The sequence below is a fragment of the Drosophila mauritiana genome, chromosome X, assembly GCF_004382145.1.
Source record: "Drosophila mauritiana strain mau12 chromosome X, ASM438214v1, whole genome shotgun sequence".
In the NCBI taxonomy this organism is placed as follows: Eukaryota; Metazoa; Arthropoda; class Insecta; order Diptera; family Drosophilidae; genus Drosophila; species Drosophila mauritiana.
The window spans coordinates 19,922,764-20,048,421 of NC_046672.1; the positions used below are offsets into that span (position 1 = coordinate 19,922,764).

Consider the following 125,658-nt stretch of genomic DNA (forward strand, 5'->3'; position numbering starts at 1 on the left):
CTTGCCCCAAGTGCCCCCCATCTGGGTTCTCTGGGCTCTTCGGGACTGGGACTGGGATTGCCCAAATCATAGCTTTGCCTAGTTAGATGTGACAAGGAAAATGGGTAAATGCGAAATAGATTTTCCATCCGTGTTTGCTCTGGCATTTCTATTCCCCCCTCACACATGCTGCAAACTGATTTTAGCTCAATATAATGTGACGTCTCTCGCTTTTGATAAGGGTTCTCCTCTCGGCCGGAGGCTGTCAAATGATAAGCAGCAGACAAGCCCAATAAAGGGGATATAGGCGGAGCGAATAGCGAATTGTTATTATTACAACACTTGCCCGGGAAAGCAGGGTTCGAGTTACCCAAAAACAAGGCACGCACGAATGCCTTTCCAATTAAAAATTCAAAAACCTTTTTTCAGCCACTCACCAAATTGGCGAATTACGTGCCAAACCGAAAGACAGAAGGTTCCCAGCTCGAACGATGAATTATTTATAGATGTATGGTTTCTATAAGCACACGCATTATCACAATTATATCGCAATGGATGGGATCAATGCACAGATAAAAAACAAAACAAAGTATGCATACGCCAGTCTAATGAACAAATATACAAATATACTTCAAACCGCCTTTTCAAATTGCTCTAAGTAATAGTTCATGATCATGATGGAATTTTCCCCTAAAGTAAGTACAAGTTTTTAAATATTATGCGTAGTTTTGGCCTCATTACATCTCGTCCGATTAGATGCCGGGCCTTATTAGTTAGATTGTTAATCGTTTTGGGGCAGCAGGTAAGTCGCTTCCGAGAGGGGGCAGCTTAACTGGCGCCGGGGGACACGGGATGGCGTATCCAGGATGCAGGCAGAGGCTCCACATTGATGGCAGATACTCCCCCGGCTTACATATAAAAATATACATATTTTCGTGTATATCTTTATAATAATTTGTTTGCCAGCAAAACTCTCCCCGGGGCACATTTAACTAAAGCACAGCCAAGGACAGCATTGATGGAGAGCTGGAAGGATGGGAGGGTCCTGCCGAAGGATGTGAGGTGGCGACTATGCCGGCCGAACTGACTGCTCGTGGCAATTATAAATTGTTGAAAATAATTTCATTAAATATGTAAAAAGGCGACGCCGAATAGAGAAGCGTATTAAAGGACGGCCGTGGGATCCTTTGGCTGCAGGAGTGTGTGTGTGTGTGTGTGCTCCGAACTACGTGCCAGCTATTAACTTTGACCCCCCATCTCCAGCACTGCGGGATACAGGGACCCCAGGACGCTGCCGCCACCTATCGTTGCGACCCTCGAACTTCGCTCCCACTTCCGGTGGCCTCGGAACAAGCTCCCCACTTTAAGTGCACATTGTGACGAAGATGTGATGCCTGTGCCGAGAGCACTAAGTAACTTATTAGCCCCGGGAAAAGTCGGCTTTTGGGCGCATTCCATTTGCTTGCAAATTTAATGATTCCGCCAAATGAAATTTCATTCTCGCTTTTCAATTGTTCATTTCACCTGCCGTGGAGAGTGCTGTGTACTGCAGTCCGCTGTAGGAAACCAAGTTGGCAGCCCACGCTGGACATAAAACGTCATTGGAAGTGCGAAAGTACAGTCTGCACTCGAAGAAATAGACAGCATATAGCCAAAGCAATGACGGCATTACAATCATATCTCTATGGATACTTAACACTAATTGAATTAAATTGAAAGGAACATTTCAGATGGTGAAAAAACATTATTTACCACAAAACAAAAGAAAGCATATGAACTCTTTTATTTTTATTTATCTTATGGACTGATGTAAACAACTGTTTGAGAGCTATTTGCATAAAATTTCACTTAATTGAGTTTAAAGAACTTTGAACAATTTAATGGATTCTTCGGGAACACTTAGACCCAGTTTTTCACTGTGTGTATGTTTTGTTCACTCTGTTATGTTTCCATTAACATGAGCATATATGGCCAAGTGAAAGAAGTGTGTGCAAAAAATAAAACGAGAGATAATTGATTTGTTATTTCCATTATAAAGTTTACTCGCTTCCTGCACGGGTCATAACTTTGCGTGCATATTTCGGAGAAATGAAAATTATGAAAAATTCTATGTCACTTAAGGACCTTCCACAGGGATTTCCTGCGCCACTTAGCCGCCTCGTCGCACTCACAGCCACTCCCTTACTGTATTTCAGCATTTCAACCTTTCATCCTTTCAACCGGAGCGAGCAAACAGTTGCTCATTTATTTCCTTGCCCTGTCGCCCTGCGCTTGCAACTCATTACTCATACCACACGTTGGCCGGGCTCAGAAAAACAGGGCGGTGTCGCGTGCGTGAGTCACAAATTCGATTCACATGCGCTCCATTCCACAGTGGTTCCCCCATAGGTCAAAAATTAAAAAATCAAAGTCCAAATTTTGACTTTAAATGTATCATTACTTTCTCATAATTGGTCTAGCTATTCTAATTTATTCATGTTTTTGTCTTGCTCTAACTGTCCGCTTCAGGAAAATCGACATTACTCTACAATGGAAGGCATTCGTATAATAAATAATGGTATTTAGTATATTAAAAAAAATTATATCTACGACGTTCTGTGTTTTGCGTAAATTAGTGTTGTGTTTAGTATATAGTTGCAGATGTTTTTTGTTTATCTTTGCTATCTTTCGTTGGAGGTTTCTTTATGTCCATTTCCACTTAACTTAAGAACTCTTTTTGTATATTGTTTATTAACATTTTAAAATTAAGAAATCGTTTAATTCAAGTGCCGACAGGTGCTTTCATATTTCGTATAATTTTCATATAAATTTTCATATAATTTTTTAATTTATAAGAAAATTTTGTGCCAAGTTTCAAATGTCTACCTCAACTAGAAGTATTTTTGGCCGCTTTCCCCATACAATGGGAACCACTGTGCATTGGGTCGCAAGTGCAGCTCAAGAATGCGGAAGCACTTGACTCACTTGAATAAAACAAGAGACACGAGTCCTGCCGTGTTAATTCGCGGCCAATCAAGTTAAAGTCAGCCTAAAACGAATTAAAATTCCATGTAGATATCAGGTATATTTAATACATTTTAAAAAATGTTCCTTTTAAAAATTAACAATTTTAAAAGCCTAAAATCTGCATCTAAATAGTTGAAGTATACACTTAATGGTCTAGTTTAAAATTCCTTTCGCTGGCAAATAAACAACTGAATGACTCGCTTTAATAAAGATATTAGTGAAAAAATGCAGCAGTGCGGTGAGCTATTTTAATGGCTACTTGATCGAAGCTAAATGTTAATTATTTCTGCTGCGTGGGAGAGGCAGTGGCCAGTACACCTTCCTCTTCCTGCCAGAAAACAACCGACAATTGGACGCTTTGGATGCCAGTATGCATCAGATATACGAAAGTCGAAGTGCCGCATTTCGATCGTGGCAACGAAATGAAAAGTAAATGAAAAGCGGTGGCGGCGAAGGAAACGAAATTAGGCGTCGAACAAATAAAAAATATGAAAAATGTGCAAATTAGCTGGAATTCGTTCACGCACGAATGAAACGAGACTTGGTAGCGGGGAAATGTTATAATTGCTGGGGCAGGAAACTTAACTGACTGAGTGAGTGACTCGACTCGACTCGACTGGGCTCGAAAAAAATGTGGGGTTTTTTCATAAGAAAACGGGGTGCCGGTAAAATGCAAAGTTGCCGCGCATGCTGCGAATGCCCCAAAGTGTTGCACACTTGACTGCCCCGAATGATGGCTGTGGCAAGTTGAACGAAGGGTGGCTGGGCTGAACGATGAAAGCGCCCCAATTGCCAGCAGCGTTCACCACCCACTCGACTTATCCGGAATTCCCCTCCCATCCACTTCGCCCCACCCCACTCACCCCTTGGGCGTCAATTACAAGCGGGCTGGGGATCAGCTCCCAGCTCCCAGCTCCCAGCTCCCCTTTAATTTCCTGCCTGCCCGCCTGTTGTTGGCGTTGCCAGTCAATGAGGGCTCCATTTTTAATGGACTTTTCGGGAGCATCGTGCAATTACTTCGAATTATGATCGGATGCAAGCTGCAACCAATGTTAAATTCTAAATAAATTAACAACATTTACTAATATTACACTCATATATATTTAATCAAAGCTCCAAAGTTATTTATGGCTATTAAAATCAAGTTTTGGTTCTACATTCAATGACAAAGGTTAGTGTCCAGCGCATCTATTGAATCTTAACTCCAGTTCTGGAAATATTTGCATGTTCACAATGGGTGTACACCTTGTCCATTGGTCGAAAATTTATGCGGGCACATGATTTCTCGAAGGCACTGGAAGAAAAGAGGACGTCTTTCCCTCGATTCGAATCGAAACGGAGTCGTAATAAGCTTTGCAGCTTACGAAGGACCTGAATGACCAGAAGGAACCGAACTAGATGCACCGAGTGCATGGCACCAATTGCAGGCACTTCTTGGGGGCTTGCTTACTTATTCATGGCATGGCTTCCATTCGGAGCTTGCCAATTGCCGTTATTGCAGGGAAAAGGTGCTTGCTACCCTTTAAGAAATGGGGCATACTCGTATAATGAGAATTATAATGAGTATCAGAAGAGTTAGGCAAGATGATTGGTACTTATACACTTGCATACATGAATTGAAAGATATCTTAAGCTTGCACATATGAACACCTTAAACTTCGAAGTAGAACGTAGAAGGAATCAAATAGTCCGAAGGGATTTACTCGATTCTTCCCACGGATGGCTTGCAACCAAAGCCCGGAGTGTCCAGCCCTGCACGGCATTCCTTGTCGTTCGCCGGATACGGACGGCGATAGCGGAAATTATACTATCTGCTAACTGGTTTCGTAATGTTTACTTGGTCCTCCGCTCCTCGCCGCATTGCCGCCCATCGACCGACCACCGCCTCGGATCGGAATGCATCCACAAAATATAGTCAGTGAACAAATCGACGCCCGGCTCGGCGCAGCCTGGACAGGAGTGGGACTGGGACTGGGACTGGCCTGGCCTGAACTGGCTAGCAATTGCATTTAAAGAGTTTTTCATTTGACTGAGCAATTGTGTTCTTTATTTTAGTTGCGGCCATCGGTGGGTTTATTAGGCAACCGTTTTCTGTGCATTTGGCATTTTTGGAGTCCACTGGATCCGATCCACTGGCGAAGGAGAGGAGTGCCCACTGTCAGTTGCAGGTTTTTCTGATTTATGCTTAGATAAATGTCATGTTCATTTGCCGGCCGTGTTTGTTTATTCATATGCCATGATGCCCGATGCGAGATTCGTTTGCGGCCTTTTCGGCACGGTTGAATGCGTTTCCATGCATTTCCATGGATTCCAGGACAGGTCCTTTTTTGGCCAAAGGACTAATTCAATAGTCCATTGCAGAAAACTCCGCTCAGAAAGGCATTCTCGTTCTACAAAGTTCCACAACCATAGATTCACAGATTGCGATTCTAAGGCAAGAAGATGATGAATGATAATCATTCGTACTTGGCAAGTACTTTTATTTTTATTTTTATTTTTATTCATTTATTCCTTCACTTTCTCCGCTTCGAAATATCACGATTTCCCTTTCTGTATTTGATTAAATTAGTTGTCAGCTTGTATTCACTTTGTTCTCATTTTCATTCTTCGCTAACTTTTTCCGCTGGCCTGGTTTATTGTTGCCGCTGTTTGGATGTTTGTAGTGCGTATTCCCTTGCCCAATTAAACGCTTTTTTTGCCAGCCGCCAGCAACAACAAAGTGTTTTTTGATTAAAATTAACGAAAGTTTCTGGCCTGGCTTAAAAGTCAAGGGAGCCAAGTGGGCGGCTGGGCGGCTGGGCGGCAAACAGGGAGTGACAACAAGTGGCCAAGGACACAATATATCGCGTTGAATGCATGATAAGCTGCGTAAGCAAAAAAAAAGGAGAGCCACGCGAATAACAACATACAGAGAAAACTGAACTTAATAACTTAATAACTTGAACTAATCAGAATATTTTATTAAAAATACTCATATTTATTGGCTATTTTCTAGGAATTCCTTACAACTAGAAGATTAATCTTAAGCAAGTGCCTTTCTATTTTGGTTAAATACAAATGTAGCTGCAGTGCGTCTTAAGCAGGCTGGACTGTAGGCGGAAGCAGAGACGATGGCTGAAAACTGAATTCGGCCCCAAACGATGTGAGCCACTGTCACAGCCACAATTCAAACAGTTTGGCAACAGAAATTGGCATCGCTTCAATGCAGCGCCAACTTATTTAAAGTCAACTGAACGGCTGCGTTTTAAACAGCGCCGAAATCGCGCTCGTTTTGCCCAGCAAGTTGGGGGCACACAGACCGCAAGCTAAATTACGTGGCAGATTCAAATGAGCATTTGAAGCATTTCCATGGAAAACTTGTTCGCCTTTTTCGTCGTTTTTCGTCTTCTCACCCGTATCTGCAGTGTGTGCGCGCTTTTTTTCTCGTCAGCGCGGAAATTGTAATGAATAATTTAGCTTTTAACTGTTCGGGGAGCGCTGAGCAGGCCAACTTAGCTAACTTAGCTGGCCCGAGGTGGGAAGTTGGCTGTTGGGTGTTGGAAAGTTGGATGGATGCCGCGGTGCTGGGATGCTGCGGAGTTGGAGGAGTTGCTGCTGCCACGCAATCTGGTTTGGATGGCCAAGTGGAGGGGCTTAGTTTTCGGCCTGGCCCGGTTGCGTTGACAACCACTTTGGCCAGCGGACTTGAAGTAGGCCCCTGGAAGCGAATCCGAGATTGAATCCGGCTCGGCTGCACATTCTGCCCAGCTGAAAGATAGACTGCTGCACCAGCCACATTTGCCACATGGGGCAAATGTATCTCTACTTCCGAAGAAAAGGGGCAAAAGACCTTGAAAATATGCAATTTACTTTATAAACTACCTCCCAGTCAACAATTTGCTTGGTAGTGAATGAAGTGAATGGTAGTTATGGTTATGGATAGAACTGAGCAATACAAAACTCAATGGAAATTTATCGTTTTCAAAATAGAAATAGGGCGTATTGATTTATATACCTTGTATTTAAGATCGTATCTTTCTTGTAATTGCTTTGATTTTAATTAATTTAATAGTCTTCACTGTTAGTTTTGCTCAACATGGTTATGGTGTCAAATATACACTGCGAGTAATTGCTCCTAATGAAGTTTAATGACTCGCTGGCAATGTGACCAATGTTAATGGGAATTTCAGCTGTATGAAGGAAAAAAGGGAGCATTTTAAAAATTGTACCACACTGGCCCAAAAGTTGTGCCAAATTATTTGCGTTTACTTTTCTTAAAGTATTTTATCTTTTGTTTATCAGAGAGTTCGTGGAATACCTCAAGGATTAGTTAAAATAATATTATTACTACCTTTCCACTGCATCCAAGTTTCTCCAAGTGTACTCGATACTGAGCAGCGGATTGTCGGAAGGCCCGAAAGAAGGCTAGTAGTGCACTTGTCGAGCAAAAGTCCGTCGAAACCAGTTGAATGGGGGGGGTTGTCGCATTTGGGGATTGGACATTGGAGCTGAGCTCTTGCAGTTGGGAGATTGCGATTTGGCGACCCCACCTGGCTGCGGATCTCGATTTCAGGCTGCATTTCGCCCAAAATGCGACAGCCCGAGGTGCATTTCCGTGAAAATAATTGACGCCAGCCGATTGCCGATGGCCGATGGCTTTGCACGCTTCCTTTTGGGGCTTTGATAACCAGTTTTGCGTTGCACTGATTTAGTTTCGGCCATTTCGAGCCATTCGATTGCATAAGTCCGATTGCCAACGCATCGCAACGCAGTTTCCTGGCCCCATGTGCACCGCCTCCCAGTTCCCAGTTGCCAGTTCCCAGTTGCCAGTTTTTAGTTCGCAGTTACCCCCTAATCCTGGGCTCCCTAATTAGTTTCTGGAACGGTCCGAGTCTGGCCATAAATTATGCGGCCACGCAATGAAATGACAAACTGGCGACACAATCATTTGCGATTTGATACCGCCGCGGATTATCGGGTTGCATCGCGCGCAGCTCGTTTGTGCAACCCCGTCTATAATTTGGGACGCAAATTGCGCTGGAAGTTGGCCGGGTCGGGTGGCAAATTAAAATATTTCATTATAGAACTGATGCAATTGTTCGTGGCCGAAAATTGGTTCTGTTGTGTTGAAATTGGATTAGGTTAGATTTCCGAGCGAATTAATAATTATTTCACGTTTTAATTTGTAATTATTCGCAATTCGTTGGGATTGGCAGAGATTGCCAGAGCGATTTGAACCCGTTGCCTTTTTGTCTCGCTGCTCTTGAAAAAGTGCAATCGCATTTGTAAGAATCACAATTTCCGTTTTACAAGCTGCTCTTCTGTCGAATTTATTTCAAATAATAATCATTCACTCAGGGTGGGTAGCATTTAGAAAGAGTCTTTTGCAAACATGAAACATAAGTAAACACCAAAAATTCAAGCACAAAGATATTGGGCAATATTGTCTTCTGAGCTGTGCCAGGCTTTTTGAATATTTTATACCACACCAAAGGCAATTTGCGGTAAGTACGGGTGCGTAAAAAGAAAAGCTGGCAGGAGCACAATTTGCTGAATGTGAAAAAGTTTGCTCCGTTTGATTTAGCACAATTTTCGAACTGGAGCACATCACATCAGATGCTTTTCATCCTGGCCAACCTTTCGGACCAACAAACTTGCTAAACAAAAACCAAAAACTAACCATGCATGCGAAACCGCTTTTTCGCCCACTTGCTACTCGCCACTAACCACTAGCCACTTGCCACTGCCACTGCCACCCATATCATCTCGTTGGCACTACTAATTATAACACTTTGCTGTACGAGGAACAATTAGATGGATGTTACCGGGCTCAGCATGATGTGCACAAGAATTGGGGGACTTTTAACTTTAACTCCACCTGCAGTCGTCCCAAAATCCGAGAGTGGAAATGGCCATGGAGCTGTGGATGGACCTGTGGATGGAGATGAGGCGCTCTTAACTTGCCGCACACATTTTATGTCCGACTGCAAATTGAGGGACTTTTATTTGACATGGCATGGGCATAGCATTTTTCGGCAGCCAAAGGTAGAAAGGAAGGAGATGGGGCGGGTCGTTCGGGGGCGGAATGCTAGTGGTGTTGTGTGCCATTGCCAAAGTAACAGTTAAGTTTTATGGAAAGCCACTTGATTTTATTAGGAGCCCTCATAAAATCATCGTCCGTTGTAAACGCTTCGTTCCACAGCGGAAATGGCCAGGACGAGGCTTGCCTGGCATCCAAACAGCCGAAGGACGCGGTCGCCACAGGACCTGCGATGCAAGCAACAAACTCCTAATGAGTGCAAGCTAATCCCACTCGAGGAAACAACGCGAGTGCAGCGATAAGTGCTACTTAATGTAATGTGAGGAATTAGTACAAGTTCAATTGAACTAAAAGTTCTCGTGCTAAGCCTTATCGATTCGCGATGGATGAATTGAGGAAACAGCAAGGATTGAAAACAAGTACTTTAAACTCACTTTAGAGGAGTTAGATACTTCTAGAAGTAAAATAGATTGTTCCAGCTTTGCATTATGTCATATTTCCACCTTTTTTGCAGTGCAATAATAATACAATATTATAATGTTTTCATTTGTTTTAAGAATTTAGATTGGTTCCTGGAAAACTGGTAATTAGCGTAGGAGTACTTCATCAGATACAGTTGTTTCGTTTTTTCGACTCCTGGCTTTCGCGATCCTCTTACTTCCGATCACCGATGGGTAGCGGTGCAGCACAAAAAGTCGATGACGCAAGCCAAATTGGAGCGGCGGATCTGCAGCTGACAATGACCATCGGTTAATGGCCGTCATTGTGCTCCACAAATGGCTCAGTCGGATCGCGGCGACACCACAAGGTGCTTGCCCCCAACGGTGGCAGGTTGCTGGTAGCTTGTTGCTAGTTGCTGGTTGCGCGCTGCGCGCTGCATGCTGCATGTTTCTGGTGGCTGGTGGCTGGTTTGCAGCTGCAAGATGCAAGGCGGCAATGCCAAGCGCTGGCTATAAAACGACGCAAGTCTGGCGAACCAATTTCACTCTCACTTTGTTGGCCAACACGCGAGCTAGCGATTTAAGCCGCCGCAGTAAAATCGCTAGCGATTTCGGCGCGTTTACTTAACCGCAGCAAGAGCAAACGTCTGCATTGAGCAAATAGCCGTGAAAAGTGTTTATAAATTTGTTTGGTTTAGTTTTTTTTTCGTTTTTTTTTTCGTTTTTTGTTTTGGTTTGCGGCCACGCGAATCTTAATTGAGTGACAGAAGGAAACCAAATTAAAGCGGAAAAAATAAGTGAACACACAAAATAAATTAAATATATACATTCGCCCATATACATGTATGTATATATTTATGTTGGTTTGAATAAATAAAGCAGCAGCCATGGGAATAATGCCGCTCAAACGGGTAAATAATGCAAAATAGGATTAAGCCCATATAATTGAAATCGAACCCACTGAAAGTTGCCCATCAAATATTGATAATGATATAAATCAGCGCCTATTTTGATTATTTCCGCTCGATTGCTTGCCATCCTGTGCATTCGGATAATCGAAGGGAGATAATTCTTACAAATGTAATGCGAGTCGCGATAGCACAACTTAATAATTCATTAAATGTTTCAACGCAGAGGATGATACATGATACTGAATAATTTCAAGCACCCATCCTTTGAAGTTCCCTTCCATAGTCATGAGTCCTGCAATCATATGAAACTGCACAAAATCTTTTTAGAAATATTTGTAAATTATAGCAAATAAGATTGTATTGCATTGAATTGAAAAAGTCGCCATCGAATAATTACGCCATTATGGATGAAACCATCATCCATCCACCAAAAGCAGTCAACTAACCACAATAAACGTGGCCAAGTCATTTCTCATCTCAAAAGATCAGATCGGATTTACCTCATGTGCTCTATATAATATATGTTCTATATACATATGTATGTACATATGTGAATACAAAGAGCAAATACATGGAATGGTATTTGCTGCCATGCAGCTTATTAATAATTACCTTTATGCCAGGTTCATTGTACACACTCGGCTTAATTACGAGTATTAGTTATTAATCGCGTGTGCAGTGGAAAAACAAAAATAATAATGTGCGACAAGAGCGGAAAACAATTGCACTTCGGTGAATAAAATTTCATAATTGCACATAAATCATTTTAATTAAATTATTATTATGAATGGCAGTGCAAAGATTTTTAATCGAACGCCTTTTTCCGACATTTAATGCACCAAATGGACGCTGGGCCATCCAATGCCAACTTATTGCGTTGATTCCGATTTAAGTTGATTGCATTTCGATTCGCAAACGAATCCTCTCACGCTCACGCCCCAATGTTCGATGTTCCCTGTTCCAGGTACTGGCCGCCATCGCCATCGCCATCTGTTGCCTCTTGGCCACTTCCTGCAGCGCCGGGGACATCGAGGCCATTTCCAGCAAGGCCGCGGACAAGGTCGAGGCCATCCCCATCCCCATACCCACCTCCACCACCAGCACCAGCACCAAGCTGACCCCCACCATCGCGGAGGACTCCAAGAGCAGGACGGAGAAGCGCGACTCATCGGATCAGACAGGTGGGCGGCGGTTCCCTTTCCTTGTGCATCATTATTTAATGGCTATTTCAATTGGCTGCAGTCTTTAGGGGGTCTGTAGTGAATGTTCTCGAGGTTTATGGCTGGAAACTAATTTGATTTCACAGGAAATAAGACGGGTCTAAGCCAGGTTCCGTTCATAACAATGCAGCAGGATGGAAACGTAGTTTTTGTCCCGATGGAAGTTCCTTAAAAATCGATTATCAGACGATTACAACTTAGACTTCTTAGTCTTAGTTCCAGCTAACGGATATCCACTAAATGAATGCGTTTTAGGATAATATTTCAGGGTTAAAAGTATCTATGAAATATCAAATATTGTTAAGCTTAAATTCAAAGTTATATGACTAGAGGATGTGTGTCCGTCCGAGATGCATGAACTCGAATGCAAGTCTATCATTTTCTGAGATACATTATCTCCACGTGCACGAGTTATTACGCCACACATGGCGCTCTCTCCGTGGCAGTAACAATTTAATTGTCCAACCAACTGCAGTTAGCGCCACAAGGTGATTTGCAGTATTTACAGTGACTGACCGCAAATTTACCCCTGCAGGTGGTCCGTACTTGAGCCTATCGAGCAAAGACCCGCCGTTCCGACCGTATTACCCAGCCGGCAGCCACTTTGAGGCGGAGACGCCCACGCCCATCTTCGGACCCACCACGCTGCGCTACACGGCGGCGGAGGCGGCACCAGCGGCACCACAGCCACAGGTAGGCAGCAACCACAGCGAGTGCATTTAATTACGGCGCCGCAATCTCTGTTTGCATCGCCCAAGTGCCGCCCACTCACGCTCTTCGCCCCTCCCACTCCGCAGGCATTCTACGGGCAGAAGGCGCCACCGCAGCACCACCGCTTCAGCTTTGCAGTGCCGCCGCAAGTGGAATCCTATCAGCGACAAGTCGCGTTTAAGCCAGCTGCCCCCTCGACGCAGCCACATCAGCATTCGCATTCGCATTCGCATTCGCATCCGCATCAGCATCAGCAGCCGATTTTCAACTACGGCGAACTTGAGCCGGAGGCGAGGGCCACCGCACCACTGACCCACCAGCAGCTGCAGCAGCAGCAGCAGCAGCAGCACCTCCCACAGCACCACCTTAGCCAGCAGGCGAAGTACCTGCAGCAGCCGCAGCAAAAGTTGCAGCAGCGCATCCAGTACATAATCGCCATACCTCTATCCTACATGCGGCAGTTGCAGCAGCAGCAGCAACAGCTCCAACAGCAGCAGCAGCAGCATCAGTTGATCTTGGGTCCGGCGCCCACCAGTAGTAGTAGTAGTAGCAGCACCAGCACCAGCACTAGCACTAGCACCACCAGCACGGCACCACCGTCAGCAAGCCCGGCAAACGGTAGGCATCCGTTGGTGCAGCTGCTGGGTCCGCTGGCCCGCGACCATCAGGGTCAGTACAAGCCCTACTACCAGTCGGATGCAGCCAGTGCACCACTGGCGGGACCCGGTGCACCGCTGATCCACCAGCCGTACTTGCAAATACCCACCAGCCTGCTGATGGCCGCCGCCCAGCAGCTGCAGCAGCACCACCAGCTCCAGCAGCAGCAGCAGCAACAACAACAGGCTGTTTACGCCAAAGTGGCAGCCCCACCTGCACCACCGGCACCAGCCAGCTACCAGCCCGCCCAACTGATCTACCAGCCGCAGGCACAGGCGCACCACCACCAGCCGCAGATCCAACTGCAGCTGCAGCGGATCTTCCTGCAACCACCGCAGCCTCAGCAATCCACCATCTACGCCGAGCAACCAGCTCCACTTTATGGTAAGCCAGTATTTTAAACTGCATTACTACGTCAAGTAAAACAAAAGACAGCGCTCGAATATCGAATACCCATTTCTCTATCTGCATTAAAGTGCATTAAAGCTATTCGCACTAATGTATTTTCCTGGACAAGCCAAAAAAAACTGTCGCTTTTCCGCTTGCATGAGCAAGGAGTATCCGAAAGTCGAGGCACTTCCTATTTTTTAAATTCGCTACTAACGGGCGAAACCTAGGAACCTTATGCTCCAGCAATTCAAATTCAATACAAAAGACAGATTAAATATTAAAGTCCGAAATAATATGGCTTCTACTGTCTGTGAAGAGCGCAGTTTGTGCAAATGCATTTGGGCAGGTTCGATTTGGGCAGGCTATGCCCTCGATTCGAGGGCTAACACGTTTGACTCCTCGGATAAGGCCCCAGCAAAATCGGTGGTCTGGGTAATTAGAGGCTGGCAAAGTGCTCTGGGGGAGAGGAATTAAGCCGTGAAATCTGATGCGAGTAATCCCCTTGTTTCATTGCGCCTTTCAGCGTATCCGCTGCAGCAGCAACACCACCAGCAGTACCAGAAGCCGCACCAGCAACAGCCCCTGAAACAGGCGCATCAGTCGCAGCAGCAACACAAATACACGCCTGCAGCGCCGACATCTCCGACAGCATTGACAACATCAACAACGAGCACCGCAGCAACATCAGCTGCAGCAGCAACAGCAGCGGCAACAGGAACACCACAGGCTGCAGCAGCAGCAGCAATAGCGACACGACAGCAACACTTGCCCCTGGTGCACTACAATCCCATTTACGTGCAGGCACCCGCCGAGCAGCAGCATCAGCAGCAGCATCAATTTGCCATATTGCCACGTTTTAGCAATGGTAACCCCAAGGCCGTTTACAGCCTGGCCCACGAGTCAGCGGGAGCGGGGCCAGGAACGGGAATAGGAGCGGGAGCGGGAGCGGGAGCGGCAGCGGGTCCCATTCACGTGGTCAGATTGTCGGCGGCAAATGGGCCGCCGATCCATCACTACCACCACTACCAGCCGGCGCCTATGCTGCAGCCGCTCTATGGCCATGCCCCGCAGCAGTATGTGTCGTCCTATGCGGCCGGCGACGAAGTGCAAGGTCCCAAGTCGCAGGTACCCGTTTCCGGTTCCGGTTCGAGCTCCGGCTCCCTTTTGGCCGGACCCACGCCATCGCCCCTCATGACCGCGGCCTCGCCGGCCATTATACCATACTTCAGCCATCCGGGCGCCGTGCATTATGGCACGCATTTGTACCATCCGGGCGCAGCAACAGCATTGGGTGCAACAGCATCGGCCACATCAGCAGTAGCATCAGCAGCAGCAGCATCCGCAGCTGGGCCCAGAGCAGCGGGACCAAAGCAACAGTCGACCGCAACAAGTGGGGGACAGCTGCCAGGTGACAGCAACAATATTGTGAAATATCCCTAAGGCGATCAAAGCAACAATGACAGCGGCAGCAGCAGCAGCACAATCGCCACCAGGAGCAACATCACCACCCATCACCCATCACCCATCACCCATCGCCATCGGCGAGGATGGAGCTAAGCTTTAAGCTCGGTTTCAGGACCCGGCAACTGGAGCAGCCAGGACCTTCCACTCCGCCCGGCGACCTGTGTTCGGATTTCCCATTTGTTATACGCTCTTGCTGCTCCTGTTTTCGGTGCGCTGTACGCTAATTACGTATTTTACTCGATTTCAAAAACCCCCTTTGGAGCCCAAGCTCCTCCCTGTTGTTATGCAAATGCGGTGCCTTGGCGTTTGCTTTTCCAACTTTTAATGAGTTCGCCCGTACTCGACGGGTTTTGCGCTCGTTCGGTTTTTGTGTAAATATTTAAGAAATTTTCCAATAGACTCGCCAAATAAATATTTGCCTAAGCCTACATATACGTATGTACGTCTCCGCTGTTTTAGCCTAAGAACTCGTTATTTGTATGTTAATATTAACAATTATACTCACAATTAAACTCATTCTATAAACTGGAAAGAAACGCTTCGTTTCATTTGGTAAAGGAGTAAGTAAAATCCGTTAAAGGCGATTTTTTATTTGTTATATCCGTGAGACTATAATCGCTATTCTTATGTCAAGCCTGTTGTCGAACCGTTTAAATTGCCACTGATGTGTTACATAATTATGTTGGTAATTCAATATTTAAGTACACATTCAGCGCAATGACTACGAAAATGAATCAGATGGAAATTGTCGCTGGAACCGCGCATTGGTTAAATCATTAATCGCATATCCATTAATTGACTTATGTGGACTTTAGCCACGCACAGTGGGCCAAAGAGAGTTGCTCGCTGTCAAAATGGGAATAAAATAAACAGAATGTTCATAAGAACTAATTTAAATTAAATTGAATTCCAAATGACCTTTCCTAAATTGTGTGTTATTTTTTCAAAAAGACTATCATCCCGCTGGACCAGGCTCACAGTGCAAAGAGCAGAGTGGAATTGCAATCGAGGGTTCGAAAGAATGACACAACGTTAAGCTGGGCAAATGGTCATTTTTGCAAATATGATAAGTTAATCGGTAGGAGTGCCACGCCCACCTTGGGGAGGCTTCAATTAAAATGTCTATTACGGAATCCGCGTCTGGTCAGCTGGTCAGCGTTCGTTCGTGTGGTGCAGCTGTCAGAGGAGTTTGTGTTACTTCAGTTTCCGATCAATTCATTTAATAATAACCGCCTGCATTATGCAGCAATAATTAAGAGCCACAGACAGGTGAAAATCCCTCACCTGAAATGCAATAATCGCGCAGGAGCGATAGATAAAAAGCTTCGCTGAATGAAATGGGGTGAGATATTACACTTTCCTTAATACTTTTCATATTTCTATTAGTATTGTAAATTTCGATTTGCCAAAAATCTGCCACGCCCACACTTTTGAAAAATGTTTTGATATTTTCTCATATTTTTTATTATTCTTGTTAATTTCTATCGATTTGCCAAACAACAAAGATGACTTGGCAGTACTGTTTTATTTTCATACCAGTAGAATAAAGGGATACACTGATTTTTGATTTCACCACCCAGACGGAGGGTTCGCAGTCCAGAGACATCTCTCTCGACAAGCGAGTTCGTCTTCAATATCCATCCTGATCCTGAATACATCGATGACAACGACAGGATTTTCAAGGAACCAAATTCCGGTGTAACGGAAAAGGTGGGAGTCGGCGGGAACCAAAATAGAATCTTTGAGAAAGGAGCGCCAAAGCGTCGATGAGGCTATCAAGGACATGGACAGACTAATTTAACAGACGGAGAGAGTAGCAATAGACTACTCTTTCTTCGCTGCGTCAAGGAGGCGATAAGGCTACATTTGCGGGACATGTAACATATGAGACTTATGTTAGCCTATTTCCAAAATACTAATGGGCACACTATATTATCGACAATAAGACAATAGAATACGTAGAATAATTCCAATTCCAATTCTACAATAGAATTAGAATAACTTATTTTTCACACGTCGCAAGCTGAATACTCTAATGACAATTGTTCTATTACAAAGTACTTTTTGAAAATTTGTTTCTGATATTATAACATAGATTCGGCTATTAGTATTTCTATGCTATATTCAAATAATTATAACGTTAAGGCAATGCAAAACGAGAACATTTTACATGGTGCCAATTGATCAAAAATAATATAGATTTAAAGTCTGAGAACTTGTACATTGTATCAAATTTACAAAGCATGAGTATACGTGAGCACACATACAGTTGTCGGCTTTCACTGTATGCGTAGAAGAGAGCTGCTGGCTGTAAAGCTCTCCGCTCTCTGGATCTTGGACAAAAATTCTAGGGAGCCTGGAACCAGCTCAAAAATATCGTATGGCGTTACTGACATCCTGCTATTCTAGTGTCTTTGATCGAAATGGTTCGTTAATCAGAATATAGAGAAGATTAATTAATCAGCATAGAGAAGAGACCGGTTCTGAACCTATGAAATATAAAAAATAATCATGTTTGTCTAATATAGCATAAACAATCCGTCTATTAACTGAGAGACAAGTTTCGAGATTGGTCAAATTGCTCAAAAGATGTAAATATGGCAATATTTTCCACACTTTGTATATTTGAGCTTTCTTAATTTCAAAGGAACCATTCAAAATCCACATTGATTTTCGATCAAGTTGGCGAGCAAATTGCTTTCACTTGTGATTACGTTTCGCTGTGAATGAATTGACTGAGTTCACTTTCTTTCACAACTTGACTGAGAAACAAGCTTCAGTGCTCAACGGAATTAAAAAATGGCAGAGAAATTGAAAGAGGATGCAACCCAAACTGGAAACAAGGACTTCTTGGTGACGGACGATCCTGAGCAGCCGAGTGAGTCGCCCACCCAGAAGGAACCGCCCACCCAGAAGGAATCGCCCACCCAGGAGGAATCGACCACCCAGAAGGAGGGTTCGCAGTCCGCAGATGCCGAGGAAGAATACTTTAGAACAGTGAGCGGGCGCATCGATGAGGACATAAAGGAGCTGGAAGAGATGATTGCCCTGAATGAGGAGGAATGTAATAGGCAGTTATTCAATCGTCTCCTGAATATAATCGGAGTTGAAATAGAAAAAAATCTACATTTGCAGAAGAAGTAGTATATGCGATTTCTGTTAACCTACTCAAAAAATAACTATGAATTATCGAATGGTCTTAGTGTTGACGCATAAATATAATTTTAATAATAATAATTAATAATTTGTTATTATCTATTTCGAGAAATGAAAAGGGGATTGATTTTTCTGTAGTGATTTCAAACGATTATTGTTTATTTATGTTAGCGAACGAGATTCTCCATCGATGCGCGCATGCAAATGTTACGAAAAACAGTGTTAATAAGCGACTAAATTGCGCGGGAGAACTAGGAAGAGAGTAAACCCGTGTTTAGTTCCAATTAATAAAATTTACAAAAAAAAATAAAAATGTTACGAAAGCCAGTGTTAATGAGCGACTTAATTGCAGAGCGCACAGCAGGACGCTAAGCCAAAGGTGCAAGCGCGAGAGAACTAGTAAGAGAGTTAGTTCTTGATATAATATTATAGTAATATTATATATAATTATAATAATATAGTATAATTACTATATTGCCTTCGAGTTCAGTTCTATTCAAGGGACGATTTTCGAATTTCATTCAGCAGAGTGAGCATGGTGTACGCTCCCTTAATCACCTGCAATAAATCGCAGATAAGGAGGGTAACAGTTGGCTTTGTACAGCACTTACCACCATGAAGGTCTTCATGCTGATGGGCACAATAACGCCGGCGACCAGGATCAGTGGATTCTGGCAGCGTGCGAGCATCAGGAGCAGGAGTCTCCGAAAGTGTACCGACTGGGACAGCCAGTTGCAGCTGTAGACAGCGGTCAGGAGGCTCTCCCCCTCCTTGCAAAGTAGCTCCGCCGTGTAGCAGAGAAGGAGCGTCTCCGTGGTGAGGGCCACCAGCAGGAACAACATGTTCATGAACCTCATGATCCCGACGTTCCCGAAGAGTAGAAAGTAGCAGATTGTGCACTGCGCACACGCCGTGCTGAAGAACTGCAGAAAGCCGGTCATCGAAAGGGATCTCTCCAGTGACTTGAAGAGGCTGCACTTGGGGAAAAAGGTATAATAATCTTCAGTGACAATGAAGATGTGTGTGGCACCCCAAAATGTGTGTGTACATACGCCTTTTGCTGGAGAGATCGGAAAATTGGGTACATCGTGCAGTCTCACCGATAAGTGGTGTCAAGGGTAAAGCTCCCGAAATGCTTTAAAAGTTCTTGCATTGGGAGATGAGATTTCCCCACACTCACCGCAAAATGATCTGGTGGTCGTGGATGTACCCAACCAGAATGGCCTGCATCCGAACCGCCGGGAGTGGCGTGCCATATCCCAGTTTGGAGACCCGCAGGGCGAGCGCCTTGGTGTGGGCACTGACCAGGATGAGGTAGGTGCCCGGATAGGTGCACAGATTGAGGACAGCTGTCGCATTCGCCATGATGGCGGTCGTGTGCAGCATGGCGGTGGACAGGTAGGAGGAGGAGCTGTCCCTCCAGTTCCAGGGAATCCAGGTGGGGTACATCAGTGTGGGCTCGCTGGCCACGGCCATGTAAACGATGCCAACAGTGACGGTGCACACAATGCCGCGCAAAATGGTGCGGAATATGAACTCGGCCTGCTCGATGCCGGCCACAATGATCCGGCGTTCGTCGGCGCAGCCCAGCCGCCTGTCCAAGTGACGGAGCACCCGGTGGCTGCGGATCATCTCGCCGCGCATGCGGCCGACATTGATCAGCTTCAGCATGTAGAGCGTGTGCGGCATGGCCACGCAGAGGCTCTCGCAGAAGGTCTCCAGCGAGTTGGACTGCAGGAGGTTGACCGAAAAGGACAGCCAGATGCAGATGTGGAAGGTTACGTTCCACACCATGGAGTACGCCGTGTAGTGGCGACCCCAGACGGTCCTCTTGCCCGGCGGATGCACTCCGATAATCCTGAAGATGCGCCAGTGGTTAACCAGAGCCCTCGTTGAATCCACCTTCGCCATGTCCATGGATGTCCGCTTCTTTGAATCAGCTCTCCGTGTTCCGTCCTTTTTATAATAATCCAATCAGCCACCTATGCCGCAAATTATGCAAATTGCTGCAAATTAGACCGAAAAAGTTCGATTTTGAACCTACCAGCAATTACAATGACAATCATTTTTCGCAAATCAATCGCCGCCTTATTATCATTAGAGCCACTTAGATTCCTGGAAAACGAAATGGGAATGGTTTTTTATATTAAATTTTTTTTAATTTAAATTAAATTGTTTAATCTAAAGCGTTGTGTCCAACGGCGTGAAAGGTTGGTCGGTTTGTGGGCGTAGTAATTTTTTTTTGGCAAATAGATAGGAATTTAAAAGACTAACAAAAATAGGAAATAATATCAAATTATTTTTCAAACGTGTGAGCGTGGCAGTTTCGGGCTGTTTGTGGCCGTTGGAGTGGGCGTGGCAATATGGGTAAACAAACTTGCGCTGCGTCTATCTCTCTAGAACCTGAATGATTAATCTCAACCGCGATAAAAATCGCTCCTGAGATCGAAACGTTTATACGGACAGACGGACGGGCAGACGGACAGGGCCAGATCGAATCCGCTATTGATCCTGATCAAGAATATATACGTGTAATTACTTGCATTATTCTCTTTGTAGTAAGCATTGTCAATGCTGTGAGCTGCACATGTGTTGCACTGTTTGGGAACGAGACATCCTCTATGCTCGCGAACAAGGCGTCCTTTATCTTTGACCGCCGCTTCAAATGTGAGGAGCTTATTCTTATTGCTTACAAAATTGGATAGCGATACCCGCCAAGATTGGGCTAAATGCACAGAATCTGAGGAAAAAGCTGTGACCATCCACCGATTTCGGAAATTTCTCACATCACGCTGCGATACGTTAAAGGCTTTTTAACTTAGCGCGATCAATCCAGGCTCGATGTGCAGCTACAACGCACCGCGCAGACGACACACATCCCCGACGGGAAGAGCACAGTGCACATCGTGCCAGCAGAATCACCAACTATTTAAGTGTACTCGACATTGCATCTCGTCGGGAATTCTCCGAAGCTTTCCAGCTCATATGGTGGGCAACTGTACCTCGCGGCATACTTGTCGGATTTGCCGCCGCAAGCATCATACTTTGGTTCATGGAAACTACTTTGACACAGCGAGTGTTAATCAGTTGCAAGCCATGGTCCAAGGTTTCTGGAAACGGTGGCACATGGAATAGCTGACATCTCTTCAGGAACGTACAAAATGGCGTTTGGAAACCGGCAATCTGAGGATCGACACACTGGAAGTACTCAAGGAGCCGGGTCGGAACGGTGAAGACTTCTCATATAAACGCCCTATTGCCAAAATTGCAGCGCTGTCTCTGTGCCGAATAACTGTTTAAGGGACATAACACCCTGTATGCGCGCGGACAAGGCACCCCCTATCTTTTGTTTACATTACATTGCTTTGACCCTAACTGTCCTAGCTGTCACTTAACATCTTATGCTAGCATAATCGTATGGCGTGTGCAGAGCCGAAGCTTTAGTTTAGTCACATTTTGCCTCTCAATAAATACGTACATAAATAATCATTTCAAGCGGCTGAAATTAACCAACAACATAAACTAACAGTAACTGGCGGTTTTTATTTGTAAGCAATTAGTATACAGCTGTTTCGATACAAGTCTTACAAATTCAAAACTATCTGCATTTTTAAATGTTTTTCTTTCTTTTGCATGTTGCCTGCAAATGTTGAATCTGACCTGCTCAGTTGACTGTCCAATCATTTTGTCGTTAACTCATCGACTTTTCCAAGTTAGAATGGTTCAGTTTCCCAATCTTCCCTTGTCTGAAAAGATACGTAGTATGTATGATTGAATCTGTGTAGAATGAACACGATTGATCGTGAGACTTGTTTACCTCCTCTGAGGACGCTTCTTCCTGGCGCTCCAGCTTCTGCCGCTTAGGCAGCGGTTTCCCATCTGGATTTCGCTCTAGTATTGTAGTTAGAAGCCCAGTTAGGTCCTCCGCGGGAAGCCTTCGCTTCCTTGACTCCAGTACTCTGATGAAACCATCAACTTTAAGTCAGAACTCTCACCACTAATCACTTGAACTCACTCGCACAGCAAATCGCAGTTGTGGCCGGTCAACATCTCATTTAGGCGCACGTTGTCATCATTGACAGGTTCCGTCTGGGTAGACTTATTCGCTGTCTTGGATGGCGAAGTCTTAGTCTGGGTAGACTGATTGCCCATCCCCCGATTAAATCCACGCGGTAACTGAGGCTGCACCAAATTCGGGAAATTCCGGAGAAAATAGGAATCGGTTTCGTTGTTCGGATCCGACATCTTGAAGTTCCGTTGTGACATGAAAATGGTTTCTCCGGTACGGGTTCTAGATTTGCACTGAATTCTATAGGGACGGAGTAAAGCCAAATGTCAAAAGTAGGCAGGGCTACCGAATGCAGGGTTGCATTAAATAAATATACAAAAGTAAATTATATTATATTAATTATATTTAAGTTATATTTATCCCACTCGTCTGTAGCTGAGTTAAAGAAAAATTTGAATGTTTTTTTTTTGTAAATGCAATGAAAAAGTTATAATTAAATGCTAAGATGACTAGTTGCTAAATATAATCTAAAAAATCCATCCTTGCTGACGTCATCGACGACTACAATGTGCAGGCTGCCCTTGGACACTGGATCTACAATACTTGCCATCAGCGAACATATCAAGCTGCGCTCTCAACTCGCGACATCCTCACTCCCATCATCTTCGACGTGGAAGCAAATCTGCGAGCTTCCTTTGGCAGACCCAACGTTCTGCCCACCAGTCGATGTCATCGTTGGATCGGATCAGCTCCGGTCTCTGTACACAGGAGAACAGAAATACTTTGGTAACGACTTTCCTATCGCTCTCATTACTGTTTTTGTTTGGTTTATTGCAGGTTTTTATTCCGCCTGCGATGATCACCATACTACTGCTGTTACTCATCGCGCGGACCTAGACACAATGGTTCGTTCATTCATGGAGATGGACAGCATTCAATCCAACCAGGCTCTCTTGGACGCTAACGATCCTACAGAGCGTCGTTTGCTGCCACCCATAAGCGCTCGACGGTCGGGGTTTATGTCGTCGAGTGCCCTTTCTAAGAGACGGCACCGCCTATTGAGTCGACCTTGCCACAGGCCATCAATCGCCTGTTCTCGCTGGAACGGAAATTTCGTTGGTCTCCCGAATTGAAGCAGCAGTACGAAGCCTTCCTGGACGACTACTTCCAACGTGGACACATGGAGCAACTGACATCGGCTCTGGTCGATGTGTTCCCAGATACTGGACAGCCTGACTACCAACTGTCTTGTAGTTTTTGATGGATCTGGAAAGGAAAGCTCTGGAATACCGCTCAATGAAAGACTTCATATTGGTCAACCGATTCAAGGCGATCTTCTTGGCGTTTGTCTACGTTTCCAGCAGCACCAATATGTTTGTTACATTGTTTGGCACAAGACTGAGAATGAACCTCTGCTTCATTTTCGCCTAATGACGGTGACTTACGGATTGGCACCGTTTCCTTTTTTGGCTGTTCGAGTCCTTAAGCAACTCGGCCACGATCATCGCCAAGAGTACCCTGCAGCAGTCCACGCACTTCTGCACGATGCCTATGTGGACGATATTCCAACAGGGTACAACACCTTCGAGGACCTTATGATTGTTAAGGATGAGCTTATTGGACTCTTGGACAAAGGCAAATTCAAACTACGCAAATGGAGATCCAAAATTTGGCGTCTTCTGAAATCATTGCCTAAAGAAGATAGATGGCAATGCCAAGTCCCACGGTATATTGCGTCACCATTTCGAGACGATCAGCTGCACGGATTCGCCGACGCATCCACACACGAATATGGCGACTACCGGTCTACGCTCGAGTTGCAGTTGGATGCAGTTTTCGAGTCACCCTTGTTGCCTCCAAAACTCGGGTGGTTCCGATCAAGCCCGTATCGATTCCAGGTTTGGAGCTAAATGTTGCCTTACTTCTCTCTCGATTGCTTACTCTTGTCCGAACAATTCACTAACAATTCCTCTTTTCAGCTGCTGGACAGATTCAGAAAATGTGCTACACTGGCTTTCAGCTCCCTCACGACGTTGGAACACCTACGTCTGCAACCGAACGGCTGAGATGCTGAGCGACTTTCCCCGCAACTGCTGGAACCATGTTCGCACGGAAGACAATCTTGCTGATTGTGATTCTCGAGGACTTCATCCGTCAAAGCTTCTGGAGCAGCGACTGTGGTGGAAAGGTCCGTCTTGGCTGGGTACACCGAGTGGCCAACGTATCTCCAAGTTTCGATGTCAACACGTAGGATCGAACAGTAAAGCCCACAACTCTACATAACTTTACTCAACCTGGACGTGTCTTATAAGGATATCTAGTTATTGCTTTCGCTTCATTCACACTCTTCGATTGCACCAAAGGAATTCTTCACCATTCCTCACTTCTGAAGAGCTGCTGGCCGCACAACGCGGCTCATTCGACATGTGTAAAAGAAATTCTTTGCCAGAGAATATTCCCAGCTAAAGAATCGACATCTTAACCCTAAATCGCATCTAATCCGGTTCTCTCCCTTCCAGGTTGATTTTGGACTAATGCGAATCGGTGGGAGAATCGAGCAATCTACGCTTAACTTCAATGCCAAGCACCCTATTCGGATACCCGAGGATTCGTTACTAGCTGGACTACGTGTTCTACATTTTCATGTCTCCCATCTTCACACTGGAGTTGATGCAACGTTTGCCAATCTCCGTCAGCAGTACTGGATTCTGGGAGCTCGCAAACTCATCGGAAAGGTACATATGTTTGCATGTAAGCTGAGATATACTTATATCGGCTATAGCTACTGGGGCTTCCAGCCGGACTTCTTTAGTATTTACCTGATTATTGGGTTACAAATTTATTTGCAAAACAGTGTGCTAGTTGTATTACGAAAGAGTGTTTACAGCAGATGGATTATGTTGGTTTTTTTCAGAAATTTAAGTATATGTTGGAGACTTTCAGGTGTGGGGGTTTTAAAGTTGTCTGTAAATTAGGAATTCGAGTTGCTGGAATCTATGTGATTAGAGGGCGATGCAATCGTCTAGGATGTGGGGCATTGTCATGGTGTCAATATTGCAGAAACGGCATTGGCTAGAAGAATCTGGCTATGGTATCTCCCGCTGGATAAGCATTTAATGAATGCAATTAGAAAGATAATAACTGAGAAAGCAGATCCTTGTGGAAGTGGGTGGACTTTTGAGAGTTTCTCAATTACATGTCCTCTGATTTTCCTGATGGTCATGAAATTTGAGATATATATCCGTGAGTTGTTTGATGATTGTGTGCACCCCCACTTTCTCAAAGGCTTTTGCAAAGTAAAGAAAGGGAAAGGGCTTCCATAACAGATTTTCCCTTCTTGAAAGCAAGTTTTTGACTATTAAGTAGTTTCTTATTTGTGACAAACCACCATGGTCTCATCGAGATTATGGTCAAGCACACACTTTGGAACATTTTTTAATTTTTTTCTCATTTTATTCCCCAAAATCTATCAATATCCCAGAAAAATGTAATTTCGCGTTCGCATTCACACTAGCTGAATAACGGGTATCTGATAGTCGGGGAACTCGACTATAGCATTCTCTCTTGATTAATTTTGCAGACGTGCCCTTTTTTTTTTGCGATGTAAAAATAATTTGGTCATATCGATAGGAATTTGCAATACATATCACGGTGAATGAAAATTAGGGCGGATTGTCGGCATAAGATTAGGCGTGGCAAGCTTGCGTCAACGTATATAGAATTACTTAATCCTAAGTCTATGGCCTCCATAGTTCCCAAGACCTTGACTGATCACTTGATTTTGGAAGCCCCTATGAAGGTCAGATAATCATATCATTGTACTTATTCCAACGTGGCAGATTATATTATAGATTTTCAGGACATCATTATGGAGTGAAGAGAAACAAGTTGCTGGACAGCTTTCCAATTTCAGCTGCAGACGCAGCTCATTCTCGCTTCGTCGATCCTGCTACTTTATGATCTTTTGGACGATGATTGGGTTTCGGTCACTGAATCCAACGAAGACATCTCCAGTTGACCAAAAACTCGATGAAGGCCATCTGGGTCAACAAAGGGTGCCAGCGAGGCACGTGAGCTAGGCTGCTAGACTGTCCTGATCCTTTAGTGTGCGGGTAATGACGAAACTCTGGGTGCGCGAGCCTAAGGTTTTGGGTTATTTTCCAGCTGCAAGTGTCAATGCTTAAGCACGACTGACTTTCAATAATATTGGAGGCTATTGGAGTAATGTATCTACTGACGAACCATCTGTCTCAAAGCTCCCGCCATCTTAAGATGAAGCTGATTCGCGAATCTCTATGTTATAAGGTGCAGTTGAGATCCACAATCGAACAGAGCACGGCATGGATCGAAGATTACTGGACGGTTCCTCACCAATACGGTGGCAGTGGCTAGGGCACAACATCATTACCAAGATTCTGGGCAAGAATAGCAGCAGACGTTCCTGGCAATGCTGAGGGTTCTACGGCATGATGTGAGTCAGAATCAAACGTTTCTCCAGGCTATCCTTCATGTGGTGAAGGCGAGGCCAAGTGTGGAGCTTAGATTCGAAAGCACGGCAATTGCTGGAGTTGCACACCTCCGTGGAAGATCAGTCCTGATACAAGTTATGCATAGTGCAAGCCATTTTGCATTTTTTTCCCAAAATACCAATGTATTATGGTCACACTATGTTATCGAATAGTCTTAGTGTTAGCGCATAAATAAATATATTGGCATTCCTAAATGGTTCGTTAATTAGCACATTCTCTTTTTCCCTTTTTGTTTTACCTCCAAATTGGTTTGCTTTATTATCCTGGCGCTTTTTATTGTGGAGAGACCGCTTTTGACACTATAATATATACAAGACAATCATGTCTTTCTAATATAGAATAAACAATCCGTCTATTAACTGAGAGACAAGTTTCGAGATTGTTCAAATTGCTCAAATGATATAAATATGGCAATATTTTCCACACTTTGTATATTTGAGCTTTCTTAATTTCAAAGGAACCATTCAAAATCCATTTATTTTCGATCAAGTTGGCGGGCAAATTGCTTTCACTTGTGATTACGTTTCGCTGTGAATGAATTGACTGAGTTCACTTTCTTTCACTACTTTACTGAGAAACAAGCTTCAGTGCTCAACGGAATTAAAAAATGGCAGAGAAATTGAAAGAGGATGCAACCCAAACTGGAAACAAGGACTTCTTGGTGACGGACGATCCTGAGCAGCCGAGTGAGTCGCCCACCCAGAAGGAACCGCCCACCCAGAAGGAATCGCCCACCCAGGAGGAATCGACCACCCAGAAGGAGGGTTCGCAGTCCGCAGATGCCGAGGAAGAATACTTTAGAAAAGTGAGCGGGCCCATCGATGATGACATAAAACACCTGGAAGAGATGATTGCCCTGAATGAGGAGGAATGTAATAAGCAGTTATTCAATCGTCTCCTGAATATAATCGGAGTTGAAATAGAAAAAAATCTACATTTGCAGAAGAAGTAGTATATGCGATTTCTGTTAACCTACTCAAAAAATAACTATGAATTATCGAATGGTCTTAGTGTTGACGCATAAATATATTATGACCATCTGATCTGAATTGGAGCTTTAATTAGCAAATTTTATCTTTTGCATTTTCTTGTTACTTCCAAATTCGGTGCGGGTATAAAATATTGCAAGCGTGAATCGAATCTTTCAAATAATTAAAGATCATCTGGCATGGTAGATGACTCTGCTGGGCTCTTTTATTTTCATACCCGTAGAATAAAGGGATACACTGATACACTCTCTCGACAACCGAGTTCGTCTTTGATATCCATCCTGATCCTGAATACATCGATGACAACGACAGGATTTTCAAGGAACCAAATTCCCGTGTAACGGAAAAGGTGGAAGTCGGCGGGAACCGAAATAGAATCTTTGAGAAAGGAGCGCCAAAGCGTCGATGAGGCTATAAAGGACATGGACAGACTAATTTAACAGACGGAGAGAGTAGCAATAGACTACTCTTTCTTCGCTGCGTCAAGGAGGCGATAAGGCTACATTTGCGGGACATGTAACATATGAGACTTATGTTAGCCTATTTCCAAAATACTAATGGGCACACTATATTATCGACAATAAGACAATAGAATACGTAGAATAATTCCAATTCCAATTCTACAATAGAATTAGAATAACTTATTTTTCACACGTCGCAAGCTGAATACTCTAATGACAATTGTTCTATTACAAAGTAATTTTTGAAAATTTGTTTCTGATATTCTAAACATAGATTCGGCTATTAGTATTTCTATGCTATATTCAAATAATTAAAACGAGAACATTTTACATGGTGCCAATTGATCAAAAATAATATAGATTTAAAGTCTGAGAACTTGTACATTGTATCAAATTTACAAAGCATGAGTATACGTGAGCACACATACAGTTGTCGGCTTTCACTGTATGCGTAGAAGAGAGCTGCTGGCTGTAAAGCTCTCCGCTCTCTGGATCTTGGACAAAAATTCTAGGGAGCCTGGAACCAACTCAAAAATATCGTATGGCGTTACTGACATCCTGCTATTCTAGTGTCTTTGATCGAAATGGTTCGTTAATCAGCATATTCTCTGTTTTGCCTTTTTTTGTTACTGTGAATAAATTGAATGACTTCACATTTTTTCACTACTTGACTGAGATACAAGCAGAAAAGTCGAACGCGGATGCAGGCCCAACTGGAGGCAACGACTTCTTGCTGACGGAGGATCCTGAGCAGCTCCTACAGCGAGGAGATCCATCGCATCGAAGAGGAAATACAGGACGTGAACAGGCTGATTGCCCAGAAGGAGAAGGAGAAGGAGAAGTGCTGTTTTTATTTCATCAAAGTGTACTATACCAAAAGCAACAATTGCAGGCCACGTAGTATATGCGAGAATTGTTAACCTATTGCCAAATTATACCAAAATACCAATCTATTGACGCATAAATAAAATAATAATAAAAATGCTTATTTGCTATTTTCGAGCAATGAAAAGGCGGTTGATTTTAATGTAGCAACGATTATTGTTTATTTATGTTAGCGAACAAGATTCTCCATCTATGCGCGCATGCAAATGTTACGAAAAACAGTGTTAATAAGCGACTAAATTGCGCGGGAGAACTAGGAAGAGAGTAAACCCGTGTTTAGTTCCAATTAATAAAATTTACAAAAAAAAATAAAAATGTTACGAAAGCCAGTGTTAATGAGCGACTTAATTGCAGAGCGCACAGCAGGACGCTAAGCCAAAGGTGCAAGCGCGAGAGAACTAGTAAGAGAGTTAGTTCTTGATATAATATTATAGTAATATTATATATAATTATAATAATATAGTATAATTACTATATTGCCTTCGAGTTCAGTTCTATTCAAGGGACGATTTTCGAATTTCATTCAGCAGAGTGAGCATGGTGTACGCTCCCTTAATCACCTGCAATAAATCGCAGATAAGGAGGGTAACAGTTGGCTTTGTACAGCACTTACCACCATGAAGGTCTTCATGCTGATGGGCACAATAACGCCGGCGACCAGGATCAGTGGATTCTGGCAGCGTGCGAGCATCAGGAGCAGGAGTCTCCGAAAGTGTACCGACTGGGACAGCCAGTTGCAGCTGTAGACAGCGGTCAGGAGGCTCTCCCCCTCCTTGCAAAGTAGCTCCGCCGTGTAGCAGAGAAGGAGCGTCTCCGTGGTGAGGGCCACCAGCAGGAACAACATGTTCATGAACCTCATGATCCCGACGTTCCCGAAGAGTAGAAAGTAGCAGATTGTGCACTGCGCACACGCCGTGCTGAAGAACTGCAGAAAGCCGGTCATCGAAAGGGATCTCTCCAGTGACTTGAAGAGGCTGCACTTGGGGAAAAAGGTATAATAATCTTCAGTGACAATGAAGATGTGTGTGGCACCCCAAAATGTGTGTGTACATACGCCTTTTGCTGGAGAGATCGGAAAATTGGGTACATCGTGCAGTCTCACCGATAAGTGGTGTCAAGGGTAAAGCTCCCGAAATGCTTTAAAAGTTCTTGCATTGGGAGATGAGATTTCCCCACACTCACCGCAAAATGATCTGGTGGTCGTGGATGTACCCAACCAGAATGGCCTGCATCCGAACCGCCGGGAGTGGCGTGCCATATCCCAGTTTGGAGACCCGCAGGGCGAGCGCCTTGGTGTGGGCACTGACCAGGATGAGGTAGGTGCCCGGATAGGTGCACAGATTGAGGACAGCTGTCGCATTCGCCATGATGGCGGTCGTGTGCAGCATGGCGGTGGACAGGTAGGAGGAGGAGCTGTCCCTCCAGTTCCAGGGAATCCAGGTGGGGTACATCAGTGTGGGCTCGCTGGCCACGGCCATGTAAACGATGCCAACAGTGACGGTGCACACAATGCCGCGCAAAATGGTGCGGAATATGAACTCGGCCTGCTCGATGCCGGCCACAATGATCCGGCGTTCGTCGGCGCAGCCCAGCCGCCTGTCCAAGTGACGGAGCACCCGGTGGCTGCGGATCATCTCGCCGCGCATGCGGCCGACATTGATCAGCTTCAGCATGTAGAGCGTGTGCGGCATGGCCACGCAGAGGCTCTCGCAGAAGGTCTCCAGCGAGTTGGACTGCAGGAGGTTGACCGAAAAGGACAGCCAGATGCAGATGTGGAAGGTTACGTTCCACACCATGGAGTACGCCGTGTAGTGGCGACCCCAGACGGTCCTCTTGCCCGGCGGATGCACTCCGATAATCCTGAAGATGCGCCAGTGGTTAACCAGAGCCCTCGTTGAATCCACCTTCGCCATGTCCATGGATGTCCGCTTCTTTGAATCAGCTCTCCGTGTTCCGTCCTTTTTATAATAATCCAATCAGCCACCTATGCCGCAAATTATGCAAATTGCTGCAAATTAGACCGAAAAAGTTCGATTTTGAACCTACCAGCAATTACAATGACAATCATTTTTCGCAAATCAATCGCCGCCTTATTATCATTAGAGCCACTTAGATTCCTGGAAAACGAAATGGGAATGGTTTTTTATATTAAATTTTTTTTAATTTAAATTAAATTGTTTAATCTAAAGCGTTGTGTCCAACGGCGTGAAAGGTTGGTCGGTTTGTGGGCGTAGTAATTTTTTTTTGGCAAATAGATAGGAATTTAAAAGACTAACAAAAATAGGAAATAATATCAAATTATTTTTCAAACGTGTGAGCGTGGCAGTTTCGGGCTGTTTGTGGCCGTTGGAGTGGGCGTGGCAATATGGGTAAACAAACTTGCGCTGCGTCTATCTCTCTAGAACCTGAATGATTAATCTCAACCGCGATAAAAATCGCTCCTGAGATCGAAACGTTTATACGGACAGACGGACGGGCAGACGGACAGGGCCAGATCGAATCCGCTATTGATCCTGATCAAGAATATATACGTGTAATTACTTGCATTATTCTCTTTGTAGTAAGCATTGTCAATGCTGTGAGCTGCACATGTGTTGCACTGTTTGGGAACGAGACATCCTCTATGCTCGCGAACAAGGCGTCCTTTATCTTTGACCGCCGCTTCAAATGTGAGGAGCTTATTCTTATTGCTTACAAAATTGGATAGCGATACCCGCCAAGATTGGGCTAAATGCACAGAATCTGAGGAAAAAGCTGTGACCATCCACCGATTTCGGAAATTTCTCACATCACGCTGCGATACGTTAAAGGCTTTTTAACTTAGCGCGATCAATCCAGGCTCGATGTGCAGCTACAACGCACCGCGCAGACGACACACATCCCCGACGGGAAGAGCACAGTGCACATCGTGCCAGCAGAATCACCAACTATTTAAGTGTACTCGACATTGCATCTCGTCGGGAATTCTCCGAAGCTTTCCAGCTCATATGGTGGGCAACTGTACCTCGCGGCATACTTGTCGGATTTGCCGCCGCAAGCATCATACTTTGGTTCATGGAAACTACTTTGACACAGCGAGTGTTAATCAGTTGCAAGCCATGGTCCAAGGTTTCTGGAAACGGTGGCACATGGAATAGCTGACATCTCTTCAGGAACGTACAAAATGGCGTTTGGAAACCGGCAATCTGAGGATCGACACACTGGAAGTACTCAAGGAGCCGGGTCGGAACGGTGAAGACTTCTCATATAAACGCCCTATTGCCAAAATTGCAGCGCTGTCTCTGTGCCGAATAACTGTTTAAGGGACATAACACCCTGTATGCGCGCGGACAAGGCACCCCTTATCTTTTGTTTACATTACATTGCTTTGACCCTAACTGTCCTAACTGTCACTTAACATCTTAAGCTAGCATAATCGTATGGCGTGTGCAGAGCCGAAGCTTTAGTTTAGTCACATTTTGCCTCTCAATAAATACGTACATAAATAATCATTTCAAGCGGCTGAAATTAACCAACAACATAAACTAACAGTAACTGGCGGTTTTTATTTGTAAGCAATTAGTATACAGCTGTTTCGATACAAGTCTTACAAATTCAAAACTATCTGCATTTTTAAATGTTTTTCTTTCTTTTGCATGTTGCCTGCAAATGTTGAATCTGACCTGCTCAGTTGACTGTCCAATCATTTTGTCGTTAACTCATCGACTTTTCCAAGTTAGAATGGTTCAGTTTCCCAATCTTCCCTTGTCTGAAAAGATACGTAGTATGTATGATTGAATCTGTGTAGAACGAACACGATTGATCGTGAGACTTGTTTACCTCCTCTGAGGACGCTTCTTCCTGGCGCTCCAGCTTCTGCCGCTTAGGCAGCGGTTTCCCATCTGGATTTCGCTCTAGTATTGTAGTTAGAAGCCCAGTTAGGTCCTCCGCGGGAAGCCTTCGCTTCCTTGACTCCAGTACTCTGATGAAACCATCAACTTTAAGTCAGAACTCTCACCACTAATCACTTGAACTCACTCGCGCAGCAAATCGCAGTTGTGGCCGGTCAACATCTCATTTAGGCGCACGTTGTCATCATTGACAGGTTCCGTCTGGGTAGACTTATTCGCTGTCTTGGATGGCGAAGTCTTAGTCTGGGTAGACTGATTGCCCATCCCCCGATTAAATCCACGCGGTAACTGAGGCTGCACCAAATTCGGGAAATTCCGGAGAAAATAGGAATTGCTTTCGTTGTTCGGATCCGACATCTTGAAGTTCCGTTGTGACATGAAAATGGTTTCTCCGGTACGGCTTCTAGATTTGCACTGAATTCTATAGGGACGGAGCAAAGCCAAATGTCAAAAGTAGGCAGGGCTACCGAATGCAGGGTTGCATTAAATAAATATACAAAAGTAAATTATATTATATTAATTATATTTAAGTTATATTTATCCCACTCGTCTGTAGCTGAGTTAAAGAAAAATTTGAATGTTTTTTTTTTGTAAATGCAATGAAAAAGTTATAATTAAATGCTAAGATGACTAGTTGCTAAATATAATCTAAAAAATCCATCCTTGCTGACGTCATCGACGACTACAATGTGCAGGCTGCCCTTGGACACTGGATCTACAATACTTGCCATCAGCGAACATATCAGCTTTTTCTTTGGCGACCCAACGTTCTGCCCACCAGTCGATGTCATCGTTGGATCGGATCAGCTCCGGTCTCTGTACACAGGAGAACAGAAATACTTTGGTAACGACTTTCCTATCGCTCTCATTACTGTTTTTGTTTGGTTTATTGCAGGTTTTTATTCCGCCTGCGATGATCACCATACTACTGCTGTTACTCATCGCGCGGACCTAGACACAATGGTTCGTTCATTCATGGAGATGGACAGCATTCAATCCAACCAGGCTCTCTTGGACGCTAACGATCCTACAGAGCGTCGTTTGCTGCCACCCATAAGCGCTCGACGGTCGGGGTTTATGTCGTCGAGTGCCCTTTCTAAGAGACGGCACCGCCTATTGAGTCGACCTTGCCACAGGCCATCAATCGCCTGTTCTCGCTGGAACGGAAATTTCGTTGGTCTCCCGAATTGAAGCAGCAGTACGAAGCCTTCCTGGACGACTACTTCCAACGTGGACACATGGAGCAACTGACATCGGCTCTGGTCGATGTGTTCCCAGATACTGGACAGCCTGACTACCAACTGTCTTGTAGTTTTTGATGGATCTGGAAAGGAAAGCTCTGGAATACCGCTCAATGAAAGACTTCATATTGGTCAACCGATTCAAGGCGATCTTCTTGGCGTTTGTCTACGTTTCCAGCAGCACCAATATGTTTGTTACATTGTTTGGCACAAGACTGAGAATGAACCTCTGCTTCATTTTCGCCTAATGACGGTGACTTACGGATTGGCACCGTTTCCTTTTTTGGCTGTTCGAGTCCTTAAGCAACTCGGCCACGATCATCGCCAAGAGTACCCTGCAGCAGTCCACGCACTTCTGCACGATGCCTATGTGGACGATATTCCAACAGGGTACAACACCTTCGAGGACCTTATGATTGTAAAGGATGAGCTTATTGGACTCTTGGACAAAGGCAAATTCAAACTACGCAAATGGAGATCCAAAATTTGGCGTCTTCTGAAATCATTGCCTAAAGAAGATAGATGGCAATGCCAAGTCCCACGGTATATTGCGTCACCATTTCGAGACGATCAGCTGCACGGATTCGCCGACGCATCCACACACGAATATGGCGACTACCGGTCTACGCTCGAGTTGCAGTTGGATGCAGTTTTCGAGTCACCCTTGTTGCCTCCAAAACTCGGGTGGTTCCGATCAAGCCCGTATCGATTCCAGGTTTGGAGCTAAATGTTGCCTTACTTCTCTCTCGATTGCTTACTCTTGTCCGAACAATTCACTAACAATTCCTCTTTTCAGCTGCTGGACAGATTCAGAAAATGTGCTACACTGGCTTTCAGCTCCCTCACGACGTTGGAACACCTACGTCTGCAACCGAACGGCTGAGATGCTGAGCGACTTTCCCCGCAACTGCTGGAACCATGTTCGCACGGAAGACAATCTTGCTGATTGTGATTCTCGAGGACTTCATCCGTCAAAGCTTCTGGAGCAGCGACTGTGGTGGAAAGGTCCGTCTTGGCTGGGTACACCGAGTGGCCAACGTATCTCCAAGTTTCGATGTCAACACGTAGGATCGAACAGTAAAGCCCACAACTCTACATAACTTTACTCAACCTGGACGTGTCTTATAAGGATATCTAGTTATTGCTTTCGCTTCATTCACACTCTTCGATTGCACCAAAGGAATTCTTCACCATTCCTCACTTCTGAAGAGCTGCTGGCCGCACAACGCGGCTCATTCGACATGTGTAAAAGAAATTCTTTGCCAGAGAATATTCCCAGCTAAAGAATCGACATCTTAACCCTAAATCGCATCTAATCCGGTTCTCTCCCTTCCAGGTTGATTTTGGACTAATGCGAATCGGTGGGAGAATCGAGCAATCTACGCTTAACTTCAATGCCAAGCAGCCTATTCGGATACCCGAGGATTCGTTACTAGCTGGACTACGTGTTCTACATTTTCATGTCTCCCATCTTCACACTGGAGTTGATGCAACGTTTGCCAATCTCCGTCAGCAGTACTGGATTCTGGGAGCTCGCAAACTCATCGGAAAGGTACATATGTTTGCATGTAAGCTGAGATATACTTATATCGGCTATAGCTACTGGGGCTTCCAGCCGGACTTCTTTAGTATTTACCTGATTATTGGGTTACAAATTTATTTGCAAAACAGTGTGCTAGTTGTATTACGAAAGAGTGTTTACAGCAGATGGATTATGTTGGTTTTTTTCAGAAATTTAAGTATATGTTGGAGACTTTCAGGTGTGGGGGTTTTAAAGTTGTCTGTAAATTAGGAATTCGAGTTGCTGGAATCTATGTGATTAGAGGGCGATGCAATCGTCTAGGATGTGGGGCATTGTCATGGTGTCAATATTGCAGAAACGGCATTGGCTAGAAGAATCTGGCTATGGTATCTCCCGCTGGATAAGCATTTAATGAATGCAATTAGAAAGATAATAACTGAGAAAGGAGATCCTTGTGGAAGTGGGTGGACTTTTGAGAGTTTCTCAATTACATGTCCTCTGATTTTCCTGATGGTCATGAAATTTGAGATATATATCCGTGAGTTGTTTGATGATTGTGTGCACCCCCACTTTCTCAAAGGCTTTTGCAAAGTAAAGAAAGGGAAAGGGCTTCCATAACAGATTTTCCCTTCTTGAAAGCAAGTTTTTGACTATTAAGTAGTTTCTTATTTGTGACAAACCACCATGGTCTCATCGAGATTATGGTCACGCACACACTTTGGAACATTTTTTAATTTTTTTCTCATTTTATTCCCCAAAATCTATCAATATCCCAGAAAAAAGAAATTTCGCGTTCGCATTCACACTAGCTGAATAACGGGTATCTGATAGTCGGGGAACTCGACTATAGCATTCTCTCTTGATTAATTTTGCAGACGTGCCCTTTTTTTTTTGCGATGTAAAAATAATGTGGTCATATCGATAGGAATTTGCAATACATATCACGGTGAATGAAAATTAGGGCGGATTGTCGGCATAAGATTAGGCGTGGCAAGCTTGCGTCAACGTATATAGAATTGCTTAATCCTAAGTCTATGGCCTCCATAGTTCCCAAGACCTCGACTGATCACTTGATTTTGGAAGCTATGAAGGTAGAGATAATCTTATCATTGTACTTATTCCAACGTGGCAGATTATATTATAGATTTTCAGGACATCATTATGGAGTGAAGAGAAACAAGTTGCTGGACAGCTTTCCAATTTCAGCTGCAGACGCAGCTCATTCTCGCTTCGTCGATCCTGCTACTTTATGATCTTTTGGACGATGATTGGGTTTCGGTCACTGAATCCAACGAAGACATCTCCAGTTGACCAAAAACTCGATGAAGGCCATCTGGGTCAACAAAGGGTGCCAGCGAGGCACGTGAGCTAGGCTGCTAGACTGTCCTGATCCTTTAGTGTGCGGGTAATGACGAAACTCTGGGTGCGCGAGCCTAAGGTTTTGGGTTATTTTCCAGCTGCAAGTGTCAATGCTTAAGCACGACTGACTTTCAATAATATTGGAGGCTATTGGAGTAATGTATCTACTGACGAACCATCTGTCTCAAAGCTCCCGCCATCTTAAGATGAAGCTGATTCGCGAATCTCTATGTTATAAGGTGCAGTTGAGATCCACAATCGTACAGAGCACGGCATGGATCGAAGATTACTGGACGGTTCCTCACTAATACGGTGGCAGTGGCTAGGGCACAACATCATTACCAAGATTCTGGGCAAGAATAGCAGCAGACGTTCCTGGCAATGCTGAGGGTTCTACGGCATGATGTGAGTCAGAATCAAACGTTTCTCCAGGCTGTGATCCTTCATGTGGTGAAGGCGAGGCCAAGTGTGGAGCTTAGATTCGAAAGCACGGCAATTGCTGGAGTTGCACACCTCCGTGGAAGATCAGTCCTGATACAAGTTATGCATAGTGCAAGCCATTTTGCATTTTTTTCCCAAAATACCAATGTATTATGGTCACACTATGTTATCGAATGGTCTTAGTGTTAGCGCATAAATAAATATATTGGGCATTCCTAAATGGTTCGTTAATTAGCACATTCTCTTTTTCCCTTTTTGTTTTACCTCCAAATTGGTTTGCTTTATTATCCTGGCGCTTTTTATTATGGAGAGACCGCTTTTGACACTATAATATATACAAGACAATCATGTCTTTCTAATATAGAATAAACAATCAGTCTTTTAACTGAGAGACAAGTTTCGAGATTAGTCAAATTGCTCAAATGATGTAAATATGGCAATATATTCCACACTTTGTATATTTGAGCTTTCTTAATTTCAAAGGAACCATTCAAAATCCATTTATTTTCGATCAAGTTGGCATGCAAGTTGCTTTCACTTGTGATTACGTTTCGCTGTGAATGAATTGACTGAGTTCACTTTCTTTCACTACTTGACTGAGAAACAAGCTTCAGTGCTCAACGGAATTAAAAAATGGCAGAGAAATTGAAAGAGGATGCAACCCAAACTGGAAACAAGGACTTCTTGGTGACGGACGATCCTGAGCAGCCGAGCGAGTCGCCCACCCAGAAGGAACCGCCCACCCAGAAGGAATCGACCACCCAGAAGGAGGGTTCGCAGTCCGCAGAGGCCGAGGAAGAATACTTTACAACAGTGACCGGGCCGATCGATGAGGACATAAAGGAACTGGAAGAGATGATTGCCCTGAAGGAGGAGGACTGTAATAGGCAGTTATTCAATCGTCTCCTGAATATAATCGGAGTTGAAATAAAAAAAAGGCTACATTTGCAGGACAAGTAGTATATGCGATTTCTGTTAACCTATTCCCAAAATACCAATGTATTATCGAATGGTCTTAGTGTTGACGCATAAATATAATTATAATAATAATAATTAATAATTTGTTATTATCTATTTCGAGAAATGAAAAGGGGATTGATTTTTCCGTAGTGATTTCAAACGATTATTGTTTATTTATGTTATCGAACGAGATTCTCCATCGATGCGCGCATGCAAATGTTACGAAAGACAGTGTTAATAAGCGACTAAATTGCGCGGGAGAACTAGGAAGAGAGCAAACCCGTGGTGGTGGGGGGTGATAGCTTAGATGCTCACGCAGCTTCTCTGTCTAGATAACGAAGATAATGCTGCACAGCTGAGGTGCGCGCAGTTGATCTGTGTCTTCAAAGTTGGCATGTTTGCAAATAACAAATTTAGGAAATTTTTCACACCTTACACTTTTGAACAATTTGAAACAATTCCTCTCATTTTATTCCCCAATATCTATCGATATCCCAGAAAAATGATGAATTTTCGCGTTCGCATTCCCACTAGCTGAGTAACGGGTATCTGATAGTCGGTGAACTCGACTATAGCATTCTCTCTTGTTTTTTTTTTCAAGTTTCTTGAAGTGAGATAATTTTTGGGATGTTTCGTTTTATTAGCATTGGTAATTCGCTGTAGTTGTTCTGGTATCCATTCATGTTCAATTGTAGCAGTCATATATGGTTTAGGAGTTAGAAGTGTTATTTATTCCGAAATAAGGATAATTGTAGGATAAGGAAAGGTTTGGCAGATGAGAGTGATTTTAGTTTTGATCTGGTAAAAATCTGGTTTCGGTCTAGTTTGCCTTTAAGTAGCCTTTTGGTTCTGTTGGATGTGCTTAACGGTAGGGTTTTCGTTTTCTTTTTATTGCCGGGCTTGGATTGTCGTTAACAAAGTTGTCGTTGTTCTGAGAATCTGAGCAGGTTGACATGGCTTCAGCCGCAGCTAAGCTAATTTCCTCCCGTAGCCTCCGCAAATTCCTTTCATCAGGTTCGGATCCGTAGTTTATAACTTTGCTTTGGTTGTTTTCCGTAGTTGTGTTCGTGCTTGTGAATAGTTGGGGTTGGTATGAATGGGTCGATTAAGCAGTCGATGAATGTAAGGAGCCATTATAATGGCGTTTGTTGTAGATGGACCAGGCTGTCCTGTTGTCCTGGACAGGAAAACTCGGCAGTTTCAGTGATGTTAACGTTAGTTGCTCGGCTGCAGTTTGCGCATAAATCTTTAAATGATAACTTCATTCTATAAAGTTCTTGGAAAAAATCAACGCAGAGTATTCATATACTTATTATTTTATCGATTATCTTATTTGTCTTTATTAATGGATAAGATCATTTAAGATATCTATAATCGAACAAGAAATCGAAAAAAAATCGTAATCATGTCATCAAAAATACCATATATAGTACGGATCTTTATTAGATACTATTTATTGATGAATGGCTCTACTGAATAGGCGTTACTTTTTTTAGGTAATTAATTAAACCCATCACTTCTGCCAAACCCCTTCGACTAACCGCATTTTAGTTTGGCCAAGCTTCACCTCAACAGCCATCCCATCCAGATGGGGGGGATTTAGTGAGGATGGAGAGGCTCGCAGGTGGTGTGTATTCAAATTAATAATGCCAAATTGATTATGAAACATTTGTCAATGGCAATCTGCCGGGAATGACCCGTCCGGAGTAGAATAGACCCCACGAAAACACACACAAGGCACCATGATGGAATATGATTGATATTGGGCGGCATGAATTATGAGGAGGCAGGGGAGTTTGGGATCCAGATCCCGGACAACCTGATCCATCAGGGCAACCTGTCGCGCGACCTTGGCTGGCTGTTGGAAACAAAGGAAGAAAAAACATGGGCAGCCAAGTTGGCCCAGAGATTTGTGGACCAAGACGGCATCATGGCATCATTAAATGGGCCAAAAGAACAGGTGCCAGTGTCGCGGTCGTCAGGTGAATGCTCATTCAATTATGGCCAATTGGCGTACGTTTCAATTTGCAGTTTAATCTGTAATATTCGCATATCGATTCGATTTGCGGGGCTTAAGCGATGCCATTCAACGATGCCGTTCCATTTGAAAATGGTAGTCGATTGCAAATTGCCAAATGGCCATTATCTTATGGCTATAGGTCAAAGCATCTCTATTATTCATTCCAGCCAGTGCCCACGCAGCCAGCAGAAGTCAAGATTCTCGTTTTAATTGGCTCGATTCCAGTGCAGATTCGTTCGGATTTAATCCGTTCTTTTTGAAATCGAATGAAAGTGGAGCCGGTCTGGCTAAGCTCATATATTCTAAACTCAATAGGCATTAAAATGGACTTAGAAACGGTAGAGTGGGATGGTGAAGATGTTCAATGAAATACCCAATTGGTTTATGAACACCTCAAGCTAATCGAAAAAATAATTAAGGCCTCTAAGGTTTTTTCTTATTTTATTTTCTTTAATTTATGTATATTTACTACTTGAACGGAAATGGGTGATTTTTTGTTCTGCTCGATTTCCGACATCTTTCAGATTGAAAAATATGCAAATTCGTGAAGTTAATTAACTTTGTAATACGATTATCCAGCAAATATCTTATGCCCAATTAAGAAGGAATGAAAAAAACCTTAGCGAAATGACCATATTTCGCCCAGTTAGTAGTAATAGGCATCCGGTGCGGATAAGATACATTCTGTTTGAAGAATCGTTATAAATTTTGGCACTTCTACTTAGGCAGGATAATAGATTTGTAAATTGAAATGCCAAAGCTTTGGATGCTTCTAGAAACATATTATCCGCGTACCTGCCCATTGTCAAGTGGGCAATTTCTCCGTTCTCAGCCAAGTTCAGAGACGGGTTCAGTAGGAAGCCCAGCCAAGTTCGACCCACGGCACTCGGATGCAGCGGCCCACGCAGAAATCGGGCCATCAAAGCCCCGGCATGGCCAAAACAATCCGAAGCAAAGTCGTCAAGTACGCGTTTATTAATAGCCCGCTGCCCAGGCAAACAAATATGTGTGCGAATGACTCAGTGTGAGAAGCGATTTGGACTGAAATGATTTTTAGCTAAAATCGAGCAGCGCAATACAAAGTCAACAGCAAAACGAGCTCGTCAACAGAGTTATGAGACAGAATGCTGGTGCATTGGAAAAAATTGTTTTCCAACTGACAAATATAAATAACTAAATGAACTACTTCAACGATTTGATGTACTGCTTTCGTTACTCGAAATGTTTCTAGTTTAGCAAAACGAGCTTATGCAGACGAATTCCGATCTTCATTTTGTTAATTACATCAACTTTTGGTTGTTACATACCCAGTAGGAGTAATATACCCAGATAATTTAGTTATATACTATAGTTTTTTCACTGTGTAAGTGGAAGGGTTATGGATGCGGGGTGGCGGGCAAGTCGGGAAGTCGGGAAGGGAAGGTGAGCAGATCAGAGCAGAGCGGAGCAGCTGAGAGATGACGCCAACGTCGCTCAGCTGTTTCTCGGCCAAGTTAAGAGCTGCGGCCTTATAAATAGCCCAAGCTCGTCTAGAAGCCGACTCAGTTGAAAGCGAAGCGTGCCAAGTGGAAATCGCAACCATTTATTAGTTGACACTTTTTGTTTTTTATTTTACGTTGTTTATCTGCTGTAGTGCTAGTGTTTTCTAAGAACTGAACCCCAAAAATGGTGAGTTGCAGTGGGAAAAGCCAAAGTCTATATGTATATAAACGTGCTTTAAGGAATATATACATTTTTTTTCAATCACCTAAACTCTGAAGCAATCTTTCAACGCTGGATAATTTATAAACAATTTATTAAAAGTAATAAATATGGGTTCGATTGAAAGAAAGAATCTGAATCACGAATGAGTACATAAATTTAAACTTCAACATTTATTTGCTCTCCATTTTCTTCATCGCGAAAACTTGAGTGTTGTGTTACGCACAAAGGCAGTACATAAAATATGCATTCAGTAAATGATACGTGAATGGAATATGGATGTACTTAAAGCAAACACGACAGAAATATTCATTTCACAACCTAAGGACTTAACTTAGCTATTTGCTATTGACTTCCGGCTAGATGAATAGTATGAATAGTGAATGGATTTGCAAATACATCGAATGAACCCAGAAATATTCCCACATACTCGTAATGTTTCTGAAGCCCACGATCGGTTTATTCATTTGAGTGGCTTCGATCTGCCTTTTATCTTCCCATTTTTTTGGCGATGATCAATCAATCACTCAACGCTTTTTAAGCTGCCCAAGTAAACATCAAGCCCATTATTCATTTGTTTGTGCACAAAGCCAAAAGCACAAACCAATTAGTTTCTACCACTTCAGCATAGCTTGTTATTTTAATTGCCATTACCAGAAGAGTGGAAAAGTCCTACAGATTTGAATTGCTTACCTTTTTACCCACTTAAGTGAAGCACTTAATATTTTCTAGCTCATTACTCAAATTTAGGAAAAGATATCTTATATGATTTACTTTTTACGTTTTAATTAACTAATTCAATATAGAAGCGATCGTTTCATATCATAATATAGTTAACTATTTAGTTCTCGACTTCCCAAGAATAATTATTTAATACATAGACCAAATATGGATATTATTCACTTCCCTGGCGCAATGTAATCTGATTATAAGTCACCCTGCCAAATGTGCGACTAAAGAAATCCAATTTCCTCCCTCGGTGGTGGATCCATCCGAACCATTTACGTGATGATCGACAACTTCGTTGATCGGAACATGGACTACCATATTGGTCATTCAGAGTAATTCGAAAAGGCAGCCGACCCACATTTGCATATTCTTATTGTATGCCGATTTGAATAATTGTTTTTAGCCCGAATGGAGCTTCCAAAGAAGCGGACAACAAGTTTATCACCCATGTGTCATTCGCCACCTTGAGCGCAAAGCCATATCATCATCTCGATCGTCTCGTCTCCATGCCCGGCTAGCCCAAACATGGTGTCGGGTTACTGTCAGCCACCAGAATCCCACTGACCAGTCCACTGTTTGCCACCAAACAGCGGATGGATCATCGAATTTGCCATGTTTATTGGGCTTTTTCAGAACTCGAATGCGATGACACATAAACCGGCAAAGGGGGCGTGATTCGATTGAGTTGTTTGTTCATATGAATACTTTAGTGAATGAATCCCAATTCAGTTCCAACTCATTTCATTCAACTGGCTCTTCGATTGAATGTGATCAAATAGACGCAGATATGTCATCATTTATCTATGAATTACTTTTGTATCTTACTTAGTTTCGTTCCTAATAAGAACTCTTGAATTAAATGTGTAGATACTTCTTTTTTAGAGTTACCTCAAGTTAGTATTCAAATATATTCACATTACATTCATCTTAAATCGGTATTGTATTGAATTTGATTCAAGCACTAACCGCCGCTGATCCTTCTCTTGCAGCAGCAGCAGCTCCTGGTCGTGGCCCTGGTGGCGGTGGCCATCGCGTCCTTGCCCCAACTGGCCGCAGGTAAAAAGCTGGGGAAGCGCTGCGTGAACTGCACGTACCGCACTTACTACACCTACGGCGATGGGCGATCCCTGCAGCGGGTTGTCTATAGAGATCCGGTCTACACACGTGGTATTTACACAGCTTGCCTATTAGTATCGCGTATTCGTAGTCTTACCGCACCAGCACGATGTACATGGGAGGAGAGCACCGTCGCCAGCACCCTGACCCCTGAACCCTGACCCCTGACCCTTGACCCCGCCCCTCAAATGTATCTGCAGTAGCTAACCCCTAACCCCTAACCCCTAACCGAATATATATTGTACATACTCGTAGTAGCGTAGCATTAGAGTTTAGATTGAGACACAAGTTCACCTGCGCACCAGTGCATCACCTCACCGCCAGTGCCTCTCTCCTCTCCTCTCGCCCACACAGCGCAGTCCTACGGCAGCGGATGCAGCGGGAGCCCGTGCGGCGTGAACGCCGTGTGCCAGGAGGCCTCCGGAGGACGGCCCGTCTGCTCGTGCCCGCCCGGATTCAGCGGTAATCCGCTCACCCACTGCAATCGCGGCGAGTGCCTGGACAACGTCGACTGCCGCGGCAACCTGCAGTGCAAGGACAATCGCTGCGTTAATCCCTGCGTGGGTGCCTGCGGCATTGGCTCCAATTGTGACGTAAGTGCCGCCACCGCCAGAGGGACTTTTATGTCCCCAGCACACCTCCACCTTCTGCCGCATTCCCTCGCATTCTGACCAACGGCACTCGCCGCCTCCTTCGCTCGCTCTTTCCAGGCCCGCAACCACGTGGCCGTGTGCAGCTGCCCCGCCGGCTACAATGGCGACCCCTACCACGCCTGCCACCTCAACGATCCGGGTAAGTGCCTGACCTCCACAGCCGCCCCCACATGGCGCGGGGTGGGCGTGGCAGAGCGGAAAATCGATTAAAATGCGGGGTGTCATAAGAATCGTTCGCTCCACAGCTCCCATGTCAGTCGAAATCAATCCGCTGCCATTGTGTATTTCGTTTCACGAGGTACTAATTAATTAATTTGGAAACTGGAGAAATGCACTACTTATGGTAGTAAGGGTCAACTTAAAGCCCTTCCCCGATTAGATGATCAAATTAGTTAAAAGTTCTCAGTTCTCTTTACACTCATTATGTACTAAGAATATATGAATTAGTATCTTTAGCTGGTTAAACATTTAGGTAGCTGAAAGATGCAAGGGGTCATATATGTACGTACATAGTGTGAATGTGGAAACCAAGCCCAGAAATAAGCCTTGACCACTTGAATAAAATCAGGGCAAACAGGTTTCTTTACTAAGTTACATAACAATGAGATGAACCAAGAGGAGTGGAATTTTATTGAGGATACACGAATGCACTTGGAAATTCGCATTTTGCAAAGCCTGATCGTATAGATAAATTCCAAACTAAACAATAGATCGCGACATATTTGTAAACAATTTTTAAACAACTCATGTTGTTTATAATGTTTTATATTTATCGCGTTCATGCAAGGTGGGCATACGACTGACTGACTGTTCCGGAAATGCATCGATATAGACATGGATCGATTAATTAGCCCACTCGCGAATCCCTTTCTGCCCAAAGAGGTGCTAAATACGTGGCAAGATGACGTCGCAAATCCAACTGGCATCGCCAAATTTGGCCAAATGTAGTGGTATGGGCAAAAACGAGGGGCTGGGCCTCTGGGCAGCGTGTGGGTTTGCCTTGCTTGCATAACATTTTGCGCTCAATGGTAATGAGAATTATAATAATAATAATAATAATAATAATAATAATCCAAAGCCAGCGGCCAACGCCCAACATTCGGCCAGAATCGCACTTGGGGCCTTTGTAATTTTATGGTAATTAGCAGAGCATTCCGCTTCGCAGTTGTCAAGATCAAGGACGCAGTGGGCGAGCTCCCAGGGCCAACGAGTATCCGTATTCGAGCGTAGTAGAGCTGGAATCCGACGGAACCGAAAGGTGGCCCCAGTCAACATCCGATTATGGTCATAAGCTGCGCAGGTCGGCCAGCGAATTCAGGTAGCACAGGTCGGCCGAGTGGCTTGGGAATTTCGCTGGGAGACGACAACTTGATCCACCAGGGGGCTACGCTACACTGCAAGAAACTGATTGAAAAACATTATCTCTTTAACGACAAACTGGAACAATGAACGTAATTTGTTCGGCTTGAATATTTATCCGATATAAATGGAAATAGTAACATTTCGGAACTTGCTATAAATAGTGGCAAAGCAAGTTTCGTCATTACTTAAAATTGTTCCTGCTGGGAAATTCTGAACTATAAATATTGACAAGATAAATAATTAAGATACAAATAATTAAGACAAGATAATAATTAACACATAATTGAAACCTTTTCCATAAGTGTGAGTCACTAGGACCTGCTTGTTTGTTATCAACATTCTGGCTTCTATACGGACAGAGAAACGGACAGAGAAACGGACAGACAAACGGACAGAGAAACGGACAGACAAACGGACAGAGAAACGGACAGACAAACGGACATGGTCAAAAGGGCAATCAACGAGCGATTCTAACCCGGAAAGTATGTACTGTTACATACTCCTCAACGAATCTACTGTATCCCTTAACTTTTAACGCCAATCTTGAGCTGCTAAATATTATCTTTGGCTTGAATTTCCTTAAAATAAAGTCGGTTCGAAACCAATTTCAATTGCTGTCCGGCGTCAATAAATTGCATTTCTCCGTTGGTTGCTCATTCGGGATTCGAGTCGAGTCCAAGGGTCTGGCATTTCCCGCCCTTTTCCGATTTCTGCATCTTAACTGGGCCTCCACATATACATATATATATATTCTTGATTTCACTTAAATCCCCTTCTGTGTTGCCTTTACTCCGGCCTCCGTTTGCGTGCAATTCCCATTGAAATACAATATTTATTTGCATTTCCAATTAGCAACTGACTTGGAAACAATAATTGCAAACGAACAGTCTACGGGGAGTGTAAGGAGCTCGGATTCCCTGCTCCCTGCTCCATGCACCATGTTCCCTGCTGCCGCCCCAAGGACTCCGGATTCTTTTCCATTCATGTTCCTGGGGAGCAGATGCAGTTGCAATTCCCTTTGGGCGTGCTGCAGACCATCTGAGAACATTCACGGACATTTGCCTTAAAGACTCCGTGCAGGAATACAAATGAAGTGCATTCATTTAATTCCACAATAATAAAAATAACTATTTGGTTAGATGTAGTTAGAAGGACAATCTACCAATACATCGATTTAATGTCGCCGACGAGCATTTTCCACTTTCGTTGCAAAGGACGTTTTGCAATCGATTTTCGAAACAAACTCCACATTTCATTACAATACATTTTCCGGGCGCGGAAAAGTTGCTGGAGCTTCTCGCAAATGATGTCAAAAGGAAATGTGAGAGAAAAGGCCTGATAATGGCGAAACTTTGGCCATCGGAACGGAAAACAACGCAAACTAATTTCTTGACTTGCTCACCGCACCACCACCATCATCATCATCATCATCATCATCATCATCATCTTGAAGGACGAGTAACAACAATTGGCGCCAAAATAAAAGAAAATATGGGTAAAAACCAAAAATATGCGCATAAATGAGCGCCGGCTATTTGAATATGATTTTCCATTTGCCCGCTTTGAGTGGCCGGCCCCCAATTATGGGCTCCACTGGAGGTATTTTCCCGATTTGACCGGAACACAAGTCATATGACCCCGGCATAAATCAAAAATGGGGCAGCAACAGCGGCTGTTGACAGGGGTCACAACCCCCATCGATGGTGAAAGGTGAAAGGTGAATGGGAACTTTTCGTGGAGTCAACTAAATCGACACTTGAACTTGGCAATACATGGCATAATTGTTGATTTTATTGTACCACCATCCCAATGGACATGGACTGATAGTTCCAAGTGAGAAAGCCGAAACTATGCAGTGTAGTGAATCTGAATCTATCATTCAAAATATACTTTCGGACAGCTGGGTGGGCGATTCTACGGCACCCCTGTGCACGTCCCTCTCCACACTTTAATCTCTGTTCCCACTCCGCAGAGGAGCAGTGCCATCCCAGTCCGTGCGGCGTGAACACCAAGTGCGAGATCATCAACGGCGTGCCCACCTGCTCCTGCGTCCACGGCTACGTCGGCAATCCGCTGAGCGGCTGTCGCCACGAGTGCGACCACGATGGCGACTGCAGCAGCCGGGACATGTGCTCCAGCGACTTCAAGTGCGTGCCGGCCTGCGGGCAGTGCGGCACTGGCGCCACCTGCCGGACGGTCAGCAATCACCGGGCGGTCTGCGAGTGCCCCAAGGGCTACATTGGCAGCCCGTACACGGAGTGCCGCCCGGAGTGCTACGGCGATGCCGACTGCCCGGCCGGACGACCCGCCTGCTTCTACGGCATCTGCAAGAACACCTGCGAGGGTGCCTGCGGCATCGGCGCCGACTGCAACCTGCGCGGCCTCACCCCCGTCTGCAGCTGCCCCCGCGACATGACCGGCGACCCCTTCGTGCGCTGCCGCCCCTTCACCAAGGAGGACCTCTGCGACCCCAATCCGTGCGGCACCAATGCCATCTGCGTGCCCGGACACGACAACACCGGTCGCGAGCGGCCCGTCTGCAACTGCCTGCCCGGCCACACCGGCAATCCGCTGAGCCACTGCACCCGGGTGAGTCACTGGCCAAATCATCAATCATAGGCAATCATACGGATTGGGCAACAACGCTACCTGTGATCCTAATCATAGTATTCTTTCTGCTGTTTCTACTTATTGATTATACCAAAAAAGAGCTTACAAGCTAGTGACGAATGCTCCTTTAAGTGAAAAAGGCAAATATGTCGAAATTTCGTCCGTATTTCGATTTAAAATAGAGTTCTTGATAAGATAAGATAATGGGGCATAACTACTGTACTAACCTACCTACCCTCGTCCACAGGGTGAGTGCCTGAGCAACAACGAGTGCCCCGACCATCGCGCCTGCATCAACTACCAGTGCATCGATCCCTGCATCGGCAAGTGTGCCACTGGAGCCAGCTGCGAGCCCAAGGCCCACCTGGCGGTCTGCCGCTGTCCACAGGGACAGTCGGGCGACGCCCTGGTGTCCTGTCGCCAGACGCGCACCTTCCCCGTGGCCAAGTACCACTGAGGCGGGATGGGCGTCGTGCAGTCCCGGAGCCGCACTGCCTGCCAAACCAGTCACCATCCCAGCCCAGCCAATCCCCATCCCAATCCGCACCAGTCTATCTGCCCACTTCCCGTACTAGTCGTTGCCCTAATCTCGTGCTCTCCCCAATAGAAGCGATTAAAAATGCGTTGAAAAACAATAAATAATACCAGTAAATAATAATAATAACAATTTGCTGTTTTACTGGGATCCAAGTCACTACTCTGGCCACAAAACTACGTGCACAACAAAAAACTGCATACATCATAAAAAAATTAAGCAAATTGTTTTCAAATACTGCAGAAGGAACAAAATTCTATTTTAAAGGTATACAGATTATATAACATTGTCTTAGTACCGAAATCCAACCCAAAATCTTAACGGCTAAACGCAAAAGACCAAACATTTTATAAAATCAAATTGCCTTCTTTATTTTTATCGATAAATATATACATATATATTGTTTTCTTTTGGTTGGTATGAAATATAGGTTTCATATTCGTGCATAGTATGAGTTTGCCTGACTTTCTGAAAGCTTTTTTCAACCCAACCCATAACTAGGATGTTCTTTTTGGTATTCAAACGCCATAGCATGTCTTTGAATTTTGGGTATAGCTCAAGGTTTACATATAAATATACTCGGAGTTATGTGCCTAGAACCGAAATCGATTAGTGTGGAATTTAAAATAAATCTATGGTTTTTTTTATCCAAAACTAACCAATTAATAGGAAATATGGTTCCCACAAAATGTACATTCTGAATTAGATAAGAAACTGAAATTCCGCTGAGATGCTCCAGAATAAATATAAATACTAGTGCGCTTCGTTACTACGTTATACATTCACTCTTTTCATAGAGTCGCCGAAAAGTATGCAACTACTTTTAAAAGCTGGCAAAAATTTGAAGATCGGGACGCTTACCATAAATAACAAACGTGTTTGCAAATTTATTTAATATTTAAAATAATTTAAAATCCTGAGGACTTAAATGAAAAGTGGCTACATCTTCGGCATATTAAACATGGATATGAATTACAGTCCGAGCGCAAGAAATCGTGTTTTTCCAAAGATCAATCTTTATTCTATCCGATGAGGGTACATAAGTAATATCTGAGTATTGGAGTATTGGTTCCCCGGTTTCGAATAAATACAAACTTTATTTATCTTTCGAAAATTTGCATTCCAAATCATGTTTACTGGCAGTTCCGGGTTTTTCATTGTAAGCAAACAAATTGAAATGAATTGGAAACAGTCCCTGAAGTTCTTTACTTTATCCTGTTGAATCAATCACGGAATGACGGCAATAATACCAAATGAAATCTTAACAAGTAAGGCAGTTTCTAGTGCAACAAAATGTTTAAAAGCATCACTCCAAGCTAATAAAATGTCCGGATTCATTCAAAACGTGTCTTTAGCGATTGATAGTCAGTCGACAGATCAGAGCTTCCGTTTTTAAATTTTAAAACTATGGGAGGAGTGTGAAAAGTGGAGAGTCGCGATCGGAAGCCATAATTTGATGTGTTATCTCCCTACATATGTATATCTATGTATATATTTATATATTTCTATATTTCTATATTTCTATAAATGTGTTTCGTAGCTTAGCTAGCGAGCGAGGCGTTTGCGTCCTCGTGCCTGTTCCTGCGGTCGCTCTTGTTATTGTAAATACAATTTTCCGTTTGAAATATAAATATATTCTTGTATATAAATATGCGATTTGTTTCAATTTTGTTTATGTATGTATATATTAATATGTATATAAATTGCTAAATACATTTAATTGCGCTTTACACTTTTACACTTTAATTTACGGCTATCTGGCATTATTCCGAATAAAACTCAGGAGGAAAAAAAACAAAACAAAAAAAATTGTTGTCTCTAGTGGGTGGTGAGTGTTGTTTGTTTTGTTGTCTCGTATTGTTTGTTTTGTGTGGTTTCTTGTTGTTGGTTGTTTGGTGGTGTTAGCTATGTCTATGTGAGTGAGTGTGTGTGCCGCATCGTACGCCAAGAACCCTACAAACTACGCGCCCCCACAACGATTCCGTCCGCCCCCGGAGTTGATCCAGGTCCTGGTCCTAATTTCAGTTCCGATTCCCGTCCCGCCGCCGCCGCCGTCGGTCCAGTTGCAATGCCAGCTCCTCTGCCGGAGCCGCTTTCACCTGCAGCACTTCCCACCCTTGCTGCCCTTGGGATTGGGCTTCAGATGCAGCGTGTCCTTCTGCTGCTCGTTGGGGGAGGTGCGCAGCTTGTGGTCGAGCACCTGCCGCGTGATCGACAAGAACATGTTCTCCACGTTTATGTTGTCTTTGGCGGATGTCTCGAACAGCTCGATGTCCATTTGTTTCGCAAACCGCTGCGCGTCCTCGGTAATGACCACCTTCCTGTCCGGATCGTCGTTCTTGTTGCCCACTGTTGGAGGAATCGAAACGTGAGCATATATCGCTAATGTAAGTTGCCCACTAATTAAGCTCCGCTTGGCATAGCCAACAAGTACTTCAACCAATTCTATGCGCAATACGGTATAGGCTCACCTAATACTTTTTTAACCACGTCGCAGTTGTTCTGGATCTCCTCTAGCCAGCGGCGGACGTTCGCGAAGGATTCGCCGTTCGTGACGTCGTAGACGACGATGACGCCGTGGGTGCCGCGGTAGTAGGTGCTGGTGATCGTCCGGAAGCGCTCCTGCCCGGCCGTGTCCCAGATCTGCAGCTTTACGCGCATGCCCTCGATGTCCACGGTGCGGATCTTAAAGTCCACGCCGATGGTGGTGATGTAACTGCCCGAGAATGTGTCGTCCGAGAACCGGATGAGCAGCGACGACTTGCCCACGCCTGCAGGGGATCAGATGGAAAGATGGAATGGGATTCGTATTACAATCATGTGATATCTTTACTACACACACAAGTGGCCCATTCGGCATATGACATTGCTGTGGAGCGGGGAGTGTTCTCCTGCTCCGGTTACCGCCGCAGCAGGTCTGCTGCTCGCATATCAAGCTGTATATCCTGCCAGTGCGTCACCATTAGTCATGAGCCTGGTTTTGCCCGCATCACACTGCTGATCCGCGGACCAGACAACCTTTCTTTTGGCACAAGCTCGAAATACGGCCAAATGAATATGTAGATAGCTACGTTAGGAGGAGGACAGGACTGATATAAAGTGCTTATGCATTTAAGATTAAATATGTACATAAAATTAGTACAACCAAACACATGTTGACTATGCCTAACACATTGAGTATAGAAACAAGAAGCTGACGAATGTTGAAAGTATTATGGAAACTGAAAACAACATTACTCATACGCCATGTTGGCGTGAGCATTTCAAATGTAACACACATAAATGGTAGCAAGATGCAGTAATGCGAAAGGGAAGTGGAGACACAACTGCATTTTTGGCCAGGAATCGGGGACAAACTGCAATTTACACCTGCTATTTTCAACGCGATGCTAGCTATTTTTAAGCACCTGGTCTGTGGGAACCGGGAAAGCCTGGGAAACTCACCGCTATCGCCGATTATTAGCAACTTGAACAGATGATCGAAGCCGCGTGCCATTTTTCGTCGTTTTTTCGCTGTTTTTCTGTGTTTTTCCTTGTTTTTGCAAGTGCTTTTATATTTACAGTTAGGCGCGTCGAACAATGCAAAATATACTTTTGTTTTCTTTTTTTCTGCTGCCTGCTCCCACACGCACACACACAGGAGCACACTCCCTGCGCTCACTCGCTCTCTCTCTCTTTCGCTCTCTTTCGGAAGCGCCCTCCCTTTCGCCCCAAGCTACGGCCCTCTCGCTCGCACTAGTGCAGCCGGCTGAATATCTCAGATAAGCTGTTGTTCTTTCTGGCTGCTGGTCTGTTGTTGTTGCTGCTGATGATGTTTTTGTTGCTGTGTGATAAGCTATAGTTATTAGTATTGTTGCGTTGCAAGTTAATTTATGTAAGTGTTGTTGCCGCCGCCTTGTTATTTAATTTCCTTTGATTAGGTGTGTTTTCACTTTTTTTGGCTCTACTGGTGCAGTTGTAGCTTTTGCTTTATCAGCGGATTTGCGAAGAGAATTCGAGCGGCAGGCTCATTTCCATCAGATCCAATGGCTTGCTGGCGGATTAGACGGCGATTTGGTGCCGAAAATACTTCAATATAGGCTGGCAAATTTTCGCAAAGCTCGACTCCCTCGCAATCGTGCGTCTCGCTCTCTCCAACACTGCAGCACAGACACAACACACGAACACATACGCACGCACGCACACACACACAGGAGTGAAGCTCTGGCTGACTGTTGAATTTATATTGGGCTTCTTGGCGGTCTCGAACTTTCCAGCTTCCGGGTTGCTCTTGCAGCGCTGAAAGGACGACGATTTGTGGGAATTTGTGGGCGTCGGCGTTCCGGATTAATTCTGCTTAATTCATATTCTGGATAAACTATTGCTAACGCACCCACACTAGAGACGGAACCAAATGCGATGTTTATGCTTATCGATACTTTAGGATAGATAGTACCCCACAACCATCGATTCATTTAACCGGAGCATAACGTCGAATTTTTCTCTAACTAAATATACGTTATGTACATAAATTTAGTTAAATAAATTTATAGTATACAATTTTTTAACTACGATTCCCGATGTGCAAGCTCAAAAAATATCAATATGTATCGATATATTTACAGAAGACTATCGCAAGTGGCCGTCTAACGGGTTGCTGACGTTGCCACCTTTTTATAAGCTGTGGGCCATACCCAGCACTTATTTATGAAGAATGGCGCGATTTTTTAAAAACTTCGATCAATTATAAATTGGCCATCTTCCAGTTTATGTAATTTTACATAATAAACCCCATATTAATGATACAAAAGGAAGCAAACAAAAAATACACCTTTCTCTTCTATGAGTATTCGTATTGTACAATTTTTGAGAAGTTTTTTTCAACATCCAAATACAACCATAAATAGTAAAACATATATAACTTTTTCAAATAAGTTAGAACTCCCCCACCCACCATTTGCAAAACGAAAAATTAAAACTTGTATAAGCAATAATGCGCTTTATCAACGAATTAATAATACAAATCGTAGGATGTAAAAGTAATGGACAGTTTTTTCCACATTAAGATCATCAAAAATGAAGACGATCCAATCCAACAGGAGATATATACTAAGCTCGGTGGTCCTCAGGTGTATTATGAAAGCGTTCAGTCACTGGTCAGGGATTCTTAGATCGCTAGTCACACTAATGTAATGCTTAGAATACTTGAAATACTGTGTAGGCACTGCGAGTTGCTAAAAGAAAGTCATATGAGGGAAAATAATGTGTACAACTACTTAAAGTAAAAACATGTAAACAAGTTATATATACATGTGCAAAGGAGCACTTACTTAGCTTACTTACGAAACAAATAATTAGTAAATGCAACTTATTAGCGAATGCCGCTAGGAGAACAGGAATTTAATGGGATTCTGTATGTACAAAAGGCTGAAAATTAAAGCTACAATGAGAATAGCAGGTGCGAACCAAACGCACGAATTTGGTCCACAGCCTAGTCGATGTGATGCGATGGTTCATGGAAAGTGCGAGTGTTATGTGTGTGTCATCTGTTCTCCTAGTCCCTGCGCAGGTATCCTGCCCACTCAGGATACATTCATATTGATACTGATGTGTACATGCTATGCTCGAGTGTGATCTGTCGTAGTGTCATCCGTTCTTATCCCTGCAGGTAAACTGGCCGCACAGAAGACATCAATATCGATATACTGATGTGTACATGGAATGTGCGAGTGTTATGTGTCGTGATGTCTGCTGTGCTCCTAGTCCCTGCAGGTATCCTGCCCACTCAGGATATATTCATATTGATACTGTGTAAATTGAATGTGGAACAGGATAACTCCTAGTCCCTCTAGGTATCCTGCCCACTCAGAGTAAATCCTTATTGATCTTGTTGTGTACATGGGTTTGTGCGAGTGTCATCAATCGTAATGCCATCTGTTCTCCTACCCCTTGCGGGTGGCCATGTGGCCGGTCAAGCGATTGCGGGTCCTATTGGCCACACAGGATGTAAAAAGCTGTTCTCGTCCATTGAGTCGGCGTCCACTTCGGGAACGGGCACTGCCTCCGGGGTGACGGCTGAGCAAACCTCGCAGACGTAGGTATCGTAGTCCATCAGCGTGCAAATGAGGTGCGACGGATTGGCGCCACATGAGGTGCAATACAACAGCATGGCGGGAATGTCGTTGTGACCAGACACCACATTGCAAAACGTGGCCGTGCAAATGAGATCGCGGCGGAACTGCTCAGCAAAGGCGCCCGGCTCAGTCTCCCAGGAGGGGTCTCTGCGGAAGACAAGTACTGCTTAGTTGGGCTTTGTTGCTCCAATTGTAGTAGGTTTTAACTTACTGGTTCAGCACGGCGATGCCCATATATACCACCCTGCGGAACATTTCAATGTTGTTGCACAGCGGGCACTTGAAGAAGTAGCCGGACGAGTTGGCGTAGCCCTGCAGGCATCTGCGGTGGAACCATCCATTGCGGCAGCACGGCGCGAATAGGCAGCTCACCACGCTGAAGCGCTCGCCCTTGGCAATCAGGTCATCCAAGCATATGAGACATTTCTCGTCCTTCTTGTACGCCGGACGGTGGCGAAGCACCGGCACATGCTGATGGCAGAACGACTTGTACGTGTGGCAGAACTGGTTCTGGGCCAGATTATCGGCGCCGCACTTGGTATGGAAGGTGCGACGGCATCCCGACTTGCAGCACACAATATTGGCGCCCAAGCGGCGGCAATAGCAGCACTTAAGCGAACGGCAGCGCTCGGCCTCCGCTTCGATGTCCTGCTTGCGGAAGTTCATGATGTCCAAGTTGCTGTCGCCGCGCTGGATAAGATTCGAGCTGAGGTACTGCCGGAGGAAGGGAGAACGAGGGCAGTGAGAAGGTCGGCTTGTGAAGGAGTTTCCTGGACGCGGCAACCCGCCCGAACACCAAGCATTACTTACCAAGCAGTTGCGGTGCACCATCATCTTGCCATCCACGTGCACAGTGCCGAAGATCAGCTCGTCCTGCTCGCTGCTGCGGCACAGCACGCAGGTTAGCACCATGGCTGCGTTTCCGGTGACCAATCCCTCAACTAAAACAACTGACTGTTTTCGCGCGCAATGAACGTCGGTTTATCGGAGTAGCCCTGCAGACAGAGATGCCAGATCGCCGCGAATTGATTTGATTTTATTTATGTTGGCACGAATTGCCGAAAACTGCTGTTCTGAAAAAATATTAATCTTAATAGTTGACTATTTAGCTTGTACATACATATTTTCCAAAGCAACCCTGATGTGAAAAAGGATCTTTTCAATTTATTGCACTGGGAAGTCCGAAGAGAATGGGCGTAGCTAAATTGGAACAAAATAAAAAATCAGGGAACAATCTCAAAAATAAATATATAAATATCACAAAATAAAACCAGCTGTTATATACTCGTTACTCAGCTGGTGCGAGAGAAATGGCAATTTCCAAGTAGAACGGCGAGTGCTGTAGAGCGCGCGGCAATTGAATGCATTTGTATGCAATGAGAAGTCGGCGGCGCAATGAATTCTTTTAAACTCTTAATGCGTTTCTGAAAGTCTCATCTGAACAAAATTTGCCAGTTAGGATTCGTTGACAAGTGAAGTACGTGTTACTTAACACGAAGAAAGAAACTAACAACACGTGTATTTTATTTAGCCAATGATCAAGAATATACATGCATATAGTTTGTAAGGTTTCTGGGGTCGGAAACTCTTCTTTTGCCTGCTACATCCCTTTCAACGTTACTATATTCCCTACTTCACTATTTCTCAATGATTAATATATGTATATTGGGCTAGCATAACAAAAACGTGGCACGTGTGCAAATTGAACGCATATTCATGCACAAATAAGTAAACAGTTGGAAAAAAGTTTAAAGGCAACCCTACTGTCAGAGTTGACAAGCGTCAAACGCTCGGCTTTATTTCTATTTCTACGAATTCCCTTCTAAATTGGCGCCACTCGCGGCAAATGCGAATTGAATGGAAGTTGCAGTCCTTTTTTTCAAAGTGTGTGTATAGGTTCCATTTAATTCCTTTTCAAGTACATTTATTTGTGTTTTCTGTGCACAATGCTAATTCAATATGAAAACTTACCAAAACAGCGTGGAATTTCCAAGCTTGTTCTTTGCGTGGTAAATTGGCACTATTCACTTTATTGGCACTATTCGCTTTATACTTTGGATTTGGTTAAATGGGTTTGGTGTGGAGTTATTTTTAAAACTTGTTAAGATTACTTTTTTTTCTTCCGAAAATATTTTTTTTCTGAGCTGTGTGCTGCTGCTTCGAGATTCTGCACCTTTATGATTTTCTGATTGTCATTGTTTAGAGGCAAGCCTACTTTCAAAGTTGGCAAGCGTCAAACGCTCGGCTTTATTTCTATTTCTAAGAATTCCCTTCAAAAATTGGCGCAACTCGCGGCAAATGGGAATTGAATGGAAGTCGCGGTCCTTTTTTTCAAAGTGTGTGTATAGGTTTTATTTAATTCCTTTTCAAGTATATATATTTGTGTTTCAATTCTTTGCACAATGGTAATTCACTATAAAAACTTACCGAAACAGCATGGAATTCCAAAACTTGTTGTTTTGTGGTAAATTTTGATAAATGGCACTATTCACTGCTTTATGCTTTGGATTTTGTTAAATGGGTTTGGGTGAACTATTTTTTAAACTTGTACAACGTATTTTTTTATTCCGAAAATTTCTTCTCCGAGCTGTGTGCTGCCGCTTCGAGACTTGGCACCTTTCTGACTTTCTGACTTTCTGACCAACAGAACTCAAACTTTCGATAACTTCGAGAAGTGATGGAAGCTGGGACGATATATGTTCAAGGCAATTTAATTTATGTGTCAAGGTAGCGTCGATGAGTTAGCGGCGATGGCGGAACGGTAGAATTTGGAACTTGGTATTTTTCTTTATATATTATGGTTTTTTTTTTTATTTATATATAAATTTTTTCGTTATTTAGAGGTGAATTCCAGGAGGCTTTAAACTCCTCACACTGCATTTTTCCAGGATCATTACTTAATTAGGCTTACACAAGTCTATATGCACGGCATTTCGCAACACGATCTGTGAACAAGCACAAGCAAAAATGAATTTCAAGGGCTATTTCTGGTATGGGGTGGTTCATAGCTGGATCCACTGTTACTCCACTCAAAAACTGTGCATAAGTTCTTCATGAAATTCACCTTAAGAAATATCCTTTAAGATGGCCTAGCGTGCATTTTGGAACGCGCTCTGCGAGTGGAAATATTCTCCAAAGAGTGGTGAGCCGATTTTTCAATTGCGCATTTTATATACTTTCTTGAGTCCTATAAACTTAAGTCCTACATAGATAGTTGGATATTTCTTTTCTGAAGATGTTTGCATTTATATTATTTGGAATTCACCTCTAAGCAACGAAAAAATAAATAACTAAAAACATTTCCAAGCTCCAAATTCCACCGTTCCGCCATCGCTGCTAACTCATTGGCGCGAATTTGACGCACATCCTTATAAGTTCGAATTCCCCAGCCGGGTGGCTGCACAACACCGTATTGATATAGTAGCCTAACAAATTTCTGCCGCAACGACTGCATTTTACCTAGAACCCATTTATTGCAACAACTATGTCGTTATACAGCCTGATCGCCATGGAAAATCTGCTAGCGAAATATAACTAAAAGCTTTGATAAGCCGAGAGCCCGCCTTATTTTGAATATTCCTGCCGGGTGGCAGCACTGCCGCGTATCGATAGACAAACAAAACAAATTTCGCTGCCGCAACAAGTGGATTTGATTTGAAACCAGTTGCTTTAAGTGAAAAGAAGTCTTATTATGTCGCTCTCCCGCCTGAACACTCTGATGAAACTGGCGCCCAAGCCCACGGGTAAGTACCGGTGGCTTCCATAATCCGACATCCAGTCTTATGCGTTTGAAATTTGGGTTCGGTTCAAAGTCCGAACACCGGTGAATGAACCTTTGTCTCCAGCATCGTATTAAAAGTCCAATCAATTGCACTTTCCGCCAGCCATCGGATCTCTCCAGATGCAGAGAAACCTTTCCGCCCTACCGGAATCCGGACCCACCGGCCATTTCAAGACGCTGGCCGTCAGTTCGCCCAAGCCGTTCGTCTTTCATGTGGAGCTCCATCGGCCCAGCAAGTTCAACGCCATCAGCAAGCAGATGTGGCTGTGGGTTATCCAATAGCTTCCCGTTTCCGGTTCCGCAGACTGCTAACAAAACTGCGTTACCCATTTCCAGAGAGATCAAGGAGTGCTTCGACGGACTGGCCACTAATCCCGACTGCCGGGCTATCGTTCTGTCTGCCGCTGGAAAGCACTTCACCGCCGGCATTGACCTCAACGACATGATGAACCTGGGCCAAACGCTGGCCGAGACCGATGACTACGCCCGCAAGGGCGTCATCATGGAGCGCATGATCAAGGTGTACCAGGACTCGATCAGCAGCCTGGAGCACTGCCCCAAGCCGGTCATCACGGCGGTGCACAAGGCGTGCATCGGCGCCGGCGTGGATCTGATTACCGCCGCCGACATTCGCTACTGCACCGAGGACGCCTTCTTCCAGGTCAAAGAGGTGGACATCGGCATGGCCGCCGACGTGGGCACCCTGCAGCGTCTGCCCAAGGCAGTGGGCAGTCAGTCCCTCGCCCGCGAGCTGTGCTTCACTGGGCGCAAATTCGAGGCCGCCGAGGCCCACTCCTCGGGCCTGGTGAGTCGCCTCTTCCCAGACAAGGAGTCCCTGCTGACCGGAGCCCTGGCCGTGGCCGAGCTCATCGCCAGCAAGAGTCCCGTCGCCGTGAAGACAACCAAGGAGAGCCTCGTCTACTCCCTGGAGCACACCAATCAAGAGGGCTTGGATCACATTGTGGGTATCCCAATTTCTCGACCAATTTGCACGAGCTAACCACGCCTCACACCTTGCAGCTCCTGCTGAACAAGCTCAACCTGCTGTCGGAGGACTTCGCCCAGGCTGTGGCCGCCCAGTTGACGAAGGACGATAAGCCAGTGTTCGCCAAGCTGTGATCGGTAATGGGTAATCTGTAATATGTAATATGCAATCTGTAATCCGCACATGAGAAAGATAATTCAACGGCGGGGGACAGAATTTAAAATGTATTTGCCATGTGTGCATTTATAAATACACCATCTGCCTTTACTTTAGGACCTAAATCAGCGCTTTAGGTTGTCGGGAGAATGAAAGGCTTATGACTAGGAATTTGGTTTTCGTTTTGAGCTCTTAAAACGTCTCCGCGGATGAGGCGCCGGGTTTCCTCTGCTGCTGTTTGCAAAGCTCCTGCAGGGCGCGTGGATCCTTGACGCACGCCTCAGTTAGAACCTCCACGTGGCCGTTCTCGTTGATGAGCAGATCGTCTTCGATGCGGATGCCGATGCCTCGGAACTCGGGCGGCACGTCGCCGCAATCCTGGCCAATGTAGATGCCCGGCTCAATGGTGAAGACCATGCCGGGCACGATGCGCGTGTTGCGTGGCACGTGCGGCGTGTCGTGCACGTCCATGCCAAGGTAGTGGGAGACGTGGTGCGGACAGAAGCGGTAGCCCTGGCTGACCAGTTCCTTGTACTCGCTGAACGACTTGCCCACCAGCCCGATCTCCTGCAAGTACTTGCCCAGCTTGTAGCAGGTGGTCTCGAACAGCTGATCGAGCGTCTCGCCGCCTGGCTTCATCACGTTGCCAATAATCTCCCCCTGCAGCTGGTGCAGCATGTCGTACAGTGTGCGCTGCGGCTCCGTGAAAAGCCCACTCGCCGGCCAGGTGCGTGTGATGTCGCTGGTGTAGCCGCCATACTCGCAGCCGGCGTCCATCAGCACCAGATCGTGCTGCCCCAACAACTGGCTGTTGGCCACGTAGTGGATCACCGTGGCGTTCTGACCGGCAGCCACCACCGGCGGGTAGGCCAGGTAGCTGGCGTTGCGCATGCGGCACTTGTAGTCAATCGCGGCGAACAGATGGTGCTCCGACTGACCTGGCCGCGTCTCGGCCATCACTTCGTTGAACGAGCGTGAGGCTATGTCGCAGGTGCGCCGCATTAGCTGCATCTCGTCGCGGGACTTGAGCAGGCGCATGGCTTCTAGGAAAGTGTAGGCCGGCAGCAGCGGACGGTGCTGATCGCCGCTCAATCGCATCATGTTCTCCGCTAGGGATGGCAGGTCGGTGCTCTTCTGGTCGAACCAGATGTGTGGTTTTAGGGCGCCTGCGCGCTTGGCCAGCACCGCCTCCAGCTGGGAAAGCGGATGGGCCTCAGTGACTCCGAAGAGCGGCACCGCCAGCTCGGGCCCAGTGCGCGGACCATCCCACAACTCGGCATGCGGGTCCTTGGGACGCATAAACAGCTCGGACTGCACGTTCTGGGCCTCGTCGATGGTCAGCAGTAGCACGGCGTCCGGCTCTAGGCAGCCAGTTAGGTAGTAGAAATCCGAGTTCTGGCGGAACACGTACGGGATCTTGCCGCTCATATACTTCTTGGAGGCGGCGCCCAGAACGAGCTGTAAGAGATTCAAGTTTATAGATTGTGTTTCTCTATGTAGCCTGCAGATCCTCACCATGTGACAGGTGCTCGAGTGCCCATTGAACTCACCGCCGAAGCTGCGTGCATAGGCGCGGATGTTTTGCATCAGCTGCGAACGGCGTTCCTTGATCTCGGTCAGCTCCACGCCCGGAACCAGCTCGTCCGGCTGGATAAGATGTGGATGCGAGACGCTGGTGGGCTGTCCCAGGTTTCCCTTTTGCTGGCGCAGGATCTGAGCCACGCCGCGCACCTCGGCCGCGTTCACAGTCGATTTGCTGCTGGGACTTCCTGGGGAGATCGTGGTTGACTGGCTCATCCAGCGGTGTGGCCACAGGCTGGTGGAAATGGCGGCACTGCGGCAGACGGTGGGAGCGATCAGGCGGTCCAGGCGCCTTAGGGTATTCATCGTGCTGCCGGTTCCGGTTCTTTGGTAGCCAACTAAAATCTTTACAATATTTTACAGATAAGAAACCCGAACTGATAAAAACAATAACGATCCTGGACAAAAACAAAACACCAGGGCTGCCAGACGATTGTTTAACAGGTGTCGATAACTATCGTTGTAAAATTATACAAATATGTAAATGTACTTTCGCCTTACCTATAGCAGCTTTTCGAAAACGCGCTTTTTTTCAAATTGTGGATGACCACGGTTTATTAAGCCTATGAATCCACTTAAGTACGCCAACTTGATTGTTTCCGGCCCATGGCATTTAAATATTGCGCTGCAATCGAAAAACCTCGATAGTACCGCCGCTAAGCTTCGGAAGTAATCGACACTGGCATCCCTAACATAATAACAAAGATTTTTAACAGGATCAATAGGAGGATTTGGAACGGTATTTTCGATTTGGAAAGACGCTGTGAAATCATTTGACATATCTGTAGAATGTCCATGGAGGTATGTGTTGGTATAGCCCAGTTCCAATGGCCAAACACTTAATGCAATCCCGGCCTGCAGAGCTTTGTGCCCCGGCTGCCGGTGGACAGCGAGTCCATCCAGTTCCACGACTGGGTCATTAGCTACGAGAAGTCGCACATCCTAAAGAGCAGCTGCCAACTGGGAACCGCCGAGTGCTGTCCCAAGGACTCGGCCGACCGCTGCGACCTCTGCCACTACCAGCACTCCCTGCAGCTGCCCCACCTGCCTGATATGGTGTTCCACAAGAATCGGCTGGTGCTGAAGCACAAGGACGGCGCCGCTCTCGAGTTCTGCCCCATGGACGCGCTGGCGCTGGTGGACAATGGGAAGCAGCCGCTGGAGGTCGCTTGTGCTCAGGAGTGGCGGGAAACGCGGTGCGTACTCCCATTGAGATTGGGATATGGATCGTTCTACTGTTGTTCTTCTATAATTTGCCCCAATGATTGAATTCTATACTCCAGTAACGAGCAGACAATGGAGGAGAAGTTCAAGCCTTTCGACTGGACATTCACCTCCACATACCAGGGCACCATGAACGAAAAAGTGCGGTCGGAGACCACGGATCAGACGCTGAACAAGTTCAAGCTGATGCAGCGCGAGAACATCATCTTCTACCACGATTTAACTCTGTTCGAGGACGAGCTGCACGACCACGGGATCTCGGTGATGAGCGTGCGAATCGTAAGTGCTGATATATACATATTATAGAGCCCTTCTCCAAGAAGCCCAACTCTTTCTGGGACAGCGCGTGATGCCCTCCGGTTTCTTCATCCTTTTGCGCCACTTTCTGCGCGTGGACCACGTGCTAATCCGGATGCACGACACCCGCTTCCACCACGAGATCGAGAATGACTTTATCCTGAAAGAGTACATCCATCGGGAGGCGCCTTGCACGGAGCTTCAAAACTCTGTGGCCTCCTGGACCAACCCGGATGCAATGCAAGAATTTGTGCCCGTGAAGTCCAAGCAGTTGCACAAGCTCTTCTTTAAGTAGTCCCGATGTCCGATCCTAGATGCCAGATCCCAGATCTCTAGGCTTATGTCAGTCGTCGCATTGGTTAAAACTGCTGCTATATGCGTTTATTTATTGCCAACAGTGTGCGCATGCGCAGACGACATTAAAAGCGATTTTCCTAAAAGGCACACTACGAGTAATGCTATTAACACGAATACAATATTGGGCGGACCAGCTGCCACATCCTCGCGACTAGGCGGATCCCAGTAGGGCAGTCAGGGCCCGCTTGTAGTCACCAGAGGTCTCCGCCTGGAAAGTAAAGAAAGAAACGTATTGAAGCGAGATCCAAGTTCTTGCTTTTTTGGCTATGCCCTCTACACTACAATTACTACTTTGCCCAAGAATACTTTTTGGCAAGCCGATAATGAGATTTTGAAAAAAGTCCAAGAGCCAGTTTGCTTCGGCGTTTTAGAAATAATTTGGTGGGGATTTTGGCAGCATATGTAGCGCAAAAGGAGCACTTGATAGCGTGGAATAACCAGGACCAGGAATGCATCCGTTTCACCATAGGCGTGGCCAATACTTACGTCCTAGGACACCACAAACACCGCAACAAATACCGACAAGCAGGTGAAGAGAAGGGGAAAGGGATGCGTTAACCATGTGCGAGGCACTCGCGATTCTGCGAGATCCACTTACCACCACGGCGCTGTGCAGCGTACGGTTGTAGATTCGCTCGAACTCCTGCTTAATGGTCTCCAGGTCGATCTCCGAGCGGCTGACAATGATGCGGATGAGCGTGGCGTCATCGGTGCCGGCGCCATTCATGGCCTTGTACAGGCGGTTGGCGAAGAAGGCTGCCGGTGACTGGACGCACTCAACTGAAAGGTTAAGAGGTGTGTCATTTGGGCAAGTGTCTGTTACAACAATGAACAGTTTAATATACTGACCTATGGCCATCATGGCCTCGTGCAGCTCGTCGGACATCTCGTGCTTGATGGCCTGCTCGATGGTCTGCCCGGAGAGCTCCTTGTACTCCTCGAAGACGAGTCGCAGCTGTGGGAAGCTGGCGTGCGACATGATCCGGTTGAAGACCTCCTCGTCCGTTCCCAGCTTGGCCTCGCCGGCCGAGTAGAGCTGGGCGGCTTGCTCTTTGGCCTGGTCGACGTCGACGGGCGTGTCCAGTCCGTCACGCACTCCGGTCACGATCAGCGTGAGCAGGCGACGGAAGAAGCCGGAGGTCTCGCTGCACATCTGCTCGGCCAGCGGACGCTGGTAGCGCTCCTCGTAGACGGCCACGATCTGGGCCATCTCCTCGTTGGTCTTGGTGCACAGGATCTCGACGAGTGTGGCCTCCTCGGTGCCGATGCCCGCCATGGCTGCGTGCAGTTGCTTGCACAGGTACTCCACCGGTGGCATCATTAGGCCCACGATCACGTCCTCGAACTTGCCGCCCAGCTCGTCCTTTAGATCGTCCACCAGGTCGCGCTCGAACTCCGCCTCGTAAACCGCCTTGATCGTCTGCCTCTGCTGGTTGCTCCTGCCGACGAGCACGTCGATGATCTCTTGCTCGTTGGTGCCGAATCCCTTCATCGCCGCCCGCAGCACCTGGGCGTCCTGGGCGGCGTCGAAGGGAGCTGCGTCCTTAACCGTGGGCACGGGCTGCACAGTGAAAATGTATTTATTTTTACCAAAAAAGTAATCTTTAATACTAGCAGCCTAACAAATATTACGGTCATATTCACATTATTCATTTGCGATAGTGATTTCTACGATCTCATTATGTTCCATTCATAGACAATATCTGGAACATGCAAAGTAAGGAAGGTCTGGGTTTAAGTACTATCGCTGCCTTCTAAACTTTTTTACTTTGATATCACATTTCACATAGGAGAAAGTATGTACATGCAACTGGTAGCTGCATACAATGCTCTTCTATGGTAACTCTCTGTTTTCGATAGAAACTAATATTTTGGAAAGTTGATACCTCCAAACCATATGCATTTTTCTTTCCGTGTAGCGAGTGACGCATCGCCGTGGCAAATCAATAAAATGCATAAGTGCAATAATGGAATCATATCTAGCCTGGCAGTCCAATCCACTCACTTTGTAGTCCATCATGCAGCTGGAAGATTCCTTGGGTTCCTTTGGGCTCTGCAGTAGACGAATTCACAGGAATCAGCGCCTTTCTACTGGGACTTATTTGCGAATTCTTCTTGCGACGTCTTGCAGTCTCCGCCTGCTTTTGCTGAATAATTCGGATTGGGAGGCACTGCACCGGGGTCTCTTTTCCGTGCTCTCCGGTTTGCGCTCGCTGCAGAGCACAAGTTTTACACACGGAGAAAAATGAGACTTGTTTGGATGGCAGCACTCGGCTACGTAATAAAATACACATCTTGTATTTGTTTTGGCTCAAAAGCGTTCGTTTTTATCTAATTTCGTTTGTTTTAACATAGAAGGAATATTTTTGAATTCTTTTCGAAATATAAACCGAAAGATTTTTATTTAAAAGCGTTTGTTGTCTGTATGGATGCGATGTATTGCAACAAAGTTACCTGCTATTTCACCGTTTGAAGCCCATCCTGTTTCTCTCAGTGTATGAGCTTTCGCGAGCGCGAGAGAGAGCTTTTAATTCCGCTTCTAATGGAAGCTGCACTTGAATTCCAAAGTAACTGATTCATTCGGCACATTTTTTGAATTAATTAATTGAAACCGTAAAATGTGCACAGACATCTCGGTTTTAATGGGATTTTTAATGCGCTTTGTGCCGAAAGAGTTAAAAATTGATTTAAGTGGCTTGGAAAAAGTCGCTTCAAATGTTTTCAGATCTTAAAAAACAATCAGCAATGCTTCAAAATACCGAATAAAATCATTTCTGAGGGTATACACTTCATATCCGAGCCAAATAATAGACATCTTGTTCTTGCAGGTGTATATAGATATTATGTTTATTTAATCTCGTTAAATAGGCTTCGCTATAATACATTTACATTTGGGCTCTTTCAGTTGAGAGGGGACGCAGCTCCATCGTCAGTGCTCGTACCTTCATTCCCGAGCCCCCACTTCCACTCTTAATACGTTGTATATAATATGTAGCATTTAATTTATTTATGTGTTGCTCTCAGCCTGCCCGACAGTCGAGCAAACGATCATTATTCTGCAATCCTGTTAGTTCCACTAATTTAAAATAAAGTATGAATCCTACTTGCTGTTCCGTTGCCACCACTAATCAAATTTCCATGGAGTCGGAATCGATAAGAAAATGTGGAAACTCCGCCAATTTGGTTGCGATTGGTGGTGGAAACGGAACTGGGGAAACACCTATAGAATGAAACCAATATGGAGTAACAAAACAATGCATATACCAATCAAATAGATAAACTTCAAGTTCTGCTCTTCGTATATGTATATGCATGTATGTCTAGTTTCATTTTAGAGAATGTTGCAGTTTCCCCTGATTTCTTGGGGGCTTTGGAGTGATTCTGAGCACTTGGACAGCGGTTGAGTTTTGAGTTCTGGGCTGGCTATACACAGTAGCGGGATCACAAAAGATACAAAAATACAAATTAAATTTCATTCAAGGACGCTCCTGTAAGCTTAGCAAAAGTGGTATCGACTATCAACTACCAGTTAACCATATCGTCCTAGACCTCGTCGCTCTGGTTCATCTTGATCTCGCTAAGATGGGTGTTGAACCGCGACCATTCGTCGCGCGATGGCTGCGCCAGATTCTCGGCCACGTCGTAGACGTACAGCTTGCCGGCCTCGTCGCCGATGCACACGTGCAGGCCGGATGGGGTCCAGGAAACGCGGTTAAGGGCTGGTGCTCCCGCCACGACGATCGAGGCGGTCGGCACCTCCGTGTCTTGGTTGAGGTTCCACAGGTCCAGGCGGCCGCTGCCGTCGACGGCGGCGAAGAGTGCGGGATGCACGGGCGACCAGGCGACGTCCATCACGTAGTCGGAGTTGTCCTCAAAGGAGTACAGCGGCTTTGTGTCCTGAAAGAGGTGCGGTATATTTAAATTCATTCCGGAGAGGACAGCGAGCTGGCAACTTGAACTGCGTACCTTTAGCGACCAGAGCTTGATGGTCCAGTCAATGGACGAGGTTAGGAAGAGGTGGCCAAAGTCCGGCGACAGCTGGTTGTAGTGCGTGGATATGCCAGTGATAGGGCCAAGATGGCGTTCGTACACCTCGTTGACCCCGGAGCGCAGGCCGTGGCGCGAGGCGGAGTAGACGTAGCCGTCCTCGCTGCCCATCACCAGGCTGTTGATCTCGTTGGCCGGGAAGGCCATCGATGTAATGGCAATGGCCTTCGACTGGCGCTGCTGCAGCTCGAGCGTGTCCTGTGGTTGCGACAGCATGTCCAGCGACCAGGAGCACAGCTTGCCATCCGAGGATATGGAGATGACGTTGTGCGCGTTCTGGGTGCCCACCATCTGGAGGCAGTAGACGGGATGCGTGTGCGCCGCGGCACTGAGGGGCGTGCGCTGGATGGGCGTGCGCTTCTGCACGCGATTGTCCCACAGCACAATCTGGCCCGAATAGGTGCCGCCGAGGATCAGGTTGGGATTGAACTTGGCAAAGCAGGTGGACATCACCGCGCTCTGGCAGTGGAAGACGTCCTCGGGCGTGCTCTTCTTGAACTTGGTGTTCCACACCATCACCACGCCGTCCGGCTCGTTGGGGCTCTCCTCGTTGTTGTGGTACGAGCCCACCACCAGCTCGGGGAAGTGGGTGGACCAGTCCATACTGGTGATGCAGCGGTTCTTCGACCAGCGCTCGTCGTAGAAGACGCGGTTCAGCGAGAGTCGCGCGTGCGATCGCTCGTCGTTCGCCTCCTCGCTGTCGCCGCCGCCGATGTAGTCCGTGTATATGTCCACATTCTCCGAGAGGGCCCGTTCGATGACGCGGCCGGCGCGCACCACGAACCGCTGGAAGTTCTCCGACAGTATGATCATCTGCTTCTGCTCCTCGGACAGCTCGTTGACTGTGGGAAAGATGGAGAGGAGGAATATTTGTGGAGAGCTTGTTACTTGCTTAGCACTGATCGAAACAGCATTTGAGCTCTTATTATTATGAAATGCATCAATATGATATCATCATCATTTTGAAGCAAAACATAACAACACCTTAAATATAATTAAATAGTTGGCTAGCATTAACTCACCCTCCTTCTTCACTTCGGTCTCCTTCTTGATCTCCAGGGGCGTGATGGCCGGGGCGACGTCCTTGACGGTGGGCAGGCCGTGGGTGAGATAGCCCGGGGGCAGCTTGGAGGTGAATCCGTTGCCCAGGTTCTGCAGTGAGCTCTCTTCGTCGTCTCCTTGGGCATCAAATGCAAGCACTGTTTAAGGTATAAAACTAACACAGCTAGAGGAACATGACAATCGACAGAACAGGAACAATTCTACTTTCGGCTCTGATTGATTCGATCTGATTCGATTTGGTTTAGAACTTATTTGAGTTTAGATTGAGTTATCATTACGCGTTCTTCTTCGTCTTCGTTTGCTTGGCTAGGAACTGCAATTGTCTGAGACATTTGGCTTTGTTTGTGGGGCTCCTTGAGGCGGGATTGTGGGTCTTGGATTTGGAGACTGGATGGGATAGTGTCATGACTTTGGTGGCAGGGGTGCTATATGAAGCTCTAAGTGTGAGGGGGAAAGCGAGAGAGAGGGAGAGAAGGAGCATTGCAGCACATTGGTTCCTCTCGCCTGTCCTCGTCTTCTTTCGAGTGTGTCTGTGTGCGTGCGTGCATCACATCGGGGGAAAGGGATGGACAGAGGCAGAGAAAGTGAGTGAGTGAGAGGGAGGGAGAGAGAGAGAAAGAAAAGGAAGATGTGGCGGCAGGTGCATGGCTGTTAATAAACTGTTAAACACTGTTAAAGGCACTCACACAGGTGCATATATCAGACTGCAGTTGGTTATCGATATATACAGTGTTAGGGCATGGACAGGTGAGTGTGCGAGTGTGTGCGCTTGGTGTGGTGTTTGGTTTTCGGTTCTCGGTTTTGTTTTTCACCTGGTTAATATACAAAGCCAATTACTGAAATCAAAAATTTACATTTTTCCTACTGCGGTTTAGCTCTGGTTCTGTTTCGATTGAATCAACGTTATCGCTATTGTACATCGTTTTTGCATTTGTCTCCACCCAATTTATAATTGCTTGCACTTAAAATTATTTAGTTTTATGCTAGAAATATATTACACATATATTAAACAAGGTTAAGCTAACGGCCGATTGATCGATTTCGATTCTGTAACAGTGCTGTAATTGAAGAGGGTATCGGTTATCGGGATCAATAGCTGAGAGAGCGAGAGAGACAGGCAGGAAGTCACTCGCTGCCGAGTTTGCATGAGAGTGAGTGAAATGGAGCAAGCCTAGCTTCCTGTCGCTGCTGCGTTTTCGTTGTTTTCTTGTGCGATAAGTTTTTGTTAGTGGTTAGGACATTGTTAACTCGGGTTTCAGGATGAATGACTGGGATTAGCAACACGACACACAATGAGGGGCGGGCAATGCAGGAGCATCACCAGTCATGCAAATGTAGGATGTACACAAGCAGAGATGAAGGAGCGAAAGAGTCGGAAAGATAAATAGAGAGAGAGAGGGGGAGATAGAGCGAGAAAGGGCATTGGTCCGTTTTTACACTTTTGTGGGGGCGCGTGTTTCTGCTTTTTAATTCGCTTTCCAACACTGACACCTCACAGGACCGATTTAAACGCGCTGACTTTTCTGGGATTTCGCTCTAACTTCTGATTTCGTTTCGCTGGCAAAGTGAGAATTGGAACGTTCCTATTTTGCTTCATGTCGATTCCGTCACTGTTCAATATTTTGGTTCGGGCGGCTGGCCTGTACCTACCTGTGAATTCATCCTCCCACTCTAAACCCGGATTAAGATTGTATTCATCTTGAAGAAATATAAAGAAATAAATATATTGTACAAACATTGCTGGTATTTGGTAGTTTGTGATTCTTCAAATCAAAACGAAAAAAAAAAACATGACTTTGGCTTTAGCATACCGCCCATTTAAATCGACAAATCGATCGATAGTCAATGTTTAAACAAAATGCATACGGTAAGAAGTGAAAAATGTTGGTTTTTAGTGTGCTCTACACTTGTTGCTTGGCGAAATTATCACACGAATATGTAAAATATGATTAAGTAGGGTATATGTATAAGTACTATTAGCACACAAGCCTGGCTCATATGATGGAACACAAAAGGTAGCGAGGGGAGGAGAAAGTGTTTATAATACAGCTTAGGATGTTTAGCTAATATATCTGATACGCAATCATACAAACGATATTAAGATAAAGGCTATTCGTGCTTACAGATGGAGGTTCTCTTATACGTGTGTATGTTTGATTTATGCATTTGATTCTTAGACAGTAGCGTAGACTTAAAAATACTCTGGGGAAAAGAAATCGAATTCAAATATTTAAGTAATAGATCGGTTATGCTAAAAAGTACAAAAAATGTAAATTATACCTTTGGTACGCATGTTTTAGAAGAACCGTCAATACTTATGATGGGTCATACATAAATTAAGACAACAAATTACAAAAAAAATTATTTTAAAACTCAACTTAAAGCGATTACGAAAAGTACTTAAACGAATAAAGAACTTAAAAATTGGGTGGAGATTACAAATTTGCTTTTCATTTTCCATTCAATATAAACGATTTTTACACAAGGTCTATAAGATCTGATACGAACTGATACGAATCTTTTTTCAGGTAGTTATCGAGCTAATTGAAACAAATGTCATATAAATCATATAAAATGTAATAAATATTTGTATACAATCCCGGTTGGGATGCAAATCAAACGACCAAATCGGAAACAAAGATCGAAGAAGCAACCACGAGAGGCTAGGACATAGGGCATAGACATAGATGTATGTATATTCTAGGATAGGATTACGATATCAAGCGTACACTAAGCAAGTCAGAAAAACTCTAAGGAGGAGCATAGATCGTGTTGTGGATAGAGATAGAGCAAACTACACAAATACATAATGCGAGTATATAGATAAGTTCGGCATAGAGAGGTTCAGATTCAAGGTAATGGTAATATATACGGCTACGGGTATAGATAGATACGATACGCTTCTTACGGGTGGCACACAGACCGCTACGGAGGCTGAAAAGTTCTAAGTACGGAATTACGCAAACAACGGGGACTACTCACCATAATAATCCGTAGCATGAGCTGCAGTTTTTTTTGCGTGCGTGCCAAAAACAGTTAAGAGGGAAGAAAGAGAAAGTAAATAGACAAATTATTAAATGCGCTCGAACGGTGTACACTCTAATGATCTATGGGTTCGGATGTGGACATGGATGGATATGGATGTGGATATGCATGTGGATGGACAGATTGATGCTGGGCAGCGATGGCCATGCGGAAATGAGTCGAGACTGCGGCGTAAATGAAGCGAAACAAGGCCAATTGGTGTAATGCTTGGTGCTACCAACAACCTTTACAAAAACGCGACAAAAATTAAAGTAATAATTGTAAACAGGAGGGTTTAAAGAGGGGGTAAACATAACACATTGCGTTGCAGTACTTTTTACAACCTATATCAAATTAAAGTTTAGACTTCATAGGGGTGGACAGGAACGATATTTTTAATAAGTTCGGATTGAAGCGCTTAGAGAGTGTGCTGAATTGCATAAAAGTAAACAAAATAGTGACGCATGGTTTTAGAAATCGTGTCTCAGCTTTTCCAGTTCCTAAAATATATACAATAAACTAACAAAAACAAATGATGGAATAGACAGAAGGAAGCAAAAACCAATAATGCGGATAGGCCAAATCAAGAGAAAGCTGCCATAAGATGATCAATCGACCAGCAACTGCGTTTCTTGGGCATTGCAACCAAATTGGGCCGAGGCAAAAAGGAAGCTGTCTAAATTCAAGCAGTCCAGTAGATAGTCCGCCGAATTGTCTGCGCATGTACGATGCTGACATCCTTCTGCCTGCAGAGCCTTGGAGCAAATTTAGACTAAGTCGTGTGGGCGGTTCACATGGAGCCACTCGTGTATTCACATGTGTAAGCCGCTTCGTTTTGTCACAACAATATTCGTGTGCTGATGTGTGATTAGGTGTGGAGTTTGCTTAAAATTAAGATTAGTACCTTTGCGTGGACGCCACCAGTCCTCCATATATCCTGACAGAGGCGAGGAGTGGCAAGAAAGAACTGTATTTGTTATTTTATTTCACTATGGATTATGGTTTCTGTTTGGATCTTTGTTCTTTCTCTGCTAGGAGGGACGGGAGTTGGGGGCACTTGATGGGGAACAAAGCGCGGAAACAGGGTCAGCATGCAGCGGTGTAAACTAGCACCAGACAGAAAGGGACAGTTGGGAGCACAGACATGGACAGAGAGAGAGTGAGGGCGAGAGATGCACTGCTCCTCCGGCGGACGGAGACGGAGTCGGGGAAACAGGAGCGCAGGGAAGCCAAACACAGTTAACAACGAGACCAAGAATAAGAACGGCGACAGTAGCGAAAGATGGAGTCAAACTATGGATAGTGGTTACAGTAGAGCCCAACCAGATCCCCGCCCCGGGGGCAATACGCACCATCGCCGTTTCCGCCTCCGGTACTGGTCGTCTGGGTCTGCTTCGTGTAGACCAGCGTCTCTTTTGGTGGAATGTTCGTAGCCTGCACATTGTAGACGCTCAGGTTGAGGGGCTGTTTCTTTCCGCCGCTGGTGAGGGTGTACATAAGAAATCGGTATTAGTTAGGAATTGGTTAAATAGCAATAGTAATAGTACCTCAAATAAGGATACATTGATCGTAAAAAGCCCATTGTCCAATTTGTGCAACACTAAGCCTCAACAATTCTTAAAACGGCTAGTGCTAAGATTGAATCGTAAAAATTGTGTCTGGATAGCCACGCTTCCTAACCAGGATTCTACATATTCTACAGTTGTTTACTAATTTTAAATCAAATCTCTATGCCTATATAATAATATAATATGCCTAACATGTCTAATTCACTTCTGCTTAAGATGGCAATTCTACCCACAAGGCTTTGCTATAAGCTGGCTCACCTCTGGCCATTGACGGTGGCTTGGAGGCTGGCGTCGGGGGTCTGTGTGTTGGAGTTGTCCGATGTCATCGAGTTGACGGAGGAGAGTGAGGAAAGGACCTCGGAGACGGGGGCCACGCCCAGCGATGACAGCATTTCGTCGAGATCCCTGAAAGAGGCGAACGAAAGTCGGATGAGGTCGGTGCTGAGTCAGCTCCGAGGAGAAGCGTATGGCAAACCCACTTGCGCTGATCCTTGTCGATGCCTGCTCCGCCGCCAATGCGACCGGCCGCCTCCTCCATGTCCTTGATCTCCTTCTCGCGCCGCCGGCGATCCTTCTCCTCGCGCAGGGCGGCCAACTTGGCCTTCTTGCGTTCCAGCTCAGCCTTGCGATCCATTTCTCGGGGGGATTAGCTGCTGCGATTTGCTGTTCGAGTGGGCTTTCGGTACGGGACTCTCGATCTCTGGCGGGCCAAGTTCTCTGCAAGGGGAAAGCATGATTAATGGTCGCCAATATTGGTAGCTCTGATGATGTCACCAACTGCTGGCCAGAAGCAATGAAAGTGGGTGCGCTGTGTGGTTCTCCACCGCTCGCTTGGCGTAGCACAGCCAACGCATATGTTCTCCTATCGCCAAGTGGAGCTCATTCCCCGGTAACCCAGTGAGTGGCCGTCACCTTACTTTCCTTTGCTCGGTCAAAAAAAAAAAATCAATAATCCAGCGATTGGACTGTGACGTCTTTTCGCCCTGGCTGCGTTTTTCAAATCCCTTCTCTCACTGCTCTGGTGATTTTTCCATGAAATGCACAAAAACCCACCTCTTGACTGTCTTTACTCGATGTTCGGCTGCTTTTTAAGTACTTAAATCATCATTTTTCAACAATGTAAAAATGCGACTGACTTTAATGTTTTGACTAACTAGAGATGGAACATCGCCCACGGCCAGTTACTTTGCACAGTTATTGGCACACGAAGGAGATAATGGGCGCGGCTGGTTTATAGAGATACCCAAAGGTTGTGGAAGACTAGGATCCCTAGCGGAATTCCCAATTCTCAATTAACACGGGTTTAAACACAGGAATAAGCTTTTACTACTGTACGACGATAGTTGTGAACAGCTGTCGTGACAGCGATAGTTCCACTACTCCCATGCTCTAGCGCAGCGGTCTGGCAGCACTGCTGCGCTTAACAGCACGCTGTTAGTTACAGTTACATTTCGCCTACACTGCAACATAATTTATATATATTAATATTTATATTTATTTATTATATTATATTATTTAGAAATCATGCTTAGAATCATGCTTAATATATAATTATATTGCCATATAATTAATAATAGGTAAAAAATATGTTAGTATAGTTATAGGTGGTTTACAGTTATGCACCTGTATTCTCATAATCTAACTATGAAATATCTGTGTTACTTTCTTTTAATTTATAGATCCAAGATAGGCATCTGTAGGTAAATTGGAATAATAATAATAAAACCTTAATGATGGTACGCAGATGCCCCATGTGCATGCAAAATTTAATAATCCTTTTAGGTCAAAAATTCGGCAAATGCCTTCTTATTGAATTTGTTTGATAAGAAAGCGGAGTGTAAAGTACTACGAAGTGTAAAAATCAATTAAGAAATACCGCTGAAATTCCCCCGGTGACTCAAAACTGAGTTTTCAAAATACGTTCTGAAAGTATGTACAACCATGTATGTGCAACCATGTCGTGTTTTAATTGCCCCTCCAAAGCGACAATTACATTCAACGCGCGTCTTGGGGCCAGTGAAATCACCAGAACCCGCCGTGGAAATAGAAAGCGCACTTGGGCGATGTGTCTTTCCACAATGTATGCCGTAATTTGTGCCACCAATGCCAGCTGTTGCTGCACCACCGAGTCCAGCAGTAGTACGTGCTTCGGTCGCTGAATGTATCTGACCGAAAGTATCTGCAAGATACCGAATCCAAGGAAGCGGTTCTCATGGGGTAAATGCGCCCATGAGACTTTTTGGGGATCTTATTTCGTTTCGATTTGGCGCCTCCGCACATCTGCACATCTGCATTTAAATGCCAGGCGATGGACGACCCAAAAACTGAAGTGAGCGAGCGGCTCGTTTCGTAACCGCATTGATAAACCGGACTCGAACTGGAACCGCTCCGATGATCCCCATGCTGCAGCAAAAACCTTGAATTGCCAAATCTCGGGCTGCTCAACTTTTTGCTCCAGGCCGACAGATCTTGCACATGGGCGGGAGTTGGCCAACCGATGAGCGGATACTTGATATCTTCGCTTTTTGCCCTCGCTAATTGCCCAGGCCAAACCAGTCGAGATGCCAGCGCGATTAGTTTACAAATTAATTTGCCAATTGAATTTCAGATTTAGACGGCTACCAAGAACCACCTCCACCTGGCTTCTCCACACGGGATCGGGCGAGAGTAAAAGTGTATTGTTAATTAGCCACTACGCGCCGCCAACCTAAACTAGTTTCGCAGCCCGTCTGGTTTGGCCGCATCTCCGATCTCCGATCTCCGATCTCTGATTTTATTTTCATTATTTTTTATTTCTTTCCTACTCCGAGCGGAGCGGATCGATCGCATCTCCCAAGGACAGCGGCTTTTGGGTCATTGCGTGGCCGCTTAGCATATTTATGCATATTTATGCATATATTATGTACATATATTACCGGCATGCTCCGCCGCTCGGCCGCTCGGCCGCTGGAAGCATCGGGATGACACAGTTTTCCATCTCATGGGCGTGGCTCCTCGGAAATGGCTACATCTCGCCCCCAAATCCTCAGTAGACCAGTTCCCAAAACTGGAATTTCTATAGATCTGCATGTTTCTAACAGATATATAGTACCTTTCAATTTGTGAGATACATTTATACATTTTTACTTGCTCTTGTTAATTTCATCATGTTTTAATATTCCTAAATGATAGTTTATCAAAGTGGGCTCTTATTTTAATTATGCATATACTGTATATATTATCTCACCTTATTTTGCTACATTTTCGATTTGCGGGAGTGGCGTTCAAGACCAATTGGGTGTGTTACCCATTACCAAGACCTAAAATATGCATATATGCAATGTGCATATAGTATAATTACAAAAAGACCGATCCAGATCGAAACTACGCCCATGGCGTGTCCTCTTCAGCCTTGAAGCCTCAACTTTTGGCTGGAACTTCGGACGAAAGGACGGTCTTCCACTCCAACTGTTCACCAAATGGATTGTACCTGCTTGGCTTCATTTGTTATGGTCATTTGAGTGCTGGCCTTTTATCGATCGGTGTAAGCCATTTGCATGCGGACCATCAACTCAATTCGAGCCACCTGAACTCGGGGACCGTTGACGCATATGAATTTGTTTATGTTCATCTTGGTGTGTGTGTGCGTGTGTGTGGCTTTTTTGGCCACATCGACACACTGATCGCAGGGAACGAATACCCTACTCGAATCGCATCCATTGGCCGCTCCATTGCATTTGGCTTTTTGACGGTCAATACCCGGAAATGTGCAGCTTACAAGCTGCGATTTTTTTTTTTGCACGGTGTCAACTATCTATTACCCTATATGCTTAAGAACAACCCGTTTTTAGCATCTACTTTTATTTTTTATTTATTGAAACGCTAATGGAAATCCATTTAGCATCTTCCCTACCTGCAGAAATGACCGCTAGATGGCTCTGCAGGTCAAGAGCACTCAAGAATTCGCGGCATTTAAATTTTAGATAAATAACATTATAAATAAAATAAATAAATAACATTGCCATTGAGTATCCGCAAGAGTTCGCTTATAAATGCATCGAATCATTTCCTAATTCTTCCAAGATTTCGATGCATGCTCCAAATCATCTGATACAGGTGGCGCTTTCAACACTGAAGAATTGCACACTAAGCTAGGGCATCTCGTCAGCGGTTTTCCGGTCCTCGCCCCTGGACTTTCTTGTTTTTGTGCCATTACATCTCCGGCTCGCCTTTCTTCGTCGCCTTTGGAGCCCCGGCTCCATCCCCATCCCCATTCCCATCTCCAGCCGCAGCTCGTTTGGCCTGGCTCGGTTTCGTGTGGAAGTAGTAGTGGTGGTGGTGGTGGTGGTGCTGGTGGTGCTGGTGGTGCTGGTGGTGCTGGTGGTAGTGGCAGTGGCAGTGGCGGGGGCGGTAGTGGCCCCGCCCATTGGCATCACTCTGCCGCAGCCGACGGCGTCGTCGACGGCGACGTCGAGCAGAGCCGGTAAAAAGTCTTGAAAAGTGCGCCTCTTTGGCGTTCCGTTGTTAGTTTAGTTTAACCATCGCAGCGCTTGAGTCGCGATTAGTTGCTCAAGTACCCAGTTGCCAGGATCGTTGGTTGCTCTGCTGTTTTTTTTTTTGTTCTCAAATCCCGAGTCCAAAATGAAGTTATTTTTATGTGCCATTGCTGTGACCCTGTGTGTGGCGACAAGTGAGTGTGAATCAATGGATCATGGATCCGTGGGAATCGTTCAGAGTGGATCGTTCAGAGTGGATCAGTGGTGGTGCCCAGCCCATCCAGCCAGTCAGAGTCGCAAATGGTTGCTAATTACTTTGACACTGACACCGAAGTCAAGACTACCTCGGTCTGTCGCTGTGTGTTTCGCATATCGAGAGTTTTTGGCCAGCTAAGAGCTAAGAGCTAAGAGCCATAAGTGGCTAATGACATTTAGCCGACTTAGCCAGACTGGGCCCAGCCTCAAATGTGGAATCTGGTCGCGTTTGCGGATCTGCGGGCCACATGCAGATCGAGATGGAGGGCCGTTTTCCGTCTGGAAAAACTGGAATGCTGGCCAAGCCCAAGATGCTGGCTGGCTGTCTGGCTGTCTGGGCCGCTGGTTATGCAACTCTTGCAGTTTGTTGGCCAAGTGGAGAACGGCTCTTCTCGGCCGCCAGAGAAGTGCATTGAACCCGGACCGAACGTCGTAATCTGGGCATCATGCTGAGTACGAAGCCGTCTCTGACATTTAAATTTCGACATTTGAAATCACTTACCGGTGTGTTAGGGAAATCTGAAGTTTCAGTTCCGAATTTCGTTTGTAGAAGATATTCTCAGCATAGCGAATGCAAAGGTGTATAAAAGTATGCAGTGATTTTCGCATTGTGTACATTTTTGTAGCACACTTTTAGGCGCCCAAGTAAGAGATTTCAGATGGGCTGAGTAAATAGTACTACCACCCTATATCATAGTGGGTTTCCGGTCAAAGTTATCCACCGATAGCAACCTGTTCCAATGGAAAACCACTGACCATTTCTTGGGCCACCGCACTGAGTGGTGGCAACCAGGAAACCGCGAATGCGGAATTGCCAGCGGCAATCGCACGGCGTTCGATCTGTTACACTTTCGAGTGCGACTGGGGGTCGCCAGGAAAGTGAAAGTGGGAAAACCAGTTGACTGAAGTGCTCGTTTCTTTCCTCTGTTTCCCTCCCCGCACCACCAGCAGCCGTGTCCGCCGCCAACTTCGAGTGCCCGAAGCCCAATGGCCAGTTCGCCGACGAGGTGCAGTGCGACAAGTTCTACGTCTGCGACGACGGAGTGGCCAAGGCGAAGCTCTGTCCCGATGGCCTGGTCTTCGATCCCCTCAACCGCAAGTTCAACAAGTGCGACCAGCCCTTCAACGTGGACTGCGAGGACCGCACTGAGCTCCGTAAGTTGTTTCCGAAACTATGTCAAGGCAAAGCTAAGCTGGTTACTCCAATTACATTGCATCATTAACTTGCTAATGAGCGCATCAGTTGAAAAGATGAGTTGGTGAAGAATAAGGAGTCTTTTGCCAAAAACGTAGCATACTTTTGGACATCTCTATATTTGAAGCAAATACACCATTACAATGAGCTTTCCAAGAGTAGGCCTACGTCCTTTGGCATTGCCACTTCAGATGACAGCTCATTGCAGTTATGTAGCTCCTTGGCAGACGGAGGAACTAACCCTGTTCGGTTTCCCTTCACAGAGGAGCCCAAGTCCAGCAAGTACTGCCCGCGCAAGAACGGCTTCTTCGCGCATCCCGATCCCGCCGTGTGCAACATCTTCTACAACTGCATCGAGGGCGACGCCCTGGAGACCAAGTGCACCGTGGGCCTGCACTTCGACGAGTACTCGGGCACCTGCGTGTGGCCGGATACCGCCAAGCGCGAGGGCTGCAATCCGGAGCAGAGTAAGTGGACCGATTGAGACGCAGTGCGCCGGAGTGGGCTAATGGTCTGGCATGTGGTGTGTGCTTTCAGGAACCTCCGAGACCGGCTTCGTGTGCCCCAAGGATCAGCCGAAGACCGACGACCGCGGCCAGGTGGTGACCCACCCCAAGTACCCGCATCCCACCGACTGCCAGAAGTTCTACGTGTGCCTGAACGGCGAGGATCCCAGGGATCTGGGCTGCCAGCTGGGCGAGGTCTACAACGATGCCACCGAGATGTGCGATGCTCCCGAGAATGTGCCCGGCTGCGAGGACTGGTACAAGGATGTGGACGACAAGAAGGACTAAGCCACTTCCGGTCGCTTCTCCTTCTCCTCATCACATACACACCCACACTCATGCACACACACAAGCACACTGAGAGAAATTATCAATCAAATCAAATCGAAACACACAGATTCGCGTCTTAGTCACTTAAATTTAGTAGTTCTAGCCCATTTCCTATAGAGCGTATGTGTAGCAGTTAAACTTCAATACTCCGACCATCTATTTCCCAGCTATCTTTCTCTATTTCTGACTGTTCTTCACCTACTTCTAGATACTTTTCTAACTACCCAATCTCCATTTCTGTGCCCAACCGAACGCTACCAAATTGTTGTGTATATATTTCCCGCTTTCAGACTTTCGCCTTATTATTAAACAAAAAGAATAAACTGAATTTTTTATAAACCACTCCTGTCAATCTAATCTATCTTCCCGATCCTGAGACTACTACTACTCCATATACTGTTTCAGCTATCCTATGTGATCTTCGCCTGAAATTTCAATTTCCCTCTGGTTTCTCTATGTTTTCTCTACTTTACTTCTTATGATATTCCTAAACCAATTTCCTGTTTATAAGGAAACCCTCTTTACAAACTTCTGTTCTTCTAAAAGTTTCAACCTCGAATCTTTTCCATTCTATTTCCTTCATTTCTTTCTTTTACCTTTAAAATTTTAAATTTCAAAACAATTAAAGTTTGTTAAGCTACAGTTTATTATTCCTAAAATGCTCTTTTATAAGCATTTCAATCCTGTAATCTTGTACTTCACTTCTACCTCAAGTCTTAAATCTAAATCTTTTCTATACATTATATATTTTTCATAAATACTTCCTTGTATTTCGATTATACCTACTGTATAAATACTCTTTATATTATACTCTCTATATTATTTATTAATAAACATCTTGACTTGCCTGCAAAATCCAAACGATAAGAAACTTTCACGTACCTTATTTAAGTAATCATGCAACCGTCTGTAAACCCATGACACCTAACCTCACTCCACATTCTCCGATCTTTCTCGAATTAAAAAACTATGTATTTCGAATCTATACAAAATTAGTGTGCATCTCGTGGGGAAATAGCAGGGGGCATAGCGGCGATTGACCAATCCATCAAACCTTTCACTCCACACGCAATATCGGATAATCGCCGTGGACAAGCGGGATCGGTGCATCCATTATCCATCGTAGCCCTTTGTCCCTCCGTCGCTTGCAAAGAGTCTTTAATTGGCCGAGTGGCCAAGCGGACCGCACATTTACACATGTAAATGAACACAGAAAGCAGGCAAGAGTGCTTATGCAATCGCCGCAGCACGAGCAAAGCAAAGCAAAAGCAAGAGTTTTGCAATAGTTAACAATGTAACGGCAATCGGCAAACGGGGCCCAATCATGAATGAAGCTTATGGTCTGCGCGAGCTTTGCCTTTTACTTTCAATCACACATGTTGCCAGAGAAGCTCGATTTCCGCCTTGGCGTGTTTTTTTCAAGCCAGCAAATGGACGCGAACTAGCTAGTAAACTAGCTAAAAACTAGCTAATATAGAATTTTACACCATTATATTAGGGATTTAGAAGCACTGAAGATTTCTGCACTGGAATACGATTGATATGAAACTTGGCATGTGGTTTTGTATTTCGAAAACCAAGTTGTAAGTCCTCAGATCGAAAAGAAAACCCCTAAAATCGCGGCTGTTATAGGCTCTCAAGTTGGTAAGACGGATTCGATCGATATAAATATATATGGTATATGGCTTGGTATTGGGAAAAGCAAACGATTTGCCCTCAGATCAAATATATATTTCTCAAATTGCGGCTATTGTGGGGCTATTTCCACTGGCTGGAAACCGGATGGATTGGCAGCACTGGCAATCCCAAATCCCGTTTTGCATTAAACACCAGCCAGCAACAATGCAACAATGCAACAACAATGGCAGCTGTGACAACACACAGCACCACCCACCGCCCACCGCCCACCGCCCACCTTTGGCGCCCCCAAAAAAAATCAAAGGCAAAGCGGGATCGAAAAAAAAAGAAGTGAAAAACTTAAGTTTTGCAAAACTGTGGTGTCGTTTGTGGGGTTTTTTGTTTTCGATTCGGTTTGGTTTCGGTTTTGTTCGGTTTCTACTGTATTTTTGCCTTTTTCGTGTTTTTTTTTTGTGTTTTGTTTCATTTTTGACTTTTTGGCTTTGCTGGCGAGTCAACGCTGCGCAGTCGCAGCTCGGCCGCTTCTTCTTCTTCTTCTTGGAGCGCGGTACAAATCTTTTCAGTTGAGTTTGGAACGCGTAACCGTTAAAACGTACAATCTTGGAGCGGAAGTTTCAAGTTTCTCCATTCCACTTTTTGCGCGCATTTGAATATATATTTTTTTACGGTGCGTGTGTGTGCTTTGCTTGTGCTTTTCCACTTAACACCCCATGCATTTCCGCCTTAATAATTTGTTTGTAACATATTTGTATGTGTTTCTAAATGCCAGGCACCGAACATGCAGCGATTCCAAGTGTGCAGCGTCCTGATCCTGGCCTGGATTGCCTGTGGTAAGTGTCCAACTGTATTATAGCTCCAGGGCCTTGGGCAGAGCGATCCGATCAAACGATTGGCTCACAATTAGCACAACCTTTCAATTACTCGCGTGTTTGCGCCTCGAAAACGGAGCTTTTACTTTCAAAAATTCCACTGCAATCGCGTGGAGTGTCCAAATGCGATATATATAATTTATGTACGAACGTCTATATCGCAGTGCCCCTTCGAATCTAACGGTCTGCTCTTTTGTTCTCGCCTCTAGAATCAAAACGAATCGAGTCGAGCTCCAGTCTTAATGTATTTTAATTACTGGTTTCTCGAGCCGAAGGCTGCTGCTCCACTTAGGCGTGGTGGAGCCCGCCGATCTATGGCCACCCTATAGCCATATAACCAAAGCTGATTTGGCATGCAGATCAGGCGGCCGATCACTTTTGCTTTTGTTTCCACCACTGACTCACTGCCAGAGATCTTGGTGCTATGTACATATCATATAATATCATATAATATCATATAGACTGCAGACGTAAGACATCTTAAATCGGCCAGTCGATCCGGCAAGCTAATGAACTAAGTAAAACAAATGCCAAACCCCGACAAAAGTAGAACTTGGGCCCGTCAAACCAGTTGACAATTAGGTACGATATCGTTCGCATTATACGATCTAGTTCTGGGTTAACCAAGGCAACCAGTTTCCAACCGGCCCATGGGAGAGGTGGGTGCATAGATCACATCGGATCGCATCGGATTGTCGCCACAGATATAGCTAATTAATCGCCAACCGCTTTGGCCTTTTCGAAAAGCCATCAATGTCGCTTGTGTCCCAACAACCAACACTTCCTTCACCACCTTGATCCTAAGCAGTACCTTCCATGGTCCTACAAATCCCTACTAGTTGAACAGCATGGTGGTCATTGTGCTCAATGGAGTACTTAAAGTTTCCAAAGCAAGCTGATATCAGATTGGACCAAGTTGAACCTCTGCGATGAGGAACAAAAGAATCAGGCAGCGATGACATTTAGTCCATAACTCATTGACTTAAATACCGGAAATCCTCATAGATTTAAATTTAGCTGCGTGTTTGCCTTTGGTTTTCGGTTGGCGACTTCGAGAAAAGTCAACCACTAGCCATTAACCATTACCCATTAGCCACCGACAGTCAACAGTCAACCATCAACCTGTTGCCCGATCTTACGGCTTACATCACACCAGCTCCCAAGCTCCATCTCCACAACTCCATTTCCATTTCCGAAGCGATTCGAATCGCTAGACGCGGTGCGAAGATGCGCGAAAGTGTCGTGGTCGCGATTGTGGCGTCACTTGCACTTGCATCAAAACCAGTTGGGCAGGTGGAAAGGCGGAGGCGGTGGAGGAGAAGATGGGGGAGGAGGAGGAGACCGACTGGCGGACAGGAAGGAAGTGGACGCCAGTGCGATTCGGGTTTGACAATGGTGGGAACAGTGGTCAACACACTGATGCAAACAATCGATCGGTTCGATCGCTCCGTTTGCATATGCCTATAGCACTTCTACACTGAAAAAAACAAGATAATGTAATTCGATGAATTCTAGGATAGGGAATGAGTTGCTGTATCGTACATATTACCTTCCTTGTACGGCTGATATAGACTACAAACATCAAAAAAATAGTTATTTGACCCCCACTATCAATTGCCATCTGTCCGATTTGCAGGACATGCCCTGGCCGTGGGATCCCCGGAGTGCCCCGAGAAGTACGGCGTGCAGGCGTACGCCCACACGGAGAACTGCGACCAGTTCTTCCTCTGCACCAACGGCACCCTGACCCTGGAGACCTGCGAGAACGGACTGCTCTTCGACGGCAAGGGCGCGGTGCACAACCACTGCAACTACAACTGGGCGGTGGACTGCAAGGGCCGCCAGTGGGATCGTGAGTAGCAGCTGGTCCATCGAGCCGGATTCCCTGACTAATGCGGTTGTTCTCTCTCGCCCGCTAGCCACTCCCATTTCCACGCCGGCCTGCGAGTACCAGTTCGGTCTGTACGCGGTCTCCAAGGACTGCTCCACCACCTACATCAAGTGCGCCCACGGTGAGCCCCACGAGCAGGACTGCGACGCCGGGCTGGCCTACGACGAGAGGATCCACGGCTGCAACTGGCCGGATCAGCTGCTGGAGCACTGCAATCCCGAGGGTGAGATCTGAAGCGAAAGCTAACTACCTAGACTTCCAAGCGATTTCCATTCGGTGCTCCATTCTGGCACATCTGTTTCCCATTTTCCCTCTTGTTTTCCTATGTATTCACGTACATATTTTAAATAACTCCAACCATTGCAGCGGTCGTTGGCTTCAAGTGCCCCACCAAGGTGGACCCCAACTCGGTGGCCGCCCGCTTCTGGCCCTTCCCCCGCTTCCCCGTCGCCGGCGACTGCCACCGCCTGATCACCTGCGTCGAGGGCCATCCGCGCCTGATCAGCTGCGGCGAGGACAAGGTCTTCGACGAGCACACGCTGACCTGCGAGGAGCCGGAGTACGCCAGCGGCAGCTGTGCCAACTACGGCAAGTAGGGATCGCCGAGCGATCCGTACACGCCCACGAACAAACAAACTGCAGTGCAAACTCGATAATGTGAACGTTCGAATTAAAGGAGATGTGTACATACATGTGTACTTGCAAACTTGGAGTTATGTTGTCTTGCAGCCCCCTGGGTTTTCGCTGGTTCGCTGCTTCGAGTGCGCACTGTAGGCTCCGACTAACCAACTACTTTCGTCCCTCCGTCTCCGCACCTTCGCTGCACTGTAAAAAACGTCCTAGCCCAGTAGCTTGCTAACCTTCTTGCTTTCTAACCAAACCGTCTGTATCTTGCTCTTCTTTCCGTATTATTAACTTGTTTTGTTGTTTGGTCTCTTTTGTATATGAATCGCAATAAAGTTAATTTTATTTATTGTACATTAGCCATTCTTGGTGGGGATTCGGTTTGGAAGGTTCTTAAACCCCAGAACTTTAAAATGAAGAAGGACATTAGGAAATATATTGAATATGTTTTATTAAATTGAAATATACCAATTTAGTCTTGTGTAAATCTTAAAATATTTGCTTGTTGCTCTACAAAACCTAAGCTCAAAAATATTACGTTTGGAAGAAAAACATTTAAGTGGTGTTCGTTGAGAGGGACGTTCGGAAAATCTTTATCATTTGGCGGCTAAAATCGAGCACGCAAAAAACAAAAAATGCATAATTGGCTACAGCGTTTCAGAACAAATCGAACGTGGCAATAAACGTGCACACTCATAATGCAACAATTGCAGTTGCATTAGCCATCGCTGACCAGAAAACTGATGTACTAGGCGATCCAAAACAGATAAGGAACACAAACAATCCACACACATGGTAAGTGATGTAAAAACTATGCACAATTGGTTCCCATCTGGCAAATTTGAGAAGGGAAGAAATTAGCGAACAGATCAAAGAATTTCCATGGCCAAGGACGCCAACCAAAGACTATCACATCGGAAATACAAGGAAGGAGCTAAACTAACGAACTCATATTGCTCCGGATTCAGTCGACCAGGTGACGGCCGTGGTCCTGCGGCGTGGAGAAGATGATTGCGTAGATCAGACCGTCGCGAACCGATTCCGTGGGGTTGCCCACGTTGAACATGAACTTCACGCGATTGCAGTTGGCATCGGGCACACAGGAGTACATGGGATACCAGCCGGTCTTGTTGAACACCACGTAGATCTTGTAGATCTGGTTCCGGTATATGTACACCGGTCGATCGAACGTGATGTCCAGCAGCGAGTCGTAGCGCACGCGTGCCGTGCAGTGCGTGTATGTGATGCGAGAGCCGTGCATGTCCTGGATGTGGGCGTACAGCACCTCGGTGTACCGCTCCGTAAAGCCGGCAGAAGTCATCAGCTCGCCGCACAGCACGCGCGTGGGCACTTGGACGCCCAGGATCCAGATGTTGGTGTCCACCTGGAACGTCACGCCCGCATCCGTGACGCTGGTGTTGCGGAAGTCAAATTGGCGGGTAAGGGAGCGCATACAGTACGCGCGCACCATGTCGTTGTGCGAGTTTCCAGCTGCGGATCCAGCTCCCCCAGCTGCAGCGCCGCCAGCGGGCGCCGGTGCGCCCCGATCGCCGCCATCATCATCATTGGCGGGCGCTGGGACTGGCGCTCCGCTCTCGTAGCCCTCGCCAAAGCAGCGCAGTGGTGCTGGCGCCGGTGCGGCATCTGGTGGAACGCCCACTGGTTCCGGCGGGCGCATGACCAATTCCTCGCCTGCGAAGCTGAATCCCGTGCCCACGGATCCGAAACGGGGCGCATTGCCCATCATCATACCACCGCCGGAGGGGCCTCCACTGCGGACTGCCGGACCCGGTCCCGGGAAACAGACGCCCGAGGGAGCGGCTCCAGTGCGATACGAGGACGACAATTCTCGCTGGGCGTGTCGGTGGCCCGACTCGTAGAAGTTGCGCGTGCTCCGCGACACGCAGAAGCCTTCGGGCATGTGACAATCGTTGAGCGAGGGACTGGAGATCTTAATCAGGATGGAGAGGGCCTCGTGCTGCTGCAGCAGCTTGGAACGGGCCGGTCCCTCGGCGAACTGCTGCGGCGTCATGGTGAGAAAGCGAATCTTTTTGACCGCCTGCCTGAGCATGGCGCCATCGAGAATGGTGCGCTGGGCGTCCATGATGTTAATCATGTTGGCGGCGGCATCGGCCGAAGCGTCGCTGTCGATGATTACCAGGTCGTCGGAACCGGAAGCCACGTCCAGCGGCGGGGAGGCAGCCGTGGGCGCAGCGGCGGCCCCGGCAGCCGCAGAGGAAGTGGAAGCCATCCCAGCGTCCGTTTCGAAGCTGTCAGCCTCGTCGTCCTGGTGCATGTGCTGCACCATGGCCGCCACATCGGGCTCCATCTTGATCTCTTCGACCAGCACATGGCCGGCAGCATTGTCGGGCGATTCCTTGGTCAGCACCTGACCTCCGCCGGCAGCCTCTTCCTGGCCGGACTCGTTCAGGATGCCCCGCTCACTGGCAAACTTCAGCAGGCAGTTGAACAAATCCAGCTCGGAGTCGATGTTCAGGCGATTCTGGTCAAGAATGGCCATCAGGGTGGAGACTTCGATGTCCAGGAAGCTGGGATCGGAAAGCACCTCGCGCGTGTTGGCCGCGATCAGATCCATGCTGCTCTGCATGAGGCGCGGCTCATCGAACAGCTTGGCGAACTCGTACGCCCGGCACGCGTTTTTCGGACTAAGATCAGCCCAAAGGAAGTGGGTGCAGCGCGTGACCACGTGGGGCAGCATGTACTTCTTGGCCACGTAGCACAGCTCGCAAGCCTTGTCGAAGGACCCAATGGTGATGCGGTCCGTGTAGATGTACTCCAGCATCGCCTCGAACGCCTCCGGCTGCACGTCCGGAATGACTATGGGGTCCGTCTTATCGGGCAGGTTGCCGTAGAACATCCGCTCGAACACCGGCGAAGCCATGGCTAGCAGCAGCTTGTGGCCGGCAATGAGCCGCTGGGTGGGCGAGGAACCCACCAGAAAGCGGCAGTCGGCCCACTTCTCCGAGTGCAGCAGGTACTGGCCCCGATCCTTCAGCTCGGTGAGGCCGTTTTGCCAGTCGATGTCCATTGCCTGCGGTGGATTGGCTGGGATTGGGCACACTGTAATCCAAACGTTGTTCGCTCTGATTTGTGTGAATAATCCACCTTTTTGCGAATTGGTTTGGGATTTTGCGAAATTGTTATTCTTTTACGATAGCGATAATTGAATGCGTTGTTACCTATCGATTGGCCGTCTTACCGATAGCAGAGGGCTGCCAAATGGCGTAATAATTAAAAGTCATGTTATGAGCTTACTGGCTAAAATACTTAAATAAATAATACATTTAAGGTATTATCAATAATAAACTATATATCTCAAAACTTTCTTCAGTTACTTAACTGTTATTTCAAAACTGTGACTCCATAGCAGACGATAGTTGTATAAAACCATCGAAGTTGCCACACTGCTGAGAGCATGAATGGAAATCGAAACATGTTCCAGCTCTAGATCTAATAGCAACAATTTCAAGCGAAAATATTAATTAATTCGGCGCATTTAAACCACGCGGAGTAAAAAGAGCTAGCTCGAGATCCAGGATCATTGCTTAAGCGGCCATAACCGAGAGAAAGCGCGAAAAAGGGCGGGCGCTTCAATAATAATAATATCGCTTGTCACCTGCGCCCGTGCGTTTGTGTGTGTGTGTGTGTGTGCGTGCGTGTGAGAGAGTGTCGCGTGTGTTTGTGCTTTGTTCTGCGAGCGTTCCGTTGCGTTTTGGAAATGGCAAAGAAAACCTATGATTTGCTCTTCAAACTGTTGCTGATCGGCGATTCAGGAGTGGGCAAGACGTGCATATTGTTCCGGTTCTCGGATGATGCATTCACGTCCACGTTCATATCGACCATAGGTGAGTAACGGGACCGTACGCACATACTTGCATCTGTCCACCCGCACCGCACACACACACACGCGCACATGTCAGCTGCACAGCCAGGATATATATACGTGTGTGTGGGTGTGTGACTGGGCGTGGCACTGCCTTATCGACTGGCGTATGCACTGCTTGATTCGATCGCCTGCGGAGAGGAAAGCGGAGGAGAAGTGAGCAAAATATGCCATTTATGTGGGCTATGTAACTCCCTGAACTTGAACTTTTCGTACTAAGCAACTGCATGTTCGCAACACGTAACACAGACGTGCGATCATTTGGTTGGAATGAATGCTCCATATATGTACGTCTAATGTAATGAATCATCGTGATATCACGTCGAACTGCTTTATTTTGTTCAATCCCCATTCCAATGTAATCGATAACACCGCCGTGACGTCATTCGGCTCCAATTGCGTTTGTTTTTCCGCGCTACATTTGCTTTCTCGTTCAACCGTTTTTCCCAGGCATCGACTTCAAAATCAAAACAGTCGAGCTGCGCGGCAAGAAGATCAAGCTGCAAATATGGGACACCGCCGGCCAGGAGCGGTTCCACACGATAACCACCTCGTACTATCGAGGCGCCATGGGCATAATGCTGGTCTATGACATAACGAACGAGAAGAGTTTCGAGAACATAGTCAAATGGTTACGGAATATAGACGAGGTAGGTGTGTCCCCCTGCGAGTAATGACCTTCTTCTAAAGTCTGAAATCTTCTTCCTTCCTTTAGCACGCCAACGAGGATGTGGAGAAGATGATCCTGGGCAACAAGTGCGACATGACGGACAAGCGGGTGGTCAACAAGGAGCGCGGCGAAGCGGTGAGCATCCCACATCCATGGAGTCCCCCCACAACAGCAATCAGTGCCAGAGCTTAGCAAATATAGTCGTAGTTAGGCCATAGGAGTTGAGTTCGGAAGTCGATCATACATATATTATTAGTCTGTTTAGGTTTCAAAGCCACCTGTTTGTTGCAAGCGAATTCCATGTCTCTTAATAGTTTCCAATTGCTTCAATTTGTTAAAAAAAACGTATAGTTTTGAATTGGAACACAGCGAATATATCTCACATTCAAGACGAAACTATTTAACTATTCAAGACGAAAATTTCCGGAGGCATACAATTTATGTTAGAACTATTCTGGTTATTTATTATGATTGTTACTCAATGATCGCACACGCTCCTCGTCTGTTTGATCAATTTGTTTACAAAGCCAATAACTTGCTCCCCTTTCCCATCTCTGCCCACGTTTTTCAGATTGCCCGTGAACATGGCATTCGGTTTATGGAAACATCCGCCAAGTCGAACATAAACATCGAGCGGGCCTTCTGCGAGCTGGCCGAGGCCATTCTGGACAAGACATCGGGACGCGAGTCGGCGGAGAACCAGGAGCGCGTGATCATCGATCGCCGGAACCAGGAGAAGGCGCCGGGCTACAGCAAGTGCTGCGCGTAAAAAGCGGCGTTCCAGGCGAACGGGGCGTGGTTTGGCCCGGTTTGTGCTCAGCTGTGCGTGGGGAAGGCGGCGAAGGACGGATGGGATTGGATTGGACTTAACTGGACTAGATTGGATTGGAATGGAACGAAACGAATCGAACCGAAAGCAGTGGGGATCGGTTTCTGAAACCGCTCCGCACGGACGAAGGATAACAAAGCAATAGAGCCGGGGTCATTCCCACGTAGGAAACTTACTTATTACGAGGATACGCAAATGGAACAAGCAACAGAAACAACCTACCTAAAGTTTAACAACAAGCAACAGATATTGTAATACGAACATTTGGAAGCAACTTTACAAAACTCCGAACGATGGATGGTGGTCGGGCAATGGTCAGGCGGGGCATGGGCCACGTTAGCTAACAACTTGGACGCAAGGATCGGCATATCGTGGATCGGACAACGAGGACCAGCTCCAGCCACTGTCCAGCCACACGAAACGATAATGATAGCGAAGTCGCAGACGCAGACGCAGACATAAGCAACTTTTGTAACGTACTTTTGATACACATATAGTCTTACGATTCCCGTACTCAGTCATTCGTTCGCTCGCTCGCCCGCTCGTTCGCCACCACTCGCACTCCCCAGCCGCCCCACTTAGTGTTTCGTTTTTGTTTTGCGTTTCAGCCTAGATATAAATAACACCTATACATATAATACATCGGATAGTATATAGCCTAAACATACCTAGCTTGCTTTCGCTTTCTATGTCGACGCCAAGCCAAGCCAGGATGGAGGAGTTCGACGGGGCGGGCGGGGGGTCTGGACGCCCTGCTCTGCGCCCTGGCCACTCAAGCTATCAAGCCAGATCCTCGGCCAGAGTTGCAGTTCCATAGGGAGTTTCGGGATCGAGGTGTTCCGAAATCGTTTTCTGATTATTGCCTATGCATATATATATATATCTATATATATATATATGAAACTACTATATCGCATCGTTTTTATGTGCATTCGCGCCCGCACACCCAATTTATATATATATATACATGTATCTGTGTACACTTAAGGGGGCGTGGGTGTGCGCGCGCGTATATCTCCCTGCTTGTATGTAAGGACGGTGCACGCCATCACTGTAGCATTCGCATACGCATCCGCAAGGGAGGAGCGCCCCAAACCGAACGCACCACCTAGCGCTCGCCTCCCGTCTCCTTGTAATTTTATTCTACATTTTTTTTTGTCGTGTAAACCTATTATTTGTAACTGTATATGGATTTAGTTTAGTTGTCCACACCAAATGATTTACCGATTAAAATATAAAGAACAACCTAAACCATGTCATATAAACCAGTGGCTCGTTATTTCGAATGGCAAAGTATCACCCTTAATCCTTGGCTGCACTCACTGGGCATCCCGCAACAGAAATCCGAAGCTCCTTCAATTGGAATGTATAGGTTTAACAGTTTATTTGGAGAATCTTCGGTGTGGAATACATCCTGCATCAGGTAAATAAAAACAATTGCAACAGTCGCGCATTCGATGCGCTACTTGACAGTCCTATGAACACACACGCCCGCGATCCAGGTGGATAGCACCCGGAGCTGGTCGTCCAGGAGAACGAAGTCCGCGTCCGAGCCAAAGTCCAGGGTGCCCTTCTGCTTCTCGATCTTCAGGCACTGTGCTGGATGCAAGGTGGCCGCCTCGATGGCATAGACCACGGAGCAGTCTGCAAAACGGAGTACTCAATGCGAATTCTAGCGGGGATCTGGCACTCACCGGTCGCCTTCTGGAAGATCCGCACGCACTCGTCCATCGGGGCGATGCTGCCGCACAGCGTCTCTGTGCCTGCGATGAACGCCTTGCCCTGCTTAACCTGCAGCGGCAGCTGTCCGATGTGGTGGACACCCTCCTCGAGGCCCAGCGCCGATATGGCGTCCGTCACCAGGATCAGGCCCTGCGGATGCGTGCGGTAGGCGATCCTCAGTGCCGCCGGGTGCGTGTGCACTCCGTCCGAGATGATGCCGAAGTACACGGTCCTACCGTGCGGCACTGCGTCCGAGGCCAGCAGTCCCACCAGGCCGGGATCGCGGTGGTGGAACGGCAGCATGGCGTTGAACAGGTGCGTGATCAGCGTGGCGCCCTGCTGCACGGCCCTCTCTCCGTCGCTCAGCGAGGCCATCGAGTGGCCCAGGGCCACGGTGATGCCTCGCTCCACCAGCTGGCCAATCACCTCCGGATCGGTGACCTTCTCCGGCGCCAGGGTGATGATCTTGATGCGTTCCAGCGAGCCGTACGTCTCCTTCAGCGTGCTGAGTCCCTTCAAGCGAGGCAAACGAAAGGTAACATTTGAATGATCTCGCCGCAGATGTTGGATATCAGGATATCAGCAATGAGAACTCGTCTCCCACCTTATCAATGGTCTGTATGCAGTGCTCCGGATGCGCACCCTTCTTCTGCGGGTTGATAAACGGACCCTCCGCATGGATGCCCAGTATGCCGGCGCCCTTGGGAACCTCAGCGGGAATGCGCGGCAGGATGGTGTGGTAGCTGTCGCTGGGCGAGGTCACCAGCGTGGGACAGAAGGAGGTGACCCCGCTCTTGACCAGGCCGCGTGCCACCGTGGCCACGCCCTCCTCGATGGTCTCCGTGTCGTAGGAGAAGTCCACGCCATAGCCACCTGTGGAGATTGTGGACTCGGGTTAATCAGCCATCTTAGATTGGGTTATGTTCCTGACAGCCTTTGTCTCCCGAAGACAAGGAGGTAGGTCGCTTATCGCGACTCAGTTTGACCACAGCGAACCCTCGCTGCAAGTGCCCACTGTAGCCCACTTGCGGTCGCGCTCAGCAGCTTGGGGCCTGCGAAGTCACGATAAGATTAACTCGCTCCGATTACGAGTGCTCCATATTGCGGCTTGCCGTTTGTCAACGGGTAAACAGAACGGATGACCTTGGCGGCTGATTGGAGCGCGGCGAAAGTGCCAATTAGTGGGATTGCAGGCCAAGTGGCGCGGAATTGAGCCCAGCAACATGGTGTTCTAATGGGAAACATGATGAATGTGGAAGTGGGACCGGGTTCAACGACCACAGCTAGCTGCTCTTTCTTTTACAAGTTTCAATTTTTGATCGTGGAACTATAAATTTGACATAGATCTTTATCTATAACGATTAAGTTGTTATCTTGGGAAATCATAGCTAAGGAATGCGATTTCTGCAATCTGCAGAGCACCAAAACGAAATGTGTAGATCCTAAACCTAAATTATCTTTATCTACTGCACACAAAGTGGATTCCATATGGGTTCTTTCACTTGAGAGCCTAGAGACATGATGTCATACGTTCTTCTCAGTGCATCGGGGAGATGCTGTCGCGCGCGCTTCTCGGGGCTCACCATTGATCTGGAGGTCGATGTAGCCGGGCGCGATGATGGCGCCTCCGCAGTCGATGCGACAATGGGCCTTGGCCCGCTCGTCGAAGAACACAGGCTCCGGGTTCACGATCCGGCCGTCGCGAACCCACAGATCCTCGTGGATGATCCGGTGGTCGCGTACCAGGCGGCAGTTGGTGAACTGCAGCAGGCGCTGGCTGCTCGCCGGGATCTTCTGCTCCGGAGACACTGGCTCCTCGCTGGTGCACTTCATCCGGACGTCCATTGGTGGGGGCTGAGGAGCGCAGAGGGCGGGGCTGGCGATGCGGGCGGAATGAGCGATGGCTCGCAAATAAACAGGGGAGCCTAAACTAAACTGAAACGAAAACGAAAAACGAAAAACAAAAACAAAAACGAACTCAACAACAATCAGATGTTGTGCTGTCAAATAAGCTATTTTATAGGCCTTTTGGCTATTTGCTTCGCTACATCATTACGTAGCGCCAATAGTTGTTGAACATGATTGTCTGAAAAACTAACTGCCAATTAGCGTGCAATATCACTTTTATGCATCACATATAGAATGATTGTTGATTTAAATAGCACAGCAACATATATAGCATTTGTAGTAGGAGAATAGCTATTCTCTAGCTAATTAAGCGGCAGCACTGACGTGCTGAAGCAATCAGCTTCTGGCCGAGGGCATTCGATTCGTGCCAATCGTTATCGACTAGATTCAAATTGAAATCCACCGAATTAACTAAATTCCGGTGACATCCTTTTGCCATCCATCTGTTTAACCAGTTGTCGCGGCCTTGCGCCACCGACCCCGTCCAATTTGTTTTTATAGCCAAAGTGCCGGCTCCTTCGATGGCATCTCGTGGACGCTGCATAAAATGGCAATATTTACCCAACAAGCCGTCGGAAAGCAGGCCGAAAATGCAAATGCAGATGATAATGACGACACGGCGCCCAAACAGCGACAACACAGGGCTTCAGGTGACTAGGAACACTGGGAAAAACACGCGTTTCCTCTGTTAATGTACACTTTATTGAAGGAAAGCTCACTGATCGAATTTCCTTTGAATCTTAAGTTGTTTGATAATGCACACACTTTATCGAGTTCCTTTTAAATTTAAAGTGGAAGTTGCTTACTAGTAAAATACTTTATAACTTCATATATAATATAATACCTAAGAAAACGAATCAAGAAGATATAACCATAAGCAACAAAATAATGTTATTAGATATAAACATACTTGAAAATTCCCAAAAGCAGTTTCCGTTTTCCAAACCGGCTTCATTTTATTTTAGTTACTTACTCAATATGATTAACTATGTTTTTCTCCGAGTGCCTCGTGTTTGACGTGCTGCTGGGTGTTGAATGTTGGTGGCTGGGAGCTGGGTGCTCCTCTGCCTCAGCTAATCCACAATGGCCGACATTTTAAATACAAATTGCAGCGCTGTTGCTGTTGTGCCCATCCAGGTTATCCAGCCCATCCAGCCCAGCCAGCCCATCCAGCCGGGCCACCCACTTCCAAATGAGTTGCAATTTTTGCACACACCCAGGCACACATTGTGCAGCCGGCTCGTGGAACATGAACTGCACTCGAGGTGGGATAGGTTCGCTCTTTTTTGTCTATTGGCAACTGATTAGCATTTAAATTAAAATGTCGCAAAGTGGCCTTACCGAAATGCTCCACTCTGTGTGTGCTGGCCCCATGTGTCCCCTTTATGGCCATGGGAGTCTCTAGTGATTTGAAATCACTTGAATGCTTGCACAACAGTATGCTTTAAACAATGCACTTCGGCGATGTTCTTAAAAAATTTGCAATCCCACAGTTTCGAAATAGAATTGTATACCTTTTTATAATTATACCCATCACTCGTAGAGTAAAAGGGTATACTAGATTCGCTGAAAAGTATGTAACAGGCGGAAGGAAGCGTTTCCGACTATACAGAGTATATATATTCTTGATCAGGATCTGTCTGTCCGTCCGTATGAACGCCGATATCTCGGAAGCTATAGAAGCTAGAATGTCGAGATTAATTATGCAGATCCAGAGATATCCAGAGACAAGCATAAATGCAGCGAAAGTTTGTTGACCCATGTTGGCACACCCGCGCCAACGCCCACACTTTTAAAAAATTTGCTAATTATTAGGCTTGAAAATTTTTATCAATATGCAAAATTTATTTCCCAGTATCTATCGGTACTCCTGAAAAGTTATGAAATTTCGCATTCACACTAGCTGAGTAACGGGTATCTGATAGTCGGGGAACTCGACTATAAGATTCTTCCTTGTTTAATCACGAATGGTGAAACGTTTGGTTGGTAGTTCGTTCAAGTCAGCCTTCGGTGGTCTACTTTTGTAACGGATTCTGTGCAGAATTTGTTTTTGCTTTCTTCTGAAGATTTGTCTTGATTCTAATATCTTTTTGTAAGGAAGAGTTTGGTTTTTAAGATCCATTCGTTTTCTATACGAATAGAACGACTAATCTTAACGTGGACTCTCCATACCTTGTTTACTTAAGCTTTGCTAATTTAAAAGGAAACATTTTAAAATTCAAATTGATTTTCGATCAAGTTGGCTATGCTTTCATTTGTCAGAATATTTCGTTTCGCCGGAATATTTAGTTCACTTTCGTTTCACTACTTGACTGAGAAACAAGCTCCAGGGCACAACCCAATTCAGAAATGTCGGAGAATTCGGACGCGGAAGCAACGCCATTTGGAAACGACGAGTTGACAGAGGATCCTGAGGAGCCGAGTGGATCTATCTGTCGAGATCTAAGGAACTATAAAAGCTAGAAGGTTCAGATTAAGCATACAGATTCTAGAGAAATAGACGCAGTTGTTTCTTTTATTTTGCCATGCACATTTATTCAGTCAGCATTCAGCGAATACTTTCACTTTAAAGACAATTTGCAGATATCCTTGCTGCTTTTATCCGGACTCTCAGTTGGTGGAATACCCTGTGATTCGCCGGCCACAAATTGATTCATCTGCCCGACATTGATCGAGTCGCCTTCGCAATCGATGTCGCGACTCCTGTCCATTTTTCATGGTCACTTATTGTCCCTGTGGCTGGCACGCCTTCTGCTCTGTCCTTTTGTTCTGTTCTCCTCTGTTCGCCTGCGGCGATATCCTTGGGCGCCTTCAACTGCGAAAAGGACCTTTTGCATATGTATGCGCTGCTTATCCATTGTGTGTGCGGGATTGTGTGTCATCTATGCTCACGTATCAATAAGTGCTCGGGACGTGGGCTGAATTTTTTATTGCAGCTTGTGTATGCACAATAGTGAATGTCGCAGGACCACAGGACCAAGGCGAAGACGCTTGTGTGGGCGTGTGTTGGTATGTGTTGGTGTGTGGGTGTGTGCATGTGTGTGGGGGGCTGTGAAATTGCCTGTGAAATATTTTTTGTGTACACACACAACGCCGCAATACTATCGTCCACAACTGAGGTCATCACACTAAGCCACCGATCAAACATATGGCAAACATAATTAATGGAGTAGCTACACTCGAAATTGCATTTGGCAAAAATACAGCAATTAATAAGATTAAGAAATTAAAAAGAAATCAAATAATTTGTTGTATTTGAATTAGTTTATCGATGCAAGTATAATTGTAAAAACCATTATAAAGTGTAAAATAAAATCTAATTTATGAACATTTTCCTTTTTTGGTAATCGAGCTATGAAATAGGGACTGTAAAGTGAAATGCTTTATGTATTATATAAATCTATAAAATGATTTAGGTCAAACTATCAAGCTAAGCTTATGTTTTTGAATGAATGAACCATTTTTTACCTTAGTTCTAAGCCTTTTTAGTAATCAAGAGTAACGTATTTAATCAAAAGTATGCCTAAAATACTAACATTTGCTAGGAAATTTGAATATAGCATTTAGTATAATTTAGTATAATTTTCCGATTCTCAAATCTCGTAGTGCTAGATTTGCGACCCCGCCTGTGTGTGTCGATAAGTCCTTTTTGCGGAGCGCGCGGCGGCAGGAGTGTTTCTAAGCCGTTCTCTTTGTCATGGAGCGCTTAGCTGTAGGCGTGGCAGCACGCCCAGCTGGGAAAATTGGCCAAGATGGAATCAAATCAGTTGCAAACCCAACCAGCCATGGCCAAGGATGTGGAATGCGGCCGGGATGGCGGCTGAAACTCAAGGACACTTTGCCGTAATGCGAGGAGCGGCGCTTCAAGACTAATCCAGATGGGGCAGTCAGGTCGGGCGATTACCTTTGAACTGTGCAGAATAGGCGGATAGTTGGCTAGTTGGCTAGTTCCCTCCCAGGATGCCAGCAACCAAATCGCTCCCGGGAAATTTGTCTCTATTAATTAGGGCCAGTTGCGTGGAGCGAGGAGGGTGCTCCCTCCCGGTGGCTGCAATTGATTTATAAGTCAATGGAACGACGTGCATAAATATTTGCCAAGACAATCTAAATAAATTACAGTGCAGCTCGCATGCTCCGTGCCGAATATTTCGCCCGAAAAATCTCATGGAAAATGCATGCGCTGCCATGAGCGAGAGACAAAGTCCAAGGACCGAATGGAAAACGGACACGGGCAGCCCGGATAAATGCTCCGGCTTACTTATTAACTGGCCTTAGGTCCTCGGTCCTTCTGTCCGCTTGTCTGTCCGTCCGTTTGCCTGTCCGTATCCGTGTCCGTGTGTCAGATTTACTTTACTTTGGGCCATAATTTGATGTATTGTGCAATATGGAACGCAATTTAAATATGTGCGCAATTACGTAAAATGTTTGCCAGCCGCTCCTCCTCGTCCCCCGAAATCCGTGTCGGTATATTCGACACCCATCCACCATAAGCATCACCAAGACACCCAGTCCCGCCGCTCGGGCAACGGATTTTCATGGAATCCGATTCAGAACCGAGCGGCCCAACGAAAACCAACATCCGTTGCTGTGTGCACGGTTGACCAAAACGATTCCGACCATTTCGGACGCTGCAGATGATTGAGGCAGGTGCCAACTAATCAAAAATGGTAGCAATTATAATTGATTAAAACGGTACGGATGATGGCCACGGCAATGGACGTGGATGTGCGTGTGGGTGTGGATGTGGATGCAGTGGGGGGGGGGAATCCGTCCTGGGAATCCGATGATGGCGTTGAAGTCTGGGGGCGGAAATGCAATTGCATCAGCACTGTTTACAGCTGTTTCTGGTCGAGCGTTTGGGCCACGCACACTGGGATTTGGGTAGCGAGTTGTGGGCCAAAGATACAAAGATACTTTTGTCAAATGTGAGGAACATGCACTTTGCATTTTGGGGCAACTTGAAGAAGAATGTGATAAACCATCTCAAAGTCTCTTAAAATGCTTAGAAGCTTGTGTGTTTTTGTTCGATTTTTAAAGCAAATAATCAAGTTATTATGTTTGCTTGTTTAAAGTAAATGTAAGGAGTAATTACACCAACTAATGGATAATAATACACAGTGCAAAACAGATGTGTTTCCACTTTATTTTAGGTTGTCTTACGATTTCGCTGATTGCCAATCCAAACATCTACACCTTGCAATAATTGCGAAGTTTGACCACTTTAGTGCGTTGTGCAATACTGGTCGGAGTCACTGTTTTTTGCCAGTGTGCAGCAGAGGAAACAATCCGATCGCATTTTGCGCTTTGCACGCGCTATTTGATGCGGTCCAGTGGTTGGCAATATTCATGCGTTTTCCGAGCAAAAACTGATTAAGTCAACACACCCGATTTTGGATTCTTGTTTAAGATTGACGGCCGGCACAGCTGCAAAATCAAATTACAGTCACTACCACAAACAGATCTAATTTTTGGGGATTCTACTCAGACAAGCCACCATATGAGTTCATATTATAAACAATTGAACGTATCAGGATCAGTAATTACATTTGTTAGTCACTTTCGTCGCATTTTGAGAGTATAGCTACCCATATATAAAACATCAGACAGTAGTGAAACGATGACGGAATGTATAGCTTTCCAAATGCCAAAGCAATTGCAACCCTTTCCCCTTCACCTGTATTTCCGCTCCGGTGTGATCAATGGTCATTCAAAATGCTTTGCATTTCGCATCCACAGAAATGCCGTGAAATCAATTTTGCAGCAAATTTTCAATATGCAACAATCGGGGGCGCGAATGCGAATGCCGCCCACTTGGCACTTGTCCTTCTGCCACTTTTTGGTGCAAAAGTAGCCACCCACCATCCCACCTGGCCTGTGGTCGTGGTCGCCTTTTTAAGGGACCAAAGCCAGAACCGCACACGAAACCCGAAAATGTAATTGAAAAATGATTTTGTTGCACATGGACGGTAGGATGCGGATGCGGATGCGGCACCCACTGCCAGGTGACCAGTGCCCAGAAATGGGCCCAAAAACCAGGACGGGCCACTCCTCGAACTGGGATGATTGCATTTTCGGCACTAGGCTTTTGGGCTGCGGCGGCGGGCTTTTCGCCAATTTCGAGGGCGGTCGAAAAAGTTTAATTAATTCGCCGACCTGGCCGGAATCAACTTGGTTAGGCGAGCTGCTTGAGCTGCTTGAGCTGCCTGGCCTCAGCTAATTAGCATATAAATGACATTGTCGCTTTATGCCTGCCATTGTGTTTGCTTATTGATTTAGCATTAATTGTTAATTGTTAATAACCGGCGGCGACCGCAGCGCGAACCGCACGGTTTAACGCACCTGACAAACCGCAGCGCACTCCCACTCGCCGACCAGCACCATCAGCAAGGACATTCGTCACCAGCCAGGACACTCGCTGCCGGCAGAGGACGGGCAGAAGGACACAGCTGCCGCCGAGCGAAAGGCGACCTCTGGATGGGCATATGAATTACTAAAATCACTCAATTCACCATCTTGTTCACACTTTTTTTTTGAAATAATAAGCATTTTCCACCGATTACTTTTTATAGTGTAAACACGTTTTTTTTAATGATATTTAATCGATTAGTACTTTAGTTTAACATAATTCTTGTTCACTCTTTTTGAAATTAACATTTTTGATCGATTTCCCCTGACTTTAAAGGTTAATAGCTTTATTTTAGTAATAATATAAGTTAAATTAGGTGATATGGGCACATTTGAATAAAAGTGTTTGTCTAGATTAATAAATAGCTTAGTCAGTTTTCCATTTAATTATTTACCACTTGCTCATTGTCTTAAAAATGAGCTATAACAATTCCGTTGTTGTTAAATATAAATAAATATTAAGTGCTTAATGCGCTGAAAACAAAGATTCTTAACCAAAACGTTCTTATTTTCTTAAGTGGCAAAATTTGCATATGTTAATTGCGTGAGGATCACGATTTTGTTGGTTTCGAAAAAACACTCCGAATCTTTTCCAAATGGAATTCTAAATACTTCGTACTGAACTTGGAGCTTGAGTCTTGAATTTTCAAAAGTGTTTCTGGACAGGGTTTTCCAAACTTTCCTAGCTTAAGCTACTCTGTCGATATCCAAATAAATTCCATTCTTTGTCACCTTTTTCGATGCCCCTTAATAAAGTTTGGGCTTTCTGCTGGCAGTGTCAATATATTTCGACCACAATTGCGGGGGCGAGGCTGTCACCTGGCGACACCCACCGACTATTGGCCATAAGGCTCGGTCTGAGGATTCGGGAATCGGCGTGGGGTTTGGGGTATGGGGCATGGAGTACCGGGTTCCTGGTCCCGTCTGGTCGGGATCACTTTCGCTCGCTGCCTAAACACGAAACTCAATTAACTTGTTAATTTATTTGAAATCTTCTTTGTCGTCCTTCGCCATTGAAAACCACTTTGGGGTTACCAAGGCGACGGTTCGGATGGTTCGTCTGGTTTGGATGGAAGTTGCTGCTCTGCTAGCAGGCTAATCTATTTTGGCAAAAGGATGGCAGCCCATTAACAAGCAAATCAAATTGTAGTGATGCACATGGGAAGATTATGGAATCGGTTTCTATTCTCCTGGTTTAAATGGTCCGACTAGCTTTAGCACGCAAACTTAGTTACTAAGACTTTGACCAGCTGGGGGGTTAACAACAATCACATTAGATCATATATTCTGCGGAAAACAACATGGAAATGTTAATATTGAGTTGGTTTCAGTGTATGCGAATAGTTAAAAAATATGTCCTAAAAATACAAATGTGCAGAGTGCTTATTTATAGGTGAATCACCTTAAACTTCGTTCCTAAACTACATTATGGTATATATCGATTGTAGCACAAGTTGGTAATAAATAAATAAATAAAATATAAAGTTTTTATGTTATTCATACTTATACTACTATGCAATCAAGGAATAATATTTATATTTTTATATATTATTATTATTAATATTATTAAAGTCTCAATGCATTATTTACATAATTATTCCATGATATATGTAATTTATTATACTTATAGATAATTTTCGCATTTACCCTACTTCATTTTTGGCATCTCAATCGGTCTTCTAGCCGCTTTTCCTTCAAAATCTCTTCAAAGATTTTCCGTTAAAATGCAAAAGAAGCTTGCAGGCTGAGTAATTTCCATGTGGATTGGGGATTGTGGTTAGCTAAAAATCGTTTACCGTTGCTCACTTTAAACTTTCGTGCCAAGGAAGGGTGTGTGGGGGGGGGGTTGATTGTGGGCGGTTGGTGTTGGGAGGTGTTGGGTGTATTAGAGTGGTGTTGCAAAGTGCGGGCAAAGTTTTTGCTCGGTATAATTAAAACTAGGCAGAAACAGCGTCGAAGACAAACGGAATTGTTTACATGTGTCTTTGTTACAGTTACAGTTATCCATTGGTGGCGCTGGATCCCGTGGGCGGTGGGTGGTAGGTTGGTAGGGTGGTGGGGTTGTGAGCAGCGAAGGAATATGTTATGTTTCAGTTTCATTTTCAGCCTACATTTCAGCTGGCGGCATATTTTCTCTGCCCGTCTGTCTATTCCGTTCAGAGCTGTCAGATCTGTCCACTTTCCAGATAGATTTCACTTATGTATTATTTAACGAAACTTAAGTGTAGACATGAACTTAAATTGTTAAATGTGGGGCAAAAGAGGTCGTTTTTTCAAAACGCACAAGCCCCAAAATGTATGCTACAAAATTGATGTATGATACGCATAGTTGCATATTCATCTTATTATGTACTATATGCGTATTTATGTAATTACGCATATAAACGTATTCTTTAAATAACTAGTGCGTGTGCTCCTTGAATTAGGTAAAATTTGGCTACCAAAAATAGTTCTGTCCTATTTTGGGAGCAGTAATCGTACTCACTAGACTTTCACCACAGTTTCCGCTTTAAAACAGCTGACAACACTGATCCCTCTCCTTCGCTATCTCTCTTTATCGCAGTTGCATATGCAAGACATCCTGCCCGCTCACTCACTCCTTCGACGTCATCGTTATCGTCATCGGCTTCGCTGAGTCACTCCGTTCACGCCCATTTTATTTAGCATTTTGTTGTTTTTTCGGTTTCCTGCGGTTTTTAATTAAAATTAACTTTGTTTATTTTGCGCTTTTACCCACCTCTCCGCCGTCTCTGTCGCTCTTCGGCCGCCTCAGACAAAGTGATGTTGACTCTCTCACTGTCCTTCTCTCCCCCAACCCCACCGTCCTCCCCTACTGTTGTTGTGTTATTGTAGCTGCATGTAATTGCCGCCATTTGCGTTGTCGTCGCCTCTTCTTACTCTTCCTCTTGCTGCTCCTGCTCCTGCGAGTGCAGCCAGTTAAGCTGCTTTACAGCCAGACTTGACTGTAGCCGACATTGTTGGAAATGATTCCTGTTACAGATGGCATATTCAGCTATTTTGTAGCCTATTAACTGAATAAAGTCATTACTTAATTCGAAAGAAAGAAACGGCTGTGTTAAATCAGAAAGTGCAAGAACTATTGGCTACTTTTCGGAAACGACACCGGGCAGCACTGACTCCCGCTGCCTGCCCTCTCTCAAATTGTTGTTGTTAGTTTTACCTGTTGGCAGACAGACAAAAGCTTAACCAGCGGAAGAGAAGAGTTTCGCAATCATCGTCATCATCTCTCAGCGAGAGCGAACGCCGTTCTCGCCCTGCCCCACCACCCCCGCCACTATGGCATCTTGTAGTCGGCTTGTTTAACTTTTGTAAGTTTGTTAAAGTTTTTGTTATGCCTGCTGGTATTTGGTATTTACCCCGCCGGCCTCCCGCTGTCATTTGGATTAGTGCATTTTATTTGCATTTTGATGCAATTCACTTATTTGCAAAACTGATAAAGCTCCCCGAGGGAAAGTTCTGCAAAGCGAAATGATACGGGCGCGATTTTAGGAGTAATGTGTTTTGAAACTATGTGCATATGTATGTACATGCATGTAAGTTCATCCTTCAAGAAAGACAATCAAATCGAAATAGCGGCATATTTCGGCAAGTCAAAGTGTATATACCCTATCAATCCATATATCTCTTAATTCTTATATGTATGTACATGTGTACATGTATGTGTATGTATACAAAAAAAGTACTGATGTGTGGCGATTATATCTGGTTAATTGAGAATCACTTGTGCTAAAGCTCATTTAATCGCAGAAAGTGGACTGGCAACCATTGTGGACCTATGCGTGGCTCTCGTTGTAGTAGATATCCATGCTGATAATCTCGTCGTTGGGCGCCATTATGTTGATGGTCGGGGCCATGGGCATCGCCATCACTCGTTGGCTGCTCACCGTGCAAATTGAGTGACGATCGGCCGTGGGATCAATCAACAGGCTGCAGTTGCGACTGGGACACCTGTCCGGCTTGGCCTGCAGATGCGGCGGCTGCGGCAGTTGCTGGGAAGGCTGTTCCGCGAATACGGGATCCGTGCACCGCGCCTGATTTAGCTTGGCGTAGAGCTGCTCGAGGAGCTCCCGAAACAAGGAGGGATTGACGTTGATGCTCACGCACAAAAGCACGAACCAGTCGCCGTATCCTGCGCTGGCCAGGACTTCCCGCACATGCGCCTTGGGCATGCCCTTCAGGTGGGTGCGCAACAGCTGGAGGCGCAGCTCCGGGCAGCAGATGACCAGCAGGCGATAGACGATGTTCACCGTGGCCAGCAGGGCGATGAACAGGAACCATACGTACAGCACGGCGAAGATCTTCTCGTTCAGGATGTTCAGCGGCAGCACGCACAGGATGTCCATGACATTCGGGGTGCCACTGGGCCCATACACGAACATCTCGCACTTGGCCACCTTGGGAAAGACGCGCGACGTCATCAGGTTCCAGAGGTTCCAGTCGTACACGGGTATGGCGGCCAGGGCGTGGATGTACTTGTACCAGAACCCATTGAAAACCACGTCCATTAGCCAGAAGTTGAGGATCTGCAGCGGAGGCGAAGGAGCAGTTACACACCTGGTCACACCGGCTTTTGGCATTTCAATGGGGTTTAACTCACGCTGATGAACACATTGAGAAGCTCACAGAATGAGTACTTGATCGAGTAGCACCAGTGGATGGGGGCGAACTGGGCGCGGAAGTATCTGGTGAGCATCTGGAGGCGGGTGCGGTAGGTGGCCTCCACGATGAGCGCGTCGCCGACCTCGCAGCACAGCTGCTCCATGCGCTGGCCCTCCCACACCTTCCACAGGAACGAGGGGAAGTAGAAGAGCAGCGACTGAAAGAGCAGGATCATGAAGACCCACTGATAGTAGCGCAGGTACATCCGCTTGGTCACGCCACGCGTCTCCGGCCCGACGCCTTCGGCGATCGATATGAGCCGGGCGTACTGCTCATTTTGGGCCACCAGCGCGCGCAGGCTGCTCACGTTGACATCGTCGGCGGCGCCGGAGGCGGGTGCGTAGAGGGCGTATTCCCAGCTTCTGGCGCCATCCCACTCGTCCTCCGCCGGCAGGATGTAGGTGCCCATGGTCCAGCAGTAGGACTGCACGTAATCCGCTTGCCGCTCTGAGCTGAGGCACAGGATCGGCTCGCCGAAGTACTGTTTCGCGGATAGCAGGAAGGTGCAGGTCAGCAGGATCACGATGGTGCACTTGGAGTGCAGCGTGAATATCGGGTCGTATATGCGCACGGTCTTCAGGCGCAGGTAGTTGGACAGCGGCTTCACGGCGGCATACATCTTTCCGGGACTCCAGTGGCAAGTGTGGGATAACGTTTGGGCTTGGCTTTTGGTCTCAAGAGTTATGGATTGCTCGGGTTCGAATTTGTTCGGCTGTCCTGACTTTTGCTTGACAATTCGACTGAGTGGATCAGGGTTGCTTAGAGTTCGATTAATTACGATAACCGTTGAATTTCGAATGTCACACATCTTGTACTTAAGCAGGAAACCTTAAGTTCGCCTGGGATTTAGCTATATAATAGGCTATATAATAGTTATGTTGGATTAAAGTCACTTTCAATTAAATATTTTACATACTCTAAGTTTTAGTTATATTATCTAGTGTTTTGTAACTTTTGTTTTGCTTCTAATCGTTTTAAATAGTTACTTGCTGCGAAAAGCAACATTAAATATGTTTTAAAATTGCATATAAAACTGTAGGGCTCTTTTGCCAATTAAGAGATAAGAAAGAATGGAGTCCTTTCTGCAAAATAAAAAAAAATACATACTTTGTAGCATTGAAATCTGATGTAATTAATATAATACACTTGTGAGCTGATTTAATCCGAGTGGAGTTTGCTTTTCGAGTTGGTCACATCCTTTCGCAGTTAATTGAATTGAATGGCATTGTATTATGTACGAGTATTATTGTATTATTATCTTTCCAAATGCATTGCTGATATTAAATGTATATTAGGGATTATTATGGCAAAGACCCTAGTCCCAAGATAATAGGCATTCCGTTTCCCATTCACAACCAACTATTGAATGGAATGGCCGTATTAATGGGCATCTCTGCCGGATTTGTGCACCCATCGATGGGGCGGCGTTGCCCCGGTGCGATTATGAACAGCATTTGGAATTCCATCTAGGAGTCGACTTTTCAGAGCTCGTATGTATGATGATCACGAGCTGTGGGAGCGCCGGCGAATGGCAATAATAATAAAATGATTAATCGATGCTACATGACTGCATATACAAATAATTCCCAGCGGTGTGTCGTCATCAGCGTCATTACCCACATCGCAGTCCCCGTCATCGTTATCATCATCATCATCAGCATAGCCATCATCATAATCAGGAGTTGGGGCCGGTGGGTGGGTGGTGCTTGGTGGGTCTGGCAAATACATCGTCATCAACATTATCATCATTTGCCGGTGCAAATGTTTATTGTGGGAATTCGCTGGCTGCGACGTGTCCACTGGCTTCGAGTCCAAGTTCCAGTTCCAGTTCCAGCTTCAGTTTCTGTTTCGGTACAGTTCAGTTCCGGACCCCATCGATTCATCCATCCATCCTGTTATCCTGCCAACCTGCCATCCTGCCATCCTGCCACCTATTCCCGCCACAACTCTGGCACAAAAATTAAATTTATGAATTGTTTCGTTTGTGCGTGACCAGAGATTTACAATAATCAGAAATCGGGAATCAGGCAACACGCTCAGGAGACTAATTAGTCCTGGCCGTATACTCGTTATATGGTGCCAAATTGTAATTATAATTTCTCGTGTCTGCCAATTGCCCAGTCGCAGTCCCCGGCATCCCGGCATCCCAGCATCCCAGCATCCCAGCATCCTGGCATCCTGCATCCCCTCGGTCCACTGATTGTTTGGCAATAAAACGAGAATGACAATGAAATATGATTCGCAGCATTGGCAGCGGACTGAAACCCGATGAAGAAGTCACACAGTTGGCCAATTTGGACTGGCCAGTCGATTTGGCTCTGCGCCTTGGGCAAATTAATAAATACAGTTTAGGAATTAGTTATACATGCCTTGCTGTACTCTGGGGAATTAACAATTAGCAGAGAAGAACACCAGGTTAATTACCACAGAAGTTGAGATGAAAACACACACTCAGCACTTATGTAATCGAAAATACTGCGGATTTCAACTATGACAATTGGCAGTACTTCTAAAACTTGAGCATTACTAATTGTATCTATTTGTAACCTTTTTCTTATCTGAGACAACTGAATGCTGTTAAGATACCTTTTGGAAAACTGTTTAAAGATGTCCGATTTTTGGGGACATTCATTTTTGAAACTCAAAATAAACACATCCAAAATCTGGCTAGTAATGCCTGGTATTAGGCTTATTCATTTCTGTATGGCTAATAGAATAAGGAATATTATATTTACATTTAAAAATTTGAATTTCTTGATTGATTTTTGAAACGAATCACTGCTCTTTAATAGCTGAAAGTTAATAAAAAATATCAACGTATTACGGGAGTTTTGCCGAAGAACTGTCATCTTGAATAGGCAAATTTATCTTTGCAACACTGGCAGGTTAAGTCACTTAAATGTGTCACGTGTGTAGGGTGAATTCTACGGGACCATCAAAAATGCAGAATGCTGGAGCTGGGGATGCCCTTCGCCGCCATTAGATCAACGTGGAGCACAATGGGGCGTAAACCGTTAACCGACACCAATCAATCGCAGCCAGGTGCTGATCCTGATAGAGTCACCCCATTCAGCTGGCGGCACTCGAACAACTCGAACTGCGTGCGAGCTCCAACTGGGCGAGCCCATAAAAGTTCGCTGACAGCTTTTTAAATATTTATTTAAATGAAATGCATTATTTAAAGCGATTTTTCATTGACCACAAAAACCGAAAAACGTTTGCCATACAGCCGCTGGCAAATAGTGGGCGTTTCTGTTGCCACTTCTGGGGGCGGCATGTCCTGCAGGATGGCAGCATGGCAGCATGGCAGGATGGCAGGATGGATGGCCGAAAAGGATGGATGGCGGCGCTTTTCAGCGCGAGCATTACGTTGGGCCATGGCTATGGCCACGCATTTCGTGCTTAAATAAATAAATTTAACAATTATGCGTGGTTGCGGTTGTTTTGGCTTTGATGGAGCCCAAGCATAATCCTATTACCGGCCGATTCGCCAGTTGCCACTTTCCATTCGACACTGGCCCACTCGCACTACCAAAACCCATGCCCATTCCGATACCTATCCCAATCCCAATCCCAATCCCAATCCCAATCCCATGACCATTTCCACCAGCATGGATGTAACTCCTGGGTGCGGCGACTGCTGTATGGTGAATGGCGAATGGCGAATGGTCGATGGCGGTTTACTTTTCTGCATAAATATGGCAAAGCCAAAGCAGCTGGTTTTCGGCCCATCTCGATTATTTGATGGCCAATTTAGTTAAACTTTGTTAAAGTTGGCTACGATTTTGCGAATAATAAATTAACGCGGCTCGTGTTCATTTCCATAATGGCCGTTGTTTTGCCAGAGAGAAGGGGTTTTTTGATTTAGTCGCATCATCATCGCAGGTCAAACTGTTTGGTCGGCACATATTTATAGATGGGAGCTTTTAATTATCGGCCTGTATTCATTTGATGGGTGTTTATTATCTGAAGCAATTTTCATTATTTTATTTATTCGATTGTATCGCTCGCCTTTTATTTACTCTCGAAATTATGAGTTTCAATTAGTTTTTTAAATCGATATCTAATAAAGAAATCAAGTGCCATTGCATTTCACTATACGAGTATACCAGTATATATGTATATTTAAAACTATTTATACGCAACATATTTCAAGAACGCGTCTGACGGCATTAAAGCCTTTAATTAGAGATTTTGATTTAATGATAGATGACAAAGATAAACAAATGGAAATTTGTAATGCCAGAAAAAACATGACATGTCACAACATTTTACTGCGAATAGCAGCATTTATTTTCACAATGGCGCAACTCATTATTAAATCACTTTCGCAAGCCAAAAATGTTTAAAGTGCTTGCTAAACTATTTGAATTTAATCAATTCCGCCCAAAGTTTCTAGTTTGTTTGCCCAAGCCTAAACGGGGATTTAAAAGTCATTCGATATTTGTAGGCGCCACTAAATGCCAAAGAATTGGCGTTCATAGTTTGCTTGTTATCTCTATGCTCTTAATTTTACTAATTAAAGTGATTACTAAATAGCAAAGAATTTCTTTTGTCCGATGCGCTTTGCTGTTTGAATGTTATATTCGATATATTCGATAAGTGCTGAAGAATTCTCGTTTCTATTTCATCGGAACTTATCGTTGCACTAGTAAGATGCACTTATGCATGTACATATATCCTAGAAACACCCAATTACTTTAAGCTTCAAGTGTTTTCCTGGCCAATGGACCATAAGCAGTTCCAAAGAGATGTGCGGTCGCCTCTCCTGTCCACCTGCGAAATGTCCTCCGCCGGGGCGTCTTGTCAAATGCACTGGAAATGCGCGACCACTCAGCGACCGTCGTCACTTGGAGCGGAAAAGGATGCCCCCTTCGTCCTGGGACCTGGCTGTGTCCGTTTTCGGGTTTCCCTGCCACTTGACTTGCAATTTATGCGTTTAATAATGCATTGTACAGTCGAAAAGTCCAAGTTCCTGGGCGCGACCATTCACTGCGACGGGTCCCGCGTTGACATTGCTCACCTCAAAGGCCACATCACCATCGCCATCACCATCCCCACCCCCATCCCCATCTCTATCGCCATTTCCATTTCCATTTCCATCATCATCACCATCGTCATCTTCATCGTCTTTGGGGCCCTGTCCGTTATTATGTGCCAACATGGTCGTCAATACGATGTCGTTGGCCAAGACAAAGGCTAAGGCCAAGTTAAATTAAAGGCCACGATATCAGCATATGTCACGAGTGTGTGTGTGCGTGTGTGTGTCGTGTGTGTTGTGTGTTGTGTGTGTGCCCACATGTTCCTGCCGTGCATTGTTCGATTAATGACTTAACGACGTGAGTTGAATAACTTTGATTTAGTGTCATCTCATTTTGCGTGCCGCACAGAGCACATGCGATGGGGAGTCTCCATCTGTGGAGCTCCGAAGCTCTATAGCTCTGGAGCATTGGAGCATTGGAGCATTGGAGCTCTTCCATCTCCCAGCTAATTATATTTATTTACTGGGCGTGCCCAGAGTCGGAGGAGGAGGAGGAGGAGACGAGTGGTGGACATGGGAGGCACCAGCAAGTGGGGCTGGCTGTCTTGAGCCTTTAATTATTATCAGAATCCCCGTAGCAATCAAACGGAGGCGCATGATGAACATATTCGATATGATATTGCCGACGAAGGAGCACAGCTCGAGCAGCTCATCCAAATAAAATGGCTACGTCGCCCAGGACAATGGGTTAGGGGTTAAGGTGGGATCTGCCGAGTCGCCCAAGTCATTTCAAGTGACCAGAGCTTAAGTAGGGCCAGTTTGTGACGATTGCTTCCTAAGCACTTAACCCCTTCAAATTGTTTAATATTTATTGTGGGAAACTGTGCATGTGCATATGAACATCCTTGAATATTAGCAATACAGCAATCCTCAGGTTAAAAGTACAGTAGTATTCATACCATACATTTAGGCTCCCTCACATTGCACTCTCTTTATTTTTCGCCGTAAGTTTTACAATTTCTGTTTTGGTCATGTCTGCAGACTAACCTCCGGTTAAAGTCACAGTATTCTCACAGTCACACTTTAACCTCCGGTTAAAGTCACAGTATTCTCACAGTCATACAACTAACCTAAGGTTAAAGTCACAATATTGTCACAGTCTTACAACTAACTTCCGGTTAAAGTCACATAATTCTCACAGTTTTACAACTAACCTTCGCTTGAAGTCATAGTATTCTCAAAGTCTTACAACTAAACTCCGGTTGAAGTCACAATATTTTCACAGTTTTACAACTAACCTAAGGTTAAAGTCACAATATTGTCACAGTCTTACAACTAAACTCCGGTTAAAGTCACAGTGTTCTCACAGTTTTACAACTAACCTCCGGTTAAAGTCACAGTATTCTCACAGTTTTACAACTAACCTAAGGTTAAAGTCACAATATTGTCACAGTCTTACAACTAAACTCCGGTTAAAGTCACAGTGTTCTCACAGTTTTACAACTAACCTCCGTTTAAAGTCACAGTGTTCTCACAGTTTTACAACTAACCTTCGGTTAAAGTCACAGTATTCTCGCAGTCATACAACTAACCTCCGGTTAAAGTCACAGTATTCTCTCAGTCATACAACTAACCTCCGGTTAAAGTCACAGTATTCTCACAGTTTTACAACTAACCTAAGGTTAAAGTCACAATATTGTCACAGTCATACAACTAACTTCCGGTTAAAGTCACAGTGTTCTCACAGTTTTACAACTAACCTAAGGTTAAAGTCACAATATTGTCACAGTTTTACAACTAACTTCCGGTTAAAGTCACAATATTCTCCCAGTTTTACAACTAACCTTCGCTTAAAGTCACAGTATTCTCAAAGTCTTACAACTAAACTCCGGTTGAAGTCACAATATTTTCACAGTTTTACAACTAACCTAAGGTTAAAGTCACAATATTCGTACAGTTTTACAGCTAGAGAAAATACGCAGGTTCGTAATCATTAATATTCGCGTTTCAAGTTTCATGCGTACACCATTTGTTCCTCCACATGAGCCATTATACATATATCCTGGCAGGTGTGTCATTCACCACATTTGCACCGACTGCATCGGGCTCCAGTTGACCGTACACGGATATGGATAAGGCCCGGTTTGGAGTCCGGCTCTGGTTCTGATCACGTTTAATTAGCTCTAATGAATGGCCATCTGACAGGGCACGTCTCCTGTTTCCCGAGCTAGTTTTTCGAGGCCAGGCTGCCTGTGGAATTTCCCACACGATTTTCTATTAGTCCAAACCGAACCACTCCCCGCCACTCCGCCAATTCCCCAATCCCCACAATCCATTCCGTTTGACCGCCCGTTCGGCGCTGGTCTCCGGTTTTGGCTCGTTATTTGTAATTTGCTGTAAGTTTTTGTTTCAGTATTTATACATGCCGTCTGGGGACAAATAGGGTATGTTGTATTCGTGCTGAGTGCATTTCTGAGAACTTGCACTACTTGCTTAATAAATAATCTAAGTAAGCACACCTATTTAATTATTTTTAGTACGTAATTTTTATCAACAGATTAGGCAACTCTGGAGTTTTGATACCATGCGAGCCAGAGAGTAATGGGTATTTGGTAGTCGGCCTGTTAGCTTGCCAGTGGTCACACATGCTGTCCACACTCCTTGGCCTTCCTTGAACCCTCTGTACGGTCACGCCCCCCGCCCTTTTGCCCCATCCGCACCTCCCCCCTACCCTGTTTGCCACGACTAGAGGACCGTCGTTGTTTTTATCGACATTGAAATGTGGCCCCAAAACAGTTTCAGCTCATAAAAATACAATTTGCTGCTGCTTATTTTTTACGATGCACCAGAGGGCGATGCTTGGTTGGTCCCGGGGTCTTGGTCCTGTCTCATATCCTGTCCGATTAGCTCGGACTCCTCCTGGCAGCCAGCGCCGACGCCTTGCCCAATCGTTGGCCAAAACTATTTTCGAGCATGAAATGGTGCGGACACATGCTCCAAGTGCGTCCAATGTCCACTTTTTCCTACGCCATACCCTATTCTCTAGGTCGGGGTCGTCCACCTGAGTGGAGACGTTTGTTTAGCAAGAACTCGTTTCAATTAGTTCAAAATGCACATGGAATCATATAAAATTACTAAAAGAAGCAAGATTCTATATTATTATCTGTTATTTTAATACTATTCACCATCAATACAAAAACATAGGCAACCAATGTGAGCAGTCCGCATCCTTTTTCGAGGATATCGTTATCGATCGCTTGTAATCGATGAAACGATTGAAGTTCCGAACCCATCGGATAGGGTATGAATAGTTCGCCTGACCACTACGAACAGCCAATGCTGTTCCCTTTGTTTTGTCTATTCGGTGTTTTTTTTTCGTTCGGTTCCCGTTACGTTTGTGGTGGTTCAACAAGGACGAGGGCGGGGGGCGTGGTCAGATGCAGCTGGGCTCCGGCATTTAAAACGTTTAAGGGATTTGTTTATGTGCCGAAGCGAGTTGGACTCAACTGGACTAGTTCAGGTGGCCGGACATATTTCGCTTCCCCTTCTCCATTTGAAATTGGTAAAAGTTTGCCAAAACATAAAAACAATGAGCGGCCAGAGCGTGAACGGTCCGAATGAATGAGCCCATCTATTCATAATCCTGCTTAATAATCCCATGACCCAGTCCGTTCTCCATTTGGCCCAGCTTCCAGCTCGGTCAGTTCCCGTTTTGGCATTTCCGGGAGGTCAAGGGATATTAAATAAATTAGCCTCTACTCGGAAAAAGAGCTGCACGGCATTGCGGGTTCCGTAAAGCTGCGAAGGCACAGCCATGCCGAAGTGAATACTCACTTCAAGTTTGATATAGAGTACATTAGTGATGCAAATTAGGACAATTTTTGTATTTCCGATCCAATGTTTGTTACTTAAAAACCTGTATGAATTATTGGACAATTCAAACAATTAGAATTCGCATGCTAAATCTCAAGTTTTTAGCTTTTATCATTTCCGAGAACTAAACGTTTATACGGACGGACAAACGGACAACCTGACAAACGGACAGATCGACTTGGCGAGTGATCTATATAAAGAATATATACTTTATAAGGTCATTCCACCTGTTACATGCTTCCGTTCGAATCTAGTATAGCATTTCACACTACGAGTGAAATTAATACTAATAGTAAATACAATAATGGTTTTGAATTCAAAAGTTCATAGATGGCATTTATGATGCTTTTGGCATGTAGAGAATTTTGTAAAATACAAATTATTTGCATTTCGAGACCGATTTTATTTGGTTCAGCTTATGTTGAGCTCATTGCGATTAAGTTTCCTGTTTTCTATAGCATACTATATGCGTATGTATGGGTATGTATGTACATGCATATTATCCCTTGCATTCGATTAGATCCTTTCGCACACACTCACATGTGTGGCGTGTGCACACAGGCCACATCAAAGCTGTATATACTGCACCTACATATGTGTATGTATATGTACTCGGTCGGGCGGGGGCTGGGGGCGTGGCCGGGCGCAGTGCGTGCGGTTTGGTGATAGAGCTTGTGGGCGGTGGATTGTCCTGGGCGGAGGAAGGACGCTGCAAAGTCGGTGCGGAGCCATTGCACTTATTGTATAATTATGCAGTTTAATGAATACTAAAAAGATGCCAGACTGGTGGCGAACAGGGCGGGCAGCGGGGGTGGGCGTTGCAATGGGGGGTTTCTCGCAATAAATACAAAGCTGCGTGGAGGGGGTGGTGGGTGGGTGGCTGGCAGAATAAGCCGCAGCACAGGAAAAGCAAACAAAAAGGCAGCAAAATGAAAATAAGCGTATGTATAAAATTAAGAAAACGAAATGAGGAACATGCAACAACAGTATACGTGAGTGTGTGCAAGTGTGTGTGTGTGTGTGTTTGGGTGTGAGTGTGTGGGTGTGTGGGTGTGAGGATGCCAGTGGCCGCATGTTGATTATTATAGTTATTATTGCGCCGGGTTAGGGACTCCAGCGAAATGTGTTGCAGCATTTCAGGCGCCGTGGGCCACCGGACCGGACAACTCGCCTCCGCCACTTCAGCAGTTCGCCAAAGGACTCCGGAAAAAGGCAGGACCTTTTGCAACCCAACCCAACCCATCTCGCCGTGGAGATAACGATGCGGTATTTAACATAAAACGTTTTGCTTATTGCCCTGCCTCGCCCTTGCGCCGCCATCTCCCGTTGCCATCTGAAGTTATTTTCCGGTTTTTAGGGAAAGGATTGATACTCTGGACGACTCGGTTTAAGTGCCATCCGCAAACTATCCGCTCGCTCGGCAGACGCATTCTGCGTGGGATTATTAGCATACGAAAATCGTTGTTGGACAGAACACGTAGTTGGGGCTGCGTTCAACTTTCATAGCCAACACTAGGTGCAGTTATGCAAGCTGGAAGCGCAAGAAAACGTATAAAAAAACTTGAAATTGAGCCAATACAATTGCATTACTTGAAATATCTTAACTTGAGTGACCATGTATGTATGTACATATGTATGTACACAATATATATTCGTAGTTTAATCTTACTGATCGTCTATATTGAAAATACTGCTTGCATATCCGCGGAATGTCCGCGCTGGAAGTTGCCTAACGAAAATGTACCCGTTGTGCGGATATCCGCATTGCACAGTCAAAAATGCGAATCTTACTTAGCCGTCGTAAAACGTGTGAAGTTTTGATTATCCGCGGAACATCCGCGCTTTGCACACACTCGCCTACATTGCGGACTTCCGCGGCAGTCATCTAAAATATACCTTGAATTTAAAAAATATTTATTAAGAACTTGACGCAAACTGCTGTTAAATCAGACCAAGTTTATCTATAAAATTTTTGCGATAAATATCTTGTGCTTCTTTGGAAACTGTTCCAAAATGTTCTGAAAGTGAAATCTAAAACGGGCCTGCACATAACTTTTCCGTTATGCAACCTTAGTTTTTGCGTTCTTTTTGTTTATAATTAGTACCCGTCTAGTCGGCACAGCTTGAATATCCGCACGGGAAGTTTCTTTGCAGACATTTACCGGCAGTGCGGATATCCGCAGTCATTCGGAGCACACTTAAGCTGGAACTTTACACTTTTTACTCTCTATTTTCTGGCCATCCTGGCACTGCGAGTTTTTCTTTTTAATTTGGTTCCTCCTCGAGCTGCGTGTGTGTGTGGGTGCGTCTGTAAGTGAGTGTGTGTCATTTTATGCATGAATTTTTTAATAGCTTAAATATGCGCCAATAAAACTTTAGCACGCTCATCTTATCGCCAGCGCCTAGCAAGTTCTCAAGACTCCACGCCACCTCCATCGCCAGATGACCTCTTCCACTTTCCACTTTCCACCTCCAACCTCCCACCACCAAACGCCCACTTTCCACTTCCACCCTTTGTGACCGCCTCACGTAGCTAATAAAACCCCGGTGGGGCAGGGGCATTGGCAGGGGCTGGGGGCAATGGAGATCCGGCGGAGTGGAAGGAACGATGGCAGCTGCCGACATGGCGCCGTGCACGTGCTCATCCACCTGCAGCAGGTGATTCCGCCTCCCGCAGTCGCACCACCCCCCTACCACCACTTGCCACCCGCCACTTGGTGGCATCTTGACTTTTAACTAGCTAACTTGATAAGACTACAAAACTATACAATAAATATGCAAAAAGGCCAAAAGAAACGCGTGAAAAGAAGCGCAAGGCGGAATAATGCCGGCAACAAGGAGTGGAGAGTGGGGCATTGGGGAAAGAGTGCTCGGAAGGACAACAGAATCCTGCAGAGCATTTCGAGTGTCCCATAAGTGAGGCGGAAGGTTCCGTATTTATATTGGTACACTTCAAAAAACAAGCAGTCATGAGTTTCGTTACTCGGAATCGCACTAAGCGATTTCGAACACACAAATGCACGTTTTAAAAATAATATTTCCAATTACCTTTCAATTTGTAAAAAAACGATTTTTAAAAAGTAGGTTTGTAAAATGAAAATGAAAATAGTCGGTTATTATAAGGCTAAATGATAACAGCTGGACTCCTATTTTCAAATACAGTGCATATAATCAAGTCTGAATCTAAAGATATATTTTCTAAAGCAATAAAAAATTTTGATAATTTAAATTTATTAAACTATTAAATATTAACCTAAAAGATGTTCCTTTTGTATAAATTGTTTATTAATTGTAACGATTATACAGATGATAGGGATTGTAAACTAATACGTTTGTTTGTTAAATTTAAAATATTTAAATAGAAAAATTTTATTAATAATAAAAGTAATTTTTGAAGCCATTAGTTTAGAAAATTAAAAATGTTCTGTCAGTCTGATAATCACAAAAAAGGGAGCTTAGTATTAGTATTAGTTAAAATAAACTGCGTCACATTCAACTTTCGAACACTGTTTAACTTACCCAAGATGTTCTATGAAATTAATTCAATTTAAAATTGAACCGTAATACTGTACGCAGAACACCTGACCATTGAACAGCACTAATGTCTCCTGATTTAATTCCAACTCCCCAGCCCCGGCCCAATTTGGCCTTCTCATTTCCATTTAGGGCAGCCCCTTTTCCGGCTCAAATATGTGAAGCCTTTCCACTTTACACCTCCTTTCCCAGGATACCAGCATTCCGGAGATGTGCGTGCGTGTGAATGGGAATGGGAATTGGCATTGACATTGGCATAGTTTTATTTTTTGCACTTCCATTACCCATTTGCCGATGCTCTCGACTTCTTTTCAGTATTATAGGCTTGTTATTTCATTAGCATAATCAAATCGCCGGAGGATGGGAACTGGGGGAGCTCGTTAAGGGGCGGACGGATGTGGAGCATGTTGTCCCGATCGTATATCTTAATTCTTTAGTGAGGTACTTGAGCGCTTGTGTCCTTGAGTCCTTTGGCTTTCCTGCCTCTCCACTATTCAATCAATTCCCATCGCTCTTACCGTTGTTTCCCATATCGCCTTTGTGCCTTTTACTCCTACGTTCACCCCTTCCGTCTTCAGCCCTCACCACGCCCCTCCGCAACTGTCGTTCCGGTGGCAAATCTCTGCTGAATGCCATCATCTTCGTAGCAGTGCTGGCGACATAACAAGGACAACCCCAAGCCCAATTCAGAGCCCAATCCCGGGAACCTAAAAGCTGAAGTTCGAGCTGAATCACGGGCTGTTTGCGCTTTTCTCGCCCGCCAAGGCACGACAAAGATATGCACTGTAAGAAATAAAGCTGGCACAACATTTTGACTGACATTCGCTTAATAACATCTACACAATCCATCTAAGGTAGGCAACTATACCATATATACAAATGCGCAAGTTAGCTGCACAATTTTGAAAATCTCTTGATTTTGTATTGAAACCTTTTTTACTTTTTGTTTGCCCCACCGATGTTCACATTTATACTTTTCCGATAAAAACATTGTGTATTTTAATATTTATCTTTAAATTCAAGTTTGGGAAACTGTTTCGATGAACGCATTTGGTATTTTTGATTTTTATGGCGCCCAACGTTTTCTGCATATATGCTTTTTCAAGAACTAAACTGTAAAGCTCAATGTTTATCTTCAAATTTAAGCTTGGAATACCGTTTCATAACTAATGATGAAAGCATTTCGCCTAGTGTGCAAAGTGTGACGCGATAGTGAGAAGCAAAAAAGTTGTGCGTTTTGCATAAAGTGCGCTTATCCCCGCAGGATATGACTGGCAATGACGCGAGTCATCCCCGCTCCACCGCCGCCGGAGGATCCCTCCGCATCCCTTTGCCGGCTGTCCCAACGTCCCGATGTGCCGATGTCCTGGCGGTGACGCTTCTGGTTATGCTCTGTCTAATTTCGCTCAAAGCCGGCAGAGAGCACTGTGACAACTCCGTTCGTGGCGTTCTTGGGGGCCGCTCGTCTTCTTGGCTTTTCAATTGCACGTGCCGAAATGCAGGTGGATGTCTGTCAGGTGGCATTTCCGTTGCCGCGCCCACTGACAACACCACACCTCAACCCACCAGCCTCCTCCGCCACCCCTTTGGGTCCACTTCACAAGGATGCAGCATCGTTTTGTCTGTATGTGTGTGTGTGTGGATGTCCTTTTTCCTGTCGCTTTGTGATTGTTTGTGTGCTTCTGGTTCTGTCGCTGCGCCTGTCGCTCGCTTTTGAGCTCCGAGCTTTGATTTATGTTAACGCCACCTGAAAACCCCTCCCTGTCACGCCCCCTAAGCCATTGTGCCGCCCCGCCTACCCGCCTACCCGCCTACCGCCCACTCAAATTGCCTGCATCTGCTGAGAACACGGAATAATGGTCAAGTGAAATACGGCCAACAAACTCATGCAAAGCCACACGCTTGCAGGCACACACTCGCGATTTCCACAGCGGCGTAGTCCCGAATTTATCGAAAGAAGTCGCTTTTAAAAGAGCCGTTTTCGAAATTTACTGCCTCAGATTCCACGGTGAAGTAGTGCCTTGTGGATTGCAGTCATATGCTTGCTAAAATCGAATTTCAGACAGCTTAATCCTTGGCTCCTCGAACCGAAGTCGCTCCGAAAATATACATATATCGGCTAGTTCATTTGGGAAGCCCCTTTTAGCGATGTCCCTGCCATGTGAAGATGCCGTTGACAGCGAATGGGGAGCACATATACATATCTACATGCGAGCTGGCCATTTCCATTGAGCCTTCGTTCGGCTATTCAAAGGTGTCTCATTGTCCTTCTGCCTGCGCGCACCATTCCCCGATATCCCAATTTCCCAATTCCCCGATTTCCCGATTGAGGCCCCATCATCCGCTAATGCCACTTACTCCACTGTGCGTGGGTGCCGGGCACTGCCTTTGTGTCCTGCCAGGACCTGCCACTTGGCTCAAAAGGGTTCAGCCGAAGGCAATTAGAAACGGTGGCAATGTCTTGTATCCAACACTGGGCGAAATCAACAAGCTTGCACCTTAATGTACCTTAATGCTACCTGACAGTAGGTCAACTTTTATTTTACCAAAGAAAGATTTAATGAAGATATAAATAACAATATTGAAAATATTGACAGATAATAAAGCTATGAAATGGGGAGCTGAACCAAGTAGAGTGACTTTCCAACTAGAGTTTTGCTCGAAAGATTTCACGGCTTTGTTTGCAGTTTTATACTTTCTGCATAGCTTGGAAATGGTAAGAAATGTTATAAAAACAATAGTGCTTACATAATTATAAGTAATACCTCAAGTTGGTTTGATCAAGAGATTAGTGGGCAAATAAGCCGCTCGTAAAAAGGTGTAAGCTGGTGCGAAACAGCGCTTCCTGCACTTAAGCTTAAATTGTATATGGATAAACTTTCGCTGCGGGGAAGCTGGTACTCCGCCCGCACTTTCACTTCCGCCGGACATGGCCCACCAATGGATGCAGGCGCATCTGCAAGATGCATCTTCAATTTGCAGCACAATGCGAGCCAATCACTGCGTAAACAATTGTCCGGTATTTATTTTTTGTTGAATTAATCAAATTTCAGTTCGGCTTTCATTCAGCTGCGTATGCCCCCATTTTTTTTTTTTATTATTTTTTTTTTTTTTGAATTGTTTTTATTGCCGCTGTTGTTATCGCCGCGCAAAAGAGACGGAGACAGAGCGAGAGCGCTTTCAACTTTCAAATTGAATCAAATCAATTTCGCTTCATTGAATGTTTACCATTTTCAGTTACTTGCCCGCTGTTTTTGTAGCCGCCTTTTACGCGAATTTTCCGGACCAACTCCAACTCGAAGGACAAGGGCAAGGACGTGCAGGCGTCACGCTTGAACGTCGGCTAAAGCCACTGGCCACTGCCACTGCCACCGGCACATCCATTTCCACCTCCACTTCCGCATCCGAATCCTGCCGCCCCCAAGTTGGGCCAGGTGGGGGCATGGTCAGCGAGCCAGTGGGCCATGAAGGTGTTTTTCAACCCGACTGACCCGCACAATTCGCTCTGTCAGTGCTAATTATAAGGCATCCAGATCTGCGATCTAAAGTTTCAGCCCGAATTCGAATCCGAATCCAAATCCCATATGGCGCAAAGTTTCCACCTCGTTTTCATAGTTTGTGGCGAGCTACTCCGCTGTGATATTAAATTGTGAATTAAGAGCCATGTCCGGCTGCACCGCCCATCGCACATCTGCCCCACCCCCTGGGCGGACAAGGTTAAAGGGGCTGACAGCGATTACAGCGACAGGCGACAAGGACGCCGGATGCAGGACACAGGAGCTGCGATCTGGGATCTGGGAATACTGCTGTTAATTCACTGGCATCGCTGCGTTTTGGGACTGGTCGGTCTAGCGTTCTTAAATCCACAAGTTGAGTTTCCATCGGAAGTGGTCACCAATGTGTCTGGCTTAAAAGTTGTAAAATTGCTTAAACAATACTAAAATGACCCTGAAACATCGCAGTGTGCGTTGCAAGAATGGAAAACATTAATATACAAACTAAAGTAATCTAAAAGATACTCTGGTGTATATACATATATTGTTAGAACTACTTCTAACGTGTCAACAACTTAATTAAATAAATAAATTAAAATCAATTGAATGGCTAATGCCTGTCATAGTAGACGTAAGTGTAGTAATAGTAAAAGTAGTACTAGTAGTCCTGAATAAGAATATGAATTTATCCCGCTCTGTTTTCGCTGCACTGCTTTTAAAGCCATTTCCTCGAGCTAACCAGTTCTGGCCATCCCACAGGTGACCGTGCCGCGTTAATCGGTGAACAAAGTCCGTAATGGCCATGGCCAGGACATCGATGATTCTCCGTATTCCGTGGGGGAGCAGCTGTCAGCCGCGGGAATCGGGGGATCCATCGGTCCAGAATTAGTTCGCTGCCACTGTGAGGTAGTTATGGCACACACACACAGCTGCATATCGGAAACTCTTTGGCCATTTTCAGTAAATTGAAAAAGTATTAAATCAATAAATAAAAGTTGCACACACACACACACGCACATCGATGGGGCGTGCAACTTTTTGGCCATGTGCGTGGGTCCCTGTGCTCCATATTGCTGCGCTTACATTGCACATTTTCACAGTCCCACTGCGAGAATCCCCTGCCACGCCCCCAGCCGCCCACCCCACCCCAATCATCCCCGATCTGCCCCAACCGCCCACTGATGGTATGACCATTTGGGGTTACACACGCCGCGTGTTAATTACTCAGAACATTTTAAACGGCACAAGGATCAGATGGCCCACGGCTGCGAGGGATGCAAGATGGACCCAGCGAGGACCTGCGGAGAAATGGCCAAGTGGCAAGGATGGAGGAGGGGCACAAACAGTCAATGGCGACCCGCGAAATTTGTTGTATTGATTAAAAGCGAGAGACAGACACCAGCGGCGACCAGGACACAGAAGCCGTGAGGCAGCAGGAGCAGCCAGGAGCATTGTTGCAGGTGGCTGACAGGTGGCAATCAATGCAACTGAGCGGAGCACGTCAGCAGTGATGGTAGCGACACAGGGATCATTGCGGCTGGGGCATACCCCTCAGTAGTAAGTACATGGGTATCCACGAAAGCCACAATTTTAGTAGCTTGTTAGGTTGCCAAGTTGAAATCGAAATTAGAAAGTTGCAAGGATGCAATAGTAGGCTGTATTATAATTTATTTACAATTGTAACCAAAACTTGTAAATATAAATTATTAAAGCACAGTGATATTTGGGCTACTACAGTGTTAATTGAAATATAATTAATGGACATAGCAAACCAGCAAATGAATGAATTCAGTACTATCGATGATTTTAAACGACATCTGAAAGGATCGATAGGACTGTCGATACTATCGAAAGCAATGATTGTATGCAACTCATATAAATGTAATATTGGGATTCTAAACAATAATTTTAATTAGATCAGGTATTCGATTCTTAAAAGCACGACATATTACAACGCATTACGCATGATGCCATATGCTATATTATACTGCATTACATGTATAGCTTATATACTATATGTATAGTCCTTACATTTGGCCAGTGCCAGAACGCCCAGAATGGCCCAGGAAAATGGCGCGATGACGAGAGTGAGTTTTAAAAATGCAACCAGTGCAGAAAAAGACGTGGTGAACAGGTCGAAAGAGCGAGCATCGCAAGAAAGCAATACCGGCAAATAAAAAACAATCGAATGGCAAATATAAAACGAATTGTGGGATGCCATGGGTGGCGAGTAGAGATTCAGGAATCCAGTAATCTGTGGATCCGGGAATCCAGGAACCGAGCAAGCCGGGCATCCCAGAATCGTCGGAGTCATCTGCATGGGAATCCCGGGCATTGCTAACGGGCCCGCGGAATCCGATCAGATTTTATGCCGTGAGAAGGACCTAAAATGCCTTTGTGTGCCATGTCAGGGATATTGGCCCCTAATAAGGGGTATCCTCGCTGGCAGGATACCCAGTCGTGGCCAATGGCCATTCCATTTCGCTCCCGTAGAAGTTTATTAAAAGCGAATGCAAATTTCAAGCAGCGCCGGCAATTTAATTAGCAGCAAATTCAACAATTTCCATGCGCACACACACACATACCCACACAAAGACACCGAAAGGGCTCGTTATTGTAAGGACCTTCCGCAGGACTTCCACTTTTGTTACTCCTTCAAAAGGGATGACACGGCCAGTGGGTGGAGAGCGGACTGGGGCACACTTTTTATTAGAATCGTAAATAGTCTTTACGAGTTGTACGTGCCCAAAATTTGCAATAAGCCAAAAATATTCGCCTGGCAGCAACAGCAAATTATCGGCTATGCCTAACATCCTCCGAAATGCCACCTCCAAGGACTCGTCCTCGTCCTCGTCGCCCCTTTCAATATGATAATCATAATAATTATTGTGTAAGCAATGTTTATGGCCCTGTAACTAAAAACAATCTGATGAATTGGAAACTTGCTGACCGACTAACGCACACTCCAAAGGGAAATGGAAACTTGAAACTCCATTTTAGTTCCTGCAGAATAGCTTTAAGCAAATAATATTCATTTGCTCTTTTCACTAAACAACAATATTGTAGTTGCACAAAGGTTCTGCATTCTAGCCAATAATATCTTGCTTCGAAAGTATACAAGTTAACGAGATTTGGGTGTCGAAATGCGGCTTAAAGTTCTGTGTTTTCTAAGTCATTTTGTTGTCTTGAATTTTGAGCCTAAGCTTGGGGCAACTATATGGATATATATACTATAAACTATAAACTATAAACTATAAACTATAAACTATAAACTATAAACTATAAACTATAAACTATAAACTATACTTAAATGTATTTTTATATGAAGCCAGCTCTTAAAGTTCGATTTTAAAAATGCACGCAATCTTCGGTCATAAATGGCATTTCTGATTGCTCGCTGCACTTGTGATTCCCAACCATTTCAAGCCGTTGAAACGTATGCACAAATGTAAAAATATTCATCGATGAATATGTATGTATGTATAGAACGAATAACTTTAACCTTTTTCACTCATTCATGCACCGACTGACTCTTTATGCACTCAACAATGCTCTGGGGTGAAAAACGGCAGCGGCATAGATAAAAGTGTAAATATTTATAGCATTAAATAACGAAAACAAACACCGTTTTTGACATTTTAATTGAATAAAATCGTTTTGTGGTCTTTTAAGGATCATTTCATGGCCAGCAGATGGCGCTGCCGTGCGATATACTCGCTCCCCGCACCCCTCACCACCTTTCCCACTTCGCTGAGTGTTTGTCTGGGGCATCCAAAATGCAAAATGCATTGCATGCAATTGCAGTTCAATTGGTGTTTGTTGTGTTTGTGCAGCAAGTGAAAACAGTGAAGGGGGCGGGTGTGGGTGGTTTTGGGCGCCCGGGTGGCCAAAGCATTGCACATATGTAGCTACTAGCTACATACATGTGTGCAATGTACATACATATGTATGCGCGACGCACACATCGATCATGTGCCGCATACACAAAGAGAAATAGGCCGCTCTTAAACTAATTTGGAACGGCTCCGATTTGACTAATTGGCCCCTAATCAAATTACACTTGAGACAACATGCCCAACCAAATAATCATTACTTGAGTAGCTTGAATTTCAGCTAGTGAGGGCTACTAATTCTGCATTTCTTTTTAAGTAACTGCAGGGCTGCCATGACTTCATAATTATAATAAAAATAAAATTTGATTAAACTTATAGACTAGTTTTCATTCTAAGCCTTTGAATGCAAAACAATGTGAAACATTACCTGAAAATGGAGTACTTTATGGAGCAAAATTTCTGTTGCAATCCAAAACCACTGAAGCACATTTCTGTAGTGCCAAGCTTTACATTCAAAAAACTAGAGTTCGTCGACTATCAGATACCCTGTACTCTAGCAATAAAGTATAAAAACCAAACAATTTTTTTTGAGTGTCGGCGTGTACGATTACTCAATCTCAACTTTCTTGCTTTTATATTTTCCGCTGACACGACGTTAATACGGACGGACAGATGGACGTACGGACAGACAGGCGTACGGACCACAGAACTGCAGCAAGCCACTGGCACCTGCTAAACACTGGGTGTCTAGGCACCCGGCTGTTTTTTGACACTCTACTTGCGGCAAGTGAGCGTGTTTTGCCACCCTGGTGTTTTGTGGTACTTGAAAAAAAATTAAAAATTTGTATACTCAATTAACATTATTCAATTTATATTGACTTT

The 125,658-nt window shown here is 45.4% G+C and overlaps 22 protein-coding genes across 49 annotated transcripts; 10 read left to right on the top strand and 12 right to left on the bottom strand.

Annotated features, from left to right (window-relative positions):
- The first annotated feature begins 10,174 nt into the window (after positions 1–10,174).
- Positions 10,175–15,321, top strand: LOC117148459 (mediator of RNA polymerase II transcription subunit 15). The gene is made up of 5 exons (XM_033315830.1): positions 10,175–10,355; positions 11,320–11,536; positions 12,111–12,268; positions 12,373–13,327; positions 13,857–15,321. Exons 1-5 carry the CDS (start codon positions 10,332–10,334, stop codon positions 14,771–14,773), a joined length of 2,271 nt encoding a protein of 756 aa, XP_033171721.1. The 5' UTR covers positions 10,175–10,331; the 3' UTR covers positions 14,774–15,321.
- Positions 15,322–17,535: 2,214 nt separating this feature from the next.
- Positions 17,536–18,004, top strand: LOC117148054. Its single transcript, XM_033315240.1, has one exon. The coding sequence runs from the start codon at positions 17,597–17,599 to the stop codon at positions 17,939–17,941; it is 345 nt and encodes a 114-aa protein (XP_033171131.1). The 5' UTR covers positions 17,536–17,596; the 3' UTR covers positions 17,942–18,004.
- Positions 18,005–18,445: 441 nt separating this feature from the next.
- On the bottom strand, positions 18,446–19,870 carry LOC117148443 (putative odorant receptor 19b). The gene is made up of 3 exons (XM_033315816.1): positions 19,134–19,870; positions 18,565–18,925; positions 18,446–18,511 (listed from the first exon to the last, which is right to left on the bottom strand). The coding sequence occupies exons 1-3, from the start codon at positions 19,868–19,870 to the stop codon at positions 18,446–18,448; spliced, it is 1,164 nt and encodes a 387-aa protein (XP_033171707.1).
- Positions 19,871–21,476: 1,606 nt separating this feature from the next.
- LOC117147808 lies at positions 21,477–22,242 on the bottom strand. Its single transcript, XM_033314860.1, has 3 exons — positions 21,969–22,242; positions 21,771–21,912; positions 21,477–21,699 (listed from the first exon to the last, which is right to left on the bottom strand). The coding sequence occupies exons 1-3, from the start codon at positions 22,217–22,219 to the stop codon at positions 21,667–21,669; spliced, it is 426 nt and encodes a 141-aa protein (XP_033170751.1). The 5' UTR covers positions 22,220–22,242; the 3' UTR covers positions 21,477–21,666.
- Positions 22,243–27,069: 4,827 nt separating this feature from the next.
- On the top strand, positions 27,070–27,540 carry LOC117148025. The gene has a single exon (XM_033315195.1). It carries the CDS (start codon positions 27,099–27,101, stop codon positions 27,441–27,443), a length of 345 nt encoding a protein of 114 aa, XP_033171086.1. The 5' UTR covers positions 27,070–27,098; the 3' UTR covers positions 27,444–27,540.
- A 1,780-nt stretch (positions 27,541–29,320) lies between these two features.
- LOC117148518 (putative odorant receptor 19b) lies at positions 29,321–30,745 on the bottom strand. Its single transcript, XM_033315925.1, has 3 exons — positions 30,009–30,745; positions 29,440–29,800; positions 29,321–29,386 (listed from the first exon to the last, which is right to left on the bottom strand). Exons 1-3 carry the CDS (start codon positions 30,743–30,745, stop codon positions 29,321–29,323), a joined length of 1,164 nt encoding a protein of 387 aa, XP_033171816.1.
- A 1,606-nt stretch (positions 30,746–32,351) lies between these two features.
- On the bottom strand, positions 32,352–33,130 carry LOC117147813. Its single transcript, XM_033314866.1, has 3 exons — positions 32,844–33,130; positions 32,646–32,787; positions 32,352–32,574 (listed from the first exon to the last, which is right to left on the bottom strand). Exons 1-3 carry the CDS (start codon positions 33,092–33,094, stop codon positions 32,542–32,544), a joined length of 426 nt encoding a protein of 141 aa, XP_033170757.1. The 5' UTR covers positions 33,095–33,130; the 3' UTR covers positions 32,352–32,541.
- A 4,782-nt stretch (positions 33,131–37,912) lies between these two features.
- Positions 37,913–38,239, top strand: LOC117147222. Its single transcript, XM_033314035.1, has one exon. The coding sequence runs from the start codon at positions 37,913–37,915 to the stop codon at positions 38,237–38,239; it is 327 nt and encodes a 108-aa protein (XP_033169926.1).
- Positions 38,240–41,811: 3,572 nt separating this feature from the next.
- Positions 41,812–49,094, top strand: LOC117148031 (neurogenic locus notch homolog protein 1). Of its 2 annotated transcripts, none has more exons than XM_033315205.1 (6): positions 41,812–41,927; positions 43,679–43,856; positions 44,160–44,398; positions 44,516–44,597; positions 47,793–48,409; positions 48,678–49,094. In XM_033315205.1, the coding sequence occupies exons 1-6, from the start codon at positions 41,925–41,927 to the stop codon at positions 48,885–48,887; spliced, it is 1,329 nt and encodes a 442-aa protein (XP_033171096.1). In that variant the 5' UTR covers positions 41,812–41,924; the 3' UTR covers positions 48,888–49,094. The 2 variants fall into 2 exon arrangements, with proteins under 2 accessions (XP_033171096.1, XP_033171097.1); XM_033315206.1 differs by having other exon boundaries at positions 43,679–43,745.
- An 867-nt stretch (positions 49,095–49,961) lies between these two features.
- LOC117147523 (ras-related protein Rab-35) lies at positions 49,962–53,372 on the bottom strand. The gene is made up of 3 exons (XM_033314440.1): positions 52,410–53,372; positions 51,437–51,736; positions 49,962–51,314 (listed from the first exon to the last, which is right to left on the bottom strand). The coding sequence occupies exons 1-3, from the start codon at positions 52,459–52,461 to the stop codon at positions 51,061–51,063; spliced, it is 606 nt and encodes a 201-aa protein (XP_033170331.1). The 5' UTR covers positions 52,462–53,372; the 3' UTR covers positions 49,962–51,060.
- A 940-nt stretch (positions 53,373–54,312) lies between these two features.
- LOC117148194 (PHD finger protein 7) lies at positions 54,313–57,705 on the bottom strand. Of its 5 annotated transcripts, none has more exons than XM_033315468.1 (5): positions 57,506–57,705; positions 56,199–56,278; positions 55,889–56,143; positions 55,290–55,792; positions 54,313–55,225 (listed from the first exon to the last, which is right to left on the bottom strand). In XM_033315468.1, exons 3-5 carry the CDS (start codon positions 55,988–55,990, stop codon positions 54,916–54,918), a joined length of 915 nt encoding a protein of 304 aa, XP_033171359.1. In that variant the 5' UTR covers positions 55,991–56,143; positions 56,199–56,278; positions 57,506–57,705; the 3' UTR covers positions 54,313–54,915. The 5 variants fall into 5 exon arrangements, with proteins under 5 accessions (XP_033171359.1, XP_033171357.1, XP_033171355.1 ...); XM_033315466.1 differs by having other exon boundaries at positions 55,889–56,146; XM_033315464.1 differs by having other exon boundaries at positions 55,889–56,151.
- Positions 57,706–58,686: 981 nt separating this feature from the next.
- On the top strand, positions 58,687–60,098 carry LOC117148502 (delta(3,5)-Delta(2,4)-dienoyl-CoA isomerase, mitochondrial). The gene is made up of 4 exons (XM_033315904.1): positions 58,687–58,821; positions 58,963–59,125; positions 59,196–59,820; positions 59,880–60,098. Exons 1-4 carry the CDS (start codon positions 58,770–58,772, stop codon positions 59,976–59,978), a joined length of 939 nt encoding a protein of 312 aa, XP_033171795.1. The 5' UTR covers positions 58,687–58,769; the 3' UTR covers positions 59,979–60,098.
- LOC117148499 (xaa-Pro aminopeptidase 3) lies at positions 60,056–62,006 on the bottom strand. The gene is made up of 2 exons (XM_033315901.1): positions 61,516–62,006; positions 60,056–61,458 (listed from the first exon to the last, which is right to left on the bottom strand). The coding sequence occupies exons 1-2, from the start codon at positions 61,885–61,887 to the stop codon at positions 60,193–60,195; spliced, it is 1,638 nt and encodes a 545-aa protein (XP_033171792.1). The 5' UTR covers positions 61,888–62,006; the 3' UTR covers positions 60,056–60,192.
- Positions 62,007–62,240: 234 nt separating this feature from the next.
- On the top strand, positions 62,241–63,546 carry LOC117148503 (TIP41-like protein). Its single transcript, XM_033315905.1, has 4 exons — positions 62,241–62,382; positions 62,443–62,777; positions 62,865–63,084; positions 63,149–63,546. Exons 1-4 carry the CDS (start codon positions 62,371–62,373, stop codon positions 63,395–63,397), a joined length of 816 nt encoding a protein of 271 aa, XP_033171796.1. The 5' UTR covers positions 62,241–62,370; the 3' UTR covers positions 63,398–63,546.
- On the bottom strand, positions 63,462–65,620 carry LOC117148500 (annexin B10). Of its 2 annotated transcripts, XM_033315902.1 has the most exons (5): positions 65,465–65,620; positions 64,309–65,020; positions 64,058–64,239; positions 63,946–63,948; positions 63,462–63,667 (listed from the first exon to the last, which is right to left on the bottom strand). In XM_033315902.1, the coding sequence occupies exons 1-5, from the start codon at positions 65,477–65,479 to the stop codon at positions 63,611–63,613; spliced, it is 969 nt and encodes a 322-aa protein (XP_033171793.1). In that variant the 5' UTR covers positions 65,480–65,620; the 3' UTR covers positions 63,462–63,610. The 2 variants fall into 2 exon arrangements, with proteins under 2 accessions (XP_033171793.1, XP_033171794.1); XM_033315903.1 differs by lacking the exon at positions 63,946–63,948.
- A 658-nt stretch (positions 65,621–66,278) lies between these two features.
- Positions 66,279–74,509, bottom strand: LOC117148498 (cytoplasmic dynein 1 intermediate chain). Of its 19 annotated transcripts, none has more exons than XM_033315885.1 (10): positions 74,214–74,508; positions 73,640–73,877; positions 73,419–73,565; positions 72,945–73,072; positions 72,497–72,529; positions 71,551–71,571; positions 70,219–70,266; positions 68,529–68,705; positions 67,426–68,348; positions 66,279–67,356 (listed from the first exon to the last, which is right to left on the bottom strand). In XM_033315885.1, the coding sequence occupies exons 2-10, from the start codon at positions 73,792–73,794 to the stop codon at positions 67,003–67,005; spliced, it is 1,986 nt and encodes a 661-aa protein (XP_033171776.1). In that variant the 5' UTR covers positions 73,795–73,877; positions 74,214–74,508; the 3' UTR covers positions 66,279–67,002. The 19 variants fall into 19 exon arrangements, with proteins under 19 accessions (XP_033171776.1, XP_033171775.1, XP_033171774.1 ...); XM_033315884.1 differs by having other exon boundaries at positions 68,529–68,681; positions 72,497–72,559; XM_033315883.1 differs by having other exon boundaries at positions 68,529–68,684; positions 72,497–72,559.
- A 3,147-nt stretch (positions 74,510–77,656) lies between these two features.
- On the top strand, positions 77,657–80,903 carry LOC117148575 (protein obstructor-E). 2 transcript variants are annotated; one of them, XM_033316040.1, is made up of 4 exons: positions 77,657–77,829; positions 78,839–79,045; positions 79,349–79,552; positions 79,623–80,903. In XM_033316040.1, exons 1-4 carry the CDS (start codon positions 77,781–77,783, stop codon positions 79,877–79,879), a joined length of 717 nt encoding a protein of 238 aa, XP_033171931.1. In that variant the 5' UTR covers positions 77,657–77,780; the 3' UTR covers positions 79,880–80,903. The 2 variants fall into 2 exon arrangements, with proteins under 2 accessions (XP_033171931.1, XP_033171932.1); XM_033316041.1 differs by having other exon boundaries at positions 78,842–79,045.
- Positions 80,904–82,114: 1,211 nt separating this feature from the next.
- LOC117148576 (protein obstructor-E) lies at positions 82,115–85,297 on the top strand. Its single transcript, XM_033316043.1, has 5 exons — positions 82,115–82,226; positions 82,329–82,389; positions 84,065–84,280; positions 84,348–84,542; positions 84,686–85,297. Exons 2-5 carry the CDS (start codon positions 82,338–82,340, stop codon positions 84,913–84,915), a joined length of 693 nt encoding a protein of 230 aa, XP_033171934.1. The 5' UTR covers positions 82,115–82,226; positions 82,329–82,337; the 3' UTR covers positions 84,916–85,297.
- A 72-nt stretch (positions 85,298–85,369) lies between these two features.
- LOC117148572 lies at positions 85,370–88,144 on the bottom strand. The gene has a single exon (XM_033316036.1). The coding sequence runs from the start codon at positions 87,990–87,992 to the stop codon at positions 85,908–85,910; it is 2,085 nt and encodes a 694-aa protein (XP_033171927.1). The 5' UTR covers positions 87,993–88,144; the 3' UTR covers positions 85,370–85,907.
- A 236-nt stretch (positions 88,145–88,380) lies between these two features.
- On the top strand, positions 88,381–91,611 carry LOC117148577 (ras-related protein Rab-10). The gene is made up of 4 exons (XM_033316044.1): positions 88,381–88,809; positions 89,298–89,497; positions 89,563–89,652; positions 90,089–91,611. Exons 1-4 carry the CDS (start codon positions 88,683–88,685, stop codon positions 90,284–90,286), a joined length of 615 nt encoding a protein of 204 aa, XP_033171935.1. The 5' UTR covers positions 88,381–88,682; the 3' UTR covers positions 90,287–91,611.
- A 94-nt stretch (positions 91,612–91,705) lies between these two features.
- On the bottom strand, positions 91,706–94,055 carry LOC117148573 (N-acetylglucosamine-6-phosphate deacetylase). 3 transcript variants are annotated; one of them, XM_033316037.1, is made up of 4 exons: positions 93,652–94,051; positions 92,673–92,941; positions 92,041–92,581; positions 91,706–91,990 (listed from the first exon to the last, which is right to left on the bottom strand). In XM_033316037.1, exons 1-4 carry the CDS (start codon positions 93,911–93,913, stop codon positions 91,809–91,811), a joined length of 1,254 nt encoding a protein of 417 aa, XP_033171928.1. In that variant the 5' UTR covers positions 93,914–94,051; the 3' UTR covers positions 91,706–91,808. The 3 variants fall into 3 exon arrangements, with proteins under 3 accessions (XP_033171928.1, XP_033171930.1, XP_033171929.1); XM_033316039.1 differs by lacking the exon at positions 93,652–94,051 and having other exon boundaries at positions 92,041–92,573; positions 92,673–92,840; XM_033316038.1 differs by lacking the exon at positions 91,706–91,990 and having other exon boundaries at positions 92,201–92,573; positions 93,652–94,055.
- Positions 94,056–104,013: 9,958 nt separating this feature from the next.
- On the bottom strand, positions 104,014–105,782 carry LOC117147372 (innexin inx6). The gene is made up of 2 exons (XM_033314241.1): positions 105,000–105,782; positions 104,014–104,925 (listed from the first exon to the last, which is right to left on the bottom strand). The coding sequence occupies exons 1-2, from the start codon at positions 105,678–105,680 to the stop codon at positions 104,176–104,178; spliced, it is 1,431 nt and encodes a 476-aa protein (XP_033170132.1). The 5' UTR covers positions 105,681–105,782; the 3' UTR covers positions 104,014–104,175.
- Between the last annotated feature and the right edge of the window lie 19,876 nt (positions 105,783–125,658).

Bases quoted from the DNA above. Each gene is read 5' to 3' on its own strand.
- LOC117148459 (XM_033315830.1), top strand. From the start codon at position 10,332: ATGGGAATAATGCCGCTCAAACGG. The intron at 11,537-12,110 runs GTGGGCGGCGGT...TTACCCCTGCAG, and splicing joins CGACTCATCGGATCAGACAG to GTGGTCCGTACTTGAGCCTA. The intron at 13,328-13,856 runs GTAAGCCAGTAT...TGCGCCTTTCAG, and splicing joins GCAACCAGCTCCACTTTATG to CGTATCCGCTGCAGCAGCAA.
- LOC117148054 (XM_033315240.1), top strand. From the start codon at position 17,597: ATGGCAGAGAAATTGAAAGAGGATGCAACCCAAACTGGAAACAAGGAC.
- LOC117148443 (XM_033315816.1), bottom strand. From the start codon at position 19,870: ATGGACATGGCGAAGGTGGATTCAACGAGGGCTCTGGTTAACCACTGG. The intron at 18,926-19,133 runs GTGAGTGTGGGG...CCCCAAGTGCAG, and splicing joins GACCACCAGATCATTTTGCG to CCTCTTCAAGTCACTGGAGA. The intron at 18,512-18,564 runs GTAAGTGCTGTA...GATTTATTGCAG, and splicing joins GCATGAAGACCTTCATGGTG to GTGATTAAGGGAGCGTACAC.
- LOC117147808 (XM_033314860.1), bottom strand. From the start codon at position 22,219: ATGTCACAACGGAACTTCAAGATGTCGGATCCGAACAACGAAACCGAT. The intron at 21,913-21,968 runs GTGAGTTCAAGT...TGGTTTCATCAG, and splicing joins AACTGCGATTTGCTGTGCGA to AGTACTGGAGTCAAGGAAGC. The intron at 21,700-21,770 runs GTAAACAAGTCT...GTATCTTTTCAG, and splicing joins AAGAAGCGTCCTCAGAGGAG to ACAAGGGAAGATTGGGAAAC.
- LOC117148025 (XM_033315195.1), top strand. From the start codon at position 27,099: ATGGCAGAGAAATTGAAAGAGGATGCAACCCAAACTGGAAACAAGGAC.
- LOC117148518 (XM_033315925.1), bottom strand. From the start codon at position 30,745: ATGGACATGGCGAAGGTGGATTCAACGAGGGCTCTGGTTAACCACTGG. The intron at 29,801-30,008 runs GTGAGTGTGGGG...CCCCAAGTGCAG, and splicing joins GACCACCAGATCATTTTGCG to CCTCTTCAAGTCACTGGAGA. The intron at 29,387-29,439 runs GTAAGTGCTGTA...GATTTATTGCAG, and splicing joins GCATGAAGACCTTCATGGTG to GTGATTAAGGGAGCGTACAC.
- LOC117147813 (XM_033314866.1), bottom strand. From the start codon at position 33,094: ATGTCACAACGGAACTTCAAGATGTCGGATCCGAACAACGAAAGCAAT. The intron at 32,788-32,843 runs GTGAGTTCAAGT...TGGTTTCATCAG, and splicing joins AACTGCGATTTGCTGCGCGA to AGTACTGGAGTCAAGGAAGC. The intron at 32,575-32,645 runs GTAAACAAGTCT...GTATCTTTTCAG, and splicing joins AAGAAGCGTCCTCAGAGGAG to ACAAGGGAAGATTGGGAAAC.
- LOC117147222 (XM_033314035.1), top strand. From the start codon at position 37,913: ATGGCAGAGAAATTGAAAGAGGATGCAACCCAAACTGGAAACAAGGAC.
- LOC117148031 (XM_033315205.1), top strand. The intron at 44,399-44,515 runs GTAAGTGCCGCC...CGCTCTTTCCAG, and splicing joins GCATTGGCTCCAATTGTGAC to GCCCGCAACCACGTGGCCGT. The intron at 48,410-48,677 runs GTGAGTCACTGG...CCTCGTCCACAG, and splicing joins CGCTGAGCCACTGCACCCGG to GGTGAGTGCCTGAGCAACAA.
- LOC117147523 (XM_033314440.1), bottom strand. From the start codon at position 52,461: ATGGCACGCGGCTTCGATCATCTGTTCAAGTTGCTAATAATCGGCGAT. The intron at 51,737-52,409 runs GTGAGTTTCCCA...GATCCCCTGCAG, and splicing joins GCTAATAATCGGCGATAGCG to GCGTGGGCAAGTCGTCGCTG. The intron at 51,315-51,436 runs GTGAGCCTATAC...TTCCTCCAACAG, and splicing joins CGTGGTTAAAAAAGTATTAG to TGGGCAACAAGAACGACGAT.
- LOC117148194 (XM_033315468.1), bottom strand. From the start codon at position 55,990: ATGGTGCTAACCTGCGTGCTGTGCCGCAGCAGCGAGCAGGACGAGCTG. The intron at 55,793-55,888 runs GTAAGTAATGCT...TTCCTCCGGCAG, and splicing joins TGGTGCACCGCAACTGCTTG to TACCTCAGCTCGAATCTTAT. The intron at 55,226-55,289 runs GTAAGTTAAAAC...TGTCTTCCGCAG, and splicing joins GGCATCGCCGTGCTGAACCA to AGACCCCTCCTGGGAGACTG.
- LOC117148502 (XM_033315904.1), top strand. From the start codon at position 58,770: ATGTCGCTCTCCCGCCTGAACACTCTGATGAAACTGGCGCCCAAGCCC. The intron at 58,822-58,962 runs GTAAGTACCGGT...ACTTTCCGCCAG, and splicing joins ACTGGCGCCCAAGCCCACGG to CCATCGGATCTCTCCAGATG. The intron at 59,126-59,195 runs GTGGGTTATCCA...ACCCATTTCCAG, and splicing joins ATCAGCAAGCAGATGTGGCT to AGAGATCAAGGAGTGCTTCG.
- LOC117148499 (XM_033315901.1), bottom strand. From the start codon at position 61,887: ATGAATACCCTAAGGCGCCTGGACCGCCTGATCGCTCCCACCGTCTGC. The intron at 61,459-61,515 runs GTGAGGATCTGC...AATCTCTTACAG, and splicing joins ACTCGAGCACCTGTCACATG to CTCGTTCTGGGCGCCGCCTC.
- LOC117148503 (XM_033315905.1), top strand. The intron at 62,778-62,864 runs GTGCGTACTCCC...TCTATACTCCAG, and splicing joins CAGGAGTGGCGGGAAACGCG to TAACGAGCAGACAATGGAGG. The intron at 63,085-63,148 runs GTAAGTGCTGAT...TTTCTGGGACAG, and splicing joins CGGTGATGAGCGTGCGAATC to CGCGTGATGCCCTCCGGTTT.
- LOC117148500 (XM_033315902.1), bottom strand. The intron at 64,240-64,308 runs GTCAGTATATTA...TTAACCTTTCAG, and splicing joins CGAGGCCATGATGGCCATAG to TTGAGTGCGTCCAGTCACCG.
- LOC117148498 (XM_033315880.1), bottom strand. From the start codon at position 73,794: ATGGATCGCAAGGCTGAGCTGGAACGCAAGAAGGCCAAGTTGGCCGCC. The intron at 71,572-72,496 runs GTACTAATCTTA...AAAAAACTGCAG, and splicing joins CTGGTGGCGTCCACGCAAAG to CTCATGCTACGGATTATTAT. The intron at 67,357-67,425 runs GTACGCAGTTCA...CACCTCTTTCAG, and splicing joins TCAAGCTCTGGTCGCTAAAG to GACACAAAGCCGCTGTACTC.
- LOC117148575 (XM_033316040.1), top strand. From the start codon at position 77,781: ATGAAGTTATTTTTATGTGCCATTGCTGTGACCCTGTGTGTGGCGACA. The intron at 77,830-78,838 runs GTGAGTGTGAAT...CCGCACCACCAG, and splicing joins GACCCTGTGTGTGGCGACAA to CAGCCGTGTCCGCCGCCAAC. The intron at 79,553-79,622 runs GTAAGTGGACCG...GTGTGCTTTCAG, and splicing joins GGGCTGCAATCCGGAGCAGA to GAACCTCCGAGACCGGCTTC.
- LOC117148576 (XM_033316043.1), top strand. From the start codon at position 82,338: ATGCAGCGATTCCAAGTGTGCAGCGTCCTGATCCTGGCCTGGATTGCC. The intron at 84,281-84,347 runs GTGAGTAGCAGC...CTCGCCCGCTAG, and splicing joins CAAGGGCCGCCAGTGGGATC to CCACTCCCATTTCCACGCCG. The intron at 84,543-84,685 runs GTGAGATCTGAA...CAACCATTGCAG, and splicing joins GGAGCACTGCAATCCCGAGG to CGGTCGTTGGCTTCAAGTGC.
- LOC117148572 (XM_033316036.1), bottom strand. From the start codon at position 87,992: ATGGACATCGACTGGCAAAACGGCCTCACCGAGCTGAAGGATCGGGGC.
- LOC117148577 (XM_033316044.1), top strand. From the start codon at position 88,683: ATGGCAAAGAAAACCTATGATTTGCTCTTCAAACTGTTGCTGATCGGC. The intron at 88,810-89,297 runs GTGAGTAACGGG...CGTTTTTCCCAG, and splicing joins CACGTTCATATCGACCATAG to GCATCGACTTCAAAATCAAA. The intron at 89,498-89,562 runs GTAGGTGTGTCC...TCCTTCCTTTAG, and splicing joins GGTTACGGAATATAGACGAG to CACGCCAACGAGGATGTGGA.
- LOC117148573 (XM_033316037.1), bottom strand. From the start codon at position 93,913: ATGGACGTCCGGATGAAGTGCACCAGCGAGGAGCCAGTGTCTCCGGAG. The intron at 92,582-92,672 runs GTGGGAGACGAG...CCTCGCTTGAAG, and splicing joins GCATACAGACCATTGATAAG to GGACTCAGCACGCTGAAGGA. The intron at 91,991-92,040 runs GTGAGTGCCAGA...TCCGTTTTGCAG, and splicing joins GATCTTCCAGAAGGCGACCG to ACTGCTCCGTGGTCTATGCC.
- LOC117147372 (XM_033314241.1), bottom strand. From the start codon at position 105,680: ATGTATGCCGCCGTGAAGCCGCTGTCCAACTACCTGCGCCTGAAGACC. The intron at 104,926-104,999 runs GTGAGTTAAACC...CCTCCGCTGCAG, and splicing joins TTCTCAATGTGTTCATCAGC to ATCCTCAACTTCTGGCTAAT.